Raw genomic sequence first — 144,179 nt, 5'->3', positions numbered from 1 at the left:
CCAGCGCCTGGCATCCTGGGCGTCCTACTGGTTGTTCTGCTCGGTCGTCCGCCGCCTGACATCCATCCTGTCGTCTTCCGCCGGCGCCCGGCCGTGCGGCTTGGCCGTTCGTTGCCGTTGAATCGGGTTGCGGGTCTTACCAAATGCGCTACTGCCCTCCAGTGGCCAGTTTTATTGCTTTAAAATGGATTTACAGCTTTGTGCTTTGGAGCTAAATTGAATCACGACTAGGGTTGTTCCGATCATGTTTTTTTGCTCCCGATCCGATCCTGATCGTTTTAGTTTGAGTATCTGCCGATCCCGATATTTCCCGATCCGATTGCTTTTTTTTTTTGCTCCCGATTCAATTCCAATCATTCCCGATAATTTTTCCCGATCATATACATTTTGGCAATGCATTAAGAAAAAAATGAATAAAACTCGGAAGAATATATACATTCAACATACAGTACATAAGTATTGTATTTGTTTATTATGACAATAAATCCTCATGATGGCATTTACATTATTAACATTCTTTCTGTGTGAGGGATCCATGGATAGAAAGACTTGTAATTCTTAAAGGATAAATGTGACTTTGTATATTGTGACTAAATATTGCCATCTAGTGTATTTGTTGAGCTTTCAGTAAATGATACTGCAGCCATTTAACTTCTGCCCAAATGCATGATGGGAAGTGCAACCATGACTGTGCGTAGGGGCACCAATTGATATATCTTCTCTGCGTTGGGAAAGAACATAGGGTGTTGAGAAAATGATCAACTACTACCTTTCTTCCCCACATTGCCTCCCACGTTATTTTTAGTTGCTGAGAGAGGTATTGTAAGGCTTTAGCCACATAAAAAATGGCTCCAAAGGCTGTCAAAATACTCGCTACTCATTTTACGCTGCCTTTTAGCGCTATCTTTAGGTAAAACGGTGTCTTTATAAATTGAACGCGACAATGCGTGAGTGAGTCGTGCAGCGCATGAGTTCATTATTTAACGTGATTAATTAAGGAAAAATAATTACCGCCGCAATAAATTTGATAGCCCTACTTTGAGCCAAAACTACTCTGGATGAGTGTAAGACATTTTGTCTGTAACGTTAAATACAATTAGAAAACGATTTTAAAAAAAATATATATATATATATACATTTATAAAAGGCATGTCCGATATTTTTTTGCCGATTCCGATACTTTGAAAATGACGTGATCGGACCCGATCGATCTTTAATCACGACCCATAGATGTCTTTTTTAAAAAACAAAACAAAACGTAAAAGACGTAAAAATATAAATACGTCTTTTGGACACTGAAACAATTGAAAATAGAATGTACGTTTTTGGAAGCAAATGAGTAAATAAAGTAAAAAATAAGATACTGTGAGGTACAATAAGGCACCGTTTATGCAACTAAAAAAAAAAAACGACTGTAGACAAAATGGCGGACAAGACTCCTGCGTTGTAAAGTCAAAATCGCCTAAGTTGAGTACGTCGTATCCAGGAAACTACCTGTATTGATAAAACCTTAAGTCCTGCCTGTCAACAATGGCAGCCAATGAGTTAATAAGCATTACCGAGAAGAGGTTAGGTCATAAAAGTTCTTTATTTAGCCGCTGTGATGTAAATAAACAGCGGTGAGTTAAAAGTCCCTAAGTAATGGAAGCTGGATATCCTTTCCAGATGGATTTCTCCCAGTCAAGTAGCTCTAAAAGGGTTTGGGATTTGCAGAGTGGACCTAGCCAGTATTTTGGGTGCTGCACTCACAGTGGTCGGTCTGAGATTTTAAGAGAATTACGCCGACTGGAAGGAAAAATTTAAAAAAAAACAGGAGCGAAGAGGGCGAGCGCTCCCTTCGGACCGAGCCGACGCATTCGCGGGCCTTATTTCGCATCGGATTTGCCGAGATCTCCCCTAATCCGTCCCTCTTGAACCTTGGTCCAACGCAATCTGCGTGCCAACAGATTAACACAAAGAGAGAGAGAGAGAGCAAATTGAGTAGGAGCGGACCCGACGGCGATCTCGCAAAGATACCAGATTAAGTCCACGGATATGCAGCCTTAGACCCCTCTTAGGGCGCATATTAGCTTTACGGCGACGTGGTTTATTTATATATTTATCTGATTTTAGGAGGAGATAATATTAGCGGTTAGCTTGAGTGTCGCAAAATCTGCCTTGGGTGGTTTAGGAGGGATGAGACCGCAGCCCGGCTAGAGGGAGAAGCAGGAGTAATCCATATTATATGACGCTCCAAAAAGCCGGGGAATTATTTAAGAAGCCCTTTGTTGTATTCCTTTCGGAAGGGATGAACCGAGCGGTTCCGCGACAGATTATGCGATTTCAATTAAGAGGCTAAAGATGGACGATGGGAGGATTGCGATGTCAATTTTTAAAAGAGTGGGATAGAAGATGACGGCTGAAGCGTGGGCTCAGTCCAATTAAACGGGAAAGCGATTGAAGTATTTTGGGAGAGTTGATGGCCGTTGTAATATTTCCTTCTGTTCTTTATGGCCGTAAAGAAAGCTTGCCGTTGGAAATGAGATCATCAAAATTGACGGTCTTACGATTGAGCTTCCTTTAGTGTCTCTTGGCGTCTGGACGGTGGACAAATTTGTTGAAGTATTGTGTCACACTTGTATTTAACAAGAATTGGCTATAAACTATCAAAATGTGACAGTTATTTATATATTTGAAACCCCTAAGTGTCAGTTTCTGGGTTGAAATAGGCATTCGCTAAAGGTTCTCAGCAAGGATGGTGAGAGGAACACCACTTTGTGAACAACTGCGTGAGCACAAAGGTCAAAAGGCTTAAAAAAAAAAAAAAAAAGTCACCCAACGAATAACTGCTAGTGCTGCAACTGAATACTAAATTACGAATGCTTAAAAAACATTAGCTCAAACAAAAACTTACCTTATGTTAGTTAATCTTAACAGGGAGCAGCTAGATTCGATCACGCGAATTGTCATATACACTGTTACCACTAAAGGGCAGTGTGTCTACCCAAATCAATAAAACTAGATGCAAACACTTTCAAAACAAACCATTACGACACCACTCTAAATAAACGCATCGTCGAAGCAGCAAAATTTGATTCGAAACTTTTTCCTAATCGAATTACTCGGGTTAATCGTTTAAACTCAACTAATCAGTCCCTGACAAAAGTCTTGTCGCTTATCCATTTTGTAGAAACAATTGCTAATAACCTGACTTTTAATTATTCAATTGCTTTCAGAAATGGCTCATATGATAGCTAAGACCCTCCCAAATGATGTTTAATGTACAAAAATATATTTGTTTCACTTAAAAATGTAATGTAAAAATGTAATAGCAAGTAGGTAACTTTTAGGGGAGTATTTTTGTATATTTCACAGTATTTATATATTTTTTAGTGAGGAGATCAGAAGATTTTAAAATATTTATGTCACTTTTTGGGAGTATTTCAGTGAATAGAGAAGTATTTAGATATCTTTTTGTATTTCTGTACTTACAGTAGTATTTAGATATTTTTGGGGGGAGCATTTCAGAAAATGTAATAGTATTAGGTCACTTTCAGGGTGTATTTCTGTATATTTCACAGTATTTAGATATCTTTTAGTGAGTAGATGGGATTAGAACATATTTTGGTCACTTTTAGGGTGTATGTCAATGCATAAAGATGTATTTAGATATCTTTTTGAATTTCAGTACATCCGGGAGGATCTTTTGGGGAGCATTTCAGGAACTGTAATAGTAAGTAGGTCACTTTTAGGGAGTATTTCTGTATATTTCACAGTATTTAGATATCTTTCAGTGAGTAGATAACTAGTTTTGAAAGTATTGAGGTCACTTTTTGGGAGTAGTATTTAGATATCTTTATGTATTTCAGTACATCTAGAAGTATTTAGATATCTTTTGGGAGGCATTTCAGAAAATGGAATAGTATGTAGATCACTTTCAGGGTGTATTTCTGTATATTTCACAGTATTTAAGGAACTTTCAATGTGTAGATTTGAAAGTATTGAGGTCACTTTTTGGGAGTATTTCAGTGCGTAGAGAAGTATTTAGATATCTTTATGTATTTCAGTACATCTAGAAGTATTTAGATATCTTTTGGGGGGCATGTCAGAAAATGTAATCCTTTGTAGGTCACTTTCAGGGAGTATTTCTGTATATTTCACAGTATTTAGATATATTTTGGTGAGTAGATCAGTAGATTTAAGTCACTTTTATCTTTATGTATTGCAGTACATCTAGAAGTATTTAGATATCTTTTTGGGAGCATTTCAGAAAATGGAATAGTATGTACTGTAGGTCACTTTCAGGAAGTATTTCTGTATATTTCACAGTATTTTGGTATCTTTTAGTGAGTAGATCAGAAGATCTGAAAGTATTCAGGTCACTTTTAGAGAGTATTTCTGTATATTTCACAGTATTTAGATATATTTTATTGAGTAGATCAGTACTTTTAGAGTGTATTAAAGTGCATAAAGATGTATTTAGATATCTTTTTTTGAATTTCAGTACATCTGGGAGGATTTAGATATCTTTTGGGGAGCATTTCAGAAACTAATAGTAAGTATGTCACTTTTAGGGAGTATTTTTGTATATTTCACAGTATTTAGATATATTTTAGTGGGTAGATCAGTAGATTTGAAAGTGTTTAGGTCACTTTCAGGGGGTATTTCTGTATATTTCACAGTATTTAGATATCTTTCAATGAGTAGCTCAGTAAATGTGAAAGTATTGAGATCACTTTTTGGGAGTATTTCAGTGCATAGAGAAGTATTTAGATATCTTTTGGGAGGTATTCCAGAAAATGGAATAGTATGTAGATCACTTTCAGGGAGTATTTCTGTATATTTCACAGTCTTTAGAGATCTTTCAATGAGTATATTTGAAAATATTGAGGTCACTTTTAGGGAGTATTTCAGTGCATAAAGAAGTAATTAGATATCTTTTTGTATTTCTGTACATCTAGGAGTATTCAGACATCTTTTGGGGGCATGTCAGAAAATGTAATCCTTATTAGGTCACTTTCAGGGAGTATTTCTGTATATTTCACAGTATTTAGATGTATTTTGGTGAGTAGATCAGTAGATTTGAAAGTATTGAGGTCACTTTTAGGGAGTATTTCAGTGCATAGAGAAGTATTTAGATATCTTTATGTATTTCAGTACATCTAGAAGTATTTAGATATCTTTTGGGGGGGCATGTCAAAAAATGTAATCCTTTATAGGTCACTTTCAGGGAGTATTTCTGTATATTTCACAGTATTTAAATATCTTTTGGTGAGTAAATAAGTATATTTAAGTCACTTTTAGGGAGTATTTCAGTGCATAAAGACATTTTTAGATAACTTTTTGTATTTTAGTAATATAAAGTATTTTGGTGTCTTTTAGTGAGTAGATCAGAAGATCTGAAAGTATTCAGGTCACTTTTAGAGAGTATTTCTATATATGTGACAGTATTTAGATATCTTTTAATGAGTAGATCAGTTCTTTTAGGGTGTATTAAAGTGCATAAAGATGTATTTAGATATCTTTTTGGATCTCAGTACATCTGGGAGGATCTTTTGGGGAGCATTTCAGAAACTGTAATAGAAAGTAGGTCACTTTTAGGGAGTATTTTTGTATATTTCACAGTATTTAGATATATTTTAGTGGGTAGAACAGTAGATTTGAAAGTGTTAAGGTCACTTTCAGGGGGCATTTCTGTATATTTCACAGTATTTAGATATCTTTTGGTGAGTAGATCAGTGGATTTAAGTCACTTTTAGGGAGCATTTAGGTTCATAAAGAGGTTTTTAGATAAAGTTTTGTATTTATACTTCTAGAAGTATTTAGCTATCTTTTTGGGAGCATTTCAGAAAATGTAATAGTATGTACTGTAGGTTATTTTCAGGGAGTATTTTTGTATATTTCACAGTATTTTGGTATCTTTTAGTGAGTAGAACAGAAGATCTGAAAGTATTTTGGTCACTTTTAGGGAGTATTTCAGTGCAAAGAAATATTTTGCTAAATTTTAGTATTTCAGTAGATTTAAAAGTATTTTAGGTTACTATTACGGCGTATTTGAGTACATCTAGGAGTGTTAAAATTACATTGCACATGAACGCTTGGGCATACTAGGCAAATAAACTTTCATGGTGGTCTTAACTGTGGTATTTTGTTATTGTAATGTAAGTAAATTCTCTCACTCTGACAAAGATTTTTCTTGAATTGGCAGGGTTAGCATGTGGAGAGGTCCTGAATGGCTTGAAAGGGCCCCATTCTCACCCCGAAGGAAAGTTTCTTAAGCACATGATCTGATATGAAGCGCTCTCAATTTGCACCTGAAAACTCCAAACTTGCCCAACTCCTTTTGTGTTTTTCCATCGGGAAGAGCTCGCAGCGTTCCCGCGGCGACAGACTGCGACCCCTCTCTGCCGTGCTCAAGGGCCCTTGAGGCGGCCATTATCTGGACGCCCGCCTCGCCGAGGCATATGGGTAATTACTGAGCTAATAGAGTGATGGAGGGAGAGGCAGAGGCAGGAGCCTCGGCCAATTAGATGATGCATTAGTGCTCTGTCTTTTGTAAGCACCTAATGTGCGGGGAAAGGACGGGCCGGGCTAGAGAAAACGTGTCATTTGTGAAGGGGTCGGACGTAAACAGTCGCGGGAGACGGCTAGCGCGAAAACATCCAGACGCCGTTTGCACAATCGCCGCGGCGAATCGCAAACACCCCAACTGATTTCCTCGCTTTGTTTTGCTCTTTTAAATGTCTGAAGTGTTGAAATCCTAATTACGGCACTCACACACATATACACGCAAACAGAGAAAATGCAGATGCGTCCAAATAAATGAGGAGACCCTGCCCAGTCCATTGAGGTCTGCTATGAGAAGCCACTCCATCAATTACACTAAAGAGGCTGCCTAATGACGGCCACAGCTGTAATCACACTCAGCTGAAGCATTTTCCACCCCTTATCCGCTTTTTGTTTTCATCTATTATCATTCAGCCCACTAAAAAAAAAAAGACCATTTCTAAAAAATTTCAAGCATCTGGGGTGTTAAGAACATGTTTTTTTGTTGGCAGAATATTTTGTTGTGCCTTGGCACTCACGATGCTAAGTACAGGCTGGAAAGTTTGGCGTTCTAATGTCAACTTTGTGTTGTGGATGTTTGGAAATCCGCGTAGGTTTGGTCTCAATTAGGGTTGTTCCAATCATGTTTTTTTGCTCCTGATCCGATCGTTTTAGTTAGAGTATCTGCCGATCCCGATATTTCCCGATCAGATTGCTTTTTTTTTTTTTTTTTGCTCCCGATTCAATTCCAATCATTCCCGATAATTTTTCCCGATCATATACATTTTGGCAATGCATTAAGAAAAAAATGAATAAAACTTGGACGAATATATACATTCAACATACAGTACATAAGTACTGTATTTGTTTATTATGACAATAAATCCTCAAGATGGCATTTACATTATTAACATTCTTTCTGTGAGAGGGATCCACGGATAGAAAGACTTGTAATTCTTAAAGGATAAATGCGACTTTGTATATTGTGACTAAATATTGCCATCTAGTGTATTTGTTGAGCTTTCAGTAAATGATACTGTAGCCATTTAGCTGTTCTGCCCAAATGCATGATGGGAAGTGCAACCAACACTGTGCGTAGTGGCACCAATTGATATATCTTCTCTGCATTGGGAAGTGACATGGGGTGTTAAGGAAAAGATCAACCACACGTTCTTCCCCACATTGCTTCCCACGATATTTCTAATTGTTGTGAGAGGGATTTTAAGGCTTTAGCCAATTAAAAAGAGGCTCTAAAGACTGCCTAAATTCTCTCTACTCATTTTACGCTGCCTGTTAGCTCTATATATAGGTAAAACGGCGCCATTATAGATTGAACGCGACAATGCGTGAGTAAATCGTGCAGTGCATGCGTTAATTGCATTAAATATTTTAACGTGATTAATTTTTAAAAAATTAATTACCGCTGTTTACGCGATAAATTTGATAGCCCTAATTTAAGCCAAAACTAAAGACTCTGGATGAATGTAAGACATTTTGTCTGTAATGTTAAATACAATTAGAAAACGATTTATTTAAAAAATATATATATATATTAAAAAAAGGCATGTCCGATCAGAGGTTGCGCTAGACATTTTCGTTGTCTGTAATTTTGACTGACAGGGTCATAAAAATCCGGTCATAATCTATTTTTACCAGTCACTTAAATTTTTAAAATGATAATGATGACATATTCAATAGTATTTAGTTTTCATTCATTTTTAATTAATATTGTAACGCTTGCTTGGCGGCGAAAAATTAGACACGGAAGTCGTGGTATTTTTCTCCCTCTTTTTACTCTGCCTACCGTCAACAACACCAACAAAACAACAACTCCGCCCCCAAAGAAAAAGAGGCAACTATATAGACCCCAATCACCAACGTCACACAATGATCTTAATTGTGGTTGTCAGCCCAAAATCTTCTAAATATATATTAAATGCATCTTACCAGATATAAAATGACTACTACATAGTCTGTGGTAATCGTTTGGTGCCCAGATTTCTTGTCGAATTACAGCAGTCCATCTCGCTCTCCTCTTTGGGTCCCTCAGAATACGGTAGAACTTCAAGTCTCTCCGTCTATCTTCTCTGTTACTGCAACCAACCGCCACACACGCCTTCACCATTTTGATTATTAATGTTAACGAGCAGAAAAACACGCCGTAATAGGAGACATGTACGTAGCGGTAATATGTAAACATGACGAGCTGACACACAATATGGCGGCTCCAGTCAGGGGGGCGGAGTTGTGACGTCATGTGATTGGGGTCTATACACAGGCGGCAATCTAGTCCACCAATTGGATGACACGCTGGCACACCTGGTGCACCAATAAGAACCTCGCGTTGATGTGTCAATCACGGTGCCGCCGCCAGACCCCGGTGACGCTACAATATTCTGACAGAATAGCCAACGACGTCATGCATTAAGAGAGACAATAGCTAATTAATATGCTCACTCGCCACCCTGTGGTCTGGGGTGTGAATTGCAACCTGTCAAAATGACGGACGGACTTCAGTTTTTTCCGTCACCGTTTTAAAAAACCGGTCAACGACGGAAAATATTCGGTTAACGCGACCCCTGTGTCCAATATTTGTTTGCCGATTCCGATACTTTGAAAATGACGTGATCGGACCCGATCGATCTGGATGCCGATCGATCGGGACATCTTTAGTCTCAATGTCACACGAAACTACACACGGTCCCAGGCTTCAACTGGGACCGTGTGCTTTGGTCAGTTGAGACCAAGATTGAGCTATTTGGCAACAAACACTCTAAGTGGGTCTGGCGTGCCACGAAAGATGCGCATTTTTGGGCATGTCTGTATTTTGTTTGCAATCATCCCTATTAATGGTAGAACTCATTATCAAACAAAAGACTTCATTAGCGCTATTGTGATCAAATATTGACATGGACGGAGGGCGTCTGTACCACTTTGTTTCATTGTCACTTTTTTTGTACTGTTGGGTTTTTGACCTTGCGACTACACAGTGACAATGAGTAAAGTTAGAGGGCAATTTGTAATTTTTTATATATCTACTATGCTGAAAAAAAAAAAACTTAATTTCCTTTTTTTTGTTTTAAACAGATGGATTGATCTTAGATTTCAAAGACAATCCCAAGCCGTATCACCTTGAGGAGCTCGGCTCGGGGCAAAATGAAAAGCCCTGAAATATGTTTTTAAGCGGCGCGGCCGACCGCTGAGCTCGGCCGCCGTCGCCCAGCAAGACTCCTGCCACGCGAGAGCATTGAAGTGTCGCCATTGAAGAAGCCGAGCTTTGTGGAGGTCGAGCCAACGCAGGTGATAAAACTGCCGGGGATTCATTTGTGATTATTTCCCTCCCTGAGGGCAAATGTCATCATTTCGGTCATTAGTAAGGCGAACGTAAGAGTTAAGCGTGTGTGATAGGAAGATTTGCATACTGTCAATACTGCTCAACTAACTGGAGATGCACAATTAGTCGCTTTGTTATACACTGAGTAAATGAATTCGACATCTCCCGCCATCAATGGTACTGAAATATGATCATGAGACTTTTTTATTAGGACTGGGCAAGGATTTTAACAAAGCAATCGTGACTAATAGCATGTGAGCTCGGTAATTAATGTAGGTTAATCATGATTTGTCACGTTTTTACACTATATACAGTTCAAATGAATTAGACTTTTACAGTGGTATGAAAAAGTATCTGAACCTTTTGGAATTTCTCACATTTCTGCATAAAATCACCATCAAATGTAATCTTTGTCAAAATCACACAGATGAAAAAACAGCGTCTGATTTCACTAAAACCGCCCAAACATTTATAGGTTTTCATATTTTAATTAGGATAGTATGCAAACAATGACAGAAGGGGGAAAAATAAGTAAGTGAACCATCATATTTAATATTTTGGGCCCACCCCCATTTGGCAGCAATAACTTACACCGGACGCTTCCTGTAGCTGCAGATCAGTCTGGCACATCGATCAGGACTAGGGCTGCAGCTATCAAATATTTTAGTAGTCGATTAATCGATGGACTTCTTAGTTCGAATAATCGAGTAATCAGATAAGGAACATGACAAATTAAAATACCTGAGCTGAGCCTCAAACCGTTTTTTTTTTTTTAAATGAGAATGCTTATATGCTAAAAAATGCAAGTTTTTTTTTTTTTGTTTTTTTACATTGCTCTTAACAAATGGTTCAGTCACATATTTCCACAAAAAACGACTAAATAAAGAATGCATTAAAAACATTAGCTCAAACAAAAACTTAGCTTACGTTGGTCTTAACAGGGAGCAGTTGGATTCAGCCATGTTAAAAGAGGCAGACCAGAGGGCAGTGTATCCACCCTCATCAATAAAACTAATTGCAAACACTTTCAAAATAAACCATTAAAACGCCACTTTAATTAAATGAATACTTGAAGCAATAAAATTTAATTCAAATATTTTTTTGTAATCGAATACTCGAGTTAATTGATTAATCGTTGCAGATCTAATCAAGACTAATCTTTGCCCATTCTTCTCTTCAAAACTGCTATAGTTCAGTCAGATTACTGGGATTTCTGGCATGAATCGCTGTCTTTAGATCATGCCAAAGCATCTCAATGTTGTCCAATCAACAATCAACAATGTTGTCGTTGGGCAACACGGACTTTCAACTCCCTCCACAGATTTTCGATGGGGTTGAGATCTGGAGACTGGCTAGGCCACTCCAGCACCGTGAAATGCTTCTTACGAAGCCACTCCTTTGTTGCCCTGACTGTGTGTTTGGGATCATTGTCATGCTGAAAGACGTCTCATCTTCAATGCCCTTGCTGATGGAAGGAGATTTTCACTCAAAATCCCTCGATACATGGCCCCATTCAGTCTTTCCTTTACACAGATCAGTCGTCCTGGTCCCTTTGCAGAAAAACAGCCCCAAAGCATGATGTTTCCACCCCCTGCTTCACAGTGTGTATGGTGTTCTTTGGATGCAAATCAGTATTCTTTCTCCTCCAAACACGAGAACCTGTGTTTCTACCAAAAAATTCTATTTTGGTTTCATCTGACCATAACACATTCTACCAGTCCTCTTCTGGATCATCCAAATGCCCTCTAGCGAACCGCAGACAGGCCTGGACGTGTACTTTCTTCAGCAGGGGGACACGTCTGGCAGTGCAGGATTTGAGTCCCTGGCGGCATATTGTATTACTGATAGTAGCCTTTGTTACTGTGGTCCCAGCTCTCTGTAGGTCATTCACTAGGTCCCCCCGTGTGGTTCTGGGATTTTTTTGCTCACCGTTCTTGTTATCATTTTGATGCCACGGGGTGAGATCTTGCATGGAGCCCAAAATCGAGGGAGATTATCAGTGGTTTTGTATGTCTTCCATTTTCTAAAAATTGCTCCCACACTTGATTTCTTTACACCAAGCATTTTACCTGTTGCAGATTCAGTCTTCCCAGCCTGGTGCAGGTCTACAATTTTGCCTCTGGTGTCCTTCGACCATAGTGGAGTTTGGAGTGTGACTGACTGAGGTTGTGGACAGGTGTCTTTTATTCCGATAATGAGTTAAAACAGGTGCCATTAATACTGGTAACGACTGGAGCCTCGTTAGACCTCGTTAGAAGAAGTTAGATCTCTTTGACAGCCAGAAATCTTGCTTGTTCGTAGGTGACCAAATACTTATTTTCCACTCTAATTTGGAAATAAATTCTTCAAAAATCAAACAATGTGATTTTCAGGTTGTTGTTTTTTTTTTCCATATTCGGTCTCTCATGGTTGAGGTTTACCCATGATGACAATTACAGGCCTCTCTAATCTTTTCAAGTAGGAGAACTTGCACAATTGGTGGTTGACTAAATACTTATTTGCCCCACTGTACATAGATCCTCATTTATTTATTTTATTATACGGTTTGAGGCTCAGCTCAGGTATTTTAATTTTTCATGTTCCTTACCCGATTACCTTGATTATTCGAACTAACAAGTTCATCGATTAATCGACTAGTAAAATAATCGATAGCTGCAGCCCTAATCAATAGCATGTGCTATTAATTTAGATTAATCGCGATTAGTCAGTAAAAAAAAAAGTTGACTTCCGAAGCCATCAATGGCAGGATGGCAGCAAACAAGTTGCATTTGGGACAAGGACATGCAAGCAACCTTGAAACTAATGTTTTCTAAATGATTTATGAATACTCTCATCTCAAAAACTTTCAGTTCTAGGTTTGCATCTTCAAGTTATACTTAAGATAACGCAAAATAATGTTTCGCATCTTCCTAAACTCTAAAATCAAGTCACTCGCATCTCGGTTTCTTCCCACCGCTGACAAACGGCGCACAAAACACATACTAATGCGTGACCCGCCTCTCAAGTCTCACCTCCTGAGATAGAGAAGCACAGTTCTCAAGTACAGCCAACCTGGTCCTTAATCTATCAATGGGAGGCCCCCCCTTGTTTCTCCCCACATTCAGCACCCTGCCATCCTCCAGACAGAGAGTGTCGGCTTTTTCGGGATTCAATGTCGGTGGAGGTGCCACTGAAGGGCCCTTCAGACGTCTAGCGAGAAAGAGCACAAGGGTGGGAACGCGATGGATAGCAACAGAAAAGTTCTAGAGGTAAAAGAGGCGCCTGAGGGGGACGGTGAGCGTGTGAAGCGCTGTCATTCTCTGTCATGTTAATCCCGCCGCGTCGCTTTGTTGTGTCGGAGCGGCGTCGGCCCTCGTCGCATCTCCTCGCTTCCTTTTGAGTGGACGATCAGAGAGAGAGAGAGTAATGGGGGTAAACAGAGCTGTTGACTAAAAGGATCACATTTGAATAACTAATACATTGGCAGCATTAGCATATATTAATTATTGAGCCCCGCTAACATAGGTGCCATTCGCCCCCCCCGGAAGCCTTAGTTTTGTTGCTCTTTTCAAACAATAAGAGGAATACTGTCCAGAGGCTAAATAAATCCGATTGACAAACGATCAGTAAGGTTGTTTTGAAGTCATCACGTTTATATGGCAATCGTTAGGGCAAGTTTTGGCTTCGTTTTATGAGGGTTGCCTGAAAGTTTTGGTGATTCGTCGATGAATCGGTTCATACTATTATATTATTCGGAGCTTAACATTTTAGCGTTTTGATTTTTTTTCCTCATGTTTTTTTTTTAAACAAAAAAATGAATGTATAAATAATTAAAATTATAAAATGTAGAATGTTATTTAAAAAATTAGGGCTGTCAAAATTATCGCGTTAACGGGCGTTAATTAATTTTTTAAATTAATCACGTTAAAATATTTGACGCAATTAACGCAGATTAACCGCTCAGACAGATTTAAATGACGGTACAGTGAAACACCACTTGTTAATTGTGTTTTATGGAATTTTGCCGCCCTCTGCTGGCGCTTGGGTGCGACTGATTTTATAGGCTTCAGCCACCCATCAGCATTGTGTAAGGAATTATTGACATCAACAATGGCGGGCTACTAGTATATTTTTTGATTGAAAATTTTACAAATTTCATTAAAACGAAATCATTAAGAGGGGTTTTGATATAAAACTTCTATAAATTGTACTAAAATTTTTCTTTTAAGAACTACAAGTCTTTCTATCCATGGATCGCTTTTACAGAATATTAATAATGTTAATGCCATCTTGTTGATTTATTGATATAATAAACAAATACAGTCCTTATGTACCGTATGTTGAATGTATATATCCATCTAGTCTTTTCTTTCCATTCCAAAAATAATTTAAAGAAAAATATGGCATATTTTATAGATGGTTTGAATTGCTATTAATTACGATTAATTAATTTATAAGCTGTAATTAACTCGATTAAAAATTTTAATCGTTTGACAGCCCTAAAAAAATATATATATATTTTTTAATTTACAGTGATCCTTCGCTACTTTGCGGCTCAACTTTCGCACACTCAATGCATCACGGATTAAAAAAAAAAAAAAGATGCACAAATAAATGTCCAGTACATATTAATTATGTTATTTACACTGCTGGCCAAAAGTATTGGCACCCCTGCAATTCTTTCAAATAATGCTCAATTTCTCCCAGAAAATAATTTTTCTACTTAAAGTCCGGCCTGCATCATAGTTAGGATAACATTAAACTGTGTAAACTTGCTAACCTGCAAAACTCAAGTAGGAAGGTGCTTAGAGAGATGCGACCTCCTGTTTGTGTTTTCAACTGCTAACGTTACAGTGCTGGCCAAAAGTATTGACACCCCTGCAATTCTGTCATATAATGCTCAATTTCTTCCAGAAAATGATTGCAATTACAAATGCTTTGGTAGTAATATCTTCATTTATTTTGCTTGCAATGAAAAAAACACAAAAGAGAATGGGGGAAAAAAATTAAATAATCATTTTGCACAAAACTCCAAAAATGGGCCGGACAAAAGTATTGGCACCCTTTGAAAAATCTTTTGATGCTTCTCCAATTTGTGTAACTAACAGCACTGGCAATAACTAAATCACACTTGCATCCAGTTAAAATGGATTAAAGTTGACTCAACCTCTGTCCTGTGTCCTTGTGTGTACCGACATTGAGCATGGAGAAAAGAAAGAAGACCAAAGAACTGTATGAAGACTTGAGAAGCAAAATTGTGAGGAAGCATGGACAATTTTGCGAGGAAACATGGGCAATCTCAAGGCTACAAGTCCATGTCCAAAGACATGAATGTTCCTGTTTCTACCGTGCGCAGTGTCATCAATAAGTGTAAAGCCCATGGCATTGTGGCTAACCTCCCTAGATGTGGACGGAAAAGAAAAATTAATGAGAGATTTCAACGAAAGATTGTGTAGATGGTGGATAAAGAACCTTGACTAACGTTCAAACAAGTTCAAGCTGTCCTGCAGTTCGAGGGTACAACAGTGTCAACCCGTACTATCCATCGGCGTCTGAATAAAAAGGGACTCTATGGTAGGATACCCAGGAAGACCCCACTTCTCACCCAGAGACATAAAAAAGCCAGGCTGGAGTTTGCCAAAACTTACCTGAGAAAGCCAAAAACGTTTTGGAAGAATGTTCTCTAGTCAGATGAGACAAAAGTAGAGCTTTTTGGGAAAAAGCATCAACATAGAGTTTACAGGGAAAAAAACGAGTCCTTCAAAAAAAAGAACACGGTCCCCACAGTCAAACATGGCGAAGGTTCCCTGATGTTTTGGGGTTGCTTTGCTGCCTCTGGCACTGGACTGCTTGACCGTGTGCATGGCATTATATCGTCTGAAGACTACCAACAAATTTTGCAGCATAAATTAGGGCCCAGTGTGAGAAAGCTGGGTCTCCCTCAGAGGTCATGAGTCTTCCAGCAGGACATTGACCCAAAACACACTTCAAAAAGCACTAGAAATTGGTTTGAGATAAAGCACTGGATACTTCCAAAGTGACCAGCAATGAGTCCAGACCTGAATCCCATAGAACACCTGTGAAGAGATCTGAAAATGGCACCTTTCAAATCTCAGAGACCTGGAGCAGTTGGCCAAAGAAGAATGGTCTGAAATTCCAGCAGAGAATTGTAAGAAACTCATTGATGGATACCGGAAGCGGTTGTTTGCAGTTATTTTGTCTAAAGGTTGTGCTACCAAGTATTAGGCTGAGGGTGCCAATACTTTTATCCGGCCCATTTTTGGAGTTTTGTGTCAAATGATAATGACTTCTTTTTTTCCCCCATTCTCTTTTTGTGTTTTTTTCATTGCAAGCTTAATAAATGAAGATATTACTAACAAAGCATTTGTAATTGCAATCATTTTCTGCAAAAAATTGAGCATTATCTGACAGAATTGCAGGGGTACCAATACTTTTGGCAAGCAGTGTACGTCACTTTCCCCATTTCGCGTGAATTCTCCAAAGATGGCAGAGCAACTAAAGAGACAAAAAGTTTTGTCTGAGGAGGAAAAAAAGCAGACTACCAGGATATACAGAATAAAAATTGGCCCGAATTTCACTCGCTGACATGACACCCCCGCCCCCTCCTCAACCGAGCTCGTCAGCGCTGATGAGTTTGATTGGGGTCACCACACGGTTGCTAACCGTCATATGCTATTGCTTAGCCGCAACTGGATTCATTACCTTATTACTATTCATCTTTCACACAGCTACTGGAAACAGAAATGTTGTTTAATTCATCTACAGGCGACCGGGAGATTGATTTTTGATTGATAGATGATTTTACGGCACTGTGCGGGTGTGAGCTGGTCCTCATGGGAAACACAGCCTTTGGTCCTCATGGGAAACCCAGCTTTCCTTAAGGCAAACGCTACCGCTTTTGTCCACCGGTGTCGCTAAAACAGACCAAAACAGAAAAGTTACCAATTGTTGCTTTAAAATAAATAAATAAGGTACAATTGTTTTTCCTTTCCAATTAAAACTATATTTGTTTACATAAATTAGTAAGACAATATTTACTATTTAAAAAAAACCTCAAAAAATAGGATTTGGATGATTTTTCAGCATTCCAAACAATCGACGACCAAAATAGTCAATTATTTTGCTAGATTTCAGTGAGTTATATTGTCTGTCTACATGTGTTGCTGCACTCCAAAATAACTTCTTAATAATTACTTCTACGAACAATTTTTTTCATGACAATGAAGAGACGATAATGAGCTAAAAACGTGTCTTCGGAGACTAAAACATAACAACACGAATGCCAGTTTTTTTCTGACGAGACGAGAATAAGACGAAAATGCGCCATAGTTTCGTCACATGTTCCCAATGTGTGACATTTGCTGTGCAGTTAGCATGCATCGTAGCAGTGTCTGGTAACTCGTAGCGTTAGCATAGCTTTCACATTCGCGTTATCATTAGGCTATTGTTAATGGCGAGTGTCAGCTAAAACTCTCTAACATTCTTTTTTTTTTTACATACAGTTCATGCCGTCCAGATGGGTATAATTGGGTGGAAAATAATGTACTGTATTCCTGCTGAGTGTGTATTATCACGTGATAAGTTTTTTAAATGTTCGTAGATGATACAACATGTGCTCATCTGTCAATGTTCATTTGCAAATTTTATTTAGTTTTGTAGTGAAACTTTTGAATTTTGCGGACAAAAATATTGAGTAAACGAAATATGACCAAGACTAATAAGTATTGTCGTCTAAAAGACTAAGACAAAAATTGAAAGGGCTGCCAAAAACAACATTGACCGCCACATAGATGCGAACTGTCTCTAGTTGAATTTATGTCTTATCACAGACAATTGTTTTTGGTTGTTTTATTTACCTGGCATGTTTTGGCGACGACTTCGGTCTTCATCAGAGTTTCACCAGTGTTGGTGCGACGCGTCTTTATCAGCTGATGGATGATGGCGTGACTCACCTGTCAGATTTGAGAGGCGAGCCACACCCTCTGCTGATCATTCACTCTTCCAGGATGCTGTTCAAGGTATTAGAGAGCATGTTGGTGGATGCTTGCGGATTTCAATTGCCTCCCAGATCCAGCGCTGATGTTTTTTTTCCTTCGGTGCAGATGAATCTGGCCTTTGCACAGTCCGTAATGCGGTTTTCCCTTTTGCAGTGATCGGTGACGGCTGCCTTGTGGTGTTCATGTTGTGCTTGTTCTTTTATTGCTCTTGTCTTGTTGTTGTCTCCTTCTCACCCTCCTTCTTGTGTTCTTTTTGCCTTGTAATAAAGCTTCTCCCAGTCTCCCCGATGTATGATATATTGCATGATTTGCATGGAATTTCATATATGGAGTTGCATTTGTTTTCTGGGTGGACCAATATCTAGAGGAGTGTTATGTGTGATTTGACAGGTGTGTTTATGTTGTATTTTTTCATGGCTCTATGGATACGTTCCATAACTGCTCTCACGCACGGCAACGTCACCATATCATATTATAAAACTTAAACAATTTTCTGTGATAAAAGAAAACAATTCAGCTAATCTATAAGTGTAGACAAAATTAACTCAATACAACTAACTGTCTCTAGTTGTGTATTGACGTCCGATCCATTTACTCGTGATAAACTCATCACAGCAGAAGGACAATTGGATGAAAAATGAAAATAACTAAAAAACTGACCACCACCGTCCAGGACATGTTCAAACAAGGAGTCTAAAAACTAAGGAGCATTGCTGGTCGTCCCATCTCTTTTTTTTTGGAAGCAGGCGAGCTGTTTCCACCATCCTCTTGATTACTTTATTGCGCCTGAATCTTGGACGGGATAAGAAATCGCTGGAGCGAACGGCGCCAGAATTTCCTGGAGGTAGCATATCTCTCCGGTCTCAGTTGGTGTGCATAGAGAAGAGAAGTTGGGGAGGGCAAGGGGGGTCTCCTCTTGTGTGTTTATCCAGAGTAATCAGGAGTCTGTGAAGCAGGAGAAGAGGCTTGGCAGTGGGGAAACCCCGCCACGGTAGAGAGGAATGAAATGCAACGTGCCAAGGCTGGCAGCGCCGACGCTTTACAAGCGGCATCCTTTTGGATTCAGTCAAAACTTGAAAGTTAGAATCTCTGACACTGAGTTGGAGAACTTTTGCAGCGGAAAAAAAATGGGGCGATGGGCGTAGGGACAAAAGCGGGGGAGTCGACAATGAGAAGAATAGACGACGAGCACCAGCCATCTGTTTTGGAGGATGACCAAAAATCTTGACACACTTCAGCAATCCCACAATCCCTTGCTCCAGGAGCGTTCCAGGCACCCCATTCAGTCTTCCCTCCGCTCCGTGATTTCTCCCTTCTCCGCAATTAAGTCATTAATTCCTTTCTTTGCTCCCTTTTTTCATGACCGTAGAAGCACAAACAAGCCCTGGTAGATTTTTATTGAGGCCTACGATTGGGTGTAATTTCTGTTTAGGACTAAGTATGAAGAGGCTGGTAGTGTTCTAAATTCTAGATTGATCATGGTTCAAGACATGTTTCAAAGGTTATCTGGTTTCAGGTAAGTCTTAGTCTAAGTTTCTGTTTTTCAGATAAGTCTTGGTAGAGTCTAGTTCTTGACTTGGTTGGTAGAGGCTGGTTTATACCTGTACAGAGGGACAAACAAGCCCTGGTAGATTCCTATTGAGGCCTATAATTGGGTGTAATTGCTGCTCGGGATTAAGTATGAGGAGGCTTCTAGTGTTCTTAACTTCAGATTGATCATGGTTCGAGACATGCTTCAAAGGTTTGTGGTTTCAGGTAGGTTTTGGTTCAGTCTTGATCCTGTCTTGATCTAAATAGTTTCTGGTTTTAGGTAAGTCTTGATCATGACTTGGTCTCAGTGGTTTCTGCTTTCATGCCAGTCTTGATCCTGACTTGAGCTAAGTAGTTTTTCTGGTTTCAGGTAAGTCTTGGTCCAGTCTTAATATTGGTCTAACTTGTTTCTGTTGTGAGATAAGTCTTGGTCCAGTCTTGTTCTTGACTTGGTCTCAGTGGTTCAAGGTTTCAGGTACGTCTTGGTCTGGTCTTGATCTCGACCTGATCTAAGTGGTTTCTGGTTTCAAGGAAGTCTTGGTCCAGTCCTGATCTTGGTAGTACCTGTTTCTGCTTTCAGATAAGTCTTTGTTCAGTCTTGATCTTGATTTGATCAAGTAGTTTCTGGTTTCAGGGAAGTCTTGGTCCAGTCTTGATCTTGGTGTAACTTGTTTCTACTTTCAGATAAGTCTTGGTCCAGCCTTGTTCCCAACTTGGTCTGAGTGGTTTCAGGTTTCAGGTAAGTCTTAGACCAGTCTTAACTTGGTCTTGTTTTGATGTAAGATAAGTCTTGGTCCAGTCTTGATCTTGATTTAACTTGTTTCGGCTTTCAGAAGTCTTGGTTCAGTCTTGATCTCGACTTGATCTAAGTGATTTCTGGTTTCAGGTAAGTCTAGGTCTAGTCCTGATCTTGTTGTAACCTGTTTCTGCTTTCAGATAAGTCTTGGTCTAGTCTTGATCTTGTTCTAACCTGTTTCTGCTTTTAGATAAGTCTTGGTCTAGTGTTGATCTTGGTCTAACTTGTTTTGGCTTTCAAATAAGTCTTGGTTCAGTCTTGATCTTGACTTGATCTAAGTATTTTCTGGTTTCAGGTAAGTCTTGGTCTAACTTGTTTCTACTTTCAGATAAGTCTTGACCCAGTCTTGATCTAAGTAGTTTCTGGTTTCAGGTAAGTCTTTGTCCAGTCTTAATTTTGGTCTAACTTGTTTATACTTTCAGATAAGTCTTGCCCCAGTCTTGATCTTAGTCAAACTTGTTTATGCTTTCAGATAAGTCGTGCTCCAGTGTTGTTCTTGACTTGGTTTCAGTGGTTTCAGGTAAGTCTTGGTCGAGTCTTGAACTCGACCTGATCTAAGTGGTTTCTGGTTTCAGGTAAGTGTTGGTCCAGTCGTGAACTTGAGTAGGTCTCAGTAGTTTCTGGTTTCAGGTAAGTCTTGGTACAGTCTTGATCGTGGTGTAAGTTGTTTCTGTTTTTTTAGATAAGTCTTGGTCCAGTCTTGTTCTTGATTTGGTTCAAGTGGTTTCTGGTTCCAGGTAAGTCTTGGGCCAGTCTTAAAGTAGACTTGATTTCAGTGGTTTCTGCTTTAAAGTCCCGCAATCAGTCAATCAGACTTTGATGATTGAGGAGAAACTAGCTGGTAATCAGCAAGTTGAGGAAAATTTGAACATGTTTCATTTCTTTCAAGATGTTTTGGTAGATATTTTGTAGACTAAGTCTTGCTACTACTGTGGTCGCAAGAAGTGACCTCGAGGCAAACTAGGACTCCTAAGTAACAGGTAAATTCTTCTCCTTCTCACTTTGTTTCTGGCTCGCTTCACACAAAAGTCGTATTGGCCGCATAACCGAGAAGTTCCCCCCTTGCCCATCCCCGATCGAGTAGCGAGTTCAACATTCCACCCTATAATCAAGCTGATTGTGCATTATGCGACCATCTGCAAAACTGTGTTGCTCATGCTCGGCAGAGGGGCCGGACGAGCCGAGGGAATTAGATAGTCTTTAATAACACATTTTGGGGATAAATGCTTCTTTTTTTTCGAAATAGTCACAGATTGCTCCATTTGTCGATGTGGAGATGTCCAAACGGGCTAGAGGAACAGTGGACAGATAGAGCAAATCTCCAGATTAGAGATTAGCCCTGCTAGCAGATTTAAAAAGGGGTGTCTGGTGCCACGCCAGGCTGCTCAGGCATCTATCTGGCTTCTGCTGGCCCGGCCTGCCAACGGCCCCATCTAAGTAGATCACTCCAACCTTCCCGGAGGGACGCCGCGTTATCGACGTTATCTCCTGACGCCGAAGCCCGCCTTTTACCCGCCTTCCAGTTGTCTAACTTGGGGGTTCAAGTCCTGAACAGAGGACTTCCTGGACGTAGATAAAAAAATTAACTTCCCCCCACTCTCATATAAGGATCTTTCATAGGGATCTTTGATGGTTTTTAAGCAGTTCTCTAGTTAATTCCCGTTTTAACACGGGTGTAAGTAATCTGCTGTAATCGGCACGTTCACCCAAACATGCGGGCAAATGTGCACACAGGGAAGCAGCGTGTCAAATAACTATTACACACTCTTGCCGCATAAATCCCCCCTGCACGGCGGCTTGCCGGAGGGGGGGCGGAAAAGGTAAGAGGTTAAAGCGCGATCTGCGTCAACTTCTCAGCCATTTGGATGCTTTTAATCAGGTTTGGAATATGTTTAACAGACATTTGGGGCATCTGTTGACTTGCTAAATCTCATAAGCGTTCAAGCTTATTGTCAACAGCTGGACACACTCGCGCCCTGGGACGCTAACACTTCTTTTTCCCCCCAAAAAATGATCTCCCATGGTCGATTTTCAGTGATAAGGGGTAGAACAAAGACCACCGTTAAGGTGCGAGTGGATTACATGCATAAACGGGACATTTTTGTGTCGGGGATTGACGGAAAAGAAAAGATGGACGGAAGTTTCCATCATGTTAGCCACTTTATATTAGCAGTGTGGATTACATCTTGATCTGATTAAACTTAATGGAGTCCATGTTATATTGGATTTTCTTTAAACATTCTTTTAACATTAAATCCTGAGATAGAATTATTTGTAATAAGGCATGTGTATTTAGTTAGCTACACAGTACATAAGATTTCTAGCTAGCCTACCGCTGTAAATGACAGTGATCGAGTTACTTGATAATTCTGTTTATTTTCATTGGTTAATTCTTGTTTAGTCCTTATTTCTTCTTTTTATCGGGTTACGACGTACTAGACTTACGCGATTTCGACTTTCTTGTCCGACATTTTGTCTCCAGTCATTTTTTTTTGTCTTTCTGGTCACACAAACAGTACCTAATTGAACCTCATAGTATCTTATATTTTACTTTATCACCATGACTTGTTCTGCTGTCACAAAACATTAAGTTGTTCAGCTTGATAGACAGCTAACAAAACAATTGTGCTTTTTACTTCCTTCACCTTTGACAATTTCTAAAGCTGCAACACACATATGCATACTTATGTTCAGAACAACACGCAGTTTAACAATAAAACAATTGACACAAATCAAATCGGCATTCAAACGTCCATCTAGTCTGATCAATATGTAAATATAGTAGCTTTAATTAGCCTAATTTTCCTTACAAAAGTCCGCTAGCTTAAATGCTATGAATGCTAAACTAATTACTATTCTCATAGCAAATCGCTCACATGTAACTCCACAAACTGTACCTCTAAATTTAATTACAAATGCATACACAAACATGTATTAGCTGACACAACTTACAGCCTTATGTGGGACAAACCAGAGCTCAGTGTATCCTCCACCATGAAACAAAATACAATACTTTTGAACTTTTTGGATAGTTATTTTGGGGGTACTTAAAGGATTCAGACTTACGTGGAAATTCGGTTTATGTCACCAGCGTAGGAATGAAACTCGTTTGTAACCCAGGGACTACCTGTACATAAGATTTTTAGCTAGCATATAGCCGTAAATAACAGTGATTGGGTTACTTGATAATTCTGTTTATTTTCAATGGTTAATTCGTGTTTATTTCTTCTTTTTAATCACAATATTTGCCATTTTACAGTATATCATGATAATCATATGCCACAATTGTATATGTTTAATTATTTGAGAAAAAACAATTATGACGAAATTAAAGCAACACTAGCTATTTTTTCAGTTTTGATCAATTTTAGCGACGCAGGGGGACAAAAGTGGTAGTGTTTTGCCTTAAGGAAGACTACATTTCCCATGGAGACCAACGCACAGTGTCGTAAAATCATGATCTCCCAGTCGCCGGCAGATGGATTAAACAACATTGTTTTCAGCAACTGTGTGAAGAATGAATAGTAATAAGGTAATGAATCCAGTTGTGGTTAAACAATAGCATATGACGATGTTGATAATAAGCTTTGCTGATATGTATTGTTATATTGCTAAACACTAGACGAGATGGACAACCAACGTCAATAAACTATTTTGACTAAATGCTTAGTTACCATAAATTTCGGTCTATAAGCCGATACGTTTTTTTCTTCATTTTGAAACTTGCGGCTTATAGTTCAGTGCATCTTATTTGTTGATTTATTTGGGCTAATAGGTGACTTTATTTGACAGTGGTGTCATAAAACCGTCATAATTATGACATGACACTATCATGGGCATTACTGAATGCTTATTATAGATGTCATTAAGTGTCATCCGGCAAATTATGTCACTAGCTCTATGTCCAGCTTGGATGTTTTATATCAATTCAAAAGTGAGATTATTTACTGTATAACACTAAATGACATCTGTTATAGGCATTCGTTAATGCTCATAACAGTGTCATGCCATAATTATGAGAGTCTTATGGCGCCACTGTTATAGTAAGTGTTACCAAATACCATAACTAGGAATTAATGAAACAACTGGAACAGTAACTGAAGAAATAATTAGCACAGAACATGAATTTTGATTGTTATGTAGCGCCGCAATGCATGTCAGGAGGCATGTTAGACAACAATAGTGTTGACATCAGGTGGCAGCAGGGGTTCACTGTCCCCCCGAAGGGAGCAGTGTTGGCCAAATGAAGCATCTTGAAGCAATGAAGCTTTGCAGACAAAAGGTTCAAAGCTTCATGGTAGTTCCTTTGGTCTTTTGACAGTCATGTGATGCCGCTGTCAAATATAGTGTTACCGGTTAATATCTTTTGGTGTAAATATCCCATAATACAGTGAGGACTGGTGTGGCTTATAGTCCAGTGCAGCTCATCTATGAACAAATGCCGTTTTCGTGGCAAATTTGGTGGGTGGCAGCTTATAGTACTAAAATTACAGTATGTCTTTATAACTATAAAATAATAGTAAACCAATTAAAATACAATAAATATATGTTTTTAGACCCAAAAAAATGTATATTTGTATATGGAAAAGACCTATAGATGATTCTGAATGACTAGTATTTACAAGATACAGTAGTAACAAAGCTACAACTGCCTCTATTGTTCTAAACATTTAAAGAACATTGGAATTTTTCCATTCTAAGCTGCTTACTATCCAGTTATGACTTGGAGATCAACAAAATCTCTAAGAGAGGTGGCCACTGATTGGAAAATGGCGCTCTGGGGACGGTGGGGAGGCTAAAAAGACGTCAGGTCGCACAATGAGAAATCACAGCTCTTTCACTTCTTGTCCATCTGCCCGACACGGACACGCTCGCCGCGCCCACTTGGCTTTACTTTTTCTCATCAGCCTCTACAAAAGACCTCCAGATCCAATCACGGGGATCCGACCCGGGCCAACACCGGCAGAATAGGAGCCAAGGAGGAACGCGGCAGAATCAACAGTCCGTTCTCCCACATAAATTATCTCCTTCGCAGCCATTGACCGCGATTGATATCCAATATAATCGTATTTTGACTGAGTATAACAAAGTGACTAATCGTGATTAATCTCAATCGCATCTGCAGTGCTGGCCAAAAGTATTGGCACCCCTGCAATTCTGTCAAATAATGCTCAATTTCTCCCAGGAAACGATTGCAGTTACAAATGCTTTGGTAGTAATATCTTCATTTATTTCGCTTGCAATGAAAAAACACAAAAGAGAATGAAAAAAAAATTCAATCATTATCACTTTACACTAAACTCCAAAAATGGGCCGGACAAAAGTATTGGCACCCTCAGCCTAATACTTGGTAGCACAACCTTTAGACAAAATAACTGCAAACAACCGCTTCCAGTATCCATCATTGAGTTTCTTACAATGCTCTGCTGGAAGTTTAGACCATTCTTCTCTGGACAACTGTTCCAGGTTTCTGAGATTTGACAGGTTACATTGTCAGATCTCTCCACAGGTGTTCTATGGGATTCAGCTCTGGACTCCAGTGCTTTCTCTCAAACCATTTTCTAGTGCTTTTAAAGTGTGTTTTGGGTCATTGTCCTGCTGGAAGACCCATGACCTCTGAGGGAGACCCAGCTTTCTTACACTGGGCCGTACATTATGCTGCAAAATTTGTTGGTAGTCTTCAGACTTCATAATGCCATGCACACGGTCAAGCAGTCCAGTGCCACAGGCTGCAAAGCAACCCCAAAATATCAGGGAACCTCTGCCATCTTTGACTGTGGGGACGTGTTCTTTTCTTTGAAGACCTTGTTTGTTTTCCTGTAAACTCTATGTTGATGCCTTTTCCCAAAAAGCTCTATTTTTGTCTCATCTGACCAGAGAACATTCTTCCAAAATGTTTTTGGCTTTCTCAGGTAGGTTTTGGCAAACTCCAGCTTGGCTTTTTATGTCTCTGGGTCTGAAGTGGGGTCTTCCTGTGTATCCTACCGTAGAGTCCCTTTTCATTCAGATGCCGACGGATAGTACGGGTTGACACCGTTGTACCCTCGGACCGCGGGACAGCTTGAACTTGTTTGGATGTTAGTCGAGGTTCTTTATCCACCATCCGCACAATCTTTTGTTGAAATCTCTCATCAATTTTTCTTTTCCGTCCACATCTAGAGAGCTACAGTGACGTGGGCTTTACACTTATTGATGACACTGCGCACGGTAGACACAGGAACATTCAGGTCTTTGGAGATGGACTTGTAGCCTTGAGATTGCCCATGGTTCCTCACAATTTTGCTTTTCAAGTCCTCAGACAGTTCTTTGGTCTTCTTTCTTTTCTCCATGCTCAGTGTGGTATACACAAGGACACAGGACAGAGGTTGAGTCATCTTTAATCCATTTTAACTGGCTACAAGTGTGATTTAGTTATTGCCACCACCTGCTTTTTGCCACAGGTAAGTAACAGGTGTTGTAAATTACACAAATTAGAGAAGCATTACATGATTTTTCAAAGGGTCAAGCAGTCCAGTGCCACAGGCTGCAAAGCAACCCCAAAATATCAGGGAACCTCTGCCATCTTTGACTGTGGGGACGTGTTCTTTTCTTTGAAGACCTTGTTTGTTTTCCTGTAAACTCTATGTTGATGCCTTTTCCCCAAAAGCTCTATTTTTGTCTCATCTGACCAGAGAACATTCTTCCAAAATGTTTTTGGCTTTCTCAGGTAGGTTTTGGCAAACTCCAGCCTGGCGTTTTTAATGTCTCTGGGTCAGAAGTGGGGTCTTCCTGGGTATACTACCATAGAGTCACCTTTTCATTCAGACGCTGAAGGATAGTACGGGCTGACACAGTTGTATCCTCGGACTGCATGACAGCTTGAACTTGTTCGGCTGTTAGTCGAGGTTCTTTATCTACCATCCACACAATCTTATTGAAATCTCTCAATTTTTCTTTTCCGTCCACATTTAGGGAGATTAGCCACACTTGTAGCCTTGAGATTGCTCATGCTTTCTCACAAGTTTGCAAACAAGACTGTTTGACGTCCATAGTTATAAAGAATTCAGGGATTTAAGCATTTATTCACAAGAATTTCAATGCAAAAAACTCTTTGTTGTGGTAAGTGACAGTGACTTAAGGAGTAGCAGCACATTCGACATATTTATGTAAAATAAATGCTAACTGCCTGTTTTTTTTTTTTTTTTTTTTTGCTTTTAACCATGAATCGAGACTGTTTTACGTCCATATTTATAAAGAATTCAGGGATTTGAGCATTTACTCACAGGAATTTTCAAAGAAAAAGCTTTTTGTTTACATACGGTGGCCGGTAATTTACCTACTGACTAGTCGCATAGTTCGCAATATTTACGTAAAATAAATGCTACCTGCACGTTTTTTTTTTGCTTTTAACCAAGAAACGAGACTCTTTTATAGTCCATATCGATTATGAATTCAGGGATTTGCATTGATTCACAAGAATTTTCACCGGAAAAGCTCTGTTTACATATGGCGGCTGCCACACCGACTAGCATCGTATTTCGACATATTTACGTAAAATAAATGCTAACTGCCTTTTTTGCTTTTAACCAAGAATTGAGACTGTTTTACATCCATATCTATAAAGAACACAAGAATTTAAGCATTTATTCACAAGAATTTCAATGTAAAAAGCTCTTTGTTGGGGTAAGGCGGTGCCACAGTGACTTAAAGACTAGCAGCACATTCGACATATTCACGTAAAATAAATGCTAACAGCCTGTTTTTATCTTTTGCTTTTAACCAAGAATCGAGACTGTTTTACGTCCATAACTATAAAGAATTCAGGGATTTAAGCATTTATTCACAAGAATTTTCAACACAAAAAGCTCTTTGTTGTACTAAGGGGGCCGCCACATCGGCCAACAGATTAGCATCACATTCGACATAGCATGTATTTTACATATATACAGTTAACTTTTTTTTTTTTTTTTTTTTGCTTTTAACCAAGAATCAAGACTAATTCACGTCCATATCTAAAAAGAATTTTGGTATTCAAGCATTTATTCAGAAGAATTATCAACGGAAAAGCTCTGCTTACAAATAGGCAGCCGACACATTGACTGACAGCCTCGCATCGTACTTTAACATATTTAAGTAAACTAAATGCGAACTGCCCGTTTTTTGTTTTTTGCTTTTAACCAAGAATTGAGACTGTTTCACGTTCATATCTATAAAGGATTGAGGGATTTAAGCATTTATTCACAAGAATTTTCACCGGAAAACCTTTGTTTACATATGGCGGCCGCCACATTGACTGACAGACTAGCCTCGAATTTCGACATATTTACGTAAAATAAATGCTAACTGCCTTTTTTGCTTTTAACCAAGAATCGAGTGTTTTACGTCCATATCTATAAAGAACACAGGAATTTAAGCATTTATTCACAAGAATTTTCAACACAAAAAGCTCTTTGTTGTACTAAGGGGGCCGCCACATCGGCTAACAGACTAGCATCGCATTCGACATATATACGTAAAATACATGCTAACTGCGTTTTTTTTTTTTTTTTGCTTTTAACCAAGAATCGAGACTAATTTACGTTAATATCTAAAAAGAATTTTGGTATTCAAGCATTTATTCAGAAGAATTATCAACGGAAAAGCTCTTTTTACATATAGGCAGGCGACACATTGACTGACAGACTAGCCTCGTATTTCGACATATTTACATAAAAATATATGCTAGTAAAATGCTAGTAAAATAAATGCTAACAGCCCGTTTTTTGTTTTTGTTTTTAACCAGGAATCGAGATTGTTTTACGTCCATATCTATAAAGAATTCAGGGATTTAAGTATTTATTCACAAGAATTTCAACGTAAAAAGCTCTTTTTTGGGCTAAGGCAGCACCGCAGTGACTTTAGACTAGCACCACATTCGACATATTTACATAAAATAAAAGCTAACTGCCCGTTTTTTGTTGCTTTTAACTAAGAATCGAGACAGTTTTACGTCTATATCTATAAAGAATACAGAGATTTAAGCATTTATTCACAAGAATTTTCAACGGAAAAAGCTCTTTGTCTGGGTTTCCACTCGGTCAGCTTTAACGGAGATAGACCCCCTATTAATCGGCCCCGCGCCCCTTCAATATTATTATGAAGTCTATGAGTGATCAGTCGCGAACGAGTTGGAAAAAACAGGCGAACAATCCGCCTGTGAACATATCAGTGTTTTGGAAAACTACTGACTAGTGGGAGTAAGTAAGTGGAAGGAGAGCATCTATTTTCTCTCCTCCATGTCTATTTTTTTCAAGTGTAAGTGATCATATTCTCCCTCTCGACGGCTTGAGCGATATGTTAAGGCGATGTGTGTGCGCCGGTGCGTCTCCTATTATCCCTTTTTGCCCATTAAAGCAATTTGGCCGCCCATTGTGTTCCTGAAGAGGACCTGGGAAGTCACTAATGGTGCCTTGCGTCCACACTTGGGCGCTCGCCGACATCTCTGGCGGCGCGCGCCATCGTCACCTGTCGCCTGATTGCTGTAAAACACACACATTAACATAGAATGAGACGCATTATCAGCGGCGCTAAGAGGTTTCACAGAAAAATAAAAGACCTCGCACCTTTCCCGCACAATGGCGCCCGCCGCTGAGATAAATGCATGTTGTCCAACATCCGTGACACCGCCGCTAACTCTGAAGACTCCACTGATGTTTTTCAATGGCCCTCTCGTTGTCCGCGTGTAGCGCTACTTCTCTTTTAATTTACACCACGCCAGCCTCCATTAGAATAACAGCCGTGTCGATTTCAAGCGGCTTTCATTGGGGCCTGAATGCACCTTGGGTTGATTGTGATTTGCTGGTAGTTAGGTTTTTTTCCCCCAGATTTTTCAAGTCCTTAACGTGATTACTAATGACCGACAAGAGTTTCTTGTTAAATTAGGAGTAAAAAAAAAAATCTTGTGAAAATTGAAATATTTTCCCAACAAATAATTGAATTACAGTGGGGCAAATAAGTACTTAGTCAACCACTAATTGTGCAAGTTCTCCCACTTGAAAAGATTAGAGAGGCCTGTAATTGTCAACATGGGTAAACCTCAACCATGAGAGACAGAATGTGGAAAAAAAAAAACTGAAAATCACATCGTTTGACTTTTAAATGGTGGAAAATAAGTATTTGGTCAATACCAAAAGTTCATCTCAATACTTTGTTATGTACCCTTTGTTGGCAATAATGGAGGCCAAACGTTTTCTGTAAATCTTCACAAGCTTTTCACACACTGTTGCTGGTATTTTGGCTCATTCCTCCATGCAGATCTCCTCTAGAGCAGTGATGTTTTGGGGCTGTTGTTGGGTAACACGGACTTTCAACTCCCTCCACAGATTTTCTATGGGGTTGAGATCTGGAGACTGGCTAGGCCACTCCAGGACCTTGAAATGCTTCTTACGAAGCCACTCCTTTGTTGCCCTGGCTGGGATCATTGTCATGCTGAAAGACCCAGCCACGTCTCATCTGCAATGCCCTTGCTGATGGAAGGAGATTTTCACTCAAAATCTCTCGATACATGGCCCCATTCATTCTTTCCTTTACACAGATCAGTCATCCTGATCCCTTTGCAGAAAAACAGCCCCAAAGCATGATGTTTCCCACCCCTATGCTTCACAGTGGGTATGGTGTTTTTCGGCTGCAATTCAGTATTCTTTCTCCTCCAAACACGAGAACCAGTGTTTCTACCAAAAAGTTATATTTTGGTTTCATCTGACCATAGCACATTCTCCCAGTCCTCTTCTGGATCATCCAAATGCTCTCTAACGAACCGCAGACGGGCCAGGACGTTTACTGGCTTCAGCAGGGGGACACGTCTGGCAGTGCAGGATTTGAGTCCCTGGCGGCGCATTGTGTTACTGATAGTAGCCTTTGTTACTGTGGTCCCAGCTCTCTGTAGGTCATTCGCTAGGTCCCCCCGTGTGGTTCTGGGATTTTTGCTCACCGTTCTTGTTATCATTTTGACGCCACGTGGGGAGATCTTGCATGGAGCCCCAGATCGAGGGAGATTATCAGTGGTCTTGTATGTCTTCCATTTTCTAATAATTGCTCCCACAGTTGATTTCTTTACACCGAGCATTTTACCTATTGCAGATTCAGTCTTCCCAGCCTGGTGCAGGTCTACAATTTTGTCTTTGGTGTCCTTCGACAGCTCTTTGGTCTTGGCCATAGTGGAGTTTGGAGTGTGACTGACTGAGATTGTGGACAGGTGTCTTTTATACAGATAATGAGTTTAAACAGGTGCCATTAATACAGGTAATGAGTGAAGCCTCGTTAGACCTTGTTAGAAGAAGTTAGACCTCTTTGACAGCCAGAAATCTTGCTTGTTTGTAGGTGACCAAATACTTCTTTTCCACCATGATTTGCAGATAAATTCTTTAAAAATCAAATAATGTGATTTTCTGATTCTTTTTTCCACATTCTGTCTCTCATGGTTGAGATTTACCCATGTTGGTAGGCATGTAAAAAGCTCTCCTCATGCACATTAGCAGCACGTTAGCTGCACAACAACTGCAGCCGCCCTCCTCCGGGGAACGAACTGTAAATTGCTCTCCACCGGGCGGTTTGCCGATCTGCGAAGACAATCGACAACCCAGTCGTCATGTCAAATAATCCAGGATAGTTATGTGTGATTTTCCGCTTCGAAGACTTTGAAACATCACTCGGTTCGGGTTAGCATGTCGGCTAGCTGTCACGCCTTTTGGTTTGTTTACATTCTCCGAAGCCGGGGAAGGGAAATGATATATGTCCGATTTAGGTGTCATAAAATATCGTTCGGGAGGTGCGACAGTAAAGGTGAAGTCAACAGTTTTGACCATTATGGAGTAATTTTGCCATGTCGTCCTGAATAAGTGCATTTTTATTATTTCATATTCCATTTAGCACAAGACTGTTATTTGTCATGACCATGCCATTTATTTAGCAATTGGGGAAAATACTTGGATAAAAAGAATATCCTGTAAAAATATTGAAGTAGAGAGACAGAAACAATGACATTTTGCAGCTTTCTTCGTCGCGTTTTTCTCGTTCTGAATAATTCGCCCTCAATGGGCTGAATAGTAAAACCGATGAGCCCAGTCTACCGCTGACGTCATCCACCTGTAGGGGACGCTAAAGCCCTATAATGGTAGGCGTGGCTAACCGGCAGATTAAAAGACTAATTTCTCGTCATCTGCGCTTTGCTAAATTGCTGTATGTAGTCGAATCGTCTCAAAATATGATTCTAATTCACATAATAATGCCATTTAAGAGACTTTTTTTCTCCTGTGGTATGCTCTTTAAGGGCTGCCAAAAACAACACTGGAAACAATAAAACGTTTTCTTTGAGATGAAAAACAACCCCACGTTGTTCTTCTTTGTATTTTCAATAAAGTTAATTTCAAAGTTTGTAATTGTAAGTCATCTATATTTCTCTATTACCTTTGGTAATATTTAATTACCAAGCATGCAACTCAGCTTTGCATTTTCTCGTCCTCTTGTTAGCAGGTGGTCTCCTCCTAAATACAGGAAGTGTCTGCCATGTTCAACGGATACAACGACCACTCGTTTCGTCCCTGTTTGCTCTTTGTCGTGTTTTCTTAAGTCTACGTGCTCTAATGAGGTCCTGCCACTTTTGAAAGGTCTCACTCATTTTAACACGGAAGGAGGAAAGTGCACATCGGACTATTTTCCTCTCGTCCCTTCCTTTCGCGCAGACCGGAAGGCCGTGTCTGGATCCCCAAATAGCCTAATGGGGGTCAAAAGGGTGGCGGGTGGTCAAAATGGGGATTCCCGACATAGAAAAAAACCCAGATTATTCCTTATTTTTACTTTAAATTGCTGATGCTTCCACGCATACACACAGATAGCAATATGGCGAGCACGCAATAATGACATAATTGTTCCGCCGCCGCGCACAAACAGTGTGGATGGCATGCGTTGCCCTCCGTAGGTCTCTGCCATCTATTTCCATTATTCTAATGCACTGCTGCTGATGACCCGCTCTCACACAATTAACGCCGGAGGTGCGTGTATGTGTGTGCGAGATGGAATGCGTGCTGCCTTTTAAGTATTTTTATGCCCTCGTCTTTCCACGGTGACACTTTGGCCTTTCGGAAAATACGGAATGAGTTGCAGTCCATTTTGTGTGATGAATTTTACGCTTTTAAGGGACGCCTTGCACTATTGATGAATTCACCACCATTGAAGGCGATAGATGCCCAATCCATTTAGACTCATTTGATGCAGCTGAAATCGATTGGACGTCTATCGCCGTCAGTGGCACGGAAAAATGCTCGTAACTTGTTTTATTAGGGCTTGGCAAGGATTAGAAAAATACAATCTTAATACCACGGGGGTGTCCACGATTAATCACATATTAATACTGGGTCTAGGCAGCAATTATGAAAATTTGAATTGGACGATAAAAGCTTTTTAAAATGATAAAACATCAGTTTTGGGCCAATATGCGTGTTGTCTTCAAAGTGAATGTAGATGCCTTTTTCCTTTGTACAAAGGCTGGTCAGAGCTTAGCAGAGCATTTCCTTATTTATCACAGAATGTTTTTTTTGCAAATCTTGAAGTTGTTACATTTATCATTATTGAAGCATCCAGTGACGCATCACAATTAGAGATGTCCCGATCGATCGTCCGATCACAACATTTTCAAAGTATTGGAATCGGCAAAAAAAATATCTGACATGCCTTTTTTAATACATATATATACCGTAATATTTGGACTATAAGCCGCTACTTTTTGCTTTCATTTTGATACCTGTGGCTTATAGTCCAGTGCGGCTTATTTGTTGATTTTTTTAGGTAACACTTTATTTGAAAGCGGTGTCATAAGACTGTTATAAGATCATCAAAATTATGACATGACACTATCATGGACATTACTGAATGCTTTTGTTATTAAGTGTCATTTGGCAAATTATGTCACTAACTCATTTTTGACCATCTTGGATCTTTTGCATCCATTCAAAAGTGAGATCATTTGCCGGATAACACTTAATGACATCTGTTATAAACATTCATGAATGCTCAGGACAGAGACATGTCATAATTATGATTGTGTAATGACAGTCTTATGGCACCACTGTCAAATAAAGTGTTAGCAAATACCATAACTAGCAGTTGATGAAATAATTGAAACAGTAACTGAAGAAATATTTAGCACAGAACATGATTTTTGATTGTTATTTACATCTGTAGTGCTGCAATGCATGCTAAGAGGCATGTTGGGCGACTACAGTCAACAGCAGGTGGCAGCAGAGGTTGACTATCTCCCCCAAGGGAGCAGTGATGGCCAAATGAAGCTTCCTGAAGCAATAAAGCTTTGCACTAATTGGTTCAAAGTTTAATGATGGTTCATTTGGACTTATGACAGTCGGTCATATGATGCCGCTGTCAAATAAGGTTGTACCGGTTAATATCTTTTGGTGTAAATATCCCATGATACAGTGAGGACAGCTGCGGCTTATAGTCCAGTGCGGCTTATCTATGAACAAATGCCGTTTTCGTGCCAAATTTGGTGGGCTGCGGTTTATAGTCAGGTGCGCCTTATAGTGCGAAAATTAGGGTATACAGTATTTTTTTTTTTTTTTAATTAAATCGTTTTCTAATTGTATTTAACGTTACAGACAAAATGTCTTACACTCATCCAGAATCTTTAATTTTGGCTTAAAGTGGGGCTGTCAAATTTATCGCGTCAACTGCGATAATAACATTAAAATATTTCACGCAATTAACGCATGCGCTGCACTACCCACTCACGCACTGACGCGTTCAATCTATAATGGCACCGTGTTACGTATACATAGAACTAAAAGGCAACGTAAAATGAGTAGAGAGAATTTTGGCAGCCTTTGAAGCCTTTTTTTAATTGGCTAAAGCCTTACAATCCCTCTCTGAACGATCAGAAATATTGTGGGAAGCAATGTGGGGAAGAAAGGTAGTAATTGATCTTTTTCTTAACACCCTATTTTATCTCCCAACACTGAGAAGATGTATCAATTGGTACCATTACGCACAGTCATGGTTGCACTTCCCATCATGCATTTGGGCAGAAGTTAAATGGCTGAATTATCATTTACTGAAAGCTCATAAAAATCCACTAGATGGCAATATTTAGTCACAATATACAAAGTCACATTTGTCCTTTAAGAATTACAAGTCTTTCTATCCGTGGATCCCTCTCACAGAAAGAATGTTAATAATGTAAATGTAATCTTGAGGATTTATTGTCATAATAAACAAATACAGTACTTATGTACTGTATGTTGAATGTATATATTCGTCCGAGTTTTATTCATTTTTTTCTTAATGCATTGCCAAAATGTATATGATCGGTAAAAATTATCGGGAATGATTGGAATTGAATTGGGAGCAAAAAAAAAAGCAATCGGATCGGGAAATATCGGTATCGGCAGATACTAACATTAAAACGATCGGGATCGGATCGGGGGCAAAAAAACATGATCGGAACAACCCTAGTAGTAATATCTTCATTTATTTTGCTTGCAATGAAAAAACACAAAAGAGAGAAAAAATTTTTTTTTTTAATCATTATCATTTTACACAAAAGTCCAAAACTCCCTTTGAAAAATCATGTGATGCTTCTCGAATTTGTGTAATTAACAGCACCCGTTACTTACCTGTGGCACATAACAGTTGGTGGCAATAACTAAGTCACACTTGCAGCCAGTTAAAATGAATTAAAGTTGACTCAACCTCTGTCCTGTGTCCTTGTGTGTACCACATTGAGCATGGAGAACAGAAAGAAGACCAAAGAACTGTCTGAAGACTTGACGTGAGGAAGCATGGGCAATCTCAAGGCTACAAGTTCATTTCCAAAGACCTGAATGTTCCTGTGTCTACCGTGCGCAGTGTCATCAATAAGTGTAAAGTCCATGGCACTGTGGCTAACCTGCCTAGATGTGCACGGAAAAGAAAAATTGACCAGAGATTTCAACAAAAGATTGTGCGGATGGTGGATAAAGAACCTCGACTAACATACAAGTTCAAGCTGTCCTGCAGTCCGAGGGTACAACTGTGTCAACCCGTACTAACCGTCGGTGTCTGAATGAAAAGGGACTCTACTTCTGACCCAGAGATTTAAAAAGCAAGGCTATAGTTTGCCAAAACTTACTTGAAAAAGCCAAAAACATTTTGGAAGAATGTCCTCTGGTCAGATGAGACAAAAGTAGAGCTTTTTGGGAAAAGGCAAGGGAAAAAAATGAGGCCTTCAAAGAAAAGAACACGGTCCCCACAGTCAAACGTGGCAGAGGTTCCCTGAGGATTTGGGGTTGCTTTGCTCCCTCTGGCACTGGACTGCTTGACCATGTGTATGGCATTATGAAGACTACCAACAAATTTTTCAGCATAATGTAGGGCCGGCCCAATGTGAGAAAGCTTGGTCTCCCTCAGAGGTCATGGGTCTTCCAGCAGGACAATGAACCAAAACACACTTCAAAAAGCACTAGAAAATGGTTTGAGAGAAAGCACTGGAGTGGCCAGCAATGAGTCCAGACCTGAATTCCATAGAACAGCTGTGGAGAGATCTGAAAATGGCAGTTTGGAGAGGGCACCCTTCAAATCTCAGAGACCTGGAGAAGTTGGCCAAAGAAGAATGGTCTAAAACTCCAGCAGAGCATTGTAAAAAACTCATTGATAGATACCGGAAGCAGTTGTTCGCAGTTATTTTGTCAAAAGGTTGTGCGACCACGTATTAGGCTGAGGGCGCCAATACTTTTGTCCGGCCCATTTTTGGAGTTTTGTGTAAAATGATTTATTAATTTTTTTCCCCATTCTTTATTGTGTTTTTTCCTTGCACGCAAAAATAAATGAAGATATTACTACCAAAGCATTTTCTGGGAGAAATTGAGCATTATCTGACAGAATTGCAGGTGTGCCAATACTTTTGCCCAGCAGTGTATACTGGTGTTGGTTTGATAATCAGTATCGGATTTCAGGAGTTTTGGGGATATCGGTTAAAAAGTCAATATCCAACAACTGTTATACAAATGCGATTGTGATTAACAGCATGCGATTTTTTCAGTTATTCGAGTGATAAATAAAACCATCTAGTCAAAATGGCATTGAAAGATGATCAGTCAATGCCGACCATCCCAGTTGAGATGGATTTGACGTCTATCACTGTCAACGGTACGGAACTAATGTTATAAACAATTCCGGATGACCACTACTGAGCATTAGCATGTCATAAATAAACAAGTCGGGTTGTTTCACACAAACACTTTCACGTCGCTCCTCTGTCCCAGCCCTCCTCCCGAAGGCGACGAGGCCTGCAGCATCTGTTTGACTGCAGGCCATGCCATAATGCGTCAGGACTCCGAGGATCCTTGGCACTCCCTCAAGATCGGGACCCCCCTCGCCCTCCGTCGATACCTTGAAACGCGCTAGCTAAGCTTCGCGGGGTCCCCACCTGCTTCCCTTTCGCCTAATCCCCCAATCGGCGACATCTCCACTTCCGACGAACGGCTGTCAAAATGCATGAGACGTCAACTAGTCCGCTTTCCTCTGAAGCTCCCGTTTTGCGCCCCCTCCAGGGAATCGGGGTTTCGTCTGGCCTTTGTGTGTGTGTCGGAACAGGATGCGTCCCATTGCCAGGAAGAGCCCCGCGCCTCCAAGGAACAGACAGATTAGCGGCTGGCTTCTTTGCTCCCAGCGCGACATTCCCGGGAAGGTCTCCTAAACAGGCGTCACATTCCCCTCCGGGTGCCCGGCGGCAAATCTACCAGAACCCCACACTGAAACCCCCACCCACTGCTGCCCCCTTACAAGAAGACAAGATGAGAAACAGGTCCAATGGCACTCGCTTGTTCTTTATCTGCACCCCTGTGAAACGATCATTTGCTGCCATCCCTCCCAGTCAAGATCGACCAGACGTCTAATGGCAGCTAATGAGTTTATTTATGAAACGCGCTTTCACATGAGACCAAGAGGACCAAGGTTCGGTTGGAGAGCTACGTTGCAACAACACTTGCAAACTAGAAACTGCAATTTCTGAAGAGGGTCTTTGCTGTGTGGTGATACAGATCGTAGCCCCACCCAGGTATGTTTGGAGACATTTCGGGGACAATATAAGGTCACTTCCTGTTTATCAGGGGACATTTGGGGGGCGTGTCCTGATCATATCGGGCCATTTAGGGACATTTAAGAGACATGACCTATTGATATCTGGTCATTTCCAGTTGATTTGGGGACAACATTTTTATTGTCAATGAAAATTAATGAGAAAAAATTTGGCCGTCAATGGTCGTCAATGGCATTGACTTACATAGGCGTCAATGGAATCCAAGTACATCGGCATCAATAGAATCGACAAACGTGGCTGTCAATGTAAGTAAACAAACTAAATGCCATTAAAAATGAAAGGGAAATTTGGACCTCCATGGCTGTCCATGGCATTGACATCCATATACGTCAAGGGAATCCAAGTACGTTGGTATTAATAGAATCGACAAACATGGCTGTCAATGGCGTTAAACTAAGTATATGCCATTGAAAATGAATGGGAAATTAGGCCGTCCATGGCATTGACATCCATATGCGTCAATGGAATCCAAGTATATTCGCATCAATAAATTCGACAGACATGGCCGTCAATGGCATCAATGCAATGGAAATTCCATTGGAAGTGAATGGGAAATTTTCCCATTTGAAATGAATGGGAAAGTTTTTGGCAAATTTCAGGGGAACCGTAAAATTTTTCCAAATTCTGTATACAACTTTTATGCCCCTTACAATCCTGGAATTTTTGATGTCCAAATTATGTGATTTGGTCAAAAAGTGTAGGACTAGATCTATTTTGATTTTTTTTTTTCTCCCAAAAATCGGTGAAAATCGGCGTTTACTGGCGAAGAGAACATTTTTAGGGGTCGTTCAAAAAAATCCCTGCGTCACGCCAAAATTCCGGTTGTGTCGATATTTGAACGGTGCCGATTGGTCAAACTGTTCGGGCTTTGAATCCCATTCAAAAAAAAAAAAAAAACTGAATAACACTATCTGGGTCTTTGGAAAAGACCCAGATAATGACTTGTTGAAAAGGTTCAGTATTCACAGTGAGCCAAACGAACTTTCAGAGTAGCATCACGTGGACGAAAGGTGCACTCATTGATTGGACAAATAGAAGAGGAAATAACTACCTCCTGGGAGGGAGCGTGGAGCGTCACAGCGTGGTGCTTTGACGCTGCACGTAATGTAGCATAAATTAAGTCGCCGCTCAGCCAGTGGCAGGGTCGCGTAACCCGAATTTCTGCAAAAGTTGGAATTAACCCTTAAGTACCTCTAAATACAAAATAGCTGTTTAAAAACATGTATTATACACTGCTGGCCAAAGGGATTGGCACCCCTGCAATTCTGTCAGATAATGCTCAATTTCTACCAGAAAATGATTGCAATTACAAATGCTTTGGTACTAATATCTTCACTTTCATTATTTTGCTTGCAATTAAAAAACACAAAATACAATGGAAAAAAAATGATCATTTTACAAAAAACTCCAAAAATGGGCCGGACAAAAGTATTGGCACCCTTTGAAAAATAATGTGATGCTTCTCTAATTTGTGGAATTAACAGCACCTGTTACTTAACTGTGGCACATAAAAGGTGGTGGCAATAACTATATCACACTTGCAGCCAGTTAAAATGGATTAAAGTTGATTCAATCTGTGTCCTCGTATGTACCAAATTGAGCATGGAGAAAAGAAAGACGACCAAAGAACTGTTTGAGGACTTGAGAAACAAAATTGTGAGGAAACAAGGGCAATCTCAAGTCCATCTCTAAAGACCTGAATGTTCCTTTGTCTACCATGCGCAGTGACATCACTAAGGGTAAAGCACATGGCACTGTGACTAACCTCCCTAGATGTGGACGGAAAAGAAAAATTGACAAGAGATTTCATCGAAAGATTGTGCGGATGGTGGATAAAGACCCTCGACTAACATCCAAATAAGTTCCGTCAGCGTCTGGATGAAAAGGGACTCTATGGTAGGATACCCAGGAAGACCCCACTTCTGACCCAGAGACATAAAAAAGCCAGGCTGGAGTTTGCCAAAACTTACCTGAGGAAACCAAAACATTTTTGGAAGAATGTTCTCTGGTCAGCTGAGACATAAGTAGAGCTTTTTGGGAATAGGCATCAACATAGAGTTAACAGGAAAAATAACGAGGACTTCAAAGAAGAGAACACGGTCCACACAGTCAAACATGGCGGCGGTTCCCTGATGTTTTGGGGTTGCTTTGCTTCCTCTGGCACTGGACTGCTTGACCGTGTGCATGGCATTATGAGGTCTAAAGACTACTAACAAATTTTGCAGCATAATGTAGGGCCCAGTGTGAGAAAGCTGGGTCTCCCTCAGAGGTCATGGGTCTTCCAGCAGGACAATGACTCAAACACCTTAAAAACCGACCCAATTTTGGAGTTTTGTGAAAAATTATAATGATTTCTTTTTTTTCCATTCTCTTTTGTGTTTCATCCCCTACTATCCTTCAGCGTCTGGAGGAAAAGGGAGTCTATGGTAGGATACCCAGGAAGACCCCACTTCTGACCCAGAGACATAAAAAAGCCTGGCTGGAGTTTAAAACTTACCTGAGAAAGCCAAAAATGTTTTGCAAGAATGTTCTGTGGTCAGATGAGACAAAAGTAGAGCTTTTTGGGAAAAGGCATCAACATAGAGTTAACAGGAAAAATAGCGAGGCGTTCAAAGAAGAGAACACGGTCCCCACAGTCAAACATGGCGGAGGATCCCTGATGTTTTGGGGTTGCTTTGCTACCTCTGGCACTGGACTGCTTGACCATGTGCATAACATTATGAAGTCTAAAGACTACTAGGTTTTGGGCTTGTGCCAGTTTATGCTGTCCTATGGGACCACCCAAAAAATTCATCCGACATGAGAACTGGAGATGACAGCGGGTGGGACCTGACACTGTCAGAAACTGAAGGATGGCGGCGACGCTGCTGGGAGAGGAACCATGGCAAGAACTAGGTACTGTTTACGCGGCCCAAAAAAATAAAAATTAAATAAATAAAAAACGACTTTGGCGCCGTTAAGTCGAAATCGCACAAGTCGGGTACCTCATAACCCAGGGACTACCTGAATATATATTTAAAAAAATGCACAAGAGGAAATTAAACCACAAAAGAGAACAGTATGGTACCCAAAGTAACACAGGCGCACAATGGCTCTCACTTTCGTGATTTTTTTTTTTTTGGACTGTCAAATTGTCGCACTTCCAAGAGAGCAAGACTCAAGAAACAGCCGCCTTGAAGGCTCCGCATGTCTCTGTGACTCTCACACGGTGTGTTCATGAACAGCATGCAAAACACAACCGCTACATTAGAACCCGTTTCTGTGTATCAAATGCAACTGCTCAGCACAGCACAACATTTGGACATAGCTGATCATCTGACATCTTGCTATTGTTGATTTTGAATAGCGTGCGCTATGTACTTCCGCTTCCAATGATGCGTGTAGCGCAGTGCTTCTCAATTATTTTCTGTTACGCTCCCCTCCAGGAAGACGTAAACATTCCGCGCCGCCACTGTAAGTACATACTGTAGTATCATTTCTATATAAAATTCTTATAAATACACCTCTGCATAACATTGTGAAAAAAGTAATATAGATCAACTTACAATAAAGCGTAAAAAAAAAAAAAACACACATCCAATGTGTAAAAATATACCTAACATATTTTTGACCGTTTGATACTGAAAAATAAAGATGTAATAAAATCGATAAATAACAATAAATTCAAATTGATTAGCAACATTAACTCATGAGGACAATATGTCGAACAATTAGACCGAAAAAACAAAAAATAATAGAACAAAACAACAGTTTCATTGGACAGAGGGACAGATTTTATTTTTGCTGCTGGCAGTTTCAGCTCCTTTTCTATGGTGTAGGGTTATTTTGCACTGAGCAACTTGGTATGCCACCTTATACGATGCTGACAGTGCTCCCTGGTTTACTGATGTAACATTGACAAACCAGGAGGATTGTTGGCAATGTTTGGCACTAGCTGAAAAAAAAAATTCCTGCTGTCCGCTGCGAACATTTTTAAACAAACTAAATAGTCTGGTCTTTCCTAGTCTCCCACTGTAATAAAAGTCAAAAGCTAGATGCTACATACATTTAGTCATATTTTCCTGTCTAAGCTTTTCATATCTCCAGGGCTCTTTTCTGTGTGCTCTTGTTTGGTCCAAAAATATTGCGCACACGCTGAAAATGAGAGCGGCACTGCCACCCACTGAGTGGATGTGCAATTACACTTTATTCTAATACGACAAAAAAGTATGTTCCCCAAGGTCACATGCGCCACCCCCAGCATCATTCTGCGCCCCCCTGGGGGGGCCCACCCCACTATTTGAGAAGTACTGGTGTGGCGTCACAGCCTGAAGCATCACAGCTACAAGCTGTGACGCTGCACGTAAAGTAGCAAAAGCGCACCCTGCTCCGGTTGCATTCACAAGTGAAGCAGGGTGTGTTTAAAGCGGACCCACACCCGCGATTTTTGCGTGGACCAGAGTTCGGTTGTTTGGTCCGACCTAGAGTTCGGATGCGCGTTCACATTTACGAAACGAAGCAGACTATCTGTGAAAAAGAACTCTGGTCCATTTAAAAGGGACCAACCAGTGCTAGTGTGAAAGCGCCCATAGTCGTAACCTGACAAAGCTATTTTGAGATAAACTCTGGTTCATCTCTCAACGTCAATAGCAACCAATGAGTTAACCAGTTAACCCAGTTTGAAAGAGGTTTCATGTAGGAATGGAGCCAGTTTTTTAAATAAATCCAAAAGAAGGGGAAAAGGTACGGTCGAACTGTCTTTCCTAGTGGGGACAGAGTTTCACGCAACCTTTTTCTACATGAAAAGGTACCCACAAAAACAGATAAATGACCTGATCAATTCCGCCTTGAAAGGTTCCACTCGAGCTAAAAGGCTGTTTGTTTGTTGAGGTAACAAGGGCCCCCCCTGCTGAGGCCTTTCCACCACAGGCCAGGCGAGAAGAATACAAAGGCCCAGAAGGAGGCACGCTCACGGGAAAGGGGGGAGGCGGTCTTATGACAGAGGCTCGGCGGCTAACAAGCGGAGCCGCAGAAGGTACGCGCAGTGGAGCGTGAGCGAAGTGTTGCGACAGCGCGGCTCCGCGGAGACGAGCGCCCCGCTAATGCCGCGTTAGCGAGCCGCTGACGGCGTGCCTGCGTGGCGGCGCGGCGCCCTTCCACACGGATCACGGGGGCCCACAGCGCAACGAAAGAAGACACCTCAGGTCTCGGGGGGAGCTATTAGTAGTGACACGTCTTTTTGGCCACCGGTTGGGGCTCCTTACCATCTGAGCCTCGCGCGCGGTGACTCACGCGGAGGGCTGGAAATAGGATGTGGCGGGGAAGGTGAGGTAGAACAACGCTCCGAGCGCCAACGGTAACGTGGAGGTGCGCAGAGGGCCCTTCACGGAGCAAGGCATGTCGGGTAATCTGACTTGAAGTTCAGTTTATGGCGTATTAAGTCTCAGCACATCCCCGGAGACTGGCCTTCTGTTTTGAATGCGCAAATTGAAATTGTGAAAGCGTGCCATCAGATTACGTCATGGAACTGTCACCATTATTTGTAGATTACAAATTCAACTGTTGCGCCAAGAAATTGGGGAAATTTGTTCACGTTCATGGCAGAACTGACACCTGAAAAGTTTAATAGATAGGAACTACATTATCCACTCACCGGCCACTTTATTAGGTGCACCATGCTAGTAACGGGTTGGACTCCCTTTTGCCTTCAGAACTGCCTCAATTCTTCGTGGCATAGATTCAACAAGGTGCTGGAAGCATTCCTCAGAGAGTTTGGTCCATATTGACATGATGGCATCACAAAGTTGGTGCAGATTTGTCCGCTGCACATCCATCCCGTTCCACCACATCCCAAAGATGCTCTATTGGATTGAGATCTGGTTACTGTGGAGGCCATTTGAGTACAGTGAACTCATTGTAATGTTCAAGAAACCAGTCTGAGATGATTCCAGCTTTATGACATGGCGCATTATCCTGCTGAAAGTAGACATCAGAAGTTGGGTACATTGTGGTCATAAAGGGATGGACATGGTCAGCAACAATACTCAGGTAGGCTGTGGCATTCCAACTAGAGCTGAAACGAATACTCGAGCAACTCGAGTTTAAATAATGATCCGAGTAATTTTATTCACCTCAAGGGATCGTTTAATTTTGCCAGCTCTACGCATCATGTTTTGCCCGGACTACTTTTAATGCGGGACAACGCGCTGACATCACGTGCGTAGAGGAAGAAGCAATTAAAAAAAAAAATTTTTTTTTTAAACGCAGCAGACAGCCGCTACAAACTACGCCGACGTTGCTAAAAACTACACCCGCGTGATGCTAGTGTGGTAGCAGCTAATGTCCGATGCGTCTCATAGATATCGCATGCATTTAGGACTAGATGCGAATTGACAGACTCTACCGCGTCTGGGCAGCGTCAGTAAACAGCTGCCATCTTTAAGCAGTAGACTTCTCATCGCTAATAAATATAACGTTACTGTCACTCGCTCACGTAACGTTAGCCCTTCGGAGGGCTAAGTTTCTATTGATTATGACCACCGTCGATGCGTGGCTAACGTGTCTTACATACAGGCTTTATTTAATCTGTAAAAACACAGCGCTGTAACTGTTAACTGTCAGTTTTAGCTCAGTAGTCATTGCTGAATAAAACATTAAGTAGCACTGGTCCCTAATGTGCTCCAATACAGCAGGTATCATACATTTATTTTGAACACTGCAAAAACACAAAATCCTATCAGTACTTACAGTTTAGACTAACTTAAAACTGAACTAGAACTTAAAAATAGCTTGACACAAATGAAAATTAAATTGAAACACGTGGGAAAACCATGTAGCTTTCAAGTGATGTGTGGTATCAATTACATTAATTACATTTTTAGGTAAGAAATATGTTTTTTTTTTTTTTTTTAATAAGATCTAGAAGTTTTTGAGTGAAAGCAGGGAATTTTTTCTAGCCACATCTTAGATGCAATTTTTGGCTGTTTTCATCAATGTACATCGAAAATACAGACATTGATTGACTGAAAATGATTCAATATTGGATTAAATGTCTTTTTTTCTCATGTATATTTATAATTGCTCTTTACCTAAAAAAAATGTTTTATCCGATTACTCGATTAATCGATAGAATTTTCAGTCGATTACTCGATTACGAAAATATTCGATAGCTGCAGCCCTAGTTCCAACGATGCTCAATTGGTACCAAAGGGCCCAAAGAGTGCCAAGAAAATATTCCCCACACCATTGCACCACCACCACCAGCCTGAACCGTTGATACAAGGCAGAATGGATCCATGGTTTCATGTTGTTGACGGCAAATTCTGACCCTACCATCTGAATGTCGCAGCAGAAATTGAGACTCATCAGACCAGGCAATATTTTTCGAATCTTCTATTGCCCAATTTAGATGAGTTTGTGCAAATTGTAGCCTCAGTTTCCTGTTCTTAGCTGTAAGGAGTGGCACCCGGCGTGGTCTTCTGCCGCTGTAGCCCATCTGCCTTAAAGTTCGACGTACTGTCCGTTCAGAGATGCTGTTCTGCCTACCTTGGTTGTAACGAGTGGTTATTTGAGTCACTGTTGCCTTTCTATCAGCTCGAACCAGTCAGGCCATTCTCCTCTGACCTCTGGCATCAACAAGGCATTTCCGCCCACAGAACTGCCGCTCACTGGATATTTTTTCTTTTTCGGATCATTCTCTGTAAACCCAAGAGATGGTTGTGCGTGAAAATCAGCAGTTTCTGAAATAGTCAGACCAGCCCTTCTGGCACCAACAACCATGCCACGTTCAAAGTCACTCCAATCACCTTTCTTCCCCATACTGATGCTCGGTTTGAACTGCAGGAGACTGTCTTAAACCATGTCTACATGCCTAAATGCACTGAGTTGCCGCCATGTGATTGGCTGATTAGAAATTAATTGTTAACGAGCAGTTGGACAGTTGGACCTAATAAAGTGGCCGGTGAGTGTAACTATTTGAGCTGGGATTTTACATTATTTGACATGTTTATAGCTTGATTTGTTCAGGTTTTTAATAAATTACAGTACCTTCAGAATAAAACATGGGGGCTACATTCAACTAGAAGCAGTGCATATGCAAAGGGTGAACAAGGGAACTTCAATTCCTTTAAAAGCCTTTTAGCTCAGCGGTCAGCATGTTTGAATTCCATTGAGAGGACGCAGGTTGGATTTCCAGGTGGGCTGACAACAGGAAAGTAAGGAGAGTGACTTCACCACCATCAGAATGGTAACACTGGGGGGATGGAGAGTGGGCCTGAACGCCGTTCCGGTAAAAGATTCGGGGCTGGAACGGCGCTTTGATCCCGAAAATATGACGCCAACTGTCAAAAGCTCATGTTTAAAACAAAAAATACCTGCCACGCTGCCACAAACGGCATCTCCAAACGAACAAGTGTTAACAACAAGCTTAATAAAGTGCTTGTGTAGCGTAATCCGTTTCCACCAATATTTATTATTTATTTATTCCATGTAGTTCTTCCCAGCGTCTCTCTGTATCTGACAAGTCGCGTCGCTGTGCACATGCAGGCAGCAAAACAAACAAAAAAAACACTAGGACTACTGTATGTTCATTTGGCTGACATACTGACGTGATCTGCATGGATAGTTAGCTCTGATTGGTTCACATGCACATATTTATTGGAACAACAAAGGAGGGAAAAAGGTTGAATTAAAAGGGCAATGCAATGGAAAATTGATCACATCTTTAATTGTTGATGAGGTTTATTTGGGAGGTTCAGAACATCTTACCTTTTAATGTGCTTTGGACTTATTTTTGTTCATTTATGTAAGGCTACTTATGGTACCCTCCATAATTATTGGCACCCCTGAAAAAGATGTGTTTTTTGGCTTCTAATATATATATTTTTTAATTCAAATAATATGGGACCTTACTGGGAAAAAAAGAGAAAAATCCAACCTTCAATACAAGTGCATTCATTCAGTGGGGAAAAAATCCCACATAAAGAAAAAAATATTTGACATCAAAATAATGTGTGTCACAATTACTAGCACCCCTGGTGTTAATACTTTGTACCACCCCCTTTTACCAACAAAACAAGGTCTGGGGACTGAGATGGCCATGGACTGACCCACCCCCATACTTCACAGTGGGTATGAGGTGCTTTTCAGCATGCGCATCTTTCGTGGCACGCCAGGCCCACTTAGCGTGTTTGTTGCCAAAAAGCTCAATCTTGGTCTCATCTGACCAAAGCAAACAGTCCCAGTTGAAGCCTGGGACCGCGTGTATTTTCGTGTGAGTCTGGCGAGCCACGAAAGATGCGCATTCTGAAAAGCACCTCATACCCACTGTGAAGTATGGGGGTGGGTCAGTGATGCTGTGGGGCTGTTTCACTTCCAAAGGCCCAGGGAACCTTGTTAGGGTGCATGGCATCATGAATGCTTTGAAATACCAGGACATTTTAAATCAAAATCTATTGCCCTCTGCCGGAAAGCTGAAGATGGGTTGTCACTGGGTCTTTCAGCAAGACAATGACCCTAAACATATGGCCAAATCTACACAGAAATGGTTCACCAGACACAAAATCAAGCTCCTCCCATGGCCCTCTCAGTCCCCAGACCTCGTTTTGTTGGCAAAAAGGGGTTGTACAAAGTATTAACACCAGGGGTGCTAATAATTGTGACACACATTATTTGATGTCAAATAATTTTTTCTTTATGTGGGATATTTTTCCCCACTGAATGAATGTACTTGTATTGAAGGTTGGATTTTTGTCTTTTTTTCCATTAAGGTCTCATATTATTTGAATTAAAAAAAAATATTAGAAGCTAAAAAACATCTTTTTCAGGGGTGCCAATAATTATGGAGGGCACTGTATGTCGAAAAAGTAATCTGATTACAACACTACGACACACTATTTTTCCCAAAAAAAAAAACAAAACAAAAAAAAAAAACAAGATGCGTACATGGAGTACAAGTGAAATAAAAGAAAAACCTGCACTTTGCTCTCTTTCAGCCCTTCCAGTCATAGTGGGTTGGACGTCTATCGCCGTCAATGGCAGCCAATGATTTAAATGTTTTTGATGCGATGTGAATAATGTGAAAGCCCTTTAGCTGTTTTGTCATTAAATACATACAAACAACTTCAGGATGTGAAGTGTTGGAAGTGAAAGTTTCTTAGGTAAGAGTTCATTTCTAAATGATGTATAAAATATGAGTTAACATTTGCTGAAGTCTCAAACCCAGAAACTCTGGACTGCGAGGCAAACGTGTTAGGTTTACCTGTCTCCGTTCTATTTCCGCTGTCTTCTCGCGTGTGCGGTTTAAAGAGTATCAAGGTTGTGTGTTGGTCGAGTCGGGGGTTTAATGAAGAGGCATTGTGTCTCTTCATAATGACATCATGGCTCTGACAGAAGCTGGAGAAGATGCCTGAGGTTCTGTGAGCGGAACTCTTCAGCTTGGCGCGTGCGTGTCACTCCCTAGGCTACGCCAGTCCTCCTGGGCTTTGTGAGCTAAAGTCAAAGCGTCAAAGACAAAAACAAAACTTGACCACAAGCAATATGAAACAGAGGGCAGGCCATTTGGCTGCTGCCTGTGTGGAAAAGTAATGCGTGTGGAAGAGATACGCGGGTGGGAAAAGACAACAGGGGGGAGGCAGGAGAGCGATCCAGGAAGTTGGAGGAACATGTGAGGGGTCAACTCGGCCCGCGGGCTCCGGGGAGCCACGCTCGCGGGGGGGCTAACCATGAGAAGTGTTGCATCATGGGAGTCCTTGGCGTGTCCTCTCCATCTTGCCCAGGAGCAGACGGACACTTCCCTGCGGCAAAGACACTCGCACAAATACACGCGGGTGCACCTTGCCTCGCTGGATTTTACACTTTGAAACAATTTATAACATGAAAAGTCACCAGTTGGAGAAGGATGGAATATTTATGCTTACAGCGTGTGGAATTTGTTAAGGTATTAGGTCATGCTCAAACTAATTGGAAGTTAGAACTAAAAACAAAGTAGATTCTAAATAAGGCTGAAAATGAACACGCTACTTTGTTTTGGAGGAAAAGTGCAAAACAAGGTCATTTTAAACACATGAAATGGAGAAATGGAAGGAAGCAAATGTATGTTTTATTATATTTAGAAAAAAAAAAATTTCATTTTCTTTTCATGTATTATTATTAGAAGTAGTAGTAGTAGTTGTTGTATTCGCAGAACTATTTCCCAGGCATTCGCACTTTATTTTACTTTTTTTTTTTGGAGGGAGTATAAGTTAATTTTGTATGTTTTTTTTTTTTTATTATATTGAGAAAAAATTAATTTCATTTTCTTTTCATGTTTTATTATTAGAAGTAGTATTAGTATTCTTAGTACTAATAATTTAACAGGCATTCACATTTTATTATAAAAGTCAAAAGTAAGAATATTTTATGTTGATATTTTTTAGAAGGAGTATAAATAAATTATGTTTTTTATTATATTGAGAGAAAAGGTCCATTTCATTTTCATGTATTATTACTAGAAGTAGTATAAATAATACTAGTAGTATTCGGGGTATTAATTTATCTGGCATTCACGCTTTATTATAACAGTCAAAGGTAAGAATATTTTTACGTTCATATTTTTTGGAAGGAGTATAAGTAAATTATCTATGTTATTTTATTATATGTTTCTTTATTGAGAAAAAAGGTTATTAATTTCATTTTCTTTTCATGTATTATTAGGAGTATAAGTAGTAGTAGTTGTATTTGCAGTACTATTAATTTATCAGGCATTCACACTATTTTATTGACTTCATTTTTTGGAGGGAGTATAAGTTAATTTTGGATGTTTTTTTTACTTATTATATTGAGGAAAAATGTAATTAATTTCTTTTCATGTTTTATTATTAGAAGTAGTAGTAGTAGTATTCGTAGTACAAATAACTGATCAGGCATTCACACTTTATTATAACAGTCAAAAGTAAGAATATTTTACGTTCAAATTTTTGGGAAAAAGTAAATTATGTTTTTTATTTATCATATTGAGAGAAAAAGGTCATTAATTTCATTTTCTTTTCATGTATTATTACTAGAAGTAGTATAAATAGTACTAGTAGTATTCTGGGTATTAATTTATTTGGCATTCACACTTTAATAGTCAAAAGTAAGAATATTTTTACGTTTATATTTTTTGGAAGGAGTACAAGTAAATTATGCATTATTTTTTATATATAACTATATATATATTTCATTTTCTTTTTATGTATTATTAGAAGTAGTATAAGGTGTAGTAGTAGTAGTAGTAGTAGTAGTATTAATTTATCAGGCATTTGCACCAGGGCCGGCCCAGGCCATTTGGGGGCCCTAAGCAAAATAATGCGAAGGGGCCCATATTTTTGGCCCACCATTTCGTCACAGTGTATTGTGAAACCCATACATGCAATCCAACCTATATGTCCATATTTTGTATATTAATCAGATTTTGTTGCACTGCATTCTTCAAACTTCTCACCCCAAATGATTGTCAGTACTTACAGTAGATAACGTCAAACCTTTTTCTAAAAGAGGAAAGAAAGAAGTTAAGGAAGAACTTTTTTTTTTTTTTTTTAGCTTGTAATCAAGTATCAAAACTCACAAAAGTCAAATAAAGCAAATTGTAGTAAACAAAATAGGATATAAATTAAACAATTGCCAGATTGCCCACTATCTGGGCCCCCTAGTGGTCAGGGGCCCTAAGCAGCTGCATAGTCTGCGTATAGGCTGGGCCGGCCCTGATTTGCACTTTATCATGACAATCAAAAGTAAGAAGATTTTACGGTCTCATTTTTGGGGGGAAGGAATATAATTATGTAATAAATAGAGGCGTGCGAAATTTCCGATTCTTAGATTATTTGCGATTCGGCCTTGAAAGATTCGAGAACGATTCAAAAACATCCAAATTCCGATTATTGAATCATACCAGGTAAAGGGGAACTAAAACACAGCGCGGTCTTCGGGACGCAATGAGGAACGGACCGAGAATAAATATCATGTTCAACTCATGCCGCTAGATAAAGAAAACAATCTATACTACTACTACAAACACCGCCCAGTTGCAAGTTGCTCCAAACATACGGCTACGGTAGATATCACATATATATAGAACTAGCCCTTTATTGCCAAATGAAACACATTTGATACACCTAAAATTTCATGATTTTGAGAGTAATTCAGAATTTTGACATTTCTTTTTGAAAAAAATGATGGATGCAAGTCAACGCATGCATCTGAAGGTTACATGAGGAAAAAAAAAAAACAGGATTTAGCTAGGGTTATAGATATTAGAGCGCTTATTACACATTCATTTTGACATTTTTTACAAATTTGAAAAAAAGATTTCATTCGGACCTTCTTTTTCAAATTTTGAGATTCTCTGGTAACTGCTTCATGTTGCAGGCATTAAAAGGCTAGATGCGAAATGACAGACGACAGTGGCGTTAGAACATCTATAGAGAACTAGATGTGAAATGAGAGACTTGCCGGCGTTAGTAAACAGTCGCCATCTTAAACCAGTAGACTTCTCTAGAAGGCTCTGTTGTCGCGAACCTAATTAACTTTTTATGTAAAATACTCTAAAATCGGCATAATCTTGACTTGAATCCATCTTTAAATCTTTAAATGATGAAACAGTTTTAAAACTGAACTCAATAATTGATTTATAATCGAATTGGAGCCTTTGAATCGTAATCGAATCGTTAGGTGCCCCAAGATTCCCACCTCTAGTAATAGACGAATAAACTATAATCCAGTGGTTCTTAACCTTGCTAAAAGTACCGAACCCCACGAATATCGCATGTGCATTCTTCGAAACTTTCGAAATTTAATAATGTTTTTTTTTTTTCAAATTCAAAACGGATATAGCTAAGCTTGCAAGCAAATTCCCATTGAAATTTATTCAGATGTCAAATTACGAATACTACTACAAATAAATTGGGTGTTTTGCAATTCATTTTTAAATTGGAAAATGAAATTTAATGTCTATATTTTTATTTTATCTATCTTACTTTTCACTTGTCCTGTTGAGTGTCCTTATAGCCTGAACAGCTTTAATGTAGCACATGGGAGTTTGATATACCCCCAATGTGGTTGTTCATCATGTCTACATTCTCATATTATGGTCGCATCCTTGCATCACATACTATTTGCAAGACGTAAAATGCGACGTAAATGTTTTTTATTATCTGCGCAGTGCACGTAGGGCTGTTATACTTCCTCATACTAAGTGTGTGTCAACCTTCCACTGAGCAAACCACTTTCTCCTTCCATTAGATAGAGGGCAAGGAGTTGAAATAAATAGAATCAAGCCTGTAAACTGGAGGCAATCCAGTCCAAAACCTAGTCTAAAACGACACTTGTTCTTTAGTCAGAGTATGAAAATAGGGCCCTGTGCGTCTTAATTTTCACCTAACCCAGGTTAAGACCTCTGCTATAATAAATGAAGCATACTACAGTGATCCCTCGCTACTTCGCGCTTCAAACTTCGCACCCTCAGTCCATTGCAAATTTTTTTTTTCAACTGAAAATTTTAAAAAAGCTATCCCGATCAGAGTCATTCCTCTGCTGCTTTTCTTGGTCAAGCAGTGCACTGGCGATGCTTGTTAAAGTTAACGATGATTGACAGGCGTTAAGGTTTGAGCTTGCAAGAGAAGCTTGGAAGTCGAAACTTTAAGGCGCCACATGTGTCAATCATCGTTTAGCTTGTTAAACAGTTGCTGTGGCAACTTATTGTAAGTGAGCAGCGTGAGCAGATTTGACTGGACTCACTCAATGAAACATTTATTAAGACAAGAATTTTTCAACGTTATTGTTGTTTAAAAATAATTCCGTGGGACAGTAACATGTTTGAAACTTATCAATATTACATTTGAAGTGCTTAAAATCCATTAATATGCACAAGTTTTTTTGTTTATTTTTTTTATATTTGTTTTTTGTTATATTTTGGGGGAAAAAGTGAAAAACCATGTCTTATATGTATCTCTTTCCAATGCTACATCTGAATAAATACATTGAATACGCACACACTTTGGGGGGGGGCGGACCTCGTGGTTTTTCACTTATCGCAGGGGGTTCTGGTCCCCATTAACTGTGAAAAACGAGGGATCACTGTATACTAATTATACTTTATTATTAGTGCTTTGAACATCTTTCAAAGGTATAACACATTTTCAATGTGTCTCATACAACCATACCATTTACTTATTTAACAAATGCATCCCCAGACACATATACACACACACACAAAAAGTCAAAATTATTATTTTTATTTTATTAAGTACAAAAATAAAATCAATGCCCACCCTCCCCAACAAAACAGAAAACACTCCCACTTTCATTGCCTGTGTGCACTTTAGTAGGTGCTGCTGTGCAAGCTCCGCTCTCACATTGAGAGGAACTAAAGAATGTTATGAAAAGTTATGAAAGTTACTTTTAGGGTGATCTATTCGAGAAAACACATCTTTGTAAATCCCCAACTTTGAATACATCTCACGAGACCGTGCCGATGAGCACATCGTGTCAACCCGCGCGCGAGCCTCTGAAACCCAAAACGGCATCAAACGCACATCACAGGAGGAGTTCTCGGCGGAGGCCGCCAACACACCGGAGACGCCGCTCACGTCCGTGCCGGCGCGAGATTGACAGGCTTCTCCTCGGCACCGGAGGGAACCTCTCACCTCCGGCGCGTGAGCTAATGAGAGACGCTGCCTTATGACGAGCGCTAATCAGAGCGGACTCTTGACCCCGTAGACACCGGGGAAGGCGAGGCGGCGCCCATAACAACTTCCCTGACCTGTGCGTGTGTATGAATATGTCATTGCAGTTGACAGAAGCATCGAGTGAGAGGGTTCACACTCAGTTCATACAGTCTGTTAAGTGGACTTCATCTGATGGGTTAGTGCGTATTAATTACATTAACATTGGTGTTACATCATGACCTTAACACCCAAGGGAGACATTTAGAATACTTAATTGCTAATCACTAGGGCTGTGACAAATTATTATTTTGATAGTCGATTAATCACTGAATCACTGGTTAGTTGACTAAACGGGTTCAAACGGGAAATAAATCACATTGTTCACTGTTATAGTACTCTAGGCTCATAGGCGGAGTTTGACTTTTGGGGCAGGGGGGGGCACAATATGTTGATAACCCCAAAATGCAGTGTCAGCAATACAATTAACTTACAAGAATATTTATAATGATAAGTTGAAACTGCTTAGGCTATACTTTTCACCAAGATTGTCATCCATTGAATATGGTATGCCTACTGATGTTGTGCCAATGTAGTTACCCCAGTCTGAGTGAAGTGACTGCACTGCACTGATTTGCTTGATTTCTGTGTTTTGGTGATGTAGTTATCTACGAGGTTTTAAAACATGGCACATCTATCCAAAAACAAAAACAAAAAAAACTGTCGTATACCGTAACATACGGTACGTACTGAACGTTAAACCAGTCTCTTACTGTAATTCAAGTCCTGTATGGAGTTTCTCCAGTTTAGTAAACGTCAATGTCTAAAATATATAACTGAGGCTCTTTTCTGGCTTCAATTCATTGCTTAAGTTGACAACCCTCATTACTAATGTGTGTGTGTGCGCTCCCGCGGCCAGGGGACACAATTTTTGACGGGGGTAACTACATTGGCAAGACACCGGTGGTGGCTCTGTTGTACAATTAGCGTCTTTAGTGGGGCAAATTGAAACTCCGCTCACGATTTTGACGGTGGTCTCTAACGTTTCATGGTCCACATTTTCAATCTTTGGTTCTTGCTCAGTAGTCACTTTTGAAAGCTTAGGTTTGAAAAAAATTAAGTACATACATCTTGCCTTTTTGGTCCTCGGGTGGTTTTGGCTAAACAAAGCAAATGACCGCTTAAGGTGCTAGTCACATAATTTGTTTGAAAAATAATGATAAAATATCATTTTTTGTTCATTTAATTCATTTTTGTTTTATAGCTTGACCACATTTATAGACAATATTTTACCGGAAAATTCTTAATTTTAAAATCATATATTGTATAGGAAAGTCAATTACATGCAATGACACTCTTCGGCCACCAAGGAGGGGTCTGCCCCCCCGTAAATCCGCTTATGTCTAGGCTTAAAGTTTTAGATGGAGATGTACATTAGAAGCAGAAAATATGCGCTCACACATCTTCAACCAGGGGCGGACTGGTAATCTGTGGGTTCTGGAGGATCACAGAACGGCCGGTGCCCTGGACGGCCGGCGGCCGCCATTCATTATACATCACTGTTTTTGTCCCCCCTTGCCTCTGATTATCTACAGTTCGCATCCAATCCAACAGGTGGCAGCAATGCGCCTGGCTGTTCATCGCCAGTCTGATAGAAGAACGGAAGAAGCACAAAGTTGCCTTCATTGGTTCCTTGTGGAAGCAAAATGGCGACGAGCGTTAATGCACAATATGGATGGTGGTGGCAAAAAAAGAAAAGAGAAGGGTGGCGCGAAGAAGGTTAGGAAGAAAAAAATTAAAGAAACTGGAGAGCGAAGCATCAAAATGTCATAAGTTGACAAATATTTTCGCAAGCAGCAGTCTGGCTGCAACGGCCACGTCGGGTAACAGCAGCCCACTCCCGGCGTGAGAGGGGGAGCGGCAGCCGCTCTGACGCGCAGCCGATTCAGGGAGAGAGAAAAAAAGAGGGAGGGGGTAATGATAAGCTGGTGGAAGTTCGAGAGGGAAGTTCCCCAGACAAGCGCAGAGCAAGTAAAAATGGATGAAGAGGGTCACTTGTTCGGTATACTGGCAATTGTTATCCACCAGGTAGGTACATTTTAAATGAAATAAACGACAATTAAAGGGTTAGTGCCAGCTAGTCGATGTACCCGTTGGCAATCGTGTCAAGTTACAATATGCTAGTCCTACTATCACTCTCCTAAGAAAAAATATTTTAGCTGTAAAACAACGTATGCACACGCAGCAGCAATATTAATTCAGAAGAAATATAACAAAATATTAATAAAATGAATGGTTTTACTTTACAGTTTAGGTAGTTAAATTGATATATATTTTTAATCATTTATATATCGTTTTGTTTTCTGGTTAATACTTTCCAATGAAGGTTATGTATACAGGATTTGTCTTGAAATGTTTATTGTATTTTCATTGAAATTTATTATTTGTATGGCAAGATTAATTATGGCAGGGGTCTCCAAACCGGTCCTCAAGGGCCACTGTGGGGCCTGGTTTTTCTTTCAACCGATCGAGTACCGACAGTTTAACCAATGAAGTTTCTGCTAAAACAAGCAGCAGCTGACTGCAATCAACTGATTACACTTGTAAAACACCAGATTGGTGCATAGGTGTTGTCTTGTTTTGTTGGAATGAAATCCTGTGCCCGCTGCGGCCCTATGTGGAATAGTTTGGAGACCACTGAATTATGGCATAAACAATGAAATTGTTTTATAGACAGAGATATATAGAGATATATTATAATCAATCGGATACATGAATGAATGAATTTATTGTCATTGTCATCATCATCATAATCATTGACAGTTTCAGAATGTGGAATTTGCCCGAATACTTAAAACTTGCTTTGAAAAATACATTCTTTCATTTGTTTATTTAGGTCTATCATAGAGCTAGTACAGAAAATGAACCCAACTCCAGTTCAGCCTTGCAGTACTTTGAGTGCCCCAAGTCAGACAGTGACATTCATTCATTCATTTTCCATGCCGCTTTTCCTCACGAGGGTCACGGAGGTGCTGGAGCCTATCCCAGCCAACTACGGGCAGTAGGCAGGGGACACCCTGAACTGGTTGCCAGCCAATCACAGGGCACAAGGAGACATACAACCATTCACGCACACACTCATACCTACGGACAATTTAGAGTGTTCAATCAGCCTACCATGCATGTTTTTGGGATGTGGGAGGAAACCGGAGTTCCCGGAGGAAACCCACGCAGGCACGGGGAGAACATGCAAACTCCACACAGGAAGGCCGAAGCCCGGGATTGAACCCTTGATCTCAGAACTGTGAGGCAGATGTGCTAACCACTAAGCCACCGTGCCACCCAAACAGTGACAGTCTAGACATATTTTCTTCATTTTCTCTTAAAGTGCAAGAAATTGATGCATTTTACAATAAAATGTAAAAAAAATAAATAAATAAAAATTCTCCCCGGGGTTGGGGGGTTGGGCGGTATGCCCCCGGACACCCCTAGGGGGTCTGTTTCCCTTCGTAAAGCGATTCTTGTGGGCTGGGCTGAGTCAAAGTCCAGGGCTGCTTTTTAGTCCCAGTCCGCCCCTGTCTTCAACTATACAAAAATGAGATCTTTGTTCGGGTCTAATAAATATTTGTTTTTACATACATTTTAAAAAGGTAAAACAAGGATACTCACTGTTTTTTCCCAATTTTTTATTTATTTATTTATTTAAAGCGAGACTTAGGAACTTTTCAGTTTTGGTCGATTTTAGCGACGCCAGTGGACAAAAGCTGCGGTGTTTTGCCTTAAGGAAGACAGCGTTTCCCATGAGGACCAGCAGACACCCGCACAGTATCGTAAAATCATCAATCAATCAAAAATCAATCGCCCGGTCGCCTGCAGATGGATTAAGCAACATTTCCGTTTCCAGCTGCTGTGTGAAGGATGAATTGTAATAAGGTAATGAATGCAGTTGTGGCTAAAGAATAGCATATGACGGTTAGCAACCGTGTGGCTAACCCCCCCATCAGCTCTGCCATCTTCGCAGAATTCACACGATAGCATTCGCATCGACTTCCGTCTTTTTAATGAATGGGAAAAGGGGGGAGTGAAGTATGCTGTAAAGAAGTCAGCGCATTTGTAGTTTTTTTTTGTGTGCAGCAGGGTTCCTGCTACTCCTAACTATAAGGGTTCCTCCTCAAAGTTAGTTAGTACCAGTGAAAGCGATACAGACCCCCTCAAGATATAAAAGAGGTGTCATTCAACTAGTTGTCAGTCGACATATTATCACAAATGAAAATAATTTATACAGGTTGAAAAGTTGAAAAGTGTTGCTTTAAAGAAATGAAATATATATACTGTATACAGTGTCTATTAATACATATGAGTTGGCCGATAATGACTTTTTAACCGATAACAGATATCCCAATGTTGTCCAACTCCAAAATCCATTACCGATATCAAACCGATACCGATACATGCAGTGGTGGACTTAAAATATTATTGCCAATTGTATTGTGATGCCCTACTCGATGCCTTAATAATGATAAATGTAACAACTTGAACGATTTCCAAATAAAATAAACATTCTGTGAAAAAAGGAACAAATTCAACTGAAGAACAGTGCCAAAATAATGTTCCGTATAAAGAAAATGAAATGAGCCAAAATGTCCGCATTTAAATAAAAGGAATAATTCACAAATAATTTGCGTTTATACTAGTTGCCCCAAAGAACAACCACGGGGAGACCAAAGCATTACAAATACAGGCAGGAAATGACTATTCAAAAGATGCAATTTGCTGGGCTTTTGCACAGATGTTTAATCATGTGTTTGTTACTTTTCTTAGTGACTATTTCCTTCTGGTAACACAGTAGTGATATGCAATGAGTTTATTCATTCATTATTTTTCATTGATTGTTCATTTTATTTTTGTGCACCATGAGTGATTAGGGTCTTTCCCTCAGTTAACAAATCCCAAAGATCTTAGATTGGAGACATCTTAAGGTCAGTGTATGCACAGCCACTATGCAACGATGTGACCAGCCCATGCACAAAGCCTTTATTTAGGCTATACATTAAATTATATAACCCAGCATACTCGTGCAAAACCGATACCGATATTTTCCGATATTATTTGAAATGCTTTTATCGGCTGATATTCTCCGTCAACTCAAAAAAAAAATTTATTTTTTTTTTAAATGAAGGTCTGCATGAAAACAGATTCATTGTGATTTAGTCAATTAATCAAGGCATGTACTGTCACCACGGTGACGCTCCCTTACCGATATGTTGTGGGACATTTCAATAAGTGTGCTGCTCAAAAGAAGCAAAACTGCATAAATCGATCAGGTGTATTTATTGTTTGCATCACTGTAGTCAGTATAGTTTGACTGGTACAGAAAAGGACCACATAACGCATAAACGGATACGGACCTTGCAGCGCTGCGTTTGCAAGTCATCGGCTACCATTGACGGCGGTAGACGTCTGATCCATTTTGACTGCATAGCCTCTGTCTATCGCCGTCAATGGAGGCCAATGTTAATGTGCACATATGACATGACAACATCACTGGAATGTTGACTATAGAGTTCAGCTGCTAGTGTTCATCATTTTTTTCTCAATGTAAAACTTACACTATATTTACATTAATTCAGTGCTTAGTCCAGTTTGTTCTAGAAAAAGGAGCTGCTTTTCAAAAACCTGCTTCCTTAATTCATTACAATGCAGAATTTTAGCCCATTAATAATAATGCCCACCTACTACTTAGTCTTGTTTCACCCCTTGCATAGTAAACCCCTGATATTGCAAGTGGCGGCATTTAAAAAATAGAGTAGTTTGGGGTTTTAAGTGTTTCGGGACTGAAATGTCAGTGCACTTGAGTCGTAAGTATAACGGCAACAACACGAGGAAAATCTAACAAGGGTTTAGTTGTTCATCACGGATGCATAAAGAAATTATTGTAACTGTACATAACACTGCTATTTGGCAATTCAACAATTCAATGTGTGGGTGGATTTTTGTTCTCCCCCCCCCCTCCTATTTCTACATGGAGTGTAAAAGTGATGGCCTGTTTCCCAGCATGCACCTGCGGAAGAGGGGGGAGTTCTACTTGGTCCAGTCCACTTTGGCAAAAAAGGGGTGGGATTTGATGTCGTCCACGCCGGCCAATCCCGCGCCGAGTCTTTCCGTAGGGTTGTACTGCAGCAACTGGTGGATAGAAAAGAATGATAAGAAATTAGCTTTTTTGTGTGAGCTACTTTTTGTATGGTTTCGTTTTTTATTATTTTGTCCATTTAAATTCTGTCTGCAAATATCATCTTGGAGACCTGATGGTTTCCATTTTTTTGTCCAGAAGACAGTGAGGGTTGTGGTTGACTTGAGTTATTTGGAAAAGTTGGAGTACAGTGATCCGTTGTTTTTTGCGTTTAATGGGGACCACAAGCCCCCGCGATAAGTGAAAAACCGCAAAGTAGCACCCCCCCCAAAATTTTCTTTTGGTGTGGTCAATGTATTTATTCAGATTTAGCATTGGATACAGATACATATAAGACAATTTTTTTTACTTTCCCCCCCAAAGTATAATATATATATACTAGGGCTGTCAAACGATTAAAATTTTTTAATCGAGTTAATTACAGCTTAAAAATTAATTAATTGTAATTAATCGCAATGAATCGCAATTCAAACCATCTATAAAATATGCCATATTTTTCCGTAAATTATTGTTGGAATGGAAAGATAAGACACAAGATGGATATATACATTCAACATACGGAACATAAGGACTATTTGTTTATTATAACAATAAATCAACAAGATGGCATTAACATTATTAACATTCTGTTAAAGCGATCCATGGATAGAAAGACTTGTAGTTCTTAAAAGAAAAATGTTGGTACAAGTTATAGAAATTTTATATTAAAACCCCTCTTAATGTTTTCGTTTGAATAAAATTTGTAAAATTTGCAATCAAAAAATAAACTAGTAGCCCGCCATTGTTGATGTCAATAATTACTTACACAATGCTCATGGATGCTGAAGCCTATAAAATCAGTCGCACCCAGGCGCCAGCAGAGGGCGGCAAAACTCCATAAAACACAACAAGTGAGCGTTTCACTGTGTACTGTCATTTAAATCTCTCTGAGTGGGGCATCTGCGTTAATTGCGTCAAATATTTTAACGTGATTAATTTAAAAAAATAAATTAACGCCCTTTAACGCGATAATTTTGACAGCCCTAATATATACATATATATATATTAATAAATTGTTTTTAAGCCTTCAAATGTAATAATTATGACAAGTTTTAAACATGTTACTGTCCCACCGAATTATTTTTAAACAAGAATAACGTAGAAAAATGCTTGTCGTTACTAAATGCTTCATTGAGTGAGTCCATTCAAATCTACTCAAGCTGCTCACTTACACACAATGAGTTGACACAGCCAATGTTTAACAAGCTAAATGAGTGACAAATGCGGCGCTTTGAAGTTTCGGCTTCCAAGACTAAAGACTAAAACTAGATGAAGACGAACCATTTTTGAAATGACTGAAATATGACTATCGTAATTTTCGGACTGTACGCCACTAATTTTTTTCCCTAATTTTGAATCCCACGGCGTATAGTGGAGTGCGGCTTATTTGCTGATTTATTTCAGTTAAAAGGCAGCACTTTATTTGACACCGGCATCATAAGACTGTCATAAGCCCCTCATCCTTATGATATGACACTATGACACTAGGTATTAATGAATGCTTATGACAGATGTTATTAAGTGTCATCTGACAAATTTTGTCACTAATGTATGTCCAGTCTGGATCTTTTACATCCTTTAAAAAGTGAGATAATTTGCCACATGACACTCAATGACATCTGTCATAAGCATTCATTCATGCTCATGACAGTGTCATGTCATAATTATGACGGTTTTATGACACTCTTATGACACCAATTTCAATTAAAGTGTTTCTGTTTAATATCTTTTGGTGTAAATATCCCATAATACAGTGAGGACAGCTGTGGCTTATAGTCCGGTCGGTTTAGCTATGAACAAATGTAGTTTGCTGTCAAATTTGGTGGGTGTGGCTTATAGTCAGGTGCGCCTTATCGTTCGTAATTTTCGGTAGTAAGTATTTTTGTCCAAAGACCGAGACAAAAATGAAAAGGGCTTCCAAAAATAACACTAGTGGTGAGTGAAAGTTTTTTGAGGGAAGAGCTTATTCATTTTGAAAATATTTTCAGGAAAAATATGCACATTGCCTAAGCGTCCAATCCATAAACAATCTCTGCCGCCCATCCCACATCAAAATAATTGGAAGTTCATTTCCGTCAATTGCGGCAAATGAGTAAAAATTATGTATTGTCTCGAAAGGATTAAATTTGTCACAATTAAAATTGTGTTTTGGATGTACTGCAGCACACTTGAATGTTTCTAAAAATGCTGCGCTAGATGTAAAATCCCAATTTCCTGATCTAAAGTCTACAAACTGAGCTTGAGTGTCCTGACTGACGCCGATGAATACAGTAAGTTACATCACCAAAGAGTACTTATGATCTAGTTTACTTATGATATGATCTAATTTTGATATGAAAAAGAACAAAAACATTTTCTGTGGCTATGTTTTTGCTATGCCACCTGTTCCAGTAGCGATCTGGCTTCCTCGGACACCGACTCGGGGATGTTAAGCGCCGTGTGTCGCCCGATTCCTGCTGGATGGCACTGGAGCAGCGACTGTGGGCAGAGATAACCATCAGCGCAAACACAGAAAAGTGACGAAGCGGCGTAGGGACACCCGCTGGGCCTCGGCCGGAGCGGGAGGAGGACGACGGAGCACCTGAAACAACAATGATGACGGCGGTTATGCTCTTCTTGGAACGCGGAATGGAAAACACTGGGTTGAAAACATACTGTTTTCATCATCAAAAATTGGAAAAAGTTCACTGGAAGGGTCAACCATTTAAAAAGCAAATTAGCGCACTCACCCAAAAGTACAAAAAATAGCTAAGTGAGCGAAAGGGAGCGCAGGACCTTTAAGTGCTCCTCCAAAAGTGCACGCTAAAGCCTTATTGTTGAAATAATTGAATATAATGGCTAGTAATCACCAAAGCGCTGCGGCGCATCTTCCGATGTTACCGAAAAAAAAAACACAAAATGGCGCAAATGAGTGTGTATGGCTTTGTATTAGGGACCCCGACGTAAGCCCCCCCCCCCCAGCTGGATCTGTTGCCTCGCTCCCTCTCTCCTGATACGTGCTGCAGGACTTCTGGCTGGGTTCCTGGCTGCAGTCAAGACCGCCCCAGGCAAGATCTTATCCTGCAAGGATCAAGAGACACTATTTGCGCTCGTGTCTGTGTGTTTTTGCGTGTGTGTCTTTGCCAGGACGGTACCCAGACGTAATCATCAAAGGAGACATCTGTGTGACTGACTTTGTTTTTTCCCCAGGTAAGCGTGTGCGCGGGCGTCTGTGTGTGCGTCGTTAAACACAATAACACCCACCTAACACCCCCGACTCGTGTTTGGGACACTGATGGGCAACGTTGATGGCTGATAAGAAAATATGCCCACTGGCAAACAGTTACTCTCTATTTAAATTTAATAGACAATGAAAAATTGAAGGGCCCTTTTGTGCTGTTTGTGAACGTGTATGTGTGTGTGTATATACAGTGGAAAAGCCGTGGTTGAACACAATCCGTTCCTTTACACTAGTTGATATCCAATTTAGTTGGATTTAAAATAATCTCAATAAAGTAAGGCTTTACGGTTTAGATTAACAATGATAGACAAACCAGAGTTTCTTTTTTACAAGTTTTTACATTGACCACACAGTAACTTTGGCATATTAACTAGAGGTGTGCGAAATTTCTGATTCTTTGATTATTCGCGATTCGGCCGTGGAAGATTCGAGAACGATTCACAAACATCCAAATTCAGATTATTGAATTATACCAGGTAGAGACGTCCCGATCGATCGGCATCCCGATCAATCAGGTCCGATCACGTCATTTTCAAAGTATCGGAATCGGCAAAAAAATATCGGCCATGCCTTTTTTTTAATATATATATACAGTATATATATATTTTAATTAAATAGTTTTCTAATTGTATTTAACGTTACAAACATAATATGGTACACTCATCCAGAGTCTTTAGTTAAGGCTTAAGGTAGGGTTATCAAAATTATCCCGATAACGGCGGTAATTAATTTTTTAAAAAACTGTATCACGTTAAATTATTTAACGCAATTAATGCATGCGCTGCACGAACCACTCACGCATTGTCACACTCAATCTGTAACGGCGCCGTTTTACTTATATGGAGACAAAAAAGGCAGCGTCAAATGAGTAGAGTGAATTTTGGCAGCCTTTGGAGCCTTTTTTTAATTGGCTAAAGCCTTACAATCCCTCTCCCTACGATTAGAAATATCATGGGAAGCAATGTGGGGAAGCAACACCTTAAGTTATTTCCCAACGCAGAGAAGATATATCAATTGGTAGCACTACGCACAATCATGGTTCCACTTCCCATCATGCATTTGGGCATGGCTACAGTATCATTTACTGAAAGCTCAACAAATACACTAGATGGCAATATTTAGTCACAATATACAAAGTCACAAGTCTTTCTATCCGTGGATCCCTCTCACAGAAAGAATGTTAATAATTTAAATGCCATCTTGAGGATTTATTGTCACAATAAACAAATACAGTACTTATGTACTGTATGTTGAATGTACTGGACTGTCTCAGAAAATTAGAATACACAATATTCTAATTTTCTGAGACAGTCCTGTACATTAATCCACCATTTAAAGCAGGGGTGTCCAAACTTTTTGCAAAGGGGACCAGATTTGGCGTGGTAAAAATGTGGGGGGCCGACCTTGGCTGACGTCCTTTACATAGAACAATATACAGGACTGTCTCAGAAAATTAGAATATTGTGTATTCTAATTTTCTGAGACAGTCCAGTATATATTCATCCGAGTTTTATTCATTTTTTTCTTAATGCATTGCCAAAATGTATATGACCGGGAGAAATTATCGGGAATGATTGGAATTGAATCGGGAGCAAAAAAAAGCAATCGGATCGGGAAATATCGGGATCGGCAGATACTCAAACTAAAACGATCAGGATCGGATCGGGAGCAAAAAAACATGACATGGCAGCCATATAATGATGCTAGTGTGGTAGCAGCTAGTGTCCGATGCGTCTCATAGATATCGCATGCATTTAGGACTAAATGGGAAATGACAGACTCGGCCGCGTCTGGGCAGCCAGTAAACCGGCATGCCATGTCTGTCATTTCGCACCTAGTCCTAAATGCATTCGATATCTATGAGACGCATCGGACACTAGCTGCTACCACACTAGCATCATGCGGGCGTAGTTTTTAGCAACGTCGGCGAAGTTTGTAGCGGCTGTCGGCTGCGGTACGTTTTTTTTTCTTTATTACTTCCCGCATTAAAAGCAGTCAGGGCAAAACGTGATGCTTAGAGCTGGTAAAATTAAACGATTCCTCGAGGTGAATAAAATTACTTGGATCAGTTTTTAAACTCGAGTTACTCGAGTTGCTCGAGTATTCGTTTCAGCTCTAATTTTAACAGTGTAAATTTGACTAAAAGAAGAGTGAAAACAAAATATTTTGGCTTAACCTTACAGAAAAATAACAATATTAAAATGGAGTCTTCAGTGACTTCAAAGCAAAAATTTCCCATCATTCCAAGTCAAGACCATCGCAACCCCCCGACCCAACCACGCAAGCATCACTTTGGAAACCCGTCCCCAAGACCTTCAGGGCCGACGTAAGGCTTTTTCTGCGGCTCCAAGAGCCCAGCGGTGCTCCAGAAGCCAGAAAAGAAGCCCAGGGAGGGCTGACCTCATGGCCCGGCAGATGGAGCTCAAGCTGGGGGAGAAAGTCACACGGACACCCCTGGCACTCCCGGAGAACCAGAGCGAGAAACGGCAGCCAAGACGCACCTCATTCACACAAACAACAACAAAACACACATACACAACCTGGCAAGACCATAAAGAGCGTTGACAGCTGAATGCCAATCAACCTGGAGACGTCCCACAATACCTTCAGCACGCAAAAATAATGCACTTTCCCCTTTTTTTGGACTCACTGTGCTTGTCAGCAACTCGAAGAGGATGGCGCCCAAACTCCACCAATCGCACGCTGCCGTCTCCTCGCCAATGCCTCCCACCTCTGGGAAAAAAAAACACATTATGATTACATGTAAAAAAACGTTCCCGAACAATCCGGGTACTTCATTTACAAGCCGACATCTTGAATCGCTCAGTAATTCAGCGGCGTGACACGCTTGCTTCAAAACGGCTACACGCACACACCCATGGAGTGTGTCTCATAAAAGGGTGATTTGCATAATAAAAAAAGCAGTTAAATTGAGGAAACCGTCTGTGCCGCAACTTCACACCATCTGCATGACCCGACCTCGAGCAGCAAACACACTCAAACAAAACGCACGCATTAAGAAATGTAAAGCTAGAGAACAAATAAAGCGACAGAGTTTTGTTCCCTTTCTTCGGCCCCTCGTGCAATCTGAGGTTTCTTGACGAGCCTCATTATTTAATGCTCCTCAATAATTACACAGACGCGATTTGCCGTTTCATCTGGCTATAAGTCGTTGGACTTCCGATTGGGTCTTTAATGAATTACTTACAGGATCCTTGCACGGAAGGCCTCTGAAGGTGAACATTTAATAGCATCTCTGACCATAAAAAGAAAAGTTTAGGATGCAAAACTAGTGGGTGAAGTGTGTAAAGAATTTCAAAAGTGCTGTCAACTCGCTGGCTGGCATTAATAGACGAACAAAAATCCGTGGCTTGGAGCGACAGCGCTCACCCGTCCCCTTTATCTGTCGGTGACACTACACCTGAGCTTTTTTTCCTCCCCCCTCAAAAAAGACAAAGTGGCTAGTATTGGAGTACTTCAGCTACTGAAAACAGATGGCCGCGGCTTAGAGAAAGGACAGCAGACATGCTTACGGAGCGTGCTTGCCAAGGGAAGCAACACCTCCAACATGATTTCACATTTACGTGACCATCACCATCACGTTACACAAAATTTAAGGTAAGTAAACGCTGTCATGAACGTTTCCCACCAGCTGTGAGAGTCCACTCCAACGAGTTTAGTGTGTCTAACGATGGTGATTTAGTACTCGAGTAATCGACTGAAAATTCTATCGAGTAATCGGATAAAGCATTTTTTTTTCTAAGGTAAAGGGCAATTTTAAATATACCATTTTCAGTCAATCAATGCCTTTATTTTCGATGTACAGTACATTGTTGAAAACAGCCACCAATTGCATCTCAGATGTGATTAGAAAAAAAAAATTCACTGCTTTCACTCAAAAAACTTCTAGATCCTATAAAAAAAAAAACCAACGTATTTCTTACCTAAAAATGTAATTACGCTTGATAACACACATCACTTGAAAGCTACGTGTTTTTCCCACGTGTTTCAATTGAATTTCCATTTGTGTCAAGCTATTTTTAAGTTTTAATTAAGTTTTAAGTTAGTCTAAACTGTAAGTACTGATAGGATTTTTAGTTTTAGCAGTGTTCAAAATAAATGTATGATACCTGCTAGGCCTGAACGATATTCAGCACCTATGAGCATTGTGTAAGTAATTATTGACAACAACGATGGCGGGCTACTAGTTTATTTTTTTGATTGAAAATTTTACAAATTGTATTAAAATGAAAACATGAAGAGGGATTTTAATATAAAATTTCTATAACTTGTTCTAACATTTATCTTTTAAGAACTACAAGTCTTTCTATCCATGGATCGCTTTAACAGAATGTTAATAATGGTAATGCAATCTTGTTGATTTATTGTTATAATAAAGAAATGCAGTACTTATGTACCGTATGTTGAATGTATACTGTATATCCATCTTGTGTCTTATCTTTCCAACAATAATTTACAGAAAAATATGGCATATTTTATAGATGGTTTGAATTGCGATTAATTGCGATAAATGACGCTCATTTAATTTTTAAGCTGTAATTAACTCGATTAAAAATTTTAATCGTTTGACACCCCTAATTATACATATATATATATATATATATATGTACATATATATCTATACACATTTATTTTATTTTTTATTTTTTTTATTTATTTATTTTAATTATTAGATTTATTAGGATCATGGAAGCTTCCACTTGGGGAAAATATATACATACAGTATATCCTGTATATACATAATATAATAAAAATATACATTACTGTGCAAAAGTTTTAGGCAGGTTTCCAGCCTAAAACTTTTGCACAGTACTGTATATATTATATATATATATATATATATATATATATATATATATACACACACATATATATATATATATTAGGGGTGTAAAACGATTACAATTTTTTATAATTAAAAATTTTAACCATGTATATATTTTTCTTTCTTTTGTTACTTTTTAGCCCTTAAAAAACATCGGACACCCTAAATTTGACTATTTAGACTGCCCTAAAAAAGTGATATACAAACATCAAAACCTTTTAAAAACAATACAAAAGGTCCATGGAAAAAGTGTTTTGTGCACTGCTGAACAATCGCAGACCATCTATAGCACTTAAGACAAAAAAACAAAGTCAAAAAGTGTGCGTCCGCGCTCGCTACGAGCTCCGCTTGGCACCAGATGGCTTCTCATGCCGCTCAACTTCGCTTTGCCTCCCCGTGGGGTGGAGAAGCACAGTGTTGGGGGTGTTCACCCACAGGGGGCCCGTGACCCCCTGCGTGCCCAGAGATCAGGCTCCTCAGCTGGGGGAACACGAGAGACAAAGACCCCTCGTCTCCTGGAGGCCGTGTGTGGCTCTCTTGCAGCCAAGGTTAGAGAGGGCTATGATACTGTTATGTACACACACACTCACTCCGCCACACACTTACAGCTAACTGAGCAACCAGTCTTCAGGGCTCCCCAGGACTACTATTTTGACAGCCAAGGAGAGAAGATCGTCATTGAACGGACTAGTGATACCTGCGTAGCTCCTCGCCGGCGGGCCGGCGGTGGACACGCACACACGCGGGCGCATACGCGCACACACACATCTCAGAGCAAGGTCGATGTCATCACAATGGATTAATGTCTAAGGAGCTGCAGGGAGAGTACAGTGGAGCTGGCTACACTTACCGCTCTGTCAGAGCGAGGCACGGAGAAGGGGAGAAAGAGGACGGGAAAGGGGGGAATTAACCGCGTCCAGAGGCCACAGGTCATCGGAAAACAACTCTTCCGCAGAGTGACTGTGCCTTCAACTCGCATGTGCGGCGCGCACTTGAGATGGGAAATTAAAAACGAGGCATGAAGAATGCTGCGCGTTCACCTTGTGGCCTCTTCTTCTGCTTCTTCTTCTTCCCTTTTTACATGAAACAATACAAGTGTATCTCAAATCACATCTCGTCTCTCCTGTGGGCAGTAAGGAACTCGCCCTTCTCCTGTCACGCCAACTTCCCCAAACACTTAAACGAAGAGGAAGCGTTGTTCTACAGTATTCAATCTCGAAACAAGTTAAAATATGTATTCTTAAATTGGCATTCATTGACGGCAATAGATGTCAAGTCAGTGTAAACTGAGGATTAATATTTGGCATTTGGCAGAGGGTAAAGAATATATATGCCTGTGAGTTTTGTTATATTGTCTGTCTACATGTGTTGCAGCACCCCAAAATTTGTTAAATAAGTATAATTTAACACTGCCATATACCGTATTTTTCGGACTATAAGTCGCACCTGAGTATAAGTCGCACCAGCCCAAAAATGCGCAATGAAGAGAGAGAGGGAAAAAAAAAAGACAACATACAAGTCGAAGGCAGTCATCTTTGTAAATCTCACTGGAACAGCACCAAACAAAAGTTCCAGCATCATGACCTTGTCAAGAGTCAAGAATCTGGATTGGACAAGGTGTCAAGAGTCAATAATCTGCATTGGACAAGGTGATGATTCTGGAACTTTTGTTTGGTGCTGTTCCAGTGAGATTTCCAAAGATGACTGCTTGAAGAAAACATCAAAATTCCCTCAGTCCTTGATGATATGGGGCTGCATGTCAGGCAAAGGCACTGGGGAGATGGCTGTGGTTAAATCTTCAATAAATGCACAAGTTTACATTGAAATTTTAGACAGCTTTCTTATCCCTTCAATTGAAAATATGTTTGTCATTTTTCAAGATGACAATGCATCATGCCACAGAGCTAAAATGTTAAAGCATTCCTTGGAGAAAGACTCAGCCAATCAATGTCATGGCCTGCAAATAGCCCAGATCTTAACCCTATTGAAAACCTGTAGCGGAAAATGAAAAAAAAAAAAAAAAAAGGTCCACAGCAAGGCTCCGACCTGCAAGGATGATCTGGCAACTGCAATCTAAGAGAGTTGGCACCAAATTGATGAAGAATACTCATCAAGTCCATGCCTCAGAGACTGCAAGCTGTCATTAAAGCCAGAAGTGGTGCAACTAAATACTAGAGATGTGTTTTAATTGCTATTTCTTTGTTTATTTCTCATGATTCCATAAATTTTCCCTCAGAATGGAGTGATTCTATACTCATTTCCCTGCACTTGCTCTATAAAAGTAACATTTACTGACCACCACAATGTTTTTATTCATTTCTTTTAGTGTTTCTGAATGCTAAAGAGTTGCACTTTTGAACTAATTCATTATTTTTTTCATGCTTTTTATCTGAGTTTGTTCTACATAATAAAACGTCTGAGTGAGTGCTCGTCCGAGACTGGTGATTCCATACTTTCTGCTAGGGGTTATACAGTGGGGAGAACAAGTATTTGATACACTGCCAATTCCCATTGGCAGTGTATCAAATACTTGTTCTCCCCACTGTATATGCTAACCACCTAAAAGTGATACTGCTATAACTCATTGGCAACCATTGATGGCGCTAGATGTCCAATCCATTTGAACTGGAAATTAATGTTAACATTTTCTGCTGAGGATAAAGAATATGTTATATTGTCTGCCTATATGCGTTGCGGCACTCAAAATTTGTTACATAAGTATAATTTAACACTGCCACATATATGCTAACCATCTAAAAGCGATGCTGCTATAACTTATTGGCAGTCATTGACGGCACTAGACGTCCAAACTATTTGAACTGGATTCTTTTTTTTTTTTTCCCCCAGAGGATAAAGAAAATGTTATATTGTCTGTCTACATGCGTTGCAGCATTCCAAAATTTCTTACATCAATAAATTTAACACTGCCACATATATGCTAACCATCTTTAAGTGACGTTGCTATAACTCATTAGCAGCTACTGACAGTGATAAACATCCAATCCATTTGAACTGAAAATTAACATTAAACATTTTTTGCAGAGGATAAAGAATATGTTATATTGACTGTTGACATGCGTTAGGCCACTCCAAAATTTGTTACATAGGTATAATTTAACACTGCTACATATATGCTAACCACCTCAAAATGACGTTGCTAAAACTCATTGGCAGCTATTGACGGCGATAAACATCAAATCCATTTTAACTGGGAATTAATATTAACATTTTTTGCAGGGGATAAATAATATATGTTATATTGTCTGTCTATTTGTGTTGCGCACTCCAATATCTGTTCCTTCATTATGACATGACACCACCACATATACGCTAACCATAGCAAAGTGATGTTGCTTTAAATTCCTGGCTGCCATTGACGGTGATAGACGTCGAACTGTGATGCTTGGCAGTGAATGATCAGATTTTAGTGCCATTTTAGTTATTGGCGTCCGGGCCATTTGTGCATTTATTTCCCTCTAAGGCAGGTAATAAGTTATGAAAAAAATACTAAACGATGAGGGGGTGAGCATAAAGCTACAAGTACTAAACTAGGAAAGAAATACCCACTCGCAAAGACAAACATATAATTAATAACTTTTTTTCTTTACCAAATATTTTTTAAAATTACTAAATGATGATGTATCATTAATGTGATATAAACTGGCCCATATTTAGATTTTTTTCCATATCACCCAGCAGTAATATTGTGCATAAGTGACCTGCATATAGACAAATTAATTAGATTTACCGGTACATTAAAAAAATAAAAAAATATATATACTAGTACATATAGATTTGAACACACACACATTAAAAAAAAAAAAAAAAAAACTGCTGTCCTTGCCTCACATTACCTTTTCGGCTGACATTTATTCCTCCACCATTCATCTGCTTGCTTTTGCTTTACTAATTACAAACCAAAACATTTGCCATCTGATGTTTAGTTGTGACGACAAAATGGTGAGAATGTAAATAAGCACAAGAGCAGAATAAACAGATTAATACACTGCCACTACATTTTTCCAAGTCCACTCCCCGTTTTTTTTCCCTTTTCATGCGTGCGTGGGTGTGAATGTGTGTGCTTTAAAAACATGTTTCTCTCCTTCTTTCACACACACACACAACAGACCCCCTGCTAGCTCTCTGGCAAACAGTCATAAATCTGTCATCAGGAATGAAGCCATAGCGCTGACCCTGTCTGGATAAACAGCTATACATAACAAGGGCAAGATAAAACACACACAAACACACTATTTGGTGTTTAGATTGACAAGCACCTATAGAAAATGCATAATGCATATTTATATATTTGATTAAAGTCTATAAAAATGCCAACAACAAAAAAGTGCATTCAGATATTAAGAAGGTATCACACGCCCCCTACTGACACATACGATTACAACATGGTTGATACTTTGGGATTAATACGATATGTCTTCTTCCACTTTACAATATTTTTTGGGGGGGATGATCCTTTACATGTTTTTAAATTAAATATCTTGGCCTGTAAGAAGATATTACAGTATAAACAAAGTAAGTAAACCGCAAATCCAACCCGCGATAGCTCTGCTGCATTTTTTTTATTATTCAAATTGTATTAAAGCACAGGATTATTGAGATTATTGTCTTTATGTTATTTAATCAATTCATTCCTGAAGACATTGAGCGCTGCACCGTTATTTATTGCATTTGTCTTCTTACAAAATAAGGACAGTTTTTTTTTTAGACTGCAACTGGACTTCATGAATTTTTATTTTCTGAAAATTACCATTAGAAAAAAACAAACAGTGATCTTTTACTACATTATTGTATATTGAGAAATTGTTAAATGTCGTATATGGCGGAAAACACAAGGCTGAAAAAGCAGTTTCTGCTCTTGCACCCCTATTTAAAATAAACTGGTGTATTTTAAGCCAAAAGAACTGTAGAACCATAGAACAATATGTCTATATGCCGCCATAGCAGATTCATCGCGCATTAAGCTCCCGAACAATTTTTAATTTGTCCGTTTTACCCTGGAAACCCGTTTACAGACGACGCGCACCGGCTTTTGTTTCAACCCAGCCATAAAAAGAAGGTAATTACCTTGGTCTTTCCAAAGGAAAGAACAAGGTAATGCTGTTCTACAACTTTATTGTTATTATTATAATTATAATTCATATTTATTATTCGAAATGTCTGTCATTTTTAGCTTATAATTATTAATTGATGTCTAATATTTAGGCTTTTTCTTAAAAAAAAAAAAAAAAAAAAAAAAAAAGACTTCACTCGCATATTTTAAACTTTTAAACAAATTACGTAACAATGAAAAAAATGATGTCTGTAAATAAGTCACAGATATCTATCTCATAACTATCGCGTAATTGTATTTTTTAGTTACTGTCGTATTTTCCCTGTTACTTGAGATGATAAATAATATATCCAAACAAAGAAAAAAAAAAGTTTAAAAGGGTAAATATATGAAAAAGAAAATCTCGACCACTCCTTGATGTCTGTGATTTCTGCATCGTGACCCTTATTACCATGTTTCACCCATGAACCCCCCCAAAAATCCTGCTATGGCCATTCACAGCTGTGTCTTGACATTGAGTTTTTGGATTGAAAAGATGTAAGTACGCGATAATATCTCGTAAAAATCAGGGCGTATTTAATTTTGCTCTCTCATGCTCTCACTTCCAGTTAGGGTTTTGCCGTTTAGTTTTTTTTTTTTTTTTTAAATGCCCTCCAGTTCAAAATTTTTCTTCCCCCAGAAAATTCAGATTTTAAGCTTTCCAATGATGTATCTCACATGCATATAGGACAATTTAAAAATTTGGCCAAATTGGGGGTCTCGGAGCGGAACTTCAGTGTTTTCCGCCATATGCAGTATTTTGTGTGTGAGTGTGTGTGTATAAACTAGAGATATAGATTGATTGTCGGCCGGGCCGATTATCAGCGCCGATATTTGGAAATTTGACCTTTTTTTTTTTTTTTTTTTTTTTTTTTTTTTTTTTTTTTTTTAATACGACCGGCCAATATGAAAAAAGCCATTCAAAACTGGGTTATTTCAGCTCTGATGAAGCAACGCCTCTCTCTCCTGCACTTGGAATCACCCCGTCCACTGATTGGTTAAATTTGAAGTTAAACCAAAATTAAATTATTTCAGTTGTATTGAAATTTTATTTTTTTTGTGAAAAAATTCAGGGAGCTATTATCCAAGTTTTTATTTAAATTTAAGAGAGGCGCTGCTGAGCCTGTGAACTCCCTGTGTTTTAGTTGTACAGTGGTATCTCTACTTAAGAACGTCTCTACATATAGAATTTTCAGGATAAGACACCTCAACAGGGAAATATTGCCTGGTGTTAAGATAGAAATTTCAGGATATGAAAGGCAAAAATATAGTATGGGTGGTACTCGCAGCTCACAGAGTTTGTTGAACGCAACATACTTTTATAGCTGCTCTGCAATTGGCTATTGCCAAGCATTCCTGGTATCCAATTGGCTAAGAGGGACCTCTACTGTATGTGTATGTTTGCATCTAAGCATTCGCACCTCGTGTTGCGACAGCTTCACATGAGCGTATTAACTTTTATTCTTTATTCTTGTTTATTTACATTATGCACAACTCAGATTTTATGTTTATTGTACATAATGTAATTGTAACATGTATTTGTTATATGTTTTGATGCATTTTTATGCATGATAAAATATTTATGTCTGAATTTTGGGGGGCTTTGGATGGATTAGGGCATTTAGATGGAAGACGCGTCTCTACTTACAGAATTTTCAAGTTAAGAAACTACTACTTTGAGAAGCAATTAATTTCGTAAGTAAAGGTACCACTATATTTTATTTTCTGTGGAATTTTTTGGGGAATTGAGTTAACTTTTTATTCAACTTTATAAGAGATGTTTCTAAAGTCTAAGAAATTTAGGCAAATTTGGAGCTATCATTTTCTATTTGTGATTCAGAAAACATGCTTTAGGCATTTAAATGAAGTGTTTTCATTATTTAATCTTAGTAAGCCATTTTTTTACACTTTTACTGCAAATTAATATGGGCTCCAAAAATCGGTAATCAGCCCCTCGAACTACTAATAGTCGGTATCGGTCCTGAAAAACCTATATCAGACGATATCTAGTATATAATTTGGCTCCTAATCTGATGAAATAATCCATAAATATTTTCATTCATCATTTATTAATATCTTTTTCATTTACCACATTTATTTCACTTTTAATTCAAACGTGCTTCTGTTTGTATTTTTATTAACATTTTTATATTTTGCTTTTCCTTGATCAAATACATTTACATACCTGAATGCATAAAATGTATTAAATACAAGTGTGAACAAAGGCATGTGTGGATTTTGAGCAGGAAATGTGTATTTAAACGCATCCATATATAATCCATCTGAATGTCTGAAGTGACAGATATAAACTACACAAAAGCGCAGAGAAGAAAGGCTGGACTAGTGGCAAACTGTTTGCTTTCGACAGCTTTTAAACAACATGCCAGAGCTGCCACGAGCCTGCCGGGGGCAACAAACAAGGCTGCGCTGACACATTCGAGCCGGCCTCAGTGTTACGCAGCAGAACCCTCTAGAGGACGAGGAGACCATTACAACACGTTTTGCTCAGTGAACGAATTGATTTTTAACTCACTGGCTGCCATTGACGGCGACAGACGTCCACTCCATTTGGACTGGGAGGAGCTGGCAGTGTTCATTTTCTGGGAATGGGTTAAATATTGGACACTATTCTGATGAAATGTTGAGTTCTCATGACGTCACATCTTTTTTCATGTTAGAATTTAACTCATTTGTGAAAGAAACTTCACTCAGGTTAAAAAAAAATTAAAAAATCAAATAAACCCTCCCTATAGTAAGAATTGACTAACGTTATATTGTATTTAAATCAATTCCTTGTGTTCTGGTGATCATTTAAGATAAATTATGTTTTATTTCTAATTGATTTGGTTCTCAAAAAAATGAGATCTCAAGATTATATAAATTCTCTCTTGGGAAATATTTTTATTACCCGTGTTGACAGTTTTACTTTTAATGTTGTAAAGATACAACTTGACATATTCTCATTTTATTGCATTGATGTTAGGGCATTTTCATATTTTAAAAAAAATTCATCAAACTTAAGCTAAAATTTAAGTTCAATTTCAAATCTAAGTAACAATTTCATTCCCTATGAAAATCTTTTTTTCCCCTCACACTAACATAGTTCAACTTCGTTTTAAATCAACAGTTAGTAACTTTTCAACCTTTATAAAATATTTTCATCACCTCGACTGACAACTAGTTGAATGACACCTCTTTTATATCTTGAAGGGGTCTGTATCACTTTAACTGGCACTAATGGTGGTATAAAAAACATAAAATATTGGATGGGTGATGTTTCATGTTTCTTGTCTGAATTACAAGAATTTGTTGGATTTTTTGGCTTAATACGGTCATGTAATAGGTTATCAATCATATAGTATAATAATAACAGATGAAGTTGTGTGGAGAAAAAAATAGCGGTGCACGGTATCCATTTTTTGAAACCGATATCAATAACTTCCTGCTCCTTAAGGCCGATACCGATATGATAACCAATAATATATACTGTATATAATTTTTTATTGTATATTCAGTTTTTGAACATCTGTAGGTCAAAAATACTAGTGGTGGATTCAGCAGAGATTTGCCTTGGACCTAACCGGAATTTTCATAATTTCAATAACCAAAAGGCCTCTCAATAACTTGTAAACATTACACTGTAAAATGCAAACATTGCTAATTGCCATAGTAAGGTTTATCACTCAGTGATGGAAAAATAGGGCCTCTAGAACAGTAACAAAACATTGCATACTGGCAAAACAGGAGTGGAAACAAACGCACTCATTCCAATCCACCGACACTGTGCCAAAATTAATATTAATAGGCCCGATAATGTATAAAGTTATTGGATTTATTGGGATGACGTCATAATTCCAATTATCAGTCCGATAATTATCGTGCACCTATAGTGAAAAAATATCAATTTTTCCTTTTTAAAATCAGACATTGTAAGCAGTTACTCACAATGCTACTAATTACTTGAGTATTCTTTTCAACCAATACGTTTTTACTTGTACTTGATTAAATTTTTGGATGACAACTTTTACTTGTGTAATATTATTTAGAAGCAATGCTACTCTTACTTAGGTAAAATTTTTCACTATTCTACCCACCTCTGACCAGCACCCCCCCTGCTGGATGTTCCACTCGGGGGATCCCGTTAAAGCTCATCACACACGGGCCCTGTTCACATTTGTTCTGCCATTAAGTCACGACATGGATTCTGTACATTGTAGTCTTGTATATTATTTTTATTAATGGTCTTGATTGAGGGAATTATGGGAATGTAACTGGGTCACCATTAACTCGACAAAAAAAAAAATCTAAATTCACAAAATAAAATGTCTCACCTGGTGCGCAGTACATGTTCTCACAGGCCTCTTTATCGCACGACTCTTCCACGTCACTCCAGCGACAGAAGTAAGTCAGCTGAACATGCCCTGAAAGCAAACACATTTTTTAAACACCTTTCACAGTCAAGTGTCACTGACTTTGCACTTTTGGAAGTTTTCACCTCCCTGTAAAGCACTTCCTTCCAACGTTCCTTTCCGCTCTTTTCAAGTACACCGCCTCGGCGATTACTCCTGTTTAGCGGCTACCCGTTAACGCCGTCATTAGAACTAATGGTGTCATTAGGTAGCCGCGGCCATTAGCCGGAGCTAGCCAAAATGATGCGCCGCGCTTCTTGGTTGATGGGCCCTTTAGAACAATAATTACCACGGGGGAGACTAAAACAGCCACTCAGCTAATTAGACGCTTGTTGATAACGAGGTGGAGAGAGATGATTGTAAAAGGCGGTCTCTTGTCTTTATTTTCGGAGAGAGAGACATCAAGATGGTGGCTGGGTTTGTCGAAGTGAATGGGAATGATCGCTGTCAGCCCTTTCACTCAAAATGGATTGGACATCTATCGCCGTCAATGGCAGTCAATTAATATTGATGTTTCTGTAACATGTTTGAACAACAGCGGCGTATAAAGCACATTATTACCAAACAAAAACCAGCAGTAAAAGCCATACTGCAGTGTTGACAGCTGAAAAAAGTAGTATAACTATCTGATATACACTGCCCTCTGATGGCCAAGGCAGGAAGCACACGGGCTATCCGACTGAAGTCTGACCAAAAAAAAAAAGTTTTAAAATTGTATTTAATTATCCCATTGGTATGTTTTTATACAGCAACTTTGCTTTGAAACTATTTTTATTGTATTTTAGAGAAAGGTTTTAACATCGGCTTTTCCATTAATTTCAATTGGAAAAGATTATTTGAGATACCAATCATTTGAATTACGAGCATGTTCAGAGAACAAATTCAACTCACTCTCAAGGTATGACTGTATTTCAGTTTAGTATTGAATTAAGTGGGTCCACATTTCACACTAAAAAACTGAGGCCAACCAAAATCATCACTATTTCAAAATAGAGTGAACCTTTTATTGAAAATGTCCAAATATGTGTTAGCCAACCCAAAGTAACTTCATTTACTACCAGGCCAGGTATACAGTATGTATAGTATGGAGAAAAGGTATATTAAAAACTCCTATTGACTGCAATAAACGTCCAACACATTTTAAAATGGAGGCGCTATCCAGTTAAAACAATTTAAATTACCAAAACGGAAGGATGAAAAGAGCCACATGCTGCTCTGGAGCCAGTTTGAAGGAACCTGATTGGACATCTGTCACTTTGTCAGTGGCAATAAATGCCATGTGAAGGGTTTGAATTCAATTTTGTTGCTTTGAGTATTCGTTTAATTAAACTGGCATTGTAATGGTTTGTTTTGAAAGTGTTTGCATTTAGTTTTATTAGTTTAGGTGGATACATTGCCCTCTAGTGTCGAAAATGAATATGACATAACTCATTTCACATGGGTGAATCCAGCAGCTCCCTGTTAAGACCTACATCAGGCAAGTTTTTGTTTGAGCTAATGTCTGTTTAATGCATTCATAATTTAGTTTATAGGTGTTTAATATGTGTTTGAACCATTTGTTAAGAGAAAGCATTGTAATTTTTTTTTTTTTTTAAGTTGCATTTTATAGCATTTAAGCTAGCTAGCTTTTAAACAGTTTGAGGCTCGGCTCAGGTATTTTAATTTTTTATGTTCCCGATCCGATTACTTGATCATTCAAACTAACTAGTTAATTGATTAATCCTCTACTAAAATAATCAATAGCTGTAGCCCTAGTGGCAACCCATTCATTTTGTATGTGGGAGGGGCCCTTTTGGACAAAGCGGAAAGTGTTGAGTAAATTTTCGCCGAGTTGCGGTGGCCAATTTAGAAACCTGTTCTATTGTCACATCAACTACGCATTCAATAGCAGAGGGCCAGTATACTTATATCTGTGCTATCAGGCTGTTTCGGCAGATCGATACACGCAATTCACGGCCGATGAAACCTTGATAAATGCACTTCTTTTTAAGTTTTGCGAGCTCTGGGACACTCGATAAATGACTTTCACACTTGTGCTTGTTAAGCTAACGGATACCTCGATGTGCGTTTGTGTGGAAATGTAGTTCACAAATAACTAATAAAACTTCACCGTCTTGGGCCGCCTTTCACGCTGGCCTGCCGCCAGTGTCAAACAGCCTTAAGAGGTAATTATGAACTGTAATTGGCCAGAGCTGCTACAAAATTGCTGCAAAGAAAAAATTTTGTCTACATGAAGCACCTCAACTCACTTTAATAGTATCTTGAATCCAAAAACCTTACTAGATTGGCTTGAGAGAATATTGTTAAAATATATTTACACTAGGGGTGTAACGGTACACACAAATCTCGGTTCGGTACGTACCTTGGTTTTGAGGTCACAGTTCGGTTTATTTTCGGTATAGTAAGAAAACAAAATGCAAAATATAAATGTGCTAGGTGTTTATTCCACACTTTTGTGCTTTCAACAATAGGAACAGTAGCTTATACAAAGCTAGAATTCTGCTCAAAAAGTAGCGGATATTTAAAGATAATAATCCAACAACAATTTGCCTTTCAGACCCCGCGTATTGGTCAGCTTTCTTTCTGAAAGAAAGATGAAAAAAGAAGTCCTGTGCTAACGAGAAAAGCAATCCCAAAGACAAAAATCTTAACATGTATTTTACAAATGAAATGCCTCAATGAATCATTTTTTTTCTCCTTATGAACGGTTTTCAAAAGCTTTATTGGTGGATTTTCTCAAGTTAAAGCGCTATACAGAAATTAATAAATTTAATTGTGTAACCAGGATCTGTATCATTCTTATTTAATTACAGGTGTTTTAGCTCATTTCATTTTATTTAAATGGACTATTATTCATTTTATTATTGGTTTATATTTTACAAATGTGATGTAGTATTCATTTATATTGTATATTTCATGTTGTATAACTTTAGTTCCTATGTGAATATTAGTTCCTACTTGTTTTGTTGTGGTAGAAGGGTTTTGTATTGAACACGGGGCCGTGTTGGTTATTATTATAGCAGAGAAGACAGCAGTAAATCAACAAAGACAAGTCAACTGTGCCCCGATCTACCACTCAAGAGATCTGATGGACTCAAAAAGTGGGTTACGATTGCATATTAGTTTGAAAACCGACCGGATCCACCGTATTTTTACACGAGTGACTTCCGGTCTGCTAGCTAGTAGTATTGACGCAGGAGGGCCGCGTCTCGCGTCAAATAATAAACTCTGCCGTTCTTTTAGCGTGCATCGCGTTGAGCCGCTTCTGGTACGCGTCTAACGCGCGGCCGCACTGCAACCGGTGTGTATTGGCTGATTGACTTTAACGGACGTGTTTCACTGCGTTCTCGCGGCGGCCACGTTGTCGCGCCGTTGACGTTTCTTACTGTCCTTCCGTGTTGGTCCTCATTATAGTAGAGAAGATGAATTAAATATAATCAACACAAAGAAACTGTAACCCGATCAACTCACAGCCTCGAAAAGTAAAGGTTACATTACGTCAGAAACTCGTTCGGTACGCCTCCGTTCCAAACCGAGCACCAAGTACCGAAACGGTTCAATACGAATACATGTACCGTTACACCCTCAATTTACACTATCACAATACTTGCAATCTCACCTTGTCGATCGAGCAAGATGTTACTAGGATTGAGGTCCCGACAAACGATGCCCTCCCGGTGCAGACAATCCAGCGCCGTCACCATCTCTACGGCCCAACATCGAACAAACGCCTCCGGAATCCGAGCGTGCGATACGGCGAGCGACAACTCATCCAGCTCTGAAAACAGCCGCGACACTTCGTCTAGTTCAACTCTGTTGGGCGTAACTGGTGATTTCTCACGAGCCTGAGGTTCAATGTTCGCTTTTCCGTCTGTGTGAATTGCTTTTTCATTAAGTGAAGCTGCCTCTGTTAGGCTCGGATCCAGCAAAGAGTCATTATTTTGGCTTGAAAGTTCATCTGGTTCGCTGTCTTTTTGTCCAAAAGTCAAGCTGTAGTCATCCCACAGTGAGGTCAAGGCGTCTGAAGATTCACACAAAGACGAAGGTTGCTGCTCTTCAGGCTCCGGCTGGCTAGGAAGCAGTAAAACATCCGGCTTGATGGACCTTTGAGGCGAAGTCGCGACCTCAAGGCCTGCACGCGGCGCGGACGTTTCCAATTCCTCTCGTTTAGATTCCACGGCCGCGTTCATTAAAGGCAGGTTGACCAAAAGGTCCGGCGGGTGACCCTCATCCTCATCGACCGCCTCTTTAAAAGAAATGACCGGCACTGACTCGTTGGAGTCTTTATCGCTGTAATCTAAGCCCCAAAGGTGTGCACTGTGACCTTTGACCTCCAGAGCCAGCTCCGGAAGGTCTTCGACGACGTCGGATGTCAGAAAGTCGGGCGGCTGCTGTTGATCTGCCCAGTCTAAGCAAGTCACCTCGCTCGCGCTGTCTTTGCTGTCGATGCGGAAAAACTCCATTAGCGTGTGTTTGGATTGATCCGGAGACAGCGGGTGCGGCCCTTCGCCGCGATCGTCGAAAAGGCTGTCGTTGCTCAGAAGCGAGGAAGCCGTCGGCGCGTCCAGCGACACTTCCTCGCTTCTCGCTTCGTCTTCTTCCAGAGCGTCCGGTTCCACTTTATCTTGCTCGTATTCGTTGCAAAGCGTTAAATAACTGTTGGTGCACTCCTCTTCAGAGGTGGCGCCTGAGTCTAAGTGTGGTGTGACCGTTTTGGTAAACCGGGTGGAGAGTTTACTCATACAAGGCGAGGTGGGTAGCTTTTTTACGTCCTTGTTTGGTAAACGCACCGGAGAACCAGTAACGGGGTCGGAGCTTGCAGAGTCCAAATCGGGCGTGGCAAATTGGGGCGAGTGTACGGCTGCTTTATGGCTCTTTTGGATGAAAGGGATATCAAAAGTCTCTTCCGGAGTGGAATTCCGCAGGTATTTTGCAATGTGAGACCACAGCTTTCCACCTGCAGACCAATCATACAATAAATGATCATGTTTCAGTGCCATTGACAGCTATTGTCATCCAATCCATTTCGACTGGGAGGGCTAGCAGAGATAATTTGCTATGTATCATAATATCATAGCCATTGTATTTTTCGTCAAAGATGACAATAACGAAAATATTTCCTTGGCGAACATTATTTTATGATGATGACGAGCTGAAAATATGTCTTGGGAAACTAAAACATAACGATCCGGATGCCAATTTTCGTCTGACGAGATGAGAACAAGATGAAAATTTGCCATAGTTTCCGTTAGAAGTTCACAATGTGTGACATTTTTGTATTGTATGTGTAGTTAGCACGCATCATAGCAGTGTTTGGTCGTATCACTCATGTGAAATGCTCACGGTGTCGTCTCCAGGCTCAAGACTTTTTAAGTTTTGTTTTCTTATCTTGGCTTGATATGCCATGTTGCTTTAGCCTTTAAAGGTTTGTGCTGAGTGATCATCACACACTAAATGTAACTTGTAGCGTTAGCATAGCGTTCGCATTAGCATTTTGGCGTGTTTTTTTTGTTGTTTTTTTTTTACAGTCAGTTGATGACGTCCAGGCGAGTTTAATCCATAGAAAATGATGCACTGCTGTTTTCCTGCTGAGTGTGTATCATGATCACAAAAATGTCCCTGTAGACGCTACAATTATGTGTTCGTCCGTCAATGTTCATTCGAAATTGCTGGAAACCTTTGATTTATGTATTTATTTATTGATGGTATAAACCAGGGGTCCCCAAACTTTTTCCTGTGAGGGCCACATAACTTTTCCCTTCTCTGATGAGGCGCTGGGTCAGTTTGTAACAGAAAAAGTGTGACGATTGCAGGAGTGCCTAAATGAAAAAATGTATTGTTTTCAGAAAGCCACAATCAAATAACCCGTTCTGGATTCTTTACGGAACAAAAGTAAATAAAATAAAAATAATATAACACTATTAATTAAATAGATAATAACCAAATAAACATCTATGGGTTCTTCACAGAAAAAAGCCAGGAAATAAATAACACTATTGAAAAAAATAAAAAAAATGTTCAGGGGGCCGGACCAAATGTGGAGGCGGGCCGTGTCCGGGCCGCGGGCCGTTGTTTGGGGACCCCTGGTATAAACTTTTGAAGTTTACAAATGAAAACATTTTGAGTAATTGTCGACTAAAACTAGATAAGACGAACACATTTTGAAATTACTAAACTACAACTAATAATTATTTTCATCCAAAGAGAGCCTTCCTGAGAAGTCTACTGCTTAAAGATGGCGGCTGTTTACCAACGCTGCCGAGTCTGCCATTTTGCATCTTGTTCTATGTACATGTGCTAACACCGCCGAGTCTGTCATTTCGCATCTAGTTCTATATAACGTGATATCTATGAGACACATTGGACCCTACCACCGCAGCATCATGTGGGCAATGACAAAGGCATTCAGTCATATAATTTCTGACGTTTTTTTTTTTTACAGAACTACACTTAATTTACTCAATAACAGAAGAAGAAAGAATCACACAAAAAGCTTTTCTTGTCGAGAAACAATGTTCTTTGCTCTCTCGCGAACCAATCATACTGTGGCTTCATGTGGATTGGTCACCATTGGGAAGGAGGCGGGAACTGCAAACGTGACCAGGAACAGACTACCTGCTTGAATACTAGAGCTGGGAATCTCTGGGCACCTAACGATTCGATTACGATTACGATTCAGAGGCTCCGATTCGATTATAAAACGATTATTGATGCACCCCCCTCCTTTTTTTTTTTTTTTTAATGTTTTGTACATTAGTTCCAAAATTGTTCAAAAATACTCTCAGGCTAAACCACACTACTATTTCAGTATCAAGTTAACATATAGCAGTAAACAAATATACAAAAATAACATTAAATAAAAAACTCCAGTCCCCATTCTGTATCAGCAGCTTTAAACTACATTCAATTAATTTAATGTTGTGAATCAACCGTTAAATTTGTTAAAATTGCTCCCATTATTCCATAATTTCCCTTTTGTCTACTTTCGACATGTGAAAGTTTTAAAACTATTTTAAAGATATATTCAAGTCAGTATTTTACCGATTTAGGAGTATTTTAGATAAAAAGTTAATTAGGTTTGCTTGGAAGGTTCGCTACAACAGCCTTGCAGGGAAGTGTACTGCTTTAAGATGGCGGCAGTTTATAACGCCCGCATCTAGCTTTTTGTAGATGTGCTGTTAACACTACCAAATCTATATTGCATCTAGTCCTATATAAATGATATCCACCGTAACACTATATGGAGGTACTTGTAGCAGCTTTTCGGCAGCAGTCAGGTATGTTGTTGTGTTTTTTTATCTCGTTGCATGAGTTGAGCTAGAGCCGTGAGTTGAGCATTGGCATTACCCGAGGGGCCGGGTAATGGGAAGCATGATGTTTAGCTACTCTCGCTCCGTTCCATCCCGAAGACCGCGCGGCGCGCTGAGTGTTGTGTACTTCCGCTTTACTTCGCATATTTCAATAATCGGAATTTGGATGTTTGTGAATCGTTCTCGAATCTTCCACGGCCGAATCGCGAATAATCTAAGAATCGGAAATTTTGCACACCTCTATTGAATACTATAGAGGAATGCAAAGCATTTTTTGTACATTCTGTAATTTTCGCACTATAAGGCGCACCTGACTATAAGCCGCTACCCACCAACTTTGGCATGAAACCGGCATTTGTTCAGAGAAAAGTTGCCCTGGACTATAAACCACAGCTGTCTTCACTGTATTATGGGATATTTACAGCAAAAGATATTAACCAGTAACACTTAATCTGAAAGCGGCATCATAGAACAGTCATAAGACCAAATGAACCACCATGAAGCTTTGAACCAATTGGCTGCAAAGCTTCATTGCTTCAAGAAGCTTCATTTGGCAATCACTGCTCCCTTGGGGGAGACAGTCAACCTCTGTTGCCACCTGCTGTCAACGCTGTTGTTGTCCAACATGCCTCCTAGCATGCACTGCAGCGTAACAGATGTAAATAACAATCAAATTTCATGATCTGTGCTAATTATTTCTACAGTTACTGTTCCAGTTGTTTCATTAATTGCTAGTTATGGTATTTGGTATCACTTAATTTGATAGTGAAGCCATAAGACTGTCATTAGACAATCATAATTATGACATGACACTGTCATGAGCATTTATGAATGCTTATAAAAGATGTAGTTTAGTGTTATCCGGCAAATTATCTCACTTTTGAGTGGATGTAAACGATCCAAGCTGGACATAAATGTTGTTAGTGACATAATTTGCCGGATGACACCAAATAACATAAGCATTCAGTAAGGCCCACGATAGTGTCATGAAACAGGACTCAATTGGATCTTTCCCAGATTGATATGTGGAATATATTCATAGCGGATTTATGGAACAATCAATCTGGCTTGCCAGGTTAATAATATTAGGAATACCTAGGAAGAACCAATGAGACTATCTGAACTTTATTTGAAGTTATTCAGCGATTGAGAAATTGCTGCCAACCTTCCCAGTTCAAATGGATTGGATGTTTACTGCAGTCAATGGATCTGAAACATGATCATTCACAAAAAAAAAAAAAAAAAACAGCGTGTGAAGAAGGAAATGTCGAGTTTTCTAAGAGTTCCTAATGCGAGAGAGATGTAAGAAGATTCATGTGTTGGCATAGCTAATGAAGCGCGGCACCACCTGGTATCAGAATAACGACCTGTGACACACACCCATCTCCATCAAACATCTGTCCCGGACAAGGGCACATGAAGACGAGCGTAAAAGATGAAGCGTCTCACCCTCGGCGTGCTGCAGGAAGAGGAAGACGGTGTCCTCGGTGTCAACCAGTTTCTTTAGCTGCACCATGTAGGGAACGCATCGAGGCATGACCGTCTGTTTGAGTCGGCTGCAGTCGCTGCTCTTTCTCAAACCCTGTTGGAAAAAAATGAACTGATTGAAAACATTTATGTAAATGCTTTTTTTAATATACTTAGTTGTTGTTTGTTAGTGTCTTGGTATTGGTGATCAGTATGAAAACACGTGCGGGAATTTACGTGACAATAGCCAATCATAGTGGACATTTTAGGGTGTGAATGGCAGGATATGTTTGTAGTACGAAACGTTAAAGGTGATTACATTTGGATTTAATGAGGTAAAAGGTCGCAGGGCCAAACTGAATTTGAATGTTTGTGCTCAAGGAAAACCCTGCTAGGTGTAGACATGGCCTTAAGGCGTAGAAGCACAAAATGTAGGCGCTCCCAAATTTATGATTGCATCATCTTTAACGCCATACTTTTCATCACTCTCCATAACAGTCATACAATTCATATGAGTGAGTCCACTCAAATTCACTAACGCTGCCGAGAACAAGTTCTAGGTTCAACAAAGATTGACTAAACAATGATTGACACATTTGTGCCTTTGATCGTAGAGCTACAGAGCCTTCACCCGCCAGATCAAAGCTACAGTGGTATGATAAAGTATCTGAAACTTTTGAAATATCTCACATAACAGCATAAAATGACCATCAAATGTGATCTTTGTCAAAATCACACAGATGAAAAAACAACATCTGCTTTTACTAAAACCACCCAAATATTTATGGGTTTTCATATTTTAATGAGGATAGTATGCAAACAATGACAGAAGGGGGAAAATAAGTGAACCATCACTTTTAATATTTTGTACGCCCCCCCCCCCCCCACCCCTTTGGCAGCAATAACTTCAAGCAGACGCTTCCTGTAGCTGCAGATCAGTGTGGCACATTGATCAGGACTAATCTCGGCCCATTCTTCTCTACAAAACTGCTATGTCTGGCATGAATCACTGTCTTTAGGTCATGCCACAGCATCTCAATGGGGTTCAAGTCTGGAGTTTCACTTGGCCACTCCAGTATGTGTATTTTATTCTTCTGAAACCATTCTCAAGTTGATTTACTTCTGTGTTTTGGATCTTTGTCTTGTTGCAGCATCCATCCACTTTTTAGCTTCAACTGTCTAACAGACGGCCTCAGGTTTTCCTGCAAAATAGCCTGATAACTTTTTAATTTATTATTCCATTGCTGATTGCAAGTTGTCCAGGCCCTGAGGTAGCGAAACAACCCCAAATCATGATACTCCCTCCACCATGCTTCACGGTGAGGATGAGGTGTCTCCTTAGGCAGAGGGCTCACTTACTTATCCCCCCCTTCTGTCATTGTTTGCATGCTATCCTCATTGAAATATGCAAACATATAAATGTTTGGGTGGTTTTAGTAAAACGTTTTTCCATCTGTGTGATTTTGATAAAGATCAGATCACATTTGATGGTGATTTTATGCGGAAATGTGAGAAATTCCAAAAGGTTAAGATACTTTTTCACATCATTGTACAAACCTGTCAATCATCCTTAACTTTAAGCAGTAAACTCCAGCTGCCTGCTGACCAAGAAAAGCAGCAGGAAGGAGAGTGAGAGGCTGTACGAGCATGAAGCAGAAAAACATAAATGTCTTTTTTAAATTAAAAACCCGATCATTTTCACCCGCCTCCGATCCTCTGAAAAAATGGCGCCATCAGCCCGATTTCCAGTTACATAATCGGGACATCCCAAGGTGAGAGTTTGAATGGTTTGGAGGTACAGTGGTACCGCTACATACGAATTTAATTCATTCCAGGACCTGGTTTGTAAGTCGAAATGGTCATGTCAAGCGGGATTTCTCCTGAGAATACATTATAATTCAATTAATTCGTTCCACAGCCCACAAACCTATGCTAAATCCTTAAAAATTCTACTGGAACAATTACTAATAGCAATTACACATAGCTAAACAAATAAATTATTAATACAAACTGGAATAATAATAATATAATAATGTAACGATCAGGTTCTAGTGTGGCGGTTGTGTTCTGCATGCTGTCCCTGAATGCACCATGTGACTGACGACAGAGTGCGAGAGGTGCATTAGAGTTTTTACTTTCACTTTAAAATTAAAAACACGATCCTTTTTATTCCAATCCTCTGAAAAGGCGCGATCGGCACGATTTCCGATCACGTGACCGGATCATCATTTCGAGTTTTTGTTCAAATAAAGAAAAAAAAGGACATTTTTCGGCATCAGATCGGGACGGTATCAGCAGATTCTCAAAATCAGGTGACTCGGATTCGTACTCTGATACAAAAATATGCGATCGGGACATCCCTACAATTGGATTAGTCAAATTTTGGACTGGAAATGTTTAGTAATTTTTCAAATCTATCATCTACAGTGGACTCCCGGAAACAGCAAAAACTTAGAAATAGTTGACTTGCACTGAAAAAAAAAAAAAAGATTTTCCAAAACCCCCAAATTGTTTAATTGAGTTGAATATTAACAGCCTTTTAAAACGCAACAAAAAATATACGTTGTACAGCATAAGTCTCCCCACCCCCTCCAACTATCTACTAATACCACGCCCCAATTCAAAGTCACTGCAACCATCAAGCCCCAACGTAACATTTGCGAATCCCCCCACATCAAGTTCACATTGCCCGCAAGTGTCTGCATATCCGTTTATATAAACCCGGCGTGCGTATGTCCGCGCCAATCTATGTGAAGTCATCTGTGCGCGTTGACATCTGGCACACGTCTCACACCTGAGAGCAGAGGAGCTGACAGGGACAGGCCCATTAGAATCAATTACAGCGGTCACACACAGGGGCGTCTGGCACACTTCACACTCACAGGCAGGAGAATCGCCATACACACACACGACAGTACACTTACTTTCACGACCAGCATCTCTCGCGTTCTCTTGTCCATGACCAAAAGAACCTGTGATGGAAGAGTGTCATTAATAGGCAGGTGATGGTCATATGCCAAAGGAGAGGGTCACTGACTAATAAATGGAAGTTCCTAAATGACAGCGAGAAGGGGGGATTAACCCATCAAGCCCTGCTGTGTTTAGCACGGCAATGTCACAGCCACGAAACACTGATTTAAGCACATTAGAGCTGAAATTATTAGCTGATTAGCCGACCAGATGGGCACAAACGAATGCGTTTCAAGTCAATTATTGAGCAAAGACACGCGACATTTATCATTTCTATCTTGGACAGTGTGGTAGTTGGTGGATTGGACTTTTTTTATTTGTTGAAATAAAAACGATTGTGACAAAATCTGATCAACTGGTTATTTTGATGACGCTACGGAATATTTATGTTGTTGAGTTCAGTCTGACAGCTGTTTTTAACTTATTTGTGGCTGTAGAATCATGGTATGTTTTTTGTTGTTGTTTTTTTTTAACTTTAGGAACAGATTTGCAAAGAAATACTGAACTTGTGTGCATGTATTACCAAAAATATATACATATAGACATTGACAAAAAATGCAATGTGTATTTAAAATGATTATAGTTTTGCAAAAGATGTGGCTACGTCCTTATATACAATATTAATTGTGTGGATATAGTGACAACATAGAAATAAAAGATACGAGAAACTGCAATTTCTGGAGAAATTACTCTGAGGCTTTGCTGTGTGGAGATACAGATCTTAGCCCCGCCCAGGTTGATTTGGGGACATTTCGGGGACAATATCAGGTCACTTCCTGTTGATTTGGGGACATTTGGGGGACACATCCTGGTCCTATCATGTCGTTTGGCAATATTTCCTGGTCATATTAGGTCATTTGGGGACATTTGGGGGACGTGTCCTGGTCATATCAGGTCATTTGGGGACATTCAGGGGACATGCCCGGGTCCTATCAGGCCATTTGAGGACATGTCCTGATCATATCGGGTCATTTGGGGGACATGTCCTGGTCATATCAGGTCATTTGGGGACAGTTCGGGGACATGCCCTGGTCATATCAGTTCATATAGGGACATTTCGGGGACATGTCTTGGTCATATCAGGTCATTTGGGGGACTTGTCCTCGTTGTATCAGGTCATTTGGGGACATGCCCTGGTCATATAGGGACATTCGGGGGACATGACCAGGTCATACCAGGTCATTTAGGGACATTTGGGGGACATGTCCCAGTCATATCAGGTCATTTGAGGACATTTGGGGGACATGCCCTGGTCATATCAGGTCATTTGGGGGACATTCCCTGGTAATATCAGATCATTTGGGGACATTTGGGGGACATGTCCTCATCAGAACAGGTCATTTGGGGGACATGTCCTCATCATAACAGGTTATTATGGGGACATTCGGGGGACATGTTCCTGTCATATCAGGTCATTTGGGGACATTTGGGGGACATGTCCCGGTCATATCAGGTCATTTGGGGGCATATGGGGGACATGACCTGGTAATATCAGGTCATTTAGGGACATTTAGAGGACACATGGTTGATAGCCGTGTTTAGCCCCAACTGGATTCATTACCTTATCACTATTCATCTTAGACACAGCTGCTGGAAACAGAAATGTTGTTTAATCCATCTGCCAGGCGAACGGGAGATTGACTTTTGATTGATTGACGATTTTACGACACTGTGCAGGTGTGCGCTAGACCCTCATGGGAAACGCAATCTTCCTTAAGGCAAAACACTACCGCTTTTGTCCACCGGCGTCGCTAAAATCGACCAAACTGAGAAGGTACAAAATGTTGCTTTAATTGATTTGGCTTCCTGCTGTCCGCTGTAAACGTTTTTAGAAATAGTAAACACACTAGTATTTTTTCGTCTCCCACTGTATTAAAAGTCGAAGCCAAAAGCCAAACGCTTGGTCATATTTCCTCATCTTATCTCATATCTCCAGCGCTCTTTGCTGTGTGCTCTTGTTTGGTTCAAAAATACTGTGCACTCTGAAAATGAGAGCCATGAAATGAGCGCCACTGCCACCCATTGAGTGGATGTGTAATTACACTTTAGTTAAGTACGGCAAAAAAGTATTCCCCGAGGTCACATGCGCCACCCTCCGTGTCGCTCTGCGCCCCACTATCTGAAAAGTACTGTAATAATGTTTTTATACTATTACACATAGGTCGCTCTGGAGTCGAACCCCCGGCCAAATTATGAAAAAAAAAAACAAACTGCGATTTATAGTCCTAAAAATATGGTATACGGTAGGATTTACGACACGGCACTCTTTTTGATTCAATTATTTTTTTCGTATGTGTCAACTGTTTCAATTACCGAGCAGATGTCACCGACGCCATCCTTTAATCTCGACCTTCATCTCTCTCTAGCATCACCATCTAAAAAGACGGCGGGACTTCACTCCTGCCGCTCCTTTTCCCTGATATCTTCATGTTTTTTTTTTTTGTGTGCATTTTTTTCCGCCCGCTAACATCATCATCACTCTCATGCTCCATCATCCCCTCTCCGGGGACATCTCGAACATATGTGCGCGACCCGGTGAGTGAGTCCATACGTGTGTGTGAGTGTAGAGCCTACGTTCTCTCCGTGTGACCCTGGCTGGAACCAAACAGGTGCAGGCTAAATGGATATGAATGGAGATGTGAGTAAACAGAGCAGTGGCGCTAGCCAGGGCGCTAATATAATTAAGACACAAACATCAGGGAGGGGGTGGAAGTGTAGCGGGGCAGAAGGGTGAGGAGCTCTCTCCATCTGTCTCCTCTGTCCCCATTAAAAGTGAAAGGCGGAAGGATGAGACAAGGAGGAAATTTGGCCGCCATTTTGTCAAGCTGCTTTTAAAATGATGGACTGCTAAACTTGCGCACGTTTGCGCCGGTTTTGTCGACATTCTCCTTCGTGCGGGATGAGCGTCATTGATTCAGTGTTGTGTGGCGCTCCCTGCCGCTTGCCAAGTCATTTCATGGCTGAGCGGTGAGGTTGCTTCGGCGGCAGCTGGCTGACAGAACCGGCAACCCAAACTGACCTTGGTGGTAGTCATAACTGCTGCTAAACGCGTACGCACACATGCGTGTTTCTCTCTACTATATTATCAAGTAAATCTTCTGTTTTATTGCTGTGGAAAGATGGGGGAAGGAGGAGAGTTAACACGAGGACGGCGCGTCCGGATTTATCGGGACATGATTCACCTAATAAACGGCGCTCGCGTGGATAAAGTGTTTTGCGAAGGCGCGGGTAATTGTTCACCTCAATCACATGTTTCTGGCAGTGTCAAAATGAGATAGGACGCCCTCTAGAGGAATAGTAAGTAATGTACAAAAGATTTTGTGGGGGGATATTGTCTAAATGATTGATGACTAAACTCACCTTAGAAAGTTTCAGTGTAAATTTTATATGTTATACAGACATTATATATTAGGTGTTAGGTTTTGTGTTGGCTCCCTCCTAGTGTGTCCCTGTGATTGCCTATTGATTTCACCTGTTGTGCCTGCTCCTACTGTATCCTCCAACTGCATCCTCCTGTGTCACCCAGCTGTTCCTCGTTGTCTCGTTACCCCTTGTCAGCGTGTGTGTATATAAGCTCCCAGTTTCTTTTCACTCCTTGATGCGTCATTGTCAATGTCAATTTAGAGTCCTGTCCAAGCCCTCGTGTACCAGTCCCTCCGATTAAGTAAGTTTTGTTTGAACATTGCATTTTTGATCCACAGTCCTTTTGGTTGTACTTTGTGTTTTTGTTAGTAATTATTAAAACGTTTTTTGAGTTCATCGCCACCTACCTGCCCGCGACCCGTGACATTAGGTTTCTCAATATTAGATATCATCATTAATTCATTAGCTGCCATTGACGGCGATCAAAATTCAATCCATTTTGACTGGGAGGGATGGCACCGATCAAGGACAGGCGAAAATCTCACTTTTTGAGACAGAGAATACATTGAATGCCTACACCAGTGGTGTCCAAACTATTCCACATAGGGCGGCAGTGGGTGCTGGATTTCATTCCTACTAAACAAGACGACATCTTTTCACCAATCTGGTGTCTCACAAGTGTAATCAGTTGACTGCAGTCAGGTGCTGCTTGTCTTAGCACAAACTTCATTGGTTAAACTGTCTGTGCTCGATTGGTAGTAACAAAAACCAGGACCCACAGCGGCCCTAGAGGACAGGTTTGGACACCCATGGCCTACACTAACTATGAATATGTTGGCGCTACCGTTAGCTACTTGTATTTCTGGCTGACACCGTGTGGGGAGCCTGATGACCAAGAAGAAAGTGTGTGTGTGGGGGGGGGGGGGGGGGGGGTCAGAACGATAAGTGACTGGGAAGGGTGAAGTCTACACAAATCAGCCATGTGAGGTGTAGAACCCAGTATTTGTGAGAATCCTTTGTGAGTGTGGATATGTTGGCATCCTATTCTATGCCGCCTGATCGCTAATCCTGACAGAGTTTCTCTTCTTGAGGATTGGACCTAGTCATGTGTGAATCCCATCAGACGTGATAGTTTTGCACGTGAGTAGAAATGAGTGTGATCAAGCCCGCCTCGTGCGTAAAAGCCGAGTTCAAGCTAGGTGCTAACTAGAGCTGAAACGAGTACTCGAGCAACTCGAGTAACTCGAGTTTAAAAACTGATCCGAGTAATTTTATTCACCTCGAGTAATCGTTTATTTTGACAGCTCTAAGCATAACGTTTTGCTCGGACTACTTTTAATGCGGGACAACGCGCTGTCACGTGCTGAGAGGAAGAAGGAAAAAAAAAAAACTTACTGCAGCCGACAGCCACCACAAACGACGCCGACGTTGCTAAATACTAGCCCGCACGATGCTACGTTGGTACAGGTAGCGTCTGATGCGTCTCATAGAGATCACATGTATGTTGAACTAGATGCACATTGACAGACTCGGCTGCGTCTGGGCAGCGTTAGTAAACAGTCGCCATCTTAAAGCAGTAGAGCACTAAGCGCTAATAAAGAGCGCTAATAAATAAGATTAACGTTACTGTCGCTACTAGCTCACGTAACGTTAGCCCTGCGGAGGGCTAGGTTTCAATTAATTATGACCACTGTCGATGCGTGGCTAACGTGTCTTACATACAGGCTTTAACATAACATAGCATTGTGGAGTGATGAGGGTGTAAAATAAAAACTTAATCATGCTAACTATCAATTTTAGCTCAGTAGTCATTGCTAGATAAGGTTCCTAATGTGCTCCAATACAGCCTGTATCATACATTTATTTTGAACACTGCAAAAACTCAAAATCCTATCAGGACTTACAGTTTAGACTAACTTAAAACTTAACTAGAACTTAAAAATGGCTTGACACAAAGAGAAATTCAATTGAAACACATGGGGAAAAAATCCTAACTTTTAAGTGATGTGTGTTATCAAGCGTAACGGCATTTTTAGGTAAGATATATATATATATTTTTTTTTAATAAGATCTAAAAGTTTTTTGAGTGAAAGCAGTGAATTAGTCTTTTTTTTTTTTTTAATTCTAGTTACATCTGAGATGCAATTGTTGGCTGTTTTCAACAATATACATCGAAAATAAAGACAACGATTGACTGAAAATGGTTCAAGATTAGATGAAATGTCTTGTTTTCTCATGTATATTTATAATTGCTCTTCACCTAAAAATATATTTGTTTTATCCGATTACTCGATTAATCGATAGAATTTTCAGTCTATTACTCGATTACTAAAATATTCGATAGCTGCAGCCCTAGTGCTAACGCAAATGAACAGCTAGATCGTCTTGCCTGCTGCTCTCGCGTTTTGCCGACGTAATTGCTGCATGAATTCCGATTTCGGAGACTTGACAGTTCAGACCGCCGCCACATTCTGGAAAAATGTGGCCTAGATCGGATTTAAACGACATAAGAAAAGTGACCCACATCGGATTTGTAATGGTCCACTTCTATAAGACTTGTCTCTTTCAAACCGTCAACTTAATGTCTCACTCGAGTCGGAAAAACACGAAAAAAATCAGGTTTGTGCATTAAGGCCTGCGGTCTGAACCGAGCCTCAGTCTCAGTTTCGACTCCTAAATCTTGATCTTGTCTTAATCTTAGCGATTCGTGAAGTTTTAGTCAAGTTGTCAGTCATCATCTTGAGCACAACAAAACACTAAACTGACCTTATCAATGATACCCAACACCCTATAAGCGTTGAGATCATCGGAAAGACTTTGCTGGTTCCCTCTGCTGGTTGATGCACAGCACTGCGCACCCAACACCTGAAAACGAACACAAAGATCCTTCTGTTTAGGAAAAAAGATTACAAATAAAACAGATATATTTGGCTTCATCTCACCACTGTTTGCGCTGACCCTTGACCCATGCTGCTGCTTAGATGTTGGCTGGATATTTGCTCTGCTCGCATTAAGTACTCGGCGGTCTTCTTCTTCACTGCCTCTCGTCGCGTGGGACTGGACTCGCCTGCATTTTGATGTTTTATTTTAGTTTGTGACGAATACTACAAGGAGTCAAGGAATTGATTAGTCAGCCTGACCTTGAACACCTTGAAGCAACAGGTCTACGCCGCTGCTATAGAAGGAAAACGCCGCTTGGTAGTCCTGCTCCTTCTCTTTCAGCGCAGCCACTCGGATTAGCTCGCCGGCTTTATCCAGGTAGTCTGCCTTCAGCTTCTCCTTGCGATTGCCGCTTTTCTTGGAGAACAGCGACACGCGGCCGGGCCGGCTGACCTCGGGCTTCGGGGAGGGGGAACCGAAAGCGGGCGACGGGGTGCGACGATGGTCATGCAGGGAGGGCAAGCGAGGACTACTGCTGCTGCTGCTAACACTGGCGGCTCCCCCGTGCGGCTGATTCGGGGAGGCACGACCCGAGGCCATGCCATCGTCTAGCCCGGTTAAAGAGTCGGTATCCACAGCCAGGGAGTTCAAGTCGCTGCTGTCGCTGAACGGCCCTGGAGGAAAGACAAATACGGTAGGTAAAGTAATAGTATCCTCTCCCACATTTGCGGTTTGACTGTATTCCACTAACACACCTAATATAAAATAAATAGGATTTAAACCATAGTTTAAGGAACACAGTAGAATATAATAGAAGTATGAGTGGAGTTGGAGTGATTAGAATTTGCAGCACCAAGAAAACAGGCAGATAAGGATGCCTGCTGACGACGGATGCCCAACATGCGCGTAATGCAGCTGACTGAGTGAGATTGACGTTGACGGAGCGAGACAAGCAGGTGATGGCCAAGACATCTACAAGCTCACATCTAGACCATCAAATCCCGCCATCAGCTCTTCTGGGGGCCAAAAATGGACAGTCCAGAACAACGGCGGGACAACCTGTCTTGCCACAAGGAACGGCTGACAGCAAGAAGACTCCACGACCAAAATTTGAACACTGAGGGCTCCTTTGGCGCTGAGGCTGACAAAATCGCCAACTCTGGTTGCTTCGGCAACAGTGACGCACAAACTTCGCAGCCCAATCTGCAAACAGATAATTACCCTGAACAACACCCGAACACATCCTTCTTCCGGGCCACAGCCCGCCTCACCAGAGCCTTCAAAAGACTGAATTCTTTAGCTAGCGCTGTTTTCTCGGGAATCTTTTGTTGACCTGTGATTTGTTGAGCCTGGATCCAGCCTTCCTCCTCGTCTGGGTCTATTTGCCGTTTTGCCTTGCTTTCGACTTAGAACAAATTGTCAACTTGGGTTTCGAAGCCTTTTTCCAGCTTTTAAAATTGAGTCAGTACAAGGGGTTAAAACTGAGGTGAATGTTATTTGGCCAGGTAGTTTGGGTTGTGCCGGCCAGGGTCTTTTTTTTTTTTTTTTTTAAACCTGTCCTGTTCAGCTGTTTGACACGGAGGATGGAAGTCTAAGTGTCCGGTTTGTCTGAACAGTTTTAATGTTTCACATTGAGAGTATGACTTACTCCCATTGTGATCATTCAACATATCTCGTTTACTATGACAAAGGGCTTATGGGGGAACAGAAGAAAAGAAAAACAAGAGAAGAAAGAACAGAAACACAAACAACATCAAGAAATACATTGAACGTCTATCCTAACTATTAATATGTTGGTGCTATCGTCTGCTAGATGTATTTCCAATTGACACCATGTGGGGGGCCTGTTGATCAGGGAAAGAAGTGGAGGGAGGAGGGAAGTCTATAAGCTAAGTGATTGGGAGGGGTAGAGTCTACACATAACAGCTCTGTGATCTAGAACCCAGTAATTGTGTGAATCTCTTGTGAGTGTAAGCCCGTTGGCAACTGACCCTACAATTCATTTTCTTGCCAATTTACGGACATCTTACTGTCTAAACTAGCTTCTTAATAAATCTGCAACAACTAATTGATTAAATCGATTAATAAATCAGCTGCCCATGAATTTGATAACCAATACAGTAGAAGGAAATAGTCATCCATTTTGTCTTCATTGCTCCTTACATCATGCTGAAAACAAATGAAATAAGTGACATTTATCAGATTAATCGATTTATTAATCGTCCGATTAATCGATTATGAAAATAATCGTTTGTAGCAGCAATGGCAGAGCAGCTATAAGCATGTTACGTTCCGTAAAGTCTGGGAGCTGCGAGTACTGAAATTTCTTTTGTAACAAGTAATATTTTCCCATTGAGGCGTGTCTTAGCAAGAAAATTCTGTATGTAAAGATGTTTGAAAGTAGAGGTACCACTGTACTTCAAACATGAAATCGATTTGAATCTGATCAATATCAACATTACGCACCTCCATACTCGGATGTGATTGTCAAATCTTCAGCACAACTGAGGTCACGTTGCACTAAAGAAACAAAAATGTTAGCGTCAGGATCGTCAAATCACACTTTCCTGTCATTTTCTTACCATCCGAGCTACAGTCTGACAAACTGTCAGCAAGGAAGTCGGAGAAAGGCTCGGACGGTCCGATGAGTTCCGACCCGTCGTGGACTTCGCCTCCCTGGACGACACGTGTCAAAAATGGTCGGTTTTGATTGTGGCTAACACGGAAATCTTACCTTAAAAAACTCTTGGATGTGCTGACTGCTGTACAAAGCGGGAATATTCGCGGAGAACTGCAGCAGATCCTCCAGGCACTGTCTTCTTTCCTCTATTACCGATTCATCAAAGCGACCTGAACGTCAACGTGCAGTATTATTTTTTTATTGTTACAGGTAGAGCTGTCCGATAATGACTATTTAACCGATATCCCGATATTGTCCAACTCCAAAAACCCGATACCAATATCAAACCGATGATTTGCACCTTGAATGCAAATGGTCTGCTCAAATAACATGTCCCAAGCATCTTCGTTTGGAGACACCTATTGGTTGATATGCAAAACTGCTGTGCTAAGCTGTGACCAGCCCTTGTACATCTATATTGGCCCAAAACAGAGAATAAAAAACCCATGTGCTTTTATCAGCCGTTATTATCGGGCAGCCGATAAAATCTAACAACTCTAGTTCCAGGCATTGTGTAAAAACTACAAAATAATAATTAAAAAATCCATAATATAATAATTTAGGGCTTCAGCTATCGATTATTTTAGTAGCCGATTAATCTATCAACTAGTTGGTTCGAATAATTGAGTAATCAGATAAGGAATATAAAAAATTAAAATACCTTAGCCTAGCCTAAAAATAAATAAATAAATGAGGATCTAAGTATAAAAAACGAACAATTGGCTAACATACATAGCAAAAGTCCGCTAGCTTAAATGCTATAAAATGCTAACGTTTTTTTTTTGTTTTTTTTTAACAATGCTCTTAACAAATGGTTCAAACACATGTTTCAACAAAAAATGGCTAAATATAGCTATAAAATTGCATTAACAAAAACAGTAGCTCAAACAAAAAATAGCTTATGTTGGTTTTAACAGGGAGCAGCTGGATTCAGCCATGTGAAATTAGTTATGTCAGACTCACTGTTGCCACGAGAGGGCAGTGTATCCACCCAAATCAATAAAACTAGAAGCAAACACTTTCAAAAGAAACCATTACAACCCCATTTTAATTAAACAAATACTCGAAGCAGCAAAATTTAATTCGAATCATTTTTCTAATCGAATTACTCGAGTTAATGGATTAATTGTTGCAGCACTATAATCGTTGCTATCGGGGGGATCAAAAACTTTTATTGTGTAGTGCTGCTAAAGATCGATTAACCCGAGTGATTCAATTACAAAAAAAGCTTTGAATCACATTTTGCTGGTTTGAGGATTCGTTTAATTAGAGTGGCGTTGTAATGGATTGTTCTGAAAGTGTTTGCATTTAGTTTTATTGATTTGGGTGGATATACTGCCCTCCAGTGACAACAGGGAATATGACATAACTCATTTAACAAGGATGAATCCAGTTGCTCCCTGTTACAATCACCATAAGGTAAATTTTTGTTTGAGCTAATATGTTTTTTTTATGTATTCTTAATTTGCGTACTTGTTTTATTTGTAATTAATAAACAATTAAAAGTTAGTGACATAATTTGCTGGATTACACTTAACTCATTTGCTCCCAAAAACATAAATTCGTTCTATTTTTAATTGTTTCAGTGTCCCAAAAACGTATTGTCTTTTACGTTTTTTTTTTTTTTTTTTTACAAGAGGCATCTCTAGGTTCTGATGCAACTAAACTGCAATGCACAATGCTCAAAACCCATTTTAAAGCAATGAAAATGCCCACTGGAGGGCAGTAGCGCATTTGGTAAGAACTCATCTCGGGCCAAGAAAGGAAGTGAAGAAAAATAGTCAGGAAACTGATGTTGGAGGGATCTTGTGAAGACGCGTGAGAAACGTGGAGAATGATCAGGGGGAAAAAAAAGGCAAACGTACTGGAGGAGTGTTTTGAAAAGAAAACGAAACCATTGTCAGAGAAGGATTCAAAAAAATATATCTTGACGAGACAGACGGTGGGTGAGGAGAGAGAAGTTTAGCCCGTCTGCCTATACGGCCTCAACAGCGTCTGGTTCCACACGCGTTCTACGGAGCTCACGTTGTGTTACTCCTGAGCACGAGGTTGAAACCAACAATGAAGATGATGAAAAAAGTGAGACCGATCTTAATCCGGACTCATCAGATTACTGGGAGCCACCTCATTCGACCGGGAGCAGCCAAGAGCCTTCCCCGGATGTTATGTTCAATTCAATTGTTGTGTGCGCAAAAAGTTCAACAGTTCAATAGTTTTGTTATGTTTAAATAAATTGTTACTTTGCTATCAAAAGCTCGATTTGTCTTGTTGTTTATGTTATTTTGTAGACCGAAAACATTATTCAGATGTTTGGGATGTCACAAAAGCGAAAAATAGCTGTGTTAAAGTCAAAGTTATGTTTGAAATGTATGCTTTTACAAAAAGCTCATTCTCTTTTTTCATCAGAAATCGAAAAATTGCTGAAACTGAGCTATTTTCTAATGCTGATGTCTAAAGAACGGAAAACGATATGAACTAACTTTTTTTTCTGCTGAAAAAAAGAGAGTCTAATCTTTCTTTTGGTGGGTTCCATGTTTATATAGCAATAGAACAGAATTTTCTGCGGGCCTTACAAAATCTGTTTAAATCCAGTAAAACGGCCGGGAGCAAAGAAGGTTGCTCCGGTGAAAATGGCTGGCAGTGAATGAGTTAATGACATCTGTCATAAGCAATCAGTATCGCCCGTGATAGTGTCATGTCATAATTATGACAGTCTATAACGCCGCTTTCAAATAAAGTGTTACCTATTAACCCAACAAATAAGCCGCACTGGACTATAAACCGCAAGATTCAAAATGAAGGAAAAATGTAGCGGCTTATAGTCCGAAAATTACGGTACATTTGAATAATTCTATAAATAACGCTTCAGTTGTTTAAGAATAAGATATAAATATTAAAACAAAACCAAAAAAAAGTTATTCCGCTAAGAAAATTAAACCAGGAAAAAATTGTATATATTTTGCTTAACTACGAATATTGTTCATTATAAATATTGACCATTTTAACATAATTTTGACTATTATACTTCAATTAACAAGCATAGTGTTTTGCAAAAAGTGCCAACATGAAAACTCACCGAACACTTTAGCCTTGGCGAAGGGAGGAAAAAGTTCTGATTGGCTACAAACATTCTTGTGTAGCTGCCAGAGGTTGTGATGAAGTTTCCGAAAATCGCTGTACCTTTTCCATACAGTTATCTGGAAAACAGACACGACATTGAATTTGTGTAAAATCAAAAGTAAAAGACATTAAAGTCCATGAACACAGGTCCACTTGCGACAATCTGTATAGTTTGTGTTCAATAAACTGAGCTCACTCCTCAATCGAACTCATTCGTTCTCAGTAATTGACATCATGCTGTATCCATTAGCACTGCTTCCGGGGAGAGTGCATTCCTAAATGGACATCTTTAATGAAAAGTCTAAACTCATTTCATTTTGTCTTACCTCTTGGACGTCCTCTGGGTTCTTCCGAGAAATTATCTGCGTAAAAGCAGAAGAAGGGTAAACGAGTCAGGATTATAATCCAATTCTTGAGAACTCTGGGTAGAGAGCCGTACAATGGGTTCCATTTATAGTGAATGACACAGGGAAGAGGGAGACATCGCCAATAGAATTTAAATTGGTGAAGACCAACACTAAATAAAATTGAAATCAAGTTAAACTCCTTAATAAAGGGTCAAATCATTGTTTCCAAATGTGGGCGGTTATATTACGTTTGTATAAATACGTAAATTAAAAGTTTCTTCTGCGTTTCACCGCTACGTAAATTACGTAATTCGGGATTTCTATTTATGTAAATAACCAGTGACGTTTTTTCCGTATTCCACATCCTGCTGCGAAAAGTCCGTATTTCTGCCTTCCTCAGTATTCTCGACACAGTTACGCACATTTTACCTTTCGGAACCTGACAATCCCAGTATACGTATGGTAAAAGAAATTGGAGCAAGTCATTCATTAATCTCACACAGAATCTACCTAACTAAATTATGTAACCCGACCTCTTTATATACTCTTGAAGCCTAACGTAAACATGTTTCTTAATGACTCACTTACCTACGTAGTTTACGCTTGGCTATAGTTTAGCTTCATTTACTGCTGAAATACAAATACTTCTCATCCATTAAACAACTCACGAATGCTGCAAAAACGTTATTAGTGTTTTGAAAAGGAAATACACTAAATAAACACTAATAATAATGTGTTGTCGTTGGCATTCCTGCCTGTTTATATAATATTCTCCCCACTAGCTCTGCCCAGGTTAGCTAGCATTGTTAGCCACAAGCTGTCAAGTGTACCAGTCTGGTGTCCGCCACTTACCCGCGCGGTGACTTTGTAAACCGTGTAGCCTTTGCGGTGCTTCGTGGGATCCGTGACGGTGTAAAAACGAGCGAAATCCCCGCTTCCCCGCTGCGATATCATTCTGATAACAACATTGCCGAAAGCTACCAGTCGGCGGAGCCGTACACATCCATTCGCTTTGATAGCGGGAAACGAAATTTGAGTGGGAGTGAGAGCTCTCACCGTGGTAAAATCTAGGATACGATGACGTATGTGTCAGAGAGTCCATTGAGGACATACTTGAAAATAGTTTTTAGAAATATTTAGTTTGGCCAATCCCACCTTGAAAATTTAGAAATAAATAAAAGATATGTTATAAATCTTATCTTAAATTTGGCAAAATTCACATTCACTGTGCAAAATATATAAATCAAAGACCAAATTTTCATGTTTTTTCTTTATATTTGGATGATTTAAGTTTCTCTTTTAACCCCAGAGGATATAAGGACCAAGAGACTACAGCATGTGTTGAAAATGAACCGATCATTTGATTTATTTTGATTATTATTATTATTTGATGTTTATTTGGTTCATGTGTGTATCGTTTACCCCATGTTTGTATATTAGTACTAGGTGTAAATAAAGTTCAGAAGAAAAAAAACATACAATACATTTCAGGTTTATGAAATCCAGCAAACACTACAAAAATACTCCCAACTTTTCACAGTCATTCAACTGCAACAGCAATTGTCTTTACTATGTTTCATGTATTTGGCATTACAAAAAAAACAAATATGGGTCATTTTTTTCTAGGCTATAAGTTGTGTCCACAGTATAAATGAGCCTGTATTTTTATTAAAGTTGGACAAACACTTATTCGACTTATATTTTTGTGTATTATTAATTGCTGTCTGTTATGAATTCAAGGGTACAAGAGTGCTAAATTCTAATTTTTAAATTTAATTTGCATCTGGTAAAAGGTTGTTATAGAATTTTGCTACGTTCCCAGCGTGTTTCATTCAAATTCAGTCTAAAAATAATTCATATATGTAGAGAACATTCCAAAATAATTGTTATGGATTTATTGTCCTGGATAAACTATCTTGTATACAATATATATATCGAATATATTATTATTTAGTATTATTATTATTATTTTAAGATTTTCTGTTCATTCCCAGTGCCACTGTCCACTCTGTTACATTAGTGTCCCTTTAAGAAAATTCCCAATTTATTAATGACATCACTCTTCTGCGATAACATCACACCAGTGGCGGGAAATTCAACTCTGGTAAGCAATTTTAATTTTTACCTCCTTTAAGAGTCAGATTTTGCAGTTTTATTAGGTATAGTTAGTGTGGCTGATCATAACGCGTCCACTCTGTTAAAGCTATATCTCAACAAAATGAATTGAATATTTTCAAAAGGTTTATTTGTAAAATTATAGATTTCTCATCAAGTATCCTACATCATATTAGCTATTATGCCAGTAAAGCTAGGCTGAGGGCTAACTTTAACACAAAATGTCCCCTCTGTTAGTGTCCACTCTGTTATGTCCAAATGACACATTATTAAAAAAAAAAAAAAAAAAACAGTGGTAAGCAATTTTATTCCCCCCCCCCCCCTTTAAAAGTTAGCTTTTGCAGTTTTATAAAGTACATTTAGTGTGGTTGATCATAGAGTGTCCACCCTGTCAAAGCTACATATGTTAATAAAATTAATTGAATTGAATCATTTCAAAAGATTTATTTGTAAAATTTTAAGTTTTCTCATCAAGTATCCAATGTCATATTGGCTCTCATGCTTGCAAAGGTAGGCTGAGGACTACCTATAGCACAAAATGTCCCCTCTGTTAGTGTCCACTCTGTTATGTCCAAATGACACATTATTAAAAAAGACACTGAGGTAAGCAATTTTGTTTTTTGCCTCCTTTAAAAGTCAGATTTTGCAGTTTTATAAAGTACATTTAGTGTGGTTGATCATAAAGTGTCCACTCTGTCAAAGCTACATATGTTAATAAAATTAATTGAATTGAATCATTTCAAAAGTTTTATTTGTAAAATTTTAAGTTTTCTCATCAAGTATCCAATGTCATATTGGCTATCATGCTAGCAAAGGTAGGCTGAGGACTACCTTTAGCACAAAATGTCCCCTCTGTTAGTGTCCACTCTGTTATATCCAAATTACACCCTATTAAAAAGAAACTGAGGTAAGCAATTTTATTTTCTACCTCCTTTAGAAGTCAGATTTTGCAGTTTTATAAAGTACATTTAGTTTGCAGTTTCATAAAGTACATTTCGTGTGGTTGATCATAAAGTGTCCAATCTGTCAAAGCTACGTATGTTAATAAAATTAATTGAATTGAATCATTTCAAAAGATCCGTTTGTAAAAATATAAAATTCTCATAAAGTATCCAACATCATATTTGCTATTATGCTAGCAAAGCTGGGCTGAGGACTATCTTTAACACAAAATGTCTCCTCTGCTAGTGTCCACTCTGTTACATCCAAATTGCACCCTATTAAAAAAATGACCCTTATAAATTTACTTCGCATAGCTATATTAGATATTTTGTACAAATCAGAAATCCACTTCCAATGATGATTGGGTGAATTGATAACAAAAACAATGATTGAAAATACACGGTAATAAAACTATTTTTGTGTTTTACATGTGACTAAATTAAGATTATACTACAGAAACCTAATGTAAAAGATGTCAGTGGATTTTTCAGTAAAGAGCAATCCAGAAGAACACAAGCAGAACAGATGCTTGATTCCAAATCCAGGATGTGCACTTGGTTGCCGCATTGCCCGTATGATTACAGCGTTGAGTTAGCATTTCCAAATAACTGAGGTGGCTGTCTCGGTACATGTAGAACTGACTCTGAAAAAGCAGAGATAGAATGAATTATTTAACTGATGATTTTGCGGTGTACTCTAAAAATTACATTTATAATTAAAAAAAAAATTCTTACATTTACCATTGTGGCATTCAGATCATCTCCATCTACCTCATTGGTTCTGCTACCAAAATTCAGTAGGTTGAGTTGTTTGCCACCGACGAGATTTAAGTGGAAGCCTATCTCATCCGTAAGTCCATAAGCGTATATCACATAAATGGATTGGTCCTGGGAAATCAATAATAAAGTATGATTGCGCATAAATACAGTACGACAAACATTCAATGGAAAAAAAACTCTGTGACGTTAATTGCATGTGAGGTTTCTTTCCCAAAACAGTGTTGAATTACATACATTTAAATAAAAACAAACGGTGTCGCTATGGCAGTCATTCATGTTGGAACATACCAAATCAACTTTGTTTTAAGGAAGCATTGACTGGAGCGTAACAGGAGAAGACCTAGAAACTAAGATTACATGATACTTGAGATCGGAAAAGGACGATTAGTTGCTCAACACAATAGACTGAAATTACGAGGGCAAAGTTCGAAGCTCCATGGTATGAAAAACAAACAAACAGACAACATGTACTGTACAATAAGTTAAGAGAAGCAATTACTGGCACTTCCGGGAAGTTCTTATGGGCAAAAAATGGACTAAGTATATTTATTTAAAAATATCAGTTTTGCTAAAGTTGTCAGCGCTGTTGAGATTGAGGTTGTTTTTTCTCGTTTTAATTTAAAGCAACACTTGGTAACTTTTCTGTTTTGGTCGATTTTAGCGACACCGGTGGACAAAAGCAATAGTGTTTTCCATTAAGGACGACTGCGTTTCCCATGAGGACCAACACACATCCGTACAGTGTCATAAAATCATTATTCAATCAAAAATTAAACAACATTTCTGTTTCCAGCGGGTGAGTGAAGGATGAATATAGTAATAAGGTAATGAAACCAATTTTGGCTAGACAATAGCATATGACTGTTAGCAACCGTGTGGCTTGGTGCGGCTAACCCCCCACTCCAACCAAAGTCGGGTTCAGTTGGAGGAGGGGGCGTGTCATGCCAGCAGCCAATGTTTAATTATGTATATCCTGGTAGCCTGCCTTTTTTTCCTCCTCAGAAAAAACTTTTTGTCTCTTTTGTTGCTCTGCCATCTTTGCATTTGGAGTTTTTTTTTTGTGTGTGGCAGGGTTCCTGCCACCCTCTTCAAAGTTAATTAGTGCCAGTGAAAGTGATACAAACCCTCTCAAGATATATAAGAGATGTCATTCAACTAGTTGACAGTTGACGTATTATCACAAATGTTATGAAAATATTTCATAAAGATCGAACAGTTGCCTGGAGTTGCTTTAAAGGCTTATCATATTAAATAAATAACAATTAAAAAGTAATGATAATATAATAATCAATTAATAAATGAAAATTAATAATAATTGGCAACACTATTTGAACTCGGTGTCGTAAAACTGTCATAAGACCATCATATTTATGAAGTGACACTATAATGAACATTAATGAATGCTTATGACAGATGTCATTAAGTGTCCTAACTTTAACACAGTTCCAACTCTAATCCCAACCCAAAGACATTTGAAAAAAATCTCAATTTTGCATCAAAAGTGACATAATTTACGAAATGACACATTAATGACATCTATCATAACCTTCATTTATATTCATGACAGGTATCATGTCATCATTGTGACAGTCTTATGACACCGAGTTCAAATAAAGTTTAACCTAATAATCAAATGAGATAAAACAGTAGTATTTTTTTTTAATTCGAATAATTAAATGAAAAAAATATCTCACGTTCTAATTTTGAATTCAAAATACATATTGCATTAAATTAAAATGAAATAAATTAAGGATATGGCCTTAATCAATTGAAGCTGTTGTTTTGTTTTTTAATGTATAATTCAAATTGCTGTTAATTAAAAAATACAGATGATTAGAAATTTTTATTAAAAAACAGTATGTCCCATTTAAAATGCCGAATTTTAATCCAATTTTGTTCGGGAACAATGCTTTTTGCATTGTCAAAATGAAACATAGCCCAATCTGGAAGTATCTAACAAATCATCATTAAAAAAAAAAAAAAAAAAATTATGAATAAACGCCCACCCCTGAAACTTTCACGCACAAATTTTGCACCCTAAAGTTGTGTTTGTGCGTGACCCGCGTAACTCACTCACTGCCACCAACATTTATCGCCTTTCCTCTCAATTGTCTTACCTTGATGAATGTTATTTGTTAAATTTCAAGGAAGCGCCAAGTCACACTTACAAGAATTGGGATGTCTTGCTCATCACATGTTTGCAAATCCCTGGAAAAGGTCATGTGAGTTTCCCCTTCGCTCTCATTAAGCGACAGCAACGTGTAGCTCTGCTGCTGGTCCACGATGGGGTAGGTGTTCTCCGTGGAGTAATAATCCTACAAAACACTGTTATTAGCAAACAAATCTAATCTTGTTTCAATCACCTGACTCACTTTGAAGTAGTTTCCAGCAGGCCCGACTCCCCCCATGACCAGATCGGCCCCTGTCATGTCTCCGGTGTGACTCAGGCCAAAGCCGATCCAGCCGGTGGTGTTGACGATGAATTTGATGGTGATGTTCCCCTGCATGATATCAAACCCCCATTTGATACAGACTGAGTGTTCATTGTCGAGGTACTCCATAAAAGGCAGGTTCGGATCTGCCGTTTCTGCTGTTTTGGATAACAGAAGATATAAAAAGTACTGGATGGAAAGCAAAGTGAACATGATGTCTCTCTAAGTCCAGAGGATTTTCGACTGAGCGGAATTGTGCGTTTTTGACACACCTGCATAGCAACGACACCCCCCTCCATACTAAACTACACCCTCTGCCAACTGCCTTCGCCATAATCCAACTCATTATCTATCACTGGGTGAAATATGAGCGGGTGTTGAGCAGGGATTATCCTTGGAACGCGGATGAAAACTTGATTTTGACCATGCTTTTCCTTAAATTGTGGGTCAAATTAATCTATTTATCAGATTATGACTTTCTGTTCACATACAGTGGGGCAAATAAGTATTTAGTCAACCACTAATTGTGCAAGTTCTCCCACTTGAAAATATTAGAGAGGGCTATAATTGTCGACATGGGTAAACCTCAACCCTGAGAGACAGAATATGAAAAAAAAAAAAACAGAAAATCACATTGTTTGATTTTTAAAGAATTTATTTGCAAATCTTGGTGGAAAATAAGTATTTGGTCAATACCAAAAGTTCATCTCAATACTTTGTTATGTACCCTTTGTTGGCAATAACGGAGGCGAAACGTTTTCTGTAACTCTTCACAAGCTTTTCACACACTATTGCTGATATTTTGGCCCATTCCTCCATGCAGATCTCCTCTAGAGCAAGGATGTTTTAGGGCTGTCGTTGGGCAACAAGGACTTTCAACTCCCTCCACAGATTTTCTATGGGTTTGACTGGCTAGGCCACCCCAGGACCTTGAAATGCTTCTTACGAAGCCACTCCTTTGTTGCCCACGCTGTGTGTTTGGGATCATTGTCATGCTGAAAGACCCAACCATGTCCATCTTCAATGCCCTTGCTGATGGAAGGAGATTTTCACTGAAAATCTCTTGATACGTGGCCCCATTCATTCTTTCCTTTACACAGATCAGTCGTCCTGGTACCTTTGCAGAAAAACAGCCCCAAAGCATGATGTTTCCATCCCCATGCTTCACAGTGGGTATGGTGTTCTTCGAATGCAATTCAGTATTCTTTCTCCTCTAAACACAAGAACCTGTGTTTCTACCAAAAAAGGTCTATTTGGGTTTCATCTGACCATAACACATTCTCAAAGTCCTCTTCTGGATCATCCAAATGCTCTCTAGCGAACCGCAGACGGGCCTGGACGTGTACTTTCTTCAGCAGGGGGACACGTCTGGCAGTGCGGGATTTGAGTCCCTGGCCGCGCATTGTGTTACTGATAGTAGCCTTTGTTACTGTGGTCCCAGCTCTCAGTAGTCATTCACTAGGTCCCCCCGTGTGGCTCTGGGATTTTTGCTCACCGTTCTTGTTATCATTTTGACGCCACGGGGTGAGATCTTGCATGGAGCCCCAGACTGAGAGAGATTATCAGTGGTCTTGTTTGTTTTTCATTTTCTAATAATTGCTCCCACAGTTGATTTCTTTACACCAAGCGTTTTACCTATTGCAGATTCAGTCTTCCCAGCCTGCTGCAGGTCTACAATTTTGTCTCTGGTGTCCTTCGACAGCTCTTTGGTCTTGGACATAGTGGAGTTTGGAGTGTGACTGACTGAGCTTGTGGACAGGTGTCTTTTATACCGATAATGAGTTAAAACAGGTGCCTTTAATACAGGTAACAAGTGGAGCCTCGTTAGACCTCGTTAGAAGAAGTTAGACCTCTTTGACAGCCAGAAATCTTCCTTGTTTGTAGGTGACAAAATGCTTGTTTTCCACTTTAATTTGGAAACAAATTCTTTAAAAATCAAACAATGTGATTTTCTGTTGTTTTTTTTTTTCACTTCACATTCTGTCTCTCATGGTTGAGGTTTACCCATGTTGACAATTACAGGCCTCTCTAATCTTTTCAAGTACGAGAACTTGCACAATTGGTGGTTGACTAAATACTGGTTTGCCCCACTGTATGCTCGAACTACTGAGATTCAAAAAAGAGATATTAATTTTTTTTTTTTTTTTTTTTTTTTAATGTAACTGTCTTCGATGCGCACAGAACCCCTAAATGGACATCAACAGAAATAAAATAAATTTAAACAATCTGGTGCGCACCAGAAAGAGTCTGGTAAACATTAGCATTATGTAGCATTTGAGCTAGCAGACTTTTGCTATGCAAGTTAGACAATTGTTGTAAGCATTAGCATTATATAGCATTTAAATTAGCTGACCTTTGCTATGCAAGTTAGCCAATTGCTGTGAACATTAGCATTATATAGCATTAAGGATAACGGAATTTTGCTATGCAAGTTAGCCAATTGTTGTAAACATTAGCGTTATATAGCATTTAAGCTACCGGAATTTTGCTATGCAAGTTACCCAATTGTTGCATTGTTGCAATTGGCTAAATTTATAGCAAAAGTCCACTAGCATTATATACCATTTAAGATAGCGGAATTTTGCAATGCAAATTAGCCAATTGTTGTAAACATTAGCATTGTATAGCATTTAAACTAGCAGACTTTTGCTATGAAGTTAGCCAATAGCAACAATGCATTTTTTTTTTTTTTTTTAACAATGCTCTTAAAAAATCATTCAAACACACACCCCCCTCCAAAAAAACGGCTAAATATACAGTACCTATAAACTAAATTATGAATGCATATAAAATAGTAGCTCAAACAAAAACTTGCCTTATGGTGGTCTTAACGGGGAGCAGCTAGATTCAGCCATGTTAAATGAGTACCCACCCAAATCAATAAAACTAAATGCAAACACTTTACAAACCATTACAACGCAACTCTTGTTAAACGAATACTCAAAGCAGCAAAATTTGATTTGAAACTTTTTTTCTAATCGAATTACTCGAGTTAATTGATTAATCGTTGCAGCACTAATTATAAAACATGACAGAAATTAAGATTTGATGGCTATTCTGATTAGTTTGTAAAAAAATTATCACATTTTATTGCATACTCAAGAACAATTATAACATTTTTCAACATCCGGCCTGTTTTATAGATACGTTAATACAGTTCTTCATAGATCCAGCCGTTTGTAAATCTGTCAAAAATTCAATGAGGTAAGAGTATTTGTGGTGGAGAAAAAGCCTCACTTTACGTCATCTGGGGTAGAGCCCATAAGAAAATTCCCCTGACGAACTCCATCCCCAGAGGAATATTTGAATTAATGACAGATTATAAAGAACAGAATGAGCAATCTGTTATCCTTTACTTAAATGATATAGCTCTTTTAAGCAAGAAATGTACTAAAAAACATATAAGGGACTCTTTTTATACAAGTAGGAAAAATGTATCATGTGGGAAATTCTTCTGGAATGCGCAGTTCGATAATATTAAATGGAGAGAGGCGTGGCTTGTTCCTTTTAATTTGTATGTTTCAAACTAAGTAAAGGAATTGTATTTGAAGATTTTACATAATATATACCCTACTAATGCATTCATGGCTCGTTTTAAGGACGTTTACAACAAATGCTCATTTTGTAAGACTGAATCTGAAACTGACTCATTTGTTTCATGGTTGCCCCATGAGTGGAAAATTTTGGACTGAACTACAAAAACACGTATATTTTATGTAAAACGAAACAAAAAAATCGAATTAAAGGGAAAACAATTTTCCAGAGATTTTTAAAGATGTACACATCATATTCATAAATCTAAATTTTAAAACACAAATCCGAACTTTAAATTATTCTTGATTGAAATTGAATTTTATTTCAAATCACTCAATATTGAAAAAAAATGCAAGTCTGTTCTAGAAGCTCATGCAAAATTATTTTGTATATAACATGTATATTTTTTATGTGTGATGGAGAGTCCCCCGGCGCAAGATGGCCTCCTGTTTACTACGTCGCTGACTCCTCTAGCCATCTAGCGTTATTTACGTGTTGATAGGACCTGACTTCACTTGTAATGCATCTTTCAGCCATGTGAGGGAGACACCGACATATAAAATTGCCATTGTTCGATTAAATTGTTGCTCTTTTTGAATTTGAAAAAGTCTACGATTAGTATTACCTGAAACTATTGAAGAAAAAAAATAATTCACGTAATAATCAGCACATTTGGATTTTACTTTAACTGAATTTTTAAAATATTCACTTTTTATGAAGCAGTGGAAGAATTTTGCACACGTAAACAAATGTTGTTTAGCTACAATTGACACAATGTTGTTGTTGTTGTTTTTTGAATGATAAATACAATTTGTTTTTATTTAAAAAGCACGTTGGTGGAATCTTTAGCGAGGCCATATCGGATCGAGTCCACCTTTCCGGTTTCCCCTCAGCGGGTGTGGGTCACTCCCTCCCCGCTTACCAGCTTACACACACACAGCTCTGGGCGGCCCTAAACCAACACCGATCGCATCTGCGACTTCACCCAAACCGACTTTAGCTTTCGTAAAAGTGTTTTATTGACGGTTGCTTCGAAGAACCGCCGTGTTTACCTCCCGAATACGAAACGCTGCGGAAGGAAATGTCCAGCTGAATATTGGAAAAGCCTCCAAACCAAGCGCCGGGGCCTGCTTTTTTGTAATGATTAATAAATGCTTCGACTATGGCACTGAAGGTAAGTGCAGCAACGCTTACAGGTTGGAATAACAGCGATTTGAACGTGTCGTCGCCGTCACAATTCCACTTAGGACACGCAGAAACAGTCTGACTTGCAGTATCTCTCGTTAGCTTTACTGTAACTTCGAAAGTCAAAGTTATCAAGCGAGGAGCAAAAACGTTTGAATATGGATTTTAAAAGTGTGGGTGACTCTTACGGCGCCTGTGCGAAGTAGTAAATGACGCTAATATTTTGCCATACATGGGAAAATGTGTCTCATTAAGAAAGAGTCTTGTGACATTTTACTACCTTTCAAGTGCGGGTCACTTGCCACTCGCGATGCACGCTAGTGTTGTATCGGTCGCGAACGATTCGTTCTTTTTGAACGAATTGTTTGGGTGAACGAGACCGAACTAATCACCATCTGCACTGATTCGTTCTATGAAGTTGGTGGCGCTTGTTCGCTGCGTGGGAGGGCGTTGAGCAAGCGGCAGCGTCTTCTGACATCGCACACGACCAATCAGACGCCAGCCTCATCGCGGGCAGGGGAGGGAGCGGAAACAGAATCATGGCGTATGTCACTCATTTCCACGTGTGGCCAATAAGCAGCCAGCGTGCAGGCAGGGGGGAAAGACTGAGTTTTGTCACTTCCCGTTCAGTGATTCGGTCCTCCGGTTCCTGACCTAGCTTGCTGCTAACTTGACTTTCCAGTAATGACTATGCGGTGAACGAGTCATAAAATGAAAGGAAACGACTTTGTCACATATTTGTTAACGTGGAGCCTATCAAATGCTGCTCAAAAAGACAAAAACACCACACAAATCTAGCGAGCATGGTTTAGTGTTCTACTTTTCTCAACAGACTCGGGACTGTGCCTATGACGATATACTATCAAATTTACAGTAATTTAAAACACACGTAGCTACGAGGCAAGCAAAACCTGAGCTGCGGTCGCGTGACGGCAGTGAAGCGGGCAGAGAACTGTCACTATATGGAGGCTTCATGGCAGCGATATGTACCTCATATGTGCACAGAAAAAAAATAATATTTAGTATGATCACCATAATACTGATTTGCAATGAAACTGTATATACATGTCAATTTTTTCCGAGTGTTTTTTTTTTTTTTTCGTGTCAGAGGGTGTCGGTTGGTTTGACAAATTATGTCAATCCGTCCATCATGTGCTACTCAAGCGCCCCAAAAACAAAGCGCGCGGACACGGGAGATGTCGCAATATGTCTACATTTTTCTTAACAGACTAATAAGAGTAGAAAGGCGAAATCATAAAGCAAACAATTATTTCTCGTCAGCATTTGACGATCTGAGATGCGGGGACGACAGGGGAGCTGACCGGATTATTTTATTTATTAATACCAGTGCAAAAATTCAAAACGATCATCTTAATAATAAAAAACGAAAATACAACAGAGCGAGAGGTTAATATGATGTGTTGGCCGTTCCATAATTAGAAATTAAACTTTCGATTTATTTTTATTTTCGTGACAGCAAGCATGCCGCGTTGGCTGTTAGCAGCAGCATTGTATATGTGAGCAAGATCATGCTAAAGAAAGTCCGTGCGCCCCCGACCCCAAACCCCGACTTCCCCCTCAAAAGGAAAATGTTTAACCGTGTCCTAATTCGAAATGCAAGCACGAGCCATGACTTTGAGCCCATAGAACTAGGACAGACGACGCGGAAGTCCTCCCTCGCTTTTGCAGCAGCGGGAGGGAGACGAGGCTGTCTCTGAGAGCAGAATGATATCGCCTGTCACTCATTTCTGAAACTACGACGAGTGGTCAATGTGCAAGAGAGGGAGGGACCAAGCAATGTCACTTCCCGTTCAGTTATACTGCGAAGCGGTCTTTGGTGATTCGTTCGGCAACGTCACTTCCCGTTCACTAACCGAACGATTCATTTGGGTGGGGAGGGAGATGAGGGGGGCGAACGATTCGTTGAACGATTCGTTTGAACGAATCGTTTTACTGAACGAACCGGAATGGATTCGTTTACTCAAGTGAACGACAGATCCCGTCACTAATGCACGCTGGGAAATGTAGTCATTCGTAAGTGAAGGAAACCTGATGTTTTGCTAGCAGTATTTGACGATTGTTTGTAGTTTTGCCTAATGAATGTATTAATCTGAGAAATTGACCAATACAAAATAGATAAAGTAGTTATTTAACAAAAAAATATTCATATTTAACCATTTTGTAGAATAAACTCGGAAAACAAAACTTTTAATGGCACATTAGTTTTGTATTGTTTTCGATCAATTAAGAAAATTGATACATTTCGAAACAAGTGCGTATGTTTGGTCTCAACATTGGACGAGACATTAATAAGACTAAACAAATTATTGCACAGAGGTCAGGGATACATTTAGTACTGCAACGATTAATCGATTAACTCGAGAATTCGATTAGAAAAAAAAGATTCTAATTAAATTTTGCTGCTTCGAGTATTCGTTTAATGAAAGTGCCCATGTAATGGTTTATTTTGAAAGTGTTTGCATTTAGTTTTATTGATTTGGGTGGATACACTGCCCTCTAGTCTGCTTCATTTCACATGGCTGAATCCAGACGCTCCATGTTAAGACCAACATAAGCCAAGTTTTTGTTTGAGCTAATTTAAAAAAAAATGAATTTTCAGTTTAGTTAATAGGTATATTTAGCAATTTCTATGTGGGAATATGCGTCTGAACCATTTGTTAAGAGCACTGTAAAAAAAAAAAAAAAAAAAATGTTAGCGTTTTATAGCATTTAAGCTAGCAGACTTTTGCTACCTAAGTTAGTTATTGTTCTTTTGTTGTACATAGATCTTTATTTTTTCATACCATTTGAGGTTCAGTGCAGGTATTTTAATTTTTCATGTTCCTAATCCGATTACTCGATTATTCGAACTAACTAGTTCATCGATTAATCAGTTATTAAAATAATCGATAGCTCCAGCCCTAGCTACATTTCTCACAAATATGAACTGTATTAATAGATAGGCTAAATGATCTGTACTAAATAAGTCTTAATTGACTTATACTAACGTTCATGTGTATTGGTTCAGGTGATATAACGTTCGATTCAAACCTTTGTTTTCAAAAACTACTAAAGAAGCATTTTGAAAACTTACAGAATGAATGTGTGGATTTTATGAGCAAATTTAAATTGCAATTTTTGAACATAACTTGAATTATATTAACATACAGAATAAACGCAAACTTGTTAATAATCTCAAAAGCACAGCCAAACTCGGCAAAAAATGAAAGCTCCTTTGGGCTGATTTAAAACAACATAAATAAAATAAAAATGAAAATTAGGGATAAACTTAGGTTCACTACACTTCTCACAGTTTAATTAACGTTGAAAGTAGAAAACACATGCAGGAGGACCTTTCTCTCTAAGCAGCTTCCTACTTGAGTTTTGTAGGTTAGCAAATTCACACAGTTTAATGTCATGCAAACTCTGATGCAGGTTTTAGCAAAATTTCAGTAGCAAAATTAGTGGTGTGTTCCCCACCTCAACAACGTGGATGTCTTTTTACCCTACTTACACTGGCTGCAACTGGCTGAAAAATACTTCTAATATCCTTTCTCTTTGAAGGGGGCGGCATGTTGTCGACATGTTGTATTTCTGTCGGGGGCATTTAATAAAGTCCACTTATTAAAACTGGGAGCTATCCAAGAACGGCTCCACTTCTGGGGGACACTGGAGCACCCCTAGACTCAAAGTATTGTAATAAAAGTGATATGGAAAATAGTAATTTAAAAAAAAAAAAAAAAACAGCTATCCAAGGACTGATCTACATACATCTGAGGCTTACTAGACTGCCCCAAGACTCAAACATAAGTACTCACATGAAATTGTGATGTGTGATTTCATTTCACAGATTTTTTTTTTCTCTCACAAAAATACACACGGTCCCAGACTTCAACTGGGACTGTGTGCTTTTGTCAGATGAGACCAAGATTGAGCTTTTTGGCAACAAATACTCTCAGTGGGTCTGGCGTGCCACGAAAGATGTGCATGCTGAAAAGCACCTCATACCCACTGTGAAGTATGGGGGTGGGTCAGTGATGCTGTGGGGCTGTTTCGCTTCCAAAGGCCCTGGGAACCTTGTTAGGGTGCATGGCATCATGAATGATTTGAAATACCAGGACATTTTAAATCAAAATCTGTTGCCCTCTGCCCGAAAGCTGAAGATGGGTCGTCAGTGGGTCTTTCAGCAAGACAATGACCCTAAACATGTGGCCAGATCTACACAGAAATGGTTCACCAGACACAAAATCAAGCTCCTCCCATGGCCATCTCAGTCCCCAGACCTTGTTTTGTTGGCAAAAGGGGGTTGTACAAAGTATTAACACCAGGGGTGCTAATAATTATGACACACATTATTTGATGTCAAATAATTTTTTCTTTATGTGGGATTTTTCCCCACTGAATGAATGCACTTGTATTGAAGGTTGGACTTTTCTCTTTTTTTCCATTAAGGTCCCATATTATTTGTATTAAAAAAAAATATTAGAAGCTAAAAAAATCTTTTTCAGGGGTGCCAATAATTATGGAGGGCACTGTATATACCTATGTAAACCTACACCTTTGTTGCAAAATTACCTAATTACATGTTGATTTTACAAAATAACTAGTTTTTAAAAATTTCAGAAGTTATGTGCACCGTTTGCGAAACATCCGCTTCGCTCCGTTGCTTGTTTTTGGTTGACACTGCTATCTAATGAAGAGTCGGCAAAAAACAGAGAAACTAGTTCAGCCTGTTTCATTGCGAGTCCACTTTCGTAGCACTGACTCCGCTTCTGCCATGTGTGTTGATATATGTTAATGTTGTGCCGCCTACATGAAAATGCCGGAAAACCCAACAAGCGTGCCTTGTCTATTTGTGCTCAGGCACAGGTTTTATACGACTTCACTGCGGAGCCTGGAAACAATGAGCTGACAGTGAAGGAAGGCGAGACCGTCACTGTCACCAATCAGGTGAGTCGCCCCCATCTGCCTTTTTAGTAACATTAAGTCCATTGTTCCCCACAATATTCTTATCTTTCGCACCACAAATGAAATTGGAGACCAGCCAAAAAAAAAGCAAACAGTCCAAGCAAGTCCCGTGCGCTCTATTCATACATAAACAGTGTCAAAAACACTGCTCAAAGGAAGGAAGAGCGCAAACATGATGTCATTAGTCAGTGACCAACAGTTCAAAGGTCGCTTAGCCGTGTTTGCAGACCTGCATAGTTTTCAAAGTGTGTGTTAAAGCAACACTAGGTAACTTTTCAACCTTTATAAAATATTTTTCATAACATTTGTGATAATATGTCGACTGACAACTAGTTGAAGGACACCTTTTTTATGTCTTGTGGGGGTCTGTATCGCTTTCACTGGCACTAATTAACTTTGAGGAGGGTGGCAGGAACCCTGCCGCACAAAAAAAAAAAAAAACCCTACAAATGTGCTGACTGCTTTCCGGCATACGTCACTTCCCCCTTTCCACATTCCATAGATTTCATAATAATATTGATGGGGCGCGGGGCCATTTAATAGGGGTTCTGCATTGTTGGCGTGGCCGTGAAAGCTGAGCGGGTGAAAGAGCTTTTTTTCGTTGAAAACTCATGTGAATAGATTCTCAAATCCCTGAATTCTTTATAGATATGGACGTAAAATAGTCTCAATTCTTGGTTAAAAGCAAAAAAAAAACCATGCAGTTAGCGTTTATTTTATGTAAATATGTCCAAGTATGATGCTAGTCTGTCAGTCAAAGTGGCGGCCACCATATGTAAACAGAGATTTTCCGTTAAAAATTATTGTGAATAAATGCTGAAATCCCAGAATTCTTTATAGATATGGATGTAAAATAGTCTCAATTCTTGGTTAAAAGCAAAAAAAAACCAAAACGTGCTGTTAGCATTTATGTTACGCAAATATGTCGAAGGACGACGCTAGTCTGTTAGTCAATGTGGCGGCCGCCATATACAAAAAGTGCTTTTCCGGTAAAAATGATTGTGACTAAATGCTTAAATCCCAAAATTCTTTATAGATATGGTCGTAAAACAGTCTCGCTTCTTGGGTAAAAGCAAAAAAAAAAAAAAAACCTGCAGTTAGCTTTTTTTTTTTTTTTTTTTAAAGGTAAATACAGTGGGGAGAACAAGTATTTGATACACTGCCAATAGGTTTTCCCATTGACTGTGTATCAAATACTCGTTCTCCCCACTGTATGTCAAAGAATTATGCTAGTCTGTTAGACAATGTGGTGGCAGCCTGACAACAAAGAGCTTTTTACGTTGAAAATTTTTGTTTAAAAGCAAAAAAAACCGTGCAGTTAGCATTTATTTTACATAAATATTGCAAACTATGATGCTAGTCACTAAGCAAATTAGGGGCCGCCATATGTAAACAAAGAGCTTTTTGCGTTGAAAATTCTTGTGAATAAATGCCTAAATCCCTGAATTCTTTATAGATGTGGACGTAACACAGTCTCAATTCTTGGTTAAAAGCAAAAAAAAAAAAAAAAAAACAGGCAGTTAGCATTTATGTTACGGAAATATGTCGAAGTACGATGCTAGTCTGTTAGTCAATGTGGCGACCGCCATATGTAAACAGAGCTTTTCCAGTGAAAATGATTGTGAATAAATGCTTAAATCCCTGAATTCTTTATAGATATGGACATAAAACAGTCTTGCTTCTTGGCTAAAAGCAAAAAAATACGTGCAGTAGTTATTTCACGTAAATACGTCGAAGAATGATACTTGTCTGTTAGACAGTGTGTCGTCCGCCTTACAACAAAGAGCTTTTGCATGTTGAAAATTCTTGTGAAAAAACAAAAAATATAATAATTACCTTGAATCCTCGAACAAATCACTCACAAAAATGTGCAGTTAGCTTTTTTTTTTTTTTTTTTTTGACGTAAATATGTCGAAGAATGATGCTAGTCTGTCAGTCAATGTGGCGGCCACCGGACAACAATGAGCTTTTTACGTTGAAAATTATTGTGAATAAATGCTGAAATCCCAGAATTCTTTATAGATATGGATGTAAAATAGTCTCAATTCTTGGTTAAAAGCAAAAAAAAACAACAACGTGCAGTTAGCATTTATTTTACGTAAATATGTCGAAGAATGATACTAGTCTGTCAGTCAATGTTGCTGCCGCCATATGTAAACAGAGCTTTTCCGGTGAAAATTCTTGTGAATAAATGCTTAAATCCCTCAATTCTTTATTGATTTGGACGTAAAAGAGTCTCAATTCTTGGTTAAAAGCAAAAAAACGTGCAGTTAGCATTTATTTTACGTAAATATGTCGGAAAATGATGCTATTCTGTCAGTCAATGTGGCGGCAGCCTTATGTAAACAGAGCTTATCTGGTGAAAAATCTTGTGAATAAATGCTTAAATCCCTGAATTCTTTATCGATATCGACGTAAAACAATCTCGATTCTTGGTTAAAATAAAAAAAATACGTGCAGTAGTTATTTCACGAAAATACGTCGAAGAATGATGCTTGTCTGTTAGACAGTGTGTCGTCCGCCTTACAACAAAGAGCACGTTGCACGTTGAAAATTCTTGTGAAAAAACAAAAAAATATAATAATTACCTTGAATCCTCGAACAAATCACTCCGGAGACAATCCACCCTGTTTGTATGCGGTACAACTTTTGTACTTTTTCAGCATAAATCCGGCGTTGGATCGCTGCATGTGTCGCTGTGACCGACTGTGAATAACTGAAGAGGATTGTGGGATGGCCCCCTACTTGAAGGCGTGGCGCAGTGAAGGTCGAATCTGACCCTTCAATATCATTATGAAGTCGGAAGTCTATGCGAACGCTTTCACGCAAATTCTGCCAAGATGGCAGAGCAACAAATGAGATAAAAAGTTTGGTCTGAGGAGGAAAAAAAAAGGGAGGCTACCAGGATACAGAATAAACATTGGCCCGGCTTTCATTCGCTGACATGAGCAACACTAACCCACACGGTTGCTAACCTTCATATGCTATTGTTTAGCCACAACTGGATTCATTACCTTATTACTATTCATCCTTCACGCAGCCGTTTGAAACAGAAATGTTGTTTAATCCATCTGCAGGCGACCTGGAGATGTATTTTTGATTGATTGATGATTTTACAACACAGTGCGGGTGTGCGCTGGTCCTCATTGGAAACGCAGTCTTCCTTAAGGCAAAACACTACCGCGTTTGTCCACCGGCGTCGCTAAAATCAACCAAAACTGAAAAGTTAACATGTGTTGCTGCAAGCAATTTAATTTGGAATTGTCCACTACACGTGAATTATCTAAAAGTGTCACATTTGTGTTACAGCACATCGGCGGCGGATGGATTGAAGCGCAGAACTCCAGAGGGGTTGTTGGACTAGTGCCCGAAGACTACATAGAGGTATGAGTAACACGTACACATGACTAGATGTCACGCATCCTGGAGTGTATTTGAAAAGAAAAAAAGGTCACAGCTGGCCGCCTGCACGAAAGTGAAATCACAACAGGATGCGCTTCTTTGAGAATTGTGCTGATTCGGTCTTCTCAGCTCATCTGTTTTGCCTTAATTTGATTTCCGTTGGAGAAATAAGTAGCCTGAGTTGTGTGTTAAGAGTCGAGGTTTACTCCAGATAGACATATCAAACATTGTTAGGTTTGTATAGAGGACACGTCTATTTCGGTTTGCCCTAAATGTGGTTTGATTGAACTCTAGGGGGCTGGTGAGTCAGTCTCCGGAATTCAGCGGAGGTCAAAATACACGCTCACTCTAGAAACATTTGTTGTTTTTGTTTGTTTTGTTTTTGAAGCAGTTCTTTTCAAGGATGTTAGCCGAAAGCAAAAAGTAACATACTTTTTTGCAAAAATGATATGAGAGCTGCTCTTGCTAAGGTGAGTGTAGTGGCTGAGGAGAGTAAAAGGTAAAGTAGGGCTGTCAAACGATTGAAATTTTTATTCGAGTTAATTGTAATTAATCACAATTCAAACCATCTATAAAATATGCCATATTTTTCTGTTAAAAATTGTTGGAATGGAAAGATAAGACTCAAGAAGGATATATACATTCAACATACTGTACATAAGTACTGTATTTGTTTAGTATAACAATAAGTCAACACGATGGCATTAACATTATTAACATTCTGTTAAAGCGATCCATGGATAGAAAGACTTGCAGTTCTTAAAAGATAAATGTTAGTACAAGTTATAGAAATTTTATATTAAAAACCCCTCTGAATGTTTTCGTTTTAATAAAACGTGTAAAATTTTCAAACAAAAAATAAACTAGTAGCTCGCCATTGTTGATGTCAATAATTACACAATGCTCATGGTGCTGAAACCCATAAAATCAGTCGCACCTAAGCACCAGCAAAGGGTGACAAAACACCAAAAAACACAAGTAACAAGTGGACATGACACTGTGCTGTCATTTTAATCTGTTTGAGCGGGGCATGTGCGTTAAATGCGTCAAATATTTTAACGTGATTAATTTAAAAAATTAATTACCGCCCGTTAACGCGATAATTTTGACAGCCCTAAAAATATTTCAAATAGGAGATCCAAAAAATAAAAACAAGTCAATAAGATAGACAGGAAGAGGGTCACGTAGACCAGAGGTGTTAAACATACGTCTAGCGGGCTGCTAGATGGTCCAATCTGGCCCACTGGTGTTTGGTTGCTGTATTTACATTTGTGGATTTACAGATGTTAAATTTTTATTCAGTTATAGCACACATTTGTAACTTTTCAACTTTTATAAAATATTTTTGTAACATTTGTGACGATATGTCAAGTGACAACTAGTTGAATGATACCTCTTTTATATCTTGAGCATAGACTTCATAATGTATTGACATGGGGAGCGGGGCTGATTTATTGGGGGCCTATCTCCGTCAAAGCTGGCCGAGTGGAAACGCAAAGAGCTTTTTCCGTTGAAAATTCTTGTGAATAAATGCTTAAATCCCTGAATTCTTTATAGATATGGACGTAAAACAGCCTAGATTCTTGTTTAAAAGCTAAAAAACGTGCAGTTAGCATTTATTTTACGGAAATATGTCGAATGTGCTGCTAGTTAAGTCACTGTGGCGCCCCCCTTAGTATAATAAAGAGCTTTTTACGTCTAAATTTCTTGTGAATAAATGCTTGAGTGCCTGAATTCTTTATAGATATGGACGTAAAACAGTCTCGAGGAGTCTAAGTTAAAAGCAAAAAAAAAAACAAAAAAAACGGGCTGTTAGCATTTATTTTACGTAAATATGTCGAATGTGCTGCCAGTTAAGTCACTGTGGCGTCCCCTTTAGTACAACAAAGAGCTTTTTGCGTTGAAAATTCTTGTGAATTAATGCTTAATTCCTTGAATTCTTTATAGATATGGACATAAAACAGTCTCGATTCTAGGTTCAAAGCAACAAAAACAGGCAGTTAGCATTTATGTTACGGAAATATGTCGAATGTGCTGCTAGTTAAGTCACTGTGGCGGCCCCCTTCATACAAGAAAGTTCTTTTTGCGTTGAAAATTCTTGTGTATAAATGCTTAAATCCCTGAATTCTTTATAGATATGGACGCAAGACAGTCTCGATTCTTGGTTAAAAGCAAAAAAAAAAAACAAAACCAAAAAACGGGCAGTTAGCATTTATTTTACGTTAAAATGTCGAATGTGCTGCTAGTTAAGTCACTCTGGCGGCCCCCTTAGTACAACAAAAAGGTTTTTGTGTTGAATATTCTTGTGAATAAATACTTAAATCCTTGAATTCTTAAATAAAAAGCAAAAAAACGGGCAGTTAGCAGTTATTTTACATGAATATTGGTAAGTATAATGCGAATGCTGTAACGGCTAATTTGTCCCATTGATTTTTTTCACAATTTTTCAAAATGCATGCATGGTTCAAAAAATATAATAATTACCTTGAATCCTCGAACAAAACACTCCTGAGACAATCCTTCCTGTTTGTACAGTGGGGCAAATAAGTATTTAGTCAACCACTAATTGTGCAAGTTCTCCTACTTGAAAAGATTAGAGAGGCCTGTAATTGTCAACATGGGTAAACGACAGCCCCAAAACATCACTACTCTAGAGGTGATCTGCATGGACGAATGGGCCAAAATACCAACAACAGTGTGTGAAAAGCTTGTGAAGAGATACAGAAAACGTTAGGCCTCCGTTATTGTCAACAAAGTATTGAGATGAACTTTTGTTATTGACCAAATAATTATTTTCCACCATGATTTGCAAATAAATTCTTTAAAAATCAAACAATGTGATTTTTTTTTTCCACATTCTGACTCTCATGGTTGAGATTTACCCATGTTGACAATTACAGGCCTCTCTAATATTTTCAAGTGGGAGAACTTGCACAATTAGTGGTTGACTAAATACTTATTTGCCCCACTGTATGCATTCCATTTATGAAATAATAAGCAGATTGGCCGAATCATTGTAGTTAGGCTATTGTTGTGTTAGCATAGCTACAGCTAATAAAAAGAATTAATCATGAATAGTGGATTTTATGATTGTATTACTATTTGACTGTTTAATATAATGCAATATGATATTGAATTATTTCTTCAGTCAAATCAATTGTGTGCTAAGCACTGAAACATGATCACTTATTTTCTTACCACTGAAGCAATTTAATGCAGGAAAAAACCTCAACATTGTCATGAAAACATGCCCATAATGAGATGTCAGTTTTACTTTATTATTATTCTAATGAAAATTCCAGCACATAACTTCCACTGGAACGTCGTCACGTTACCCCTGAGGAATGCACCTGCAAAAGTCATAAAGACTCAACTTTTGGAATTTCTCTTCTTGTTCTTCCCATCTTGCAGCTCAACAAGTCTCTCCCTCCATCATTCCCCACGGCTGCACCCACGGCACCGCCCGCCAACGTCGGAAACATCGCAAATTCGGATCTGTCCTTCTTCGACTCCTTCGCTCCTGCAGCGACGCACCAAAATCAGGTATTGTTCGTAACGCAACACTTGGCCCGAAATGCAGAAGTGAGAGCCCGCATATGTCACGCTGCTTGCCATGTATTCATTTTAGAGCAAATCTTAGCAGTACTAGGAGGAAATGAGCTAGATCAGGAAGTTCCAAGGAAATGAGTGTACTGCTGCATCAGTAGAAAATCTGTCCAGAGAAAGCGGATGAGTCACTCATGCAAAAGTTCCCTTGACTTTTTGTTTTTCCCACTCCATCCCTCACCTGCTTGGCTGTCGGCGCTTTGTGATGATGTCACCTTCTCTCCCTCCCCTCAAGGTGGACGCTAGGGGCTTGAGCCCCCAGGCCGACACCCCCGATACCCCAGTTTCCCCCTACCTTTCGTCCCCTGATGAGGTAACTGCCACTCGAGGGTTGTAAACAGCAGCATGAAACCCCCCTCCACTGCTGAACCCTCAATTGTTTTTGCACCATTTTGCCCCAACCGGTTCCCATTGCCTGTAAAAAGCATGACGTTGCACTTACTGTTCATCGCCCTGTTGAATCAGCACCTTAGGGATCGTGATCAATGTACTATATTTAACTTTACAATTGGTATTAAAAGTTCAAATGTGAGCCGATTGTGATTGAAAAAATGAGACCAAGATAGTTTCACAACTTTCACATGATGAAACCTCTTTGAATGAAGAGAAACACCAACCAGAACATTGGCTTAGATGCTAATATTTTTGTGACAATATGAAGTAGTTATGTGAAATGAACCACTTGAGCCAAGTGTATGGTACCACCTACTGGCTAAGTGTACAATTGCAGTTGTCTCTCAACAACGTGTGATTTGTTGATTTTTTTTTTGTGTGTGTGTCTGTTGGGAAAGAATTAATTTATAAAATATTGTCTGACCAAATCCTCTATATACAGTCCCTGACAAAAGTCTTGTCGCTTATCCATTTTGTAGAAACAATTGCTAATAACTAGGGCTGTCAAAATTATCGCGTTAACGGGCGTCAATTAATTTTTGAAATTAATCACGTTAAAATATTTGACGCAATAATCACAGATGCCCCACTCAGACACGTTTAAATGACGGTACAGTGAAGCGCTCACTTGCCAATTGTGTTTTATGGAGTTTTGCCGCCCTCTGCTGGCGCTTGGGTGCTACTGATTTTATAGGCTTCAGCACCCATGAGCATTGTGTAAGTAATTAATGACATCAACAATGGCGGGCTACTAGTTTATTTTTTGATTGAAAATTTTAAAAATTTTATTAAAACAAAAACATTAAGAGGGGTTTTAATTAGGGCTGTCAAACGATTAAAATTTTTAATCGAGTTAATTACAGCTTAAAAATTAATTAATAATAATTAATCGCAATTCAAACCATTTATAAACTATGCCATATTTTTCTGTAAATTATATATATACTGTAAAATAATTTGTTGGAATGGAAAGGTAAGACACAAGATGGATATATACATTCAACATACGGTACATAAGGACTGTAGTGGGCATTTCACTCTACTGTCATTTAAATCTGTCTATGCTGTCCTCACTCCGAAGCGTTTACTTTTTCCAAAGCTAGACAGCTAGTGAACGACGCCTTAATAATCAGACTTCTTCCTTTTTCATCTGATTTATTAATAAAATGGCCTCAAACCACTGTCCTCTTTAGACCGTAGTGAAACGACAAAAAAAAGTACACAAGCATTGCATTAGCAACAACGTTAGCTTAGCACGCTATACAGGTTCACTAAACATAAACAAAAACCGTCTCATACAAAAAATATAACATTTCGCTTACTAACATAAAATGTACATTCTTTACAACAACCATACTTACGGACAAATCTTGTCCAAGGATCATATAAGCACAACATTACAACGTAGGCGTCAGCCCGAGACGTCTTGCAGCCATATTGAACAGGCAAGAAAGCAATAAACCATGTCGCAAAGCGACCACAAGAGTTCGCTGTTAGACAGCACAAAAAACCTTGCTGTAAAACTTACCAAAAGGCAGAATACTGTCTGAGCGAGACATGTGCGTTAATTGCGTCAAATATTTTAACGTGGTTAATTGAAAAAATCAATTACCGCGCGTTAACGCGATAATTTTGACAGCCCTAGTTTTAATATAAAATTTCTATAACTTGTACTAACATTTATCTTTGAAGAACTACGTCTTTCTATCCATGGATCGCTTTAACAGAATGCTAATAATGTTAATGCCATCTTGTTGATTCATTGTTATAATAAACAAATACAGTCCTTATGTACCGTATGTAGAATGTATATATCCATCTTGTGTCTTATCTTTCCATTCCAACAATAATTTACAGAAAAATATGGCATATTCTATAGATGGTTTGAATTGCGATTAATTACGATTAATTAATTTTTAAGCTGTAACTAACTCGATTAAAAATTTTAATCGTTTGACAGCCCTACTAATAACCTGACTTTTAATTATTCAATTGGTTTCAGAAATGGCTCATATGTTCTTAACTGCCCAAATGCATGATGGGAATTTGGGCAACCATGACTGTCAGTGGTAGCTGCAAATGGTATATCTTCTCTGCGTTGTGTTCAATACAGGGTGTTAAGAAAGAGCACATCTCCTGTCATTCTTCCCCACGTCGCTCCCCGCAATAGTTATATTTTTTGTGGAAAAGATGCCAAAGCTTATTCCAATAAATAGCGCGGCTCCAATGAATGCCTGTGTCCACTCCACTCGCTTGTCTCTGCCTCTTAGCTCTCAGTATACATAAAACGGCCATTGTAGTCTGTTTGCGGCAATGCGTGAGTGGGTCGTTCCGCGCATGTTTAAATGCGTTAAATACTTTAACGTGAGTAATTTAAAAAATTAATTACCGCCCGTTAACGCCATAAGTTTGACAGCCCTAAAATAAATAAATAATTACATAATACTTCTACTATGTTTTTTCTTTCATTTATTAATTCATTGTTCTAACGAGGTAGCCGTTCTGGCAGTTACATACTCTGCAAAAGGTGCTCTTCTTTTGCCCTTCTGAGCACCTGCCTTCCAAATTGTCTATGTTCGCCACAGGTAATCAATATGAAACAAGCTAGAACTCACATCTAAACTTGATCTTCTACTCAAAAGCTGTGCTTAGTTACAAGAATCTGTTGACCATTGCGCGGATTTACGTGTAAGCTTGAATTTGGCAGACAACTAATCTACGAATTAATTTATCTTGGTCTCAGTGATTGATATCACTAAATCCTTACCAGTGATTGACTACCAGTGCAAGGATAGTAGGAACGAGTATGAATTATGATGCATGTTGAGGCCTATATGAAGTTTCCGTGTGCATGTTTAGATGATTTATACATTAACAGGTAAATATATAAGTCAGTTTTCACGGCATAAAAGTTTTTTTGTATTTTACTTTCTAGGCTAACAGCAATGGCAACGATCCCTGGTCAACGTGGAACGCGGACCCCTCGGCAGGTACATCCAACAACTGGCCGTCCAATCCGGAGGGCACCCAGACCGGCAAGGCGCAGGGGGACGCCTGGGGCGGCGCCTCACACGGCCACCCTCAGGCCTATCAAGGTCCAGGTAAAAACATAAGCTTTGTTTTTTAACTTCACGACACAACAAGTGAAACATCTCTCTCATTTACCCCTCCCAAAAAAGACCAAACATCATTTACAGCTGTGTGTAGTCTGACCCAGCAATTATTGCGCGCACGGTGATTTCTTGCCAGGCGGTGGAAAAGTTGCCGTCACGCATGAGTCAAGCAGGCAAAACTGATGCCTGACCTCAATTCTCCATTTGTTTTTGTGACAGAAAAACAACAACGGAGTTGAATTAACAGACTTTTCCTCCTCTTTCTCTTTCTTTCCAAAGACTTCTACCCTTATCCTTACCTTATTGATTACACAGGTATCCTGTGCATGGTGTGGTCAAATGGCAAATATTAAAAGCATGTGTGACGTACTATTTGGGTCTTCTGGTGTGAACTGCAATGACTTACATTGATTAAAGAAATGTTGGTGAAAATGACGACGCTATTTTATGCTAATAATCTTTGAGCCTGACTGGTTTAGCTGCTTCTTTATGCATGATAAACTTTTTCTAGATTTAAATGCAATTAAAAAAAGGAGCCAATAAATTAGTCATCATATCTGTAGTCGTTAATGTAAGCAGACTTTGCAAGTAATCAAAATTACATTTGCAGACATTCACTTTTTACTGCGAACCAAATGAGTAACCTTATCTAATCTAATTGCTATATAGGAAAAATATAGTCAAGTTTTAAGTACAGTACTAAATAATTACTTTTCATGTGATATTGTGGTAATCTCTTTTATATGTTTATATTTAATGGTAAAATACCAAAAATGCAATTCAATATTTGTTTAAAGAGATGTACCGTAATTTTAGCACTGTAAGGTGCACCTGACTATAAGCCGCCACCCACCAAATTTGACACGAAAACGTCATTTGTTCATGGATAAGCTGCAGTTGTCCTCACTATGGGATATTTACACCAAAATATATTAACCGGTAATACTTTATTTGACAGCGGCATAATATGACTGTCATAAGACCAAATGAACCACCATGAAGCTTCAAACCAATTGGCTACAAAACTCGATTGCTTCATTTGGTAACACCGGTAACACTTTATTTGACAACGGCATCATGTGACTAAGACCAAATGAACCACCATCAGTGCTTCACGAAGCTTCATTTGGCCATCTCTGCTTCCTTGGGGGAGACAGTCAACCTCTGCTGCCACTTGCTGTCAACACTGTTGTCGTCCAACGTGCCTCCTGGCATGTATTGCAGTGCTACTGACGTAAATAACAATCAAAATTCATGTTCTGTGCTAATTATTTCTTCAGTTACTGTTCCAGTTGTTTCATTAATTGCAAGTTATGGTATTTGGTAACACTTTATTTGACAGTGACGCGATAAGACTGTCATTAGACAATCATAATTATGACATGAGACTGTCATGAGGATAAATGAATGCTCATAACAGATGTCATTTAGTGTTATCCAGCAAATTATCTCACTTTTGAATGGATATAAAAGATCCCAGCTGGACATAAATGGAGTTGGTGACATAATTTGCCGGATGACACATAAGCATTCTGTAATGCCCATGATAGTGTCATGTCATAATTATGACGGTCTTATGACGCCACTGTCAAATAAAGTGCTACCTATTAACCGAAATAAACCGCACTGCATTATAAAACGCGCAGGATTTAAAATGAAGGAAAAAAGTAATGCTTATAGTCCAAAAATTAGTGTAACTGTGAAAATAATTATTCTGTAACATGAAGAGTCGAGAAAGTCAATTCTAAATACTAGTTTAGCCTAAGCAGCCAAATTCAAAGCATCGACATATTTGGCAGCCCTGAAAATTTGAGTTAACTTCATAACATATTATTTATCACAAAATTCCTTTTCTGACCTCTGTGATCTTTGACCTCATGACCCAAAATTTAGTCACCTTTTCCATTCCATATTACAAATATATCCTACAAGTTTGCTAAGTTATCTTGAACAGAAACATACCGCTTGTTTAAAGATATAAGGAACCGAATATATAACTTTCTGTGGGTTTCACCGACTAGTGGAGGTAAATATTCAATAGTGATATGACCGCTCTACGGAGCCCCTAAAGGGACATCAACAGAAATGAAATAAATGTAAGCAATCTGGTGCGCACCTGATTGTTTCTAGTGCACACCAGAAACTATCTGGTAAACATTAGCATATATAGCATTTAATGTAGCGAATGTTTGCAATGTGAGTTAGCCAATTGCCACAGCACAACAATTGGCTAACTTCCATAGCACACGTCCGCTAGCTTAAATGCTATATAAAGCTAATGTTTATCAGAATTGGCTAACTTGCATGGCAAACGTCTGCTAGCTTAAATGCTATATAATGCTAATGTTTACCAGATAGTTTCTGGTGCGCACAAGGAACAATTTAGTGCGCACCAGATCGTTTCTGTTGTGCACCAGATCGTTTCTCGTGCGCACCAGAAACTATCTGATTGCTTAAATTTTATTTCTGTCGATGTCCCTTTGGGGGGTCCATACTGCTCGATTCGATAATTGATTTCTAACTTGCCTGCTGTGATGTTATTCAAATGATCTCGTTACTTCGGGCGTGATTATAAGTGGAAAGTAAATATGCTCATTATTGTTTGCTCTAATTAGTTTATGTGTGCTTTGACACACCTCACCATCAAAAACATTCAAATATTTATTTATTTATTTTTAAACAGTTCATTATTCTTATTTATGCGTTTATATTTATACCAGTGTTGTTTTTGGCGGCCCTCAGCATTAGCCCAATGCTAACGTGGATGCTATGCTAGAGCTACAAGTTACATTTAGTGTGCGATGATCACTCAGCTAAAGCAACATCGCATATTCTCTCTTGCCAAGATAAGAAAACAAATCTTACCGAATGTGTTTCAAAATGAGCAAGCACTGGTGACACAATCAGACACTGTTACAATGCAGGCTAACTACACATTGTGAACATTTGACGGAAACTATGGCACATTTTTGCCTCATTCTCATCAGACGAAAACTAGCATGACCCCCAAAACACGTCTTTAGCTCGTTATCGTCTTGTCATCATCATGAAAAATTTGGTCGTCGACAAAATAGTTTCATTATCGTCACCGTTGACTAAAACCGCACTAGACATCACCACGTCAAATTTCAATGTATTGATTTAACATGTTTTACATTGTCCTCCTTTCGTCCAACTTCACTCCAGGAGCGGAGGATGACGAATGGGATGACGAGTGGGACGACAAGTCCACCGGCGGTTACGGCGAGGCCGAAGCCGGGGATGGCAGTGCCATGCAGAGAGGCGGCGCTCACGCGTCGATGAAAATCAAGTAAGGGCTCAATCAGGCTATCGATTAATTTAGTAGTCGATTAATCTATTAACTAGTTAGTTCGAATAATCGGGTAATCGGATTAGGAACATTTAATGTGTTGCAGAATACAAAGGCTTGCTAAGATCGCGAAGATTGTACTTTCAAATGAGCATTAAATGCGAATCCAAAATAAAATTCCTGAGTTCCTTCAAACTATGCAAAAATGCACTTGCATTTAAAAATAAATTAAAATACCTAAGCTTAGCCTCAAACGGTAGAAAAATAAATAAATAGATGAGGATCTAAGTACAAAAAAAGGACAATTGGCTAGAGCAAAAATCCGCTAGCTTAAATGCTATAAAATGCTAACGTTTTTTTTTTTACAATGCTGTTAACTAATCGTTCAAACGCATAGTCCGACAAAAAAATGGCTAAATATACCTATAAACTACATTACAAATGCATTAAATTGGTCTTAGCAGGAAGCAGCTGGATTCTCTCATGGTAAATGAGTTATGTCATATTTACAGTTGCCACTAGAGAGCAGTGTATCCACCCAAATAAATTAAAATCTAAATGCAAACACTTTCAAAACAAACCTGCATCACTAGACTCAATCATAATTGTAATTGCAGAAAGCTAATTTCTGGCACTAGTTCTTATATTATCTAACAATCACATTTTTTGGTTTCCCTTTGAGGTTTCCTGGGTTCTCCAAGTCTGGTCCTGAGTTGTACCTCCTATGCAAGCAGATTGCAAAGGGCAAGGACAAGCTACCAATCTATGTAAGATCCCTATTTGTCAATATCCTGTTGATAAAGCGCTATGACAATTTGAATAGACGGTCTTTGATAATGAATAAACTTCTTTCTGCAAGCACAGATGGGGGAGGTTGGTCCGGTGTGGCTTTACCCTGAATCGCAGCTGGACTGTGTGGTCGCCGATCCCAAGAAAGGCTCGAAAATGTACGGCCTGAAGAGCTACATCGAGTACCAAATCACACCAAACGTAAGAAGCTCACTCTCATGTACTGCTGCAACGGTTAATCGATTAACTCGAGTAATTCGATTAGAAAAAAGCTTTGAAACAAATTTTGCTGCATCGATGGATTCGTATATTTACAGTGGCATTACTATGGTTTGTTTTGAAAGTGTTTGCATTTGGTTTTATTGATTTTTGAGTGGATACCCTGCCCTCTAGTGGCAACAGTGAATATGGCATATCTCATTTAACATGCTTTAACTGCTCCCTGTTCAGAGCAACATAAGGTAAGTTTTTGTTTGAGCAAACAACAAGCTCACTCTCATGTAGTGTTGCAACGATTAATTGATTAACTCGAGTTATTCGATTAGAAAAAAGATTCGAATCAAATTTTGCTGCTTTGAGGATTCGTTTAATTAGAGTGGCATTGCCATGGTTTCTTTTGAAAGTGTTTGCATTAAGATTTATTTATATGAGTGGATACACTGCCCTCTAGTTGCAACAGTGAATATGGCATAACTCATTTAACATGCTGTAACTACTCCCTGTTCAGACCAACATTAGGTACGTTTTTGTTTGAGCAAAAATGTTTTTTTTAAAATACAGTTTATAAATATATTTACTGTATTTTTCGGAATATAAGCTGCTACTTTTTTCTCGCCGTTTCTACTCTGCGGCTTTTATAAGGAAGCGGCTTATTCATGGTTTTTTTGTTTTTGTTTTAACAAATTAGTTTCATATTCATAAAGCTTGCCAGAAGCTTGTCAGACTTCCTCAAAAACCCAGGATTTTATAGATGAATATGACATTATGACTCCATCTGATACTATATGCTTCTACAAAAGAACTATTCTAAATGGATGGACATCCACCATTTGCTACGACAAGAGAACCCGATGCTAGCGTTGATTAGCCATTTTCAACTGGCATTCGTAAGATTTTATTGCCACAGTGGGCTACATGAAAGCTGATAGATAAGGGCTAGCGCTCGATGCTAACGGTTTTTAAGAGGATTTCATCCACTTCAAATTTAGTAGGCAAGTTAAAGTGGATCTTTGCAAATGTAGTAACCTTTTTTTTTTTTAAAGTTTGTTTGTTTTTAAGCATTCAGACAACACGAGTTGGTGTTGTTGATGCATGTTTATCCGGTTAATAAATATATTTTTGATCCATCAAATATTTATTTGTAACATCTATGTAGATATCCAGTGTTAAGATATTGACACCTGCGGCTTACAGTCAAGTACTGCATATATCTGGATTTATTTCTCAAATTTTGTGAAATATGGCCGGCGCGGCTTATAATCAGGTGCGCTTTATAGTCCAGAAATTATGGTAACAGTTTTTTCTAGGCATATGTGTTTGAACTATTTGTTAGGAGCATTTTAAAAAAAAGGTTTTATAGCATTTAAGCTAGCGGTCTTTTGCTATGCGCGTTTGCCAATTGTTCTTTTGTTGTACTTAGATCGTTATTTTTTTTTTTTTTTATACTGGTTGGGGCTAAGCTCGGGTATTTTAATTAATTTTGAAATGAAAGGGCAATTCTGCATAGTTTGAACAAACACTTGGGAATTTTATTTTTATTCGCATTTAATGCTCTTTTGAAAGTGCAGTCTTAGCTAGCCTTTGTTTTAAATCTCCTAAAATTGATTATACAACACATAAAATACTCCTAATCCGATTATTCGAACTAACTTGTTGATAGATTAATTGATTACTAAAATGTCTGATGGGATTCACGCATGACTAAGTGCAACTAGACACACTCATGTCGAGAATCTCGGTGTTATGATTAGCGATCAGGCAGCATAGAATAGGATGCCAACGTATCCACACTCACAAGGGTTTCACACAAATACTGGGTTCTACACCTCACATGGCCGATTTGTGTACACTTAACCCTACTTTCATGATAGCTTTATCAAGATGTGTTAGCTAGAGCATAACTCAAACTCAGCGTTGATCAATTTTCAGACCACAAACCGACCGGTGAATCACCGATACAAGCACTTTGATTGGCTGTACGAGAGGCTGCTGGACAAATTCGGCTCAGCCATTCCAATCCCGTCTTTACCGGACAAGCAGGTAACAGGTGAGTAACGCTCCGTCGCTTCTTTAGTCCACGTTAAAGACATGGAGATGAGTGCGGTTTCTTTCCATGCTAGGTCGTTTTGAAGAAGAGTTTATCAAAATGCGAATGGAGCGGTTGCAGGGCTGGATGAGCAGGATGTGCCGACACCCGGTTGTCGCCAACAGCGAAGTATTTCAGCTGTTCCTCACGTACAAAGACGAGAAGGTACATTGTTGCATCCCTTTTGGAGCTAAGCGCTAATATGCGATGCTAATGCTAAGCTGTCTTTTATTTAAAAAAAAAACAGGACTGGAAAATGGGAAAGAGAAAAGCGGAAAAAGACGAAACGGTGGGAGTGATGATCTTCACCACGATAGAACCTGAAGCTCCAGATTTGGATCCGATTGAAGTGTGAGTGAAAAAAACCAGAAAGCATCCCTCATTTGCCGATATAAAAGCTTACTGTAGGTATTTTTCTGGCACGCAGGGAGCAGAAATGCGAGCAGTTCAGTCGGTTTACCAAAGCAATGGACGACGGAGTGAAAGAAATCCTCACGGTCGGCCACGAGCACTGGAAACGATGCACGGGCCGTACGTACACGAACAAAACACACCGCTGAAAAACAGCTTACAGCTTTTATATTTGAGTTTTTACAGTAAATTCTTTTCATCTCGGTTCATTTAGCGTTACCAAAAGAATACCAGCGAATCGGTAAAGCCTTCCAGAACCTCTCATCAGTGTTTACCAGCAGTGGATACCAAGGTACTAGCACAAAGCTAAGTATGTAATAAACACATGACTACAGGAAGTCATTATGGGAATGCTTGGAGACGACCACTTACGCTAATGCTATTGTCAACAGGAAATTATGATGTCAGAAAAAATGTAGCAGGCGTCCAATCGAATTGCTTTGTTGTCACTCTCACATGGGACATACTAAGATGAGATCTGGTATATTCTGCTGTGATATGTGGGGGAAATAAATAACCAAAGAAACCTTTTTTTATAGGTGAGGCAACACTGACCGATGCCATGACGGCCGCAGGGAAGACCTACGAGGAGATAGCTCAGTTGGTGGCAGAACAGGTTGGTGCTTACCAGTGGCGGAACAAATGTGAACAGGGCCCGAGTGCGATGAGTATAAACAGGCCTCCCGAGGTGACTGTCTGGCGGGTGGGGGTCTTAGGCTACACTAGGATGGATAATATTTTTGCTTTGTAATTTGGACAATATTTTATACCTGTACGCACTACGTCCTGCTAGGTACGCCTGCGCAAAAAGAAGCAGCCTCCAAGACAATCATGTGATGTGTGTGGGGGAGTGGGGTTTGAATAGAATAGCCTTTTATTGTCATTATGCAGTTGTACAAGGAAATTGTTTGCAGCGTCTCCCTTAACAGTGCAGGATAAGTTAAAATCTCAAAAGTGACTTGCAAGTATAAAGTGTAAAATTGAAGTAAATATAAAATGTGGATGAGATGTCCTATGTTCAGGCAGTGCGAATAATCAAAGTGAAGTAGCACCAGCTTGACAGTGAAGGCATTGAATATTGCATGTAAGTAAGTATTGCAAATAGAATATTGCATGTAAATGAATATTGAACATTGGGTGATGTGGTGTTACATTTGGCAGTTCATGGTGGAGATGGCTTTAGCGGTGGCGGTGGTATTAGGTACCCGATCGCATATTTTGGCACCCGAGTCACCTTATTTTGAGAATCTGCCGATACCCGATCTGATTTTTTATTTTATTTATTTATTTATTTTTTAGCAAACGTTTTGAACGTGTTACCATCCCACCATGCCGCCTTCATAATGTGAGTTATTTTTAAACAAGAATAATGTAGAAAAATGCTTATTGTGTGAGCCCACTCAAATCCGCTCACGCTGCTGAAAACTACCTCTTATTTACACAATGAGTTGCCACAGCACACCACCACTATGGTGTAACAAGCTAAGTGATGACTGACACATTAGCGCCTTTGATCGTAGAGCTACCAAGCTTCTCTGGCGAGATCAAAGCTAGAATCCTGTCAATCATCGTTACTCCAGGGCACTGCTGACCAAGAAAAGCAGCAGAGCAGAAAAAGATTTTTAAAAAATTTAAATTTAAAAACCCAATCCTTTTCACCCGATTCCGATCGTCTGAAAAATGGCGCGATTGGCCCCATATCACGTGATCGGATCGGGACATCCCTAATGTAAACACTGTATTTCAGCTCCGCGCAAAATTTTATCTTCCTGTTTGACCCTCCCCTACGCCCCCAAATTGGGCCCACGTGATGCCACACACCCCTTAGCCCCGCCCCTGGTGCTTACTGTTTCTGTGTGCTATGTTTGTGCTAAAATGTATTTCGGGTAGGTTTTTTTTTTGGTCTCGTGTCAGGTCTCCCTTTCCTGCTGGATGTTTACATGCCGGTCCTTTCAACCAAGCAACTTGCTTCTGGAAAAAAAAAAATCAAAAATCAGAAGCTGACAACTCTCAGTCCCAATATTTTTTGTGGAAAATATGTATTTTTTTCCATACTTCTGTGTTCAAGAACGCAAGAATGAATGAAGGGATTATCAAATATGCTTGATTATGTTTGTCATATGAAACAAAAGAATATTAAATTTCGGGGTAGTGAAGTCAAAGGTCATAGATGTTAGAAAAGGAATTTCGTGATGCGTATTCTACTCAAATTTATAGATATGTGATATGATAACGAGTAGGCTTGTCCCCGATCCGATCACGATCAAACGCGATCAAAATCATTTTTAGAAGATCGGAATCGGGTGAAATAGATCGGATTTTAAAGATTTTTTAAAATGATCATTTATTGGATGACCACAAAGCAACAAAATAAGACGTACGAGAATATCGTCAAAAGAAACAACAACAAAAATGTGTATTTTTTTACTACGTAACATTTTTAAAAGATCGGAATTGAGGGGCAAAAGATCGTGTTTTTACGATTTTTTTGTCATGCTACAAAACAACAAAACAAGACGGCAAAAAAAAATAACACATACAAGGATGTCGTCAAAAGAAACGAAAAAATTGTTTGTTTTGTATTACGCAACATTTTTAGAAGGTTGAAATGGAGTGGAAAAAGATTGTGTTTATAAGATTTTTTTTTCACAATAAAATAATCAAAATGAACGAGGACATTGTTAAAAGTAACAGAGTTATGTTTTGTAATTAATTAGTAAATAAATCATACGTGTATATGTATCGGATCGGTGCTCAGTATCGGCCGATCTTCAAAATTGGGTAACTCTGGTGCAAAAATATCTTGATCGGGACAACTCTAATAACAAGAAAGAATGATGAAATTTTGGGGAACATGAAGAGAGTGCCATGTCTACCTCTACCAAATATAGCGATCCTTTGAATTTGGCTGCTTAGGCGGAATTGTTCTCTAGTTTTTCCATTAATTTGTTTTAATAGTAATATTAATACAACTGAAATGTTGCCTTTTTTGGTGACTTATGAAAGTGGCCTTTTGTTTTGCTGCGGCACGAAGGAGAAATTTGCGCGGTAAGGCTGAGCCGATCCAGATGTATACCTCTAGTCACATTTGTTTACTTCTAGTCAAGACTAGTAGCTTTGTATGGACATGTTTTGAAGTATTACTAAATAGTGACAAATGTAGTACAATCGCATAGCTAGAATCTGCAATATTGGCAGTCTTCCCACTTATCAGTTGTGTCCTACTTCCTGTTAGATTCCTGGAGTTATCCATTAAATGTAACAGTGCTCTTCCTTAAGCTTGTAATCTTGACATTTTGCAAATGCCGTGTGTGTGTGTTTCCTTTGTCTAGCCCAAAAAGGACCTGCACTTCCTCATGGAGACCAACAACGAGTACAAAGGTTTACTCGGATGTTTCCCAGACACGATTGGTGTCCATAAGGTATGAGAGCCAAGGCGGATTTAGATGATTAAGGAGTTTATTCTAGATTATTTTCTTTCCATAGATAGGTGTAAAATGTCACGCATGTTAGTATATGGCAATGCAGGAAGTATAGCTATGTTTGGATGTATATCAGCATCAATTTAAGGTTTTAAAGGGTATCACGGATAGAAAGACATGTATTCTTAAAAGGTAAATGTACCCTAATTTTCGGACTATAAGCCGCTACTTTTTTCCCTCATTTTGAATCCTGCGGCTTATAGTCCAGTGCGGCTTATTTGATGATTTATTTGGGTTAGTTGGTAAAACTTTTTTTGAGAGCGGGATCATAAGACTGTCATAAGAACGTCATAATTATGACATGACACTATCATGGGCATTACTGAATGCTTATGACAGATGTCAATATGTCATGTGGCATAATATGTCACTAACTCCATTTATGTCTAGCTCAGATCTTTTACGTCCATTCAAAAGTGAGATAATTTGCTGGATGACACTAACCGACATCTATTATAAGCATTCAATAATGCTTATGACAGTGTCATGTAATAATTATAACAGTATTATGGCGCCACTATCCCAAACAATGTTACCAAATACAATAGCTAGCAATTAATGAAACAACTAGAACAGTAACTGAAGAAATAATTAGCACAGAACATGAATTTTGATTGTTATTTACATATGTAGTGCCGCAATGCATGCTAGGAGGAATGTTGGATGACAACAGTGTTGACAGCAGGTGGCAGCAGAGGTTGACTGTCTCCCCCAAGGGAGCAGTGATGGCCAAATTAAGATTTTTGAAACAATAAGGCATTGCAGCCAATTGGTTCAAAGCTTCATGGTGGTTCATTTGGTTTCATGACAGTCTTATAATGCATTTGTCAAATGAAGTGTTACCAGTTAATATCTTTTGGTGGAAATATCCCATAATAAAATGAGGACAACTGCGGCTTATGGTCCAGTGCGGCTTATCTATGAACAAATGCCGTTTTCATGTCAAATTTGGCGGCTGGCGGCTTATAGTCAGGTGCGCCTTATAGTCCAGAAATTACGGTAAGTATGAGTTACAATAATTTGATATTGAAACCCCTCTTAATGTTTTCATTTTAATGAAATTTGGAAAATTAGTTTAACTAGTAGGTCGCCATTGTTGTTGATGACGCTATGGCTACCACAGTGTCCAAAACAAAAACAGTGTCACTCTTTAGCCACATAAACATGTCGTCAGTTCTTCCCTTCGAATTTGACCCTTAGCAGAAAAGTGACAAGCAGGACAGCACTCTTGATATCTCACAAAACGAACCCGCGTTTCCCGTGTGAAAGACGAGCGCGTAGACAACAGGACAAAACTTAGATGTGATTGTCTTTATAAAGCAATCGCAACCCACATGCGTCGTCTGTCTCTGTGCGGTAAAACCTGAATGGGAAACACGAATGAAAATAAAGTACGGCTGGCTTGACCACGGAATTAGAAAACTCGGCTCACTTCAGACAGCAGGCAAACAACAATGACATAGAGATTGCGTAAAAGGGTTTAATGAACACACACACACAAAAAAACACGCAATCACGAAAAGGGAGACACATGAAGGGTCGTGACAGTAGGTCGGGATGAATTTTTTTAAAAATGGAGGGAAAACCGCGGTGAGAGGCAGACAAACGAAAAAAAACAAGGCAATGATGCAACTAGCAACAAAGGGATATACAAACTGTCAAATTGCAGCAAGTCAATTATCGGCAAGCCGCCTAGGATCGGTTTAAAGACACTGCTGATAAGCTGGAATTGGATGCAGGTACGTTGCAAACTAATAAAACAATGTGACAAAATCATGACGGTCGTCATACTAGCTTCGCTTGCTAACTAGCACGGGTATTCTCCCAATCCAGGCCAACCACTTCATCACCCCCAGCGTGCATTGCACGTGTAATGTAACATGTTGGACAACAACTGTGTTGACAGCAGGTGGAAGCAGAGATTGACAGTCTCCCCCAAGGGAGCAATCTTGAAGCAATGAAGCTTTGCAGGCAATTTGTTCAAAGCTTCATGGTGGTTCATTTGGTCTTTTTTTTTTTTTTTTACTTTTTTATTTTATTTATTGGTTTTTTATTCTATTCGTGATTAAGTGCAATTTTTATGTATAATTTTTAGGGCTGTCGAAATTATCACGTTAACGGGCGATAATTAATTTTTTTAAATTAATCACGTTAAAATATTTGACGCAATTAACGCACATGTCCCGCTCAACCAGTTTTAAAATGACAGCGCAGTGTAATGTCTACTTGTTACTTGTGTTTTTTAGAGTTTTGTCACCCAGTGCTGGCGTTTGGGTCCAACTGATTTTATGGGTTAGTACTATGAGTGAGCATGGTGTAATTATTGACATCAACAATGGCGAGCTACTAGTTTATTTTTTGATTTAAAATTTTACAAATTTTAATAAAACGAAAACATTAAGAGGGGTTTTGATATCAAATTTCTATAACTTGTACTAACATTTATCTTTTAAGAACTGCAAGTCTTTCTATCCATGGATCGCTTTAACAGAATGTTAATGCCATCTTGTTGATTTATTGTTATAATAAACAAATACAGTACTTATGTACCATATGTTGAATGTATATATCCGTCTTGTCTTATCTTTCCATTCCAACAATAATTTACAGAAAAATATGGCATATTTTATAGATGTTTGAATTGCGATTAATTACGATGAATTAATTTTTAAGCTGTAATTAACTCGATTAAAAATTTTAATCATTTGACTGCCCTAATTATATCATATCATTAGTTTTATTTTATTTACTTTTGTTCTGTGAAGAATCCACAAAGGGTTATTTGATTGTGGCTTTCTGAAAAACAATAATTTGTTACATTTAGGCACTCTTGCAATCTTCACACTTTTTCTGTTACAAACTGACCCCGGCCCGTCATCAGAGAAGGGAAAAGTCATGTGGCCCTCGCAGGAAAAAGTTTGGGGACCCCTGGTCTACTCAGACACATGGAAAATTAAAAGGGAATATTCCTCGCAAGACAAATTTTTAGCACGTTATCATTTCGTCATGAAAAATTTGTTAGTCAACGAATATTTTTGTCATCGTCTGTGTTTACGAAAACAATAACAAAGCTTTCTGTTGCAGGCCGCCATCGATAAAGTGAAGGAAGGCGACAAGTTGGTGGCCACCAGTAAAATCACCCCTCAGGAAAAGGTCACCATGGCCAAACGAGTCAGCACCATGTCTTACTCGTTACAAGGTAGACGAATCTCTCGGCGAGAAATGCGCCGCTATTTTTTTTCTTACCGTTCCTCATTGAAATCCCTCAGCGGAGATGAACCACTTCCATAGCAACCGTATCTACGACTACAACAGGGTCATGCAGCTCTACCTGGAAGAGCAAGTCAAGTTTTACGAGACGGTAAAGAGCAATTTTTGTCCGTTGGTCACGCTTTAATGAACAGTTTCTGCTTTCTTTGAATTCACAGATTGCGGCAAAGCTGAGACAAGCTCACAGTCAGTTCACCACAATGTAAAGACAACGTCGGATGATGGCACGCAATTCTTGTTCCTCTTTTTTTTTTTTTTAACATCTGCGGGCTGGTGACGGGAACTAAACACGCAAAACCGCAGTTTACGTAACTGATCAATTTAAGAAGTCACTTTCAGCTCGCGGATAGTCAGAATTCAGTCACGGTAGCAAACAAATCTGTGCCTTCCCTTATGAATGTGTGTACTGTACAGGAATTGTGCGTGTATCCGCCTTACTTCCTGTTCAGATGACAGGAAGCTCCACCCTTCCTGTCCTCTACCCACGTGCCTTGCTCAGTTTAAAAAAAAGAGCTTCAATCCAATTCCATTTCTGCATTTGATGACGTTTACATTTCAAGACTTTTACTCATTGGCTTCCATTGACGTCTATACCCGTCAATGGCAGCCAATGAGCTTAAAAACAAATGAATTCCCACTGCCTTTGATGTGATTCTGCTGTTTTTATATGAAGGCGCACCAGCTTTAGAACACATAATTTTTTGCTTTTCGCTTGCAATCAATCAAAATTTTTTTGTTCGTTTCACCTTGTTTTACTATCTTGTGATACACAATTATAGTATATGTATAAATCCATATTTAATAAGCACGCTGACCGGCGTCGGGTGCATGTGTACAATGTAAGTAAGGCCGTTAAGACAGATTTTCGACTATGTTGAAGGTGGCTCTTATTTGTACATGTGTGCCTAACGAAGTGGCTGGTGAGTGTACAGTACATATAAATAAATATTACACTATTCTATTAGATGTTTGGGTTTTTTTCGGATTACAAATAGAAGGCTCGGTGGTTTTTATACGCGAAGAATCCTCATTTTGTTCTCGGCGTTCACGCACAGTGAGGTCCTTATCCGCGGCAAGTAGATTGTTGCCTCCCGCGAATGAGAATGAGCGAGCAAAGGGTCAAAGAGGGGGTTTGTGCAGTCGTTTTATAAGTCAGGATGAGGGCTGAAAGAAGCCTTTTAGCCCTGCGGGAGGCTCCCGCTGCCATCAGGTGCAGCTGGAAAGAAATATACATACGGTAACTACGCAGAGGTGGGTAGAGTAGCCAAAAATGTTACTCAAGTAAGAGTTGCCTTACTGCTAAATAATATTACATAACTAAAAGCAGTCCATAGACTTCATAATATAATGATGTGACACATTCATGATTCACTGCATCACACCTTCCCGAAATGCGCCGTCCCACCCTCCTTCATTTATAGACCTTACTCCCCAACGTCACAGAATGACGTGTCGCTGTATCCGGCCGCCATATTGTCCGTCTCTGTTTAGCCCTATTCTCAATGGTTTCAATTAGTCGTTCAGTTTATAGAGCAATTCATGGAAGCCCCGGTGCTTTCAGACGCTGTAAACTCATTGGATGCGTTGCATAAAAGGCGTTATGTGGAAAAGCTTCAGTCTATCCATTCGCCAGATCCATATTTGATGCCTAAATCGATATTTTTCGACCCGCTGTCTTCGCCCCCTCTGCCTGACATCTGCTACTCTGATATCTACAACTATCTTGTCCACACAAAATCAGCCTATTCTCACGAAAGTTTGAAAAACTTTAAGAGCAGCACTTTAAGCAACATTACCCGGTGTGATTTCTAAAATGGCGACAATAAAAATTTTTTTTAAAAAGTTGACTGCGATGGCCGACGCTTCAAGGATAGGTGGAAATTGGACTATTTCTTCAATAAAACACGCAACAACTGTGTCTGCCTCATTTGCAAAGAGACAGTCGCTGTTTTCAAAGAGTTCGATGTGACGCAATATTACTAAACAAGACACGCTGACATGTACGACAACATTACAGGGAAGATACGCAGCGAGAAATTATAGCAACTTGAAGCTAGTTTATTTTTTCACAGCAGGAGTATTTCGCAAGAGTCCGAGTGTCGAAAGAGAAAGCCACAAAGACGAGACTGTTGAAATTATGAATTAAAAAAAATAATAAAGCAAATGTGACACACAGAAGTGCTTGCTAAAATTTGTTTAAATATATTGTTCTATGGAAATCAGCCAAGGTAGCCCCCCACATTTTTACCACACC

General features: G+C 39.3%; 3 protein-coding genes across 7 annotated transcripts; 1 reads left to right on the top strand and 2 right to left on the bottom strand.

The window, feature by feature from the left end:
• Positions 1-53,543: 53,543 nt before the first annotated feature.
• rps6kc1 (ribosomal protein S6 kinase polypeptide 1) lies at positions 53,544-102,954 on the bottom strand. 2 transcript variants are annotated; one of them, XM_057822463.1, is made up of 16 exons: positions 102,742-102,870; positions 101,869-101,904; positions 101,499-101,619; positions 98,477-98,592; positions 98,325-98,418; positions 98,209-98,262; positions 96,003-96,416; positions 95,805-95,929; positions 95,629-95,727; positions 89,454-89,501; positions 86,512-86,644; positions 81,372-82,709; positions 77,675-77,764; positions 66,038-66,120; positions 62,550-62,645; positions 53,544-60,121 (listed from the first exon to the last, which is right to left on the bottom strand). In XM_057822463.1, exons 1-16 carry the CDS (start codon positions 102,841-102,843, stop codon positions 60,020-60,022), a joined length of 3,051 nt encoding a protein of 1,016 aa, XP_057678446.1. In that variant the 5' UTR covers positions 102,844-102,870; the 3' UTR covers positions 53,544-60,019. The 2 variants fall into 2 exon arrangements, with proteins under 2 accessions (XP_057678446.1, XP_057678447.1); XM_057822464.1 differs by having other exon boundaries at positions 53,546-60,121; positions 95,808-95,929; positions 102,742-102,954.
• Positions 102,955-104,391: 1,437 nt separating this feature from the next.
• Positions 104,392-113,210, bottom strand: LOC130907791 (DBH-like monooxygenase protein 2 homolog). Of its 4 annotated transcripts, none has more exons than XM_057823246.1 (5): positions 113,157-113,210; positions 108,098-108,226; positions 107,894-108,040; positions 105,681-105,833; positions 104,392-105,589 (listed from the first exon to the last, which is right to left on the bottom strand). In XM_057823246.1, the coding sequence occupies exons 2-5, from the start codon at positions 108,152-108,154 to the stop codon at positions 105,434-105,436; spliced, it is 513 nt and encodes a 170-aa protein (XP_057679229.1). In that variant the 5' UTR covers positions 108,155-108,226; positions 113,157-113,210; the 3' UTR covers positions 104,392-105,433. The 4 variants fall into 4 exon arrangements, with proteins under 4 accessions (XP_057679229.1, XP_057679230.1, XP_057679226.1 ...); XM_057823247.1 differs by lacking the exon at positions 113,157-113,210 and adding an exon at positions 112,886-113,059; XM_057823243.1 differs by lacking the exon at positions 113,157-113,210 and having other exon boundaries at positions 108,098-108,385.
• snx9b (sorting nexin 9b) lies at positions 112,585-143,752 on the top strand. The gene is made up of 18 exons (XM_057823242.1): positions 112,585-112,865; positions 117,740-117,826; positions 121,154-121,228; positions 124,658-124,789; positions 128,181-128,346; positions 131,545-131,668; positions 132,351-132,435; positions 132,533-132,658; positions 134,606-134,723; positions 134,797-134,927; positions 135,010-135,113; positions 135,190-135,293; positions 135,388-135,465; positions 135,713-135,789; positions 138,506-138,595; positions 141,740-141,854; positions 141,925-142,016; positions 142,084-143,752. The coding sequence occupies exons 1-18, from the start codon at positions 112,854-112,856 to the stop codon at positions 142,129-142,131; spliced, it is 1,764 nt and encodes a 587-aa protein (XP_057679225.1). The 5' UTR covers positions 112,585-112,853; the 3' UTR covers positions 142,132-143,752.
• Positions 143,753-144,179: the final 427 nt, after the last annotated feature.

This window comes from Corythoichthys intestinalis, chromosome 19 (assembly GCF_030265065.1).
Source record: "Corythoichthys intestinalis isolate RoL2023-P3 chromosome 19, ASM3026506v1, whole genome shotgun sequence".
Classification (NCBI taxonomy): Eukaryota; Metazoa; Chordata; class Actinopteri; order Syngnathiformes; family Syngnathidae; genus Corythoichthys; species Corythoichthys intestinalis.
Note: the sequence above shows the minus strand (reverse complement) of the source record. Positions and strands in the feature narration are given on the sequence as shown.

What these genes read in the sequence shown, in the direction of transcription:
- LOC130907791 (XM_057823243.1), bottom strand. Translation starts at nt 108,370, where the DNA reads ATGTTCACTTTGCTTTCCATCCAGTACTTTTTATATCTTCTGTTATCC. An exon ending in CTGCTGGAAACTACTTCAAA is followed by an intron (nt 108,041 to 108,097) that starts GTGAGTCAGGTG and finishes AGTGTTTTGTAG; the next exon opens with GATTATTACTCCACGGAGAA. An exon ending in TGAATGCCACAATGGTAAAT is followed by an intron (nt 105,590 to 105,680) that starts GTAAGAATTTTT and finishes CTGCTTTTTCAG; the next exon opens with AGTCAGTTCTACATGTACCG.
- rps6kc1 (XM_057822463.1), bottom strand. Translation starts at nt 102,843, where the DNA reads ATGATATCGCAGCGGGGAAGCGGGGATTTCGCTCGTTTTTACACCGTC. An exon ending in ACATCCAAGAGTTTTTTAAG is followed by an intron (nt 98,419 to 98,476) that starts GTAAGATTTCCG and finishes CGTGTCGTCCAG; the next exon opens with GGAGGCGAAGTCCACGACGG. An exon ending in CATCTTGCTCGATCGACAAG is followed by an intron (nt 77,765 to 81,371) that starts GTGAGATTGCAA and finishes GTTTGCTTTCAG; the next exon opens with GGCATGTTCAGCTGACTTAC.
- snx9b (XM_057823242.1), top strand. An exon ending in TGCCCGAAGACTACATAGAG is followed by an intron (nt 121,229 to 124,657) that starts GTATGAGTAACA and finishes CCCATCTTGCAG; the next exon opens with CTCAACAAGTCTCTCCCTCC. An exon ending in ACACGATTGGTGTCCATAAG is followed by an intron (nt 138,596 to 141,739) that starts GTATGAGAGCCA and finishes TTTCTGTTGCAG; the next exon opens with GCCGCCATCGATAAAGTGAA.